We start from the raw sequence: 122,425 nt of genomic DNA on the forward strand, positions 1-122,425 counted from the left end.
AGGGGGAGAGAGAGAGAGAGAATCTCAAACAGACTCCATGCTGAGCTCAGAGTATGATGCAGGGCTCGATCTCATGAGCCTGAGATCATGACAAGCTGAAAAATCAAGAGTTGGTCACTCAACCAACTGAGCCATCCAGGTGCCCCCCTTTTTCCCCTTTTATAGCTGCATAGTATTCCATTGTGTGGACGTACCAAATCCCCTCACTCATCTCCCATGCACGAGATAGTATGTAAAGCGTGTTTCAATTATTTGCAATGACAAACAATGCTTCAATAAATAACCTTGTGCATATATATTTTCATATTGTTGGAGGTGTACATCAGGGGAAATTCCTGGAAGTGGCATTACTGGGCCACAAAGTAAGTACACACGTAGCTTTGTTAGACGTGCCAAATTTCCCTACAGAGGGGTCACACAGTTCCCGTTTCCAGTGGCAACATGGGAAGGTCTGTTTCACCACAGCCTCGCCAACAAAATATGTTGTCATATTGTTTACTTTTTACCAATCTGGTAGGTGTTTTGGTGTTGATTTAATTTGATTTATTTGAGTTTGGACATTTTTTCATACGTTTGAAAATGATTCTTATGTCTTTTATTCAGTGAATTTTCTGTTGTGATCTCTTCCCCATTTTTAAAAATCTGGGTTTTAGTCTTTTGCCTCACAATTTGTAATAGTTCTTTCTATACTAAGGACACGGGTTGAAAAGTTTTCTCTTAATTTGTCCGGTGTCTTCCTTTGTTCAGAAGCTTTTGTTTTCTAGTTTGTATACAATGTTCCTTTTGCTGGGATGTTTTATGTGGATCAGGGATTAGCATGAGATCATTTCAACCCAAGCAAAAGTCTCCTCTTCTGAAGGCTTTAAAATAAAGGACATTTATTATTTCATACAACGAGAAGCTTGAGTAGGTGGTAAATGCCTCTGGTAATTAAGAGGTTCAATGATGTCATCAGAGATCCAGGATTTTCTTATCTTTCTCCCCTGACATTCTCAACGTGTTGATTTTTGTCTCCTGACCTGTCCTCTCAGGGTCCTAAGATGGCCATCACAGCTTCTTCATGTTTTCACCGGGCAAAACTATTTTCTTCACATGAGGTGGTCGAATTTATTAATCTTCTCTTTTACTGTCTCTGGATTTTGAATCAGAGTTAGAAAGGCCGTCTCTACTCAGAGGGGAATAAGAAAATCACTCATATTTTCTTCCAGTACTTCTATGGTTTTATATTTGACATTTCAACTCCTGATACACCCGAAGTGTATTCTCAGCTAGAGTGTAAAGAATGGGTCTTTTTTTTCTTCTTTGTCCAGATGGCTAGTGTTGGACCCACACCATTTATTATAAAGGCCACCTTTTCTCCAGTGGATTTGAGATCCCTCCTGTGCCTCCTGTCCCACACCAGATTTCCATTGTACTGCGGTTAGGTTTTCTCTTCTATTCTGCTGGTTTGCCTTTTCCTGTACCCCTACCACATTGTGTTACTTGCAGAGGCTTTATACTTGTTTTAATGTCTACTAGGACTGGTCTTCTGTCTAGCGATCTATTGTTGTGATAGCTATTTATCTCCTGTGTTCTAGCAACTTCTGTGGGCGCCTGGAATCTGGGTGCGGCCTCATTGAGGGCTCTGGCTCGAGGTGTCTCATGAGCTCATCTTAATGAGTTAACTTAATGAGTTAAGCAAGGCTGCAGTCAACTCAAGGCTCTGCGGAGGCCAAAGCTTAAGAGAGTCCCCTTCTAAGCTCCCTCACACGGCTATGAGCAGGCCTCAGCTCCTCCCCAGTTGGAGACCAAGGTTCCTCGTCGCGTGGGCCTCTCTGTGGGACTGCTTACAGCACGGCTTCCCTCAGAATAACTGATCCAAGAGAGAGGAAGTGAGAAAGGCTCTACCGCCCTTTTCTTTCTTTCTTTTTTTTTTTTTTTTAAGATTTTATTTATTTATTTGACAGAGAGAGAGAGAGATCACAAGTAAGCAGAGAGGCAGGCAGAGAGAGGAGGAAGCAGGCTCCCCACTGAGCAGAGAGCCCGATGCCGGGCTTGATCCAAGGACCTGGAATCATGACCTGAGCCAAAAGCAGAGGCTTTAACCCACTGAGCCATCCAGGCATCCCTATTGCCCTTTTCTTAAACAAGTGAGCTGGTACTTTTTTCTATTTTCTAATTTTTCTGAAAATCCAAGTCCAATTTTTATTCTTCAATCCATTCATCTTTGTTTTTGTTTTTATTTTTAATTGTTTCCCCATTTGTACTTTCTTTGGGTTTACTTTGTAGCTCTTTCTCTAACTTTGAGCTGGGAATTCACATTCATTTCTTTTCATTCTCTCATTTTAATGGTGAAAGTGTTTAGTGCAGCAAACTTCCCTCTGATTGTTGCTTTCAACAGATTTCACAGAATCCAATAGGGAGGATTCTTATTCTCATTATTTTTTAGAAATTGGTATTGCAGTTTGCTTTTGGTTTTGCCTTATTAATCATTTCTTATTTTATTATGTGCTCAGACAATATTGTTTATAATGTTTCTATGTTATTGAACTTACCGATGATTTCTTTGTGAACTGAAATGTGATATGTTCTTTTTTTGGGGGGGGGTACTTTTTGTTGGACTTGTGGTTGTTTTTTTCGGTGAGGGGAGATCTTGTCAGTTGATGTCTATTTTATTTTCTGATTTTTTGTGTGTGTTTGTATTATGTATTAGTAGGTTCCATTCCCAACATGGGGCTTGAACTCACAACCCTCAGATCAGTGTTGCATGCTCTACTAACTGATTCAGACGATGCCTCTACATTTCTTTCTTTCTTCATTTTTTTGTTTTTTGTTTTTTAAGATTTTATTTATTTATTTGACAGACAGATCACAAGTAGGCAGAGAGGCAGGCAGAGAGAGAGAGGGAGGTGGGCTCCCCGCTGAGCAGAGAGCCCTATGCGGGGCTCGATCCCAGGACCCTGAGATCATGACCTGAGCTGAAGGCAGAGGCTTAACTCACTGAGCCACCCAGGCACCCTCCCTTTTTTTTTGTTTTTAATAATAGCTCCATACAGATCTGTTAATAATCTTCTTTTTCATTTTTGTGGTATTGGAGGTTTTACAAGATTCCTAATTCAATAGCATACTCCTCTCAGTAGAGCAAAGTCTATGGTCTAGTGGATTTTCATTTATTTGTTGGGTGGGGAGAGGGATTTGTGGCCTCCAATATTTTGGTTTCTCTTTTGTCTTGTAAGATCCTAAATTTCCCCCCTTTTTTTTTTACCCCCTTCGCTACTCAACTGCTCCAGGATGCCTCTTGCTTGAAATTGGTTGAGTTGCGTTGTGCTCAAGAATTTAATCAATTTATTGGAAAGTGTTCTGGGTATGTTTTTCTGCATTTAGTGCAATGTTCTATATTGTCCACTAGGTCAAATTCGTTATTTCTTCCTATCTTTTATGCCTTTGGTAATTTTTTTGCCTGCACGGGCCGTCAAATCTTCTTTTTTTCCTTTTTTTATGTGCCATCAAATCTACAATTATGATTTGTCTGTTTTTCCTTGTGGTTTTATCCATTTATATAAATATATGTTTTATGTATCTATATACGAGTTTACCTATTTTTTAAAAAGATTTTATTTATTTGACAGAGAGAAAGAAATCACAAGAAGGCAGAGAGGCAGACAGAGAGAGAGGGAGAAGCAGGCTTCCTCCTGAGCAGAGAGCCCGATGCAGGTCTCAATCCCAGGACCCTGAGATCGTGACCTGAGCTGAAGGCAGAGGCTTAACCCACTGAGCTACCCAGGTGCCCTAAGTTTACCTATTTTTATTGCTTTATTGCTATTTATTTTTCCTTGTGGTTCTACATTTATATATGTATATATATATATATGTATATATATATATATATATTTACTTATCTTTTAAGATTTTATTTATTTATTTGACAGAGAGAGAGATCACAAGTAGGCAGAGAGGCAGGCGGTGGGGGGAAGCAGGCTCTTCACTGAGCAGAGAGCCCGATGCGGGGCTCCATCCCAGGACTCTGGGATCATGACCTGAGCTGAAGGCAGAGGCTTAACCGACTGAGCCACCCAGGTGCCCCATGGACAATATTTTTAAGAATAAATAAATTCTAAATTGCTATATATTTTAGAAATCATTATGGAAGCACCCTTTTCCTGCCTGGTAATGCTTTTAACCTGGAATTTGTTAATAGCTATACTAATGTAGCTATTTTAGCTTTCTTTTAGTATTTGCCTAATTTTTTTCTCTATCCTTGTACTTCCAAATTCTTTCTATCCTTTTTTTTTTTTTTCTTTTGAAAGAGCGCGAGCAATGTGGGGCAGGACAGATGGAGAGAGAGAATCCCAAGCAGGCTCCAAGCCCGGCAAGAAGCCTGACACACGGCTCGATCTCATGACCCTGAGATCACAACCTGAGCCGAAATCAAGAGGCAGCCGCCCAACCGACTGAGCCACCCAGGCGCCCCCATATCCTTGTGTTTCATGTGTATTTTTATACATAGCACACAGTGCTAATATACGATTTTATAAATAGCAAATTCAATAGCACAGCATAAATTATGCTGTAATAAATATAGTGGGTAGAATAGCAGCCTCTCAAAGATGTCTGCCTCCTAATTCCTGGAAACTGGGAATCTGACCTCAGATAGCAAAAAGTACTCTGGAGATGCGATTAAGTCTGGGATCTGGAGATGGAGAGATTATCGTGGGTTATCCAGGTGAGCTCAGTGTCATCATCAGGGTCCTTAAAAGTGGAAGTGGGGTCCGAGTTCGAGATTTGAAGCCATGGGGCTGCTCTCTGTGAAGACGGAGGGTGAGGCCATGAATCAAGGAATGCAGGCCAGGTCCACATGCAACCTCCAGAACCTACAATAGAACAGATTCATATAAAAGACAGTAGATTAGTTCTATTTCTGGCAATTTGTCACAGCAGCAAATAGAGATCTGATACAATAATAAGCAATTCCCAAATCTCAGTGGCTTTCAAAAACAAAAGTTTATCTCTTGCTCACAATCCATGCCCTTTACAGGTTGGCTCAGGAACCGTTCCATATCTTCTTTATTCCAGACTCCAGGCTAGAGAGGCTGTCCAGTGCAGCTGGAAAAGAGGAAGGGTAGAACCATCTTGGGGCTCCGACAGCTTCTGCTCAGATATGGCATAAACCATTTCTGCTCAAATTCCAGTAACTGAAGCAAGCCACCCTGGTAAGTATAAAAGGGGGTAGGGAGTAGAATTGTCCCAGAGGAAGGACACCTGTCTTATTGGGAGGAACTAGCATGCATAAAGCCCCTGGGGCAAGGATCGGGGGACAGAGTTCAGAGAAGAACTAAAGAAGCTGGTCTACCTGGAGGGTGGGAGAGGGGCAGGGCCAGGGCCGGGGTCAGAGAGAGGAGCAAGACCAGAGAATGCAGGGCCTGGAAAGCCATCAGTTCATCCCCGGAATGTGAGCAGAGGGCTACACAGTAGGCTCTGAGTCAGGGCTGGAAGCTTGGGGACAGACAAAGCTGACCAGGTCCCTGATCTAAAGGCACTGATGTACTGGGAGGTAACAAGAAAACGAGATGATTCCAGACAGTAATCATATCTAAGTACCACGGTTAAGGAGGTTGTATTTTATTAAAAAGACTATTTTTATTTTATTTTTAAGTTTTTACCAACTCCCCGCTGAGCAGGGAGCATGATGCGGGTCTCGATCCCAGGACCCTGAGATCACTACCAGAGCTAAGGCAGATGCTTAACCGACTGAGCCACCCAGGCGCTCCTGAAAGGACTATTTTTCAAAGATCACTGCAGCTCTAGGGAGGGCCAAGAGCACAAGAAGGCAGAGAGTACTCAGCAGACCACAGGGGTCATCAGGTAGGAGGTGATGGCCAGGGAGGCAGCTGCGGGGAGGTGGGCATGAACTAGGGAGGATTTTTGTGCGAGAATCCACAAGATGTAGTGATGAACTGGATGTCAGGGGTGCGAAAGAAAGTAAAAATACTTTCAAATTCTCACCCAAGTGGCGCCTGTGTGGCTCAGTGTGTTAAAGCCTCTGCCTTCGGTGCAAGTCACGGTCCCAGGGTCCTGGGATTGAGCCCCACATTGGGCTCTCTGCTCAGCGTGGAGCCTGCGTCCTCCTCTCTCTCTGCAAGCCTCTCTGCCTACTTGTGATCTCCGTCTGTCAAAAAAAAAAAAAAAAAAAAAAAATCCAAATTCTCACCGAAGAGGACACCACCCAGCAAGGGGAAGGAAGCAGCAGCATGACGAAATCTCACCCCAGAGCAAAACTTCTGTGCGCTTCTATTTACGTAAAGTTAAAAACAGGCAAAACTAACTGAGGTTAGAGTCCAGACCAGTGACTGGCCTTTGGGGAGCACGGGGGATGGGGGCGGTGGATAGAGACTGGGCAGGGCACGTGGGGTCCCCATCTACACAGGTGGGTTCTGAAAATTCATCACGGAACTCATTTGTGTTCTGTGTACTTTTCTATGTGGTTGACACCCGGCAATAAAAAATGTACTGAGAAACGACCCCTAATTTTGTTGTTACTATGTTGCTTTTGAACAACTGCTGGTAAGTGGCCGGAGAAAGGAGGAAGGAACGGTTCCTGGGGGCAGATAGTGAGTTAGGTGCCTAGAGAAAACAAGCAGAGGGCTGAGAGGCAGCGAGAGGTGTAAGTGTGGACGTGGGGGAGTGTCAGGGCTGGGAAGAGCCTCTGTGGCCTCTGGAAAGATCTACAGCCAGTGGAATAGACAAGGCAATTCAGGTAGCAAATCCAGGAGCGTGGGCCGAGAAGGGCGTCCAGAACCAGCCCTGGAAGTTTGGCTGCCCTCTACCTCCACGATTGTTCCATGGTGACCCTCCAAACATGCCCACTCAGGGCTCATCTCCAGCTCCTCCATCCTCCGGTCCCCACCCCTCCCCTGCTCCTGTCCCCTCCCCCCCTGCTCCTGTCCCCTCCCCCCCAGCCCCGAGACTCTGGCTTTTTCTTCTAGAGTGATCTGCCCTTGGCTGCCTCTCTCCTCTCTTGTTTTTGTCTCTCTGGGGCTCCTTGAGGCCCTCAAATGGGAGAACCCCTACCTTTGAAATCCCACAGTTTATTAACAACAATCAATCACGGAACATCATCAAAAATGAAAGCCGTGCTCCGTGAAAGACAACAGTAAGAGGCAAAATGACAAGCTATAGTTTGGGAGAAAATATTTACAAATCACTTATCTGACAAAAGCTTGCACTGAGAATATGTAAAGAATGCTCCAGACTTGACGGTAAGAAAACAAACAATCCAATTAACAAACAGGAACAGATCCCAAGAAACACTTGACCAGAGAAGATGCACGGATGCAAAATGTATGCATGTCCCAGGGCTGCCATGTAGCAAAGCACCATGAGTGGGAGTGCTTCAGGGAAAAATCTACTATCTCCGCCGTTGGAGGTCAGAAGCCCAAAATCAAGGTGTTAGTGGCTCCATGCTGTCTCTCTGGTGGGTGCAAGCAAACTTTGGTGTTCTCTGGATGGCAGTCACAACGTTCTGGTGTCTGCCTCTGCTGTTACATGGCTGTCTTTGGTCTGGGGATCTTATCTGAGACAGAGAGAGAGAGAGAGCGTGAGCACCGGACAAGGGGCAGAGGGAGAGAGAGAATCTTTATCAGACTCCCTACTGAGCCTGGAGCCCGTGCAGGGCTCAATCTCATGACCTTAATGAGATCATGACCTTGATGAGATCATGACCTGAGCCCAAACCAGGAGTCAGATGTTCCACCAGCTGAGCCATCCAGGGCCCCCTTACTCTCCACCCCATGCATCTGTCTTCACCTGGTGTTCTCCTCTCTGTGTCTGTCTCCACGGCTCTTCCCTTCTAAGGACCCCAGTCATACTAGACTAGGGCTTACCCTTATCAAGTCTGATCTCATCTTTACCTGATTACATCTGCAGAGACCCTGTTCCCAAATAACATCACATTCACAGGAAATGGAGGAGGGAGGGCTAACATCTCTTGGTGGGGAAGAGGGCAACAATATACTCCACAATTGAAAATAAGCACACAAAAAGATGTTCAGTATCATTAGCCGTTAGGGAAATGCAAATTAAATCCACACGACTAAGGAAACCACATAAGTAAGTATGGTTAGACACAGAAATGCGTGACACATTATACAAAGAGTTCCAGTAAAGATTGTTATTTTTTTTAAAGATTTTTTCTTTAAAGATTTTATTTATTTATTTGACAAAGAGATCACAAGTAGGCAGAGAGGCAGGCAGAAAGAGAGAGGAGGAAGCAGGCTTCCCGCTGGGCAGAGAACCTGATGTGGGGCTCAATCCCAGGACCCTGAGATCATGACCTGAGCTGAAGGCAGAGGCTTAACCCACTGAGCCACCCAAGTGCCCCAAAGATTATTGAATTAGAATTTGTTGCTTAGAAATCCAGTTATCGAAAGTTTATATGTAGAGGATGTCAGAATAATAAAAAATAATAAAATAATAAAATAAAATAAGAAAATAATACATAAATAAAACAAAAATAATAAAATAACTAAAAGAGAGAAGTTATATATTCCTTTACAGGTAGAAATACCTAGAAGGGAGTGAAAAGAAAGAAAAACAAACCATAGGTCTAAAATAAAGAATACTGACAATACAAAAACTGTCTCTGAAAAAGTTTCAGTCTCTTATAAAGTTAAACATACATTTACAGTATGACTCCCCCTAGGTGTTTATCCTAGAGAAACAAAAACGTATGGCCATGTAAAGACCGTACACAAACGTTCACAGCAGCTTTATCTGTAATAGCCCGTACTGGAGACAACCCATTCCGAACTGTGGAATACTAGTTGGTAATAAAAATACATGGTCATGGGATGCCTGGGTGGCTCAGTCGGTTAAGCGTCTGCCTTCGGCTCAAGTAGTGATTCCAGGGTCCTAAGATCAAGTCCCTAATCAGGCTCCTTGCGCGGCGGGGAGCCTGCTTCTTCCTCTACCTCTGCCTACAGCTTTCCTGCTTGTGTTCTCTCTCTCTCTCTGACAAACAAACAAATACATAAAATCTTTAAAAAAAACAAAACATGGTCATAAAAAGGAACGAAACTTTGATAACACCCAGCAACCTGGGCAGATGAAACGCAGAGTGAAAAATCCAGCCTCCAAGGTCACATCCAGTATGATTCTAATTGTGTAATGTTCTTACGGTGAGGACACAGGAATGGTTGCTGGAGGCGGGTGGGGCAGAGGGTGTGCCTCTGAAGGATTGGTGAGGGAGCTCCTCTGGGTGATGGAATTGTTTGTATCTTGCTTGGGGTTGTAGATACACCAGTCCAAGCATGTGATAACATTTATAGAACCAGACACCAAACAAATGAGTGCTTGTCAAAACTGATGAAATCTGGATGAGGTGCACAGTTTTGTTATACCAATGTCAATTTCCTGGTTCTCAGTGTTTTCTGGTTATGTAAGATGTTAGCATTGGGGGAAACTGGGCGAAGAGGACACAAAACCTTTCCATACTTTTCCTTTTTTTTTTTTTTTAAGGGGCATGAGAGTGGGGGAGGGGCAGAGAGAGAGGAAGAGAGAATTGTAAGCAGGCATCCCGTTCAGTGCAGAGCCCTGTGTGGGGCTGGATCTCATGACCCTGAGATTACCACCCGAGCCGAAATCAAGAGTTGGATGCTTAACCGACTGAGCCACCCAAGCGCCCCTCCATACTTTTTAGGCAACACCTATGTGAGTCGAAAATTCTTTCAAAATGAAAAACGAAAACGTTCTCTCCAGTGTGGAGCGTGGAACCCAAGGCTGGCACTGAGGGATTGGGCCTGAAGTCATCCGGAGGCTTCTTTGTACCCACCTGCTGAGGGTGGGAGGCTGAAAACACAGTTGGTCTGGGGAATTCGTTCATTCATTCATTCATTCGTTCGTTTGTTCTGAACACCTTCTCTGTGTCAGGCTCTGTCCGGAAACAGCGCTAGACCAGACAGCCAGGCTCCGTGGTTTAGGCTTCAGCGTGGGGCCTAGGCCAGACCGCCAGGTTGAAATGTGGCCCTCCCCTCACTAGCTACGTGGCCAGCAGTGAGTTACATAACCTCCCAGGGACCATCCAAACTCTGGGGTTTAGTTGTTGTCCTTCTGATCTGTAAAACGAAGCCACTAACCATATCCACGTCGTGGGTGGTCGTGACGAACATGGGAACTGATTCAGTTATAGGCTCTTTAGTGACATGTTTAGGGGACTTGCTATGACCGTGGGGGTCACAGCTTCCTTTCCGGGGAGGCCAACATCAAATACACAAGGGGAAACACAGACATGGCATCCCCCCACCCCACACACACAAGCAGGGCGGCCTGATGGGACCTGGTAGTCGGGGAGAGGCTCAGCAGCCTCAGGGAGCATAGGAGGTGGCCCTAAGGAGAGGACTCAGACCAGAGAGACAAAGAAAGGAGAGATTCAGAGATACTCACAGAGACTCAGAAACCCAGAGATTCTAAGGCACACAGAAACTGAGAGATGTCCAGAGATCCAGAGTGACCAAGAGATCCAAAGATGCATATAGAGACACAGACACTGAGAGAGACCCAGAGATCCAGAGACACCTGGAGAGATCCAGAGACACCAAGAAACCCCAAGACACGGAGACACCAAGAGACCCCAAAATACCCAGATACCCAGAAATGCAGAGAGATTGAGAGACACAGAGATCAAGAGATTAATGGATTCAGAAACCGACAGAGACGAAGGGACGCAGAACAGGAGGGAGAGTCCCTAGGAATGAAAAGTCACACTGGCAGCCAGGGTCAAAGCCTGAGACTGGGAGCAAAGCCAAGACGGCTGCTGAGTGTCCAACAGTGAACAGTGGCACTGTGGCAACTGAGGTCCACAGACCTGGCCTCCACACTGGGCCCGCCACATTCCTTCCCTCCTTCCCTCAAACGTCGGCAGGTTGAGGCCCCAGTGAGCCTCAGTTTCGCATCTGAAAAATGTCAGTGAGAACCACAAAACCGACCTGGCAGCGGCAGATGTGTTGGTCATGTGACTTGAGCCCACTTATGTTGTCACCACTGGTGGGATTTGAAGCATAAATGATTCAACTTCTTTCTGGCCTCCATTTTTATTGAATACATATTTTATTTTATTTAAAGATTAATTTATTTGAGAGAGAATGAGAGCAAGAGAGTTCAGAGAGGGAGAGTCAGAGGGAGAAGCAGGCTCCCCACAGAGCAGGGAGCCAGATGTGGGGACTCAGTCCCAGGACCCCGAGATCATGACCTGAGCAGAAGGCACATGCTCAACCGACTGAGCCACCCAGGTGATCGTAAATACGTATTTTAAAAGTCATCCGTTAGCACCTCTCACTCATTAGGGTGGCTACCAACAACAAAACAGAAAATAGCAATGTTGGCCACAATGCGAAGTTAGAACCCTCCGCCTCCGTTTGCGCGACTGCAAAATGGTGCGGTGGCTGTGGAAAACAGTCTGATGCTTCCTCAAAGAATTAAATATAGAATTACCACCTGACCCTTCTCAGTGTACACCTCAAAGAATGAACAGCCAGGTCTCGAGAAATTTGTACACTTATGCTCATGGCTGCCTTATTCACCAGAGCCAGGATGGGGGAAACAGCCTATGTGCCCAACGGTGAATGAATGGATAAGCAAACTGCGGTCTATCCGCGGAACAGAATATTACTCAGCCTTAAAGAGTTAGGAAATCCTGGGCGCCTGGGTGGCTCAGTGGGTTAAGCCGCTGCCTTCGGCTCAGGTCATGATCTCAGGGTTCTGGGATCGAGTCCCGCATCGGACTCTCTGCTCAGCAGGGAGTCTGCTTCCCTCTCTCTCTCTGCCTGCCTCTGTCTACTTGTGATCTCTCTCTGTCAAATAAATAAATAAAATCTTTAAAAAAAAAAAAAAGAGTTAGGAAATCCTGACATATGCCAGGGTGCGGATGAACCCTGAAGACATGCTAAGCGAAATAAGCTGGTCACAAAAAGACAACTCCTGTGTGATTCTCCTTGTAGGAGGCCCCTAGAGTAGCTGAATTCACAGACATAGAAAGCAGCATGGTGGTTACCCTGCACTGGGGGAGGGGAAGGGGAAGGGGGGGTGATTGTTTAATAGGTGTAGACACCCACTTTTGCGAGATAAAGCGTTCTGGAGATGGATGATGGTCATGTTTGCAAAACAGTATGAATGTACTTAAATCTACTCAAAAATGGCTAAGATACTAAATTGTACGTGATGTGTATTTGACCACAATAAAAAAAAAATGGGGGAAAAAGTGCCACCTGTCAAATGTGGAAAGTAATAAAGGTGCTGACTGACTGTCCCATAGGATTGTAGAGAGAGTAAATGACACAGTGAGGGCGGAAAGGCTTAAGGTGCGCACCAGGCTGGGGGCGGGGTTGGGGTGGGGTGGGGTGGGGTGGGAGGGGCTTGCTGGTCTTCGGCAAAGGCCTCTTGTCCTACCTTGGAGCCACTGCCTAGGGTCCCCCTGCCGCTCAAGGATCTTGGAAGGGGGATGTGGACTCTGGGAATTCTCATGCCAAGACACTCTCCTCTCTGGCTCCTAGGTTGTGAGGTTCCTGGATCTGAAACAAACACAGCCCCGGCCAACAACCCAGCCCCACCAAGGCACAATCAGTGAATGGTGCCCAGGCCTCATTTCCGGCCTGCCCCTTGGCTCCACCTTTATGAAGAGGTGGGGAGGGGGCCGTGTTGCCATTCTGGTCCTGGAGTCCCGCCGTCCTGCCTTTACTCCTCTTGCAGGTGATGAACCCTTGGAGAAGCTCTTACCTTGGGAGGCCGCAGCTGGGAGGCGAATGTGGAGACCAAGTTCACTCCACGCAGAGGTGGGTGGTGATGGCCCAAAGCCCCACCCCTCCCCAGGAAGGGGTCTGATTGGTGGAGGGCTGCAGGGGCGGAGCAGCGCCAGGAGGTATATAAATGCCGGCAGGGGGGCTGGAGTCATGCTGTAGGTAATCCCCTAGCTCAGGTAAGGCTGTTTGGAGAAGGGTGGGCTGCTTGTGGGAGCCTAGGTGGAGGTCCCCAGGTTGGTCACAGGGTGGTGCGCGGCAACTTCTGAGCCCCGGAGTTGGCGTCTCTCCCCGTAGCATGAAAATTTTGAGGTGACCCCACCTCACATGACTCTAAATGCAGGTATTGGTCTAATCACATCCCCCCTCTGGGCCTCACTTTCCTCTCCGTGAAGAAGGGGGTTGGTGGTCCTTCCAAGTATGCTGCTTTGGTGTGGGGTGAGGGGGGAGTTTGGGGGGCCAGAGGAGCAGTTAAACTCCTGGGCTTTGGGGGTCAGGCAGGCCCCATATTTAAGTGGCCATGAGACTTCCGCTCTTCACTTCCATGTTTGCTAGGTGGGTATTGACCTAGACCCACCTACCAGGAGGAAGAGAGAATGCCCTTAAAGAATTTAGCACAGCTCCAGGCACTTAGGAAGCCCTCCATGGGCCCTGTTGCTTCTTGGCTTCCTCCCTGGCCCGGCCTGGGGTGCCGGAATGGAGTGGGGGGGGGTGCTGCTGCTGCTACGGGCTCCAGGGACTCTGCTGCTTTTCGGGCCTCCTCACCCCACACAGAGGCCAGTTTCTGTCTGCTCCCAGCACCGCCCCGCCCCCCACCCCGAGTCTCCACGCCCATCTCCCCACCTCCTGGAGGTCCTCTGTCAGGCCAGCCTCATCAAACCCCTGGATTTGTGGGAGGCAAGGAGGGTAGGTGCTAAATCCGGAGGCTGCTTTCTCTGCAGGCCGTCCTGCCCCGCCCCACCTGCTTCCACCCACTGTGAGATGAACGACACTCAAGACTTGGCCACTTTGCCCCCGGTTGCCACCCAGGTGAAGCTGGGGGGCTGGAGCCGTCCAGGTGGGGGGAGTGGGTCTGTCCATCAGCGCCCGCACCAGGAGCTCCAGGCCTTTCTCAACCTGCTGGGTGAGTTCACTTGGGGGCCGGCATGAAAGGGGCTGTGGGGCCTGGCATTGACATCAGGATGAGAGGTAGGATCTCACTTGCCCTCACTCACCTCTGAAATCTCTGTCCCTTCCCTTTGCAGGTGACCCCAGTGTGGCAAGGGGAAGGGAGGGGTCCTGGCAGAATGTGGGTTCAGCTGAGGCTTGGGCTTTGGAACCCTGAAGCCACTCTTGTCTTGTGGGGGCCGATGGTAACCCCAGTCCACCATCTCTCTTCTCTACTGCAGAGCACAGCTTCCTCCAGGAATTCCTTTCCAAAGATCCCTGTTTCCAGATTTCAGATAAGGTGAGGTGACACCGTGGGAGTAGAGCCCACTCCCCCACTCTTCTGTTCCTTCCTGTAACCTCTCCCCCTTTCTGGGTCTGCAGTATCTTCTGGCCATGGTGCTGGTCTACTTCCGGCGCGCCAACCTGAAGCTCCACGAGTACACCCACAGCAACCTGTTCCTGGCTCTGTGAGTGGCCAGGGCGGGCAGTGGAGACGCTAGCTGGGGGTTGTGGGATGTGGGTTGTGGGATGTGGGGGGGGGGCACAGGCTTATGGCCTCTGCTCGCTGCCCACCAGGTTTCTCGCCAATGACATGGAGGAGGATGTGGAGGACCCCAAATGTGTGATTTTTCTGTGGGCCCTGGGAAAAGACTGGCATCTCCGGGTGGCGGATTTCCTGCATCAAAGGGATAAGCTGTGGGCCCGGATGGGCTTCCGGGCCATGGTGAGCCGCGAGTGTTGTGAGGAGGTGAGGCCCCACCATCGTTCTGGGGTGGGGGGCACAAGGCTGGACCTCCCACCCCCTATTTACTATGTACTCTACTCACACCAGGTCATGGCCAAGGAGCCATCCCACTGGGCCTGGACTCGAGAGCGGCACCCCCAGCACGGTGGGGCTCAGAGGGGTCCAAAGGCCCAGGTCCTCCTTCCTGGGCCCCCCAGCCCCTCGCCACCTCCCTGTTCCCTCCATGGCCAGCCCCCTTCCCACAGCCAGTGCTGCCACCAGCCCCACCCGGTGCCTGTCTTATCCAAGTGCCCTTCCCCAAACCCTGAGTGGCATTGCCCTCCCCTCCAAGCTTGTCTCTCAGTGGCTGAAGACCCCTTGGCGGGGGGCTTCCTCATCATCCCGCCCCCCCAACTACAGCTGGAGCCGGGCACCTACACTCTCCACAGTGAGTTGGGGACAGCAGCTGGGGCTGGGCTTGGGAGCCTAGGAGGCAGGTGTGGGGCCTGATAAAATGGGAAGAAGGGACATAGGACCTGGGGCCCCTGTCCCAGCCCTGCCACCTCCTAGCTGTGTGCATGTGGTAAGTTTCTTCTCTGATGAGCCTCTTCGTCCTTTCTCCCCAGTCCTCCCGAAGCCTCCACCATGCCCTGGGTGCTGACACTTGCAGGATGAAGAGTAGCCCACTTGCTTGCCTGCTGACCCAAGGCCCACTAGCTATGGGCCCCCCACCCCAGCCTTCTGTCCTATTGACGTCAGGCTGGCTGAGCTGCCCAGGCCCCCTGTCACCTCCTCCCAGATGCACCCACTCTGACCCTGGCCCCTCTAATAAACTCGTGTCCATAGGACACCGACTGTGCTTAGGCCCTGGCCTGGCTCCTTGACCCAGGGCAGGGGTGGGGAGGGAATGGGAGGAGAAGGGGGTCTGCCAACTTTAAGCGCCAGTGATGGAGACTCATGAGTACAGGCTCTGATAACAATTCCCTTTTCCAGTGACGACCAGTCACCCAACCTCACTTTCCCTTCTATAACATCACCTGTGCATGTTGTCTGTGAGGTCGAATGACAAGAGGTATTCTTTTTTTAAAGATTTTATTTGTCAGAGAGAGAGAGCACAAGTCGGCAGAGTGGTAGGCAGAGGGAGAGGGAGAAGCAGGCTTCCCACTGAGCGAGGAGCCCCATGTGGGGTTCGATCCCAGGATCGACGTTTAAGCGACTGGGCCATCCAGGCGTGCCTGTTGTGAGGTTTGAGCACGGTAATCCTAGAAGTGTTTAGAAGTGTCTCAAGAATGGAGCTCGGAGGCAAGCCCTGGGTGTCACCAGTAGAGTGAGTGGCTGACTGGGGCAAGTCTGGAGGGGAGGGTGTGTTTGGGGAGCTGCTGGTCTGAAGCTGGTGAAGTCCACCAGCCCGGCCCCTCCTCCGAGGTCACTTTTATTTATTGCTAAATATACATTTAAGAAACATATTTTGAAGAAACTGTCAAACTGGTTTCCAGAGTGGTGACATCATTCTGAATTCCCACCAGTGGCCTTGGAGAGCTTCAGCTCTTTCACATCCTTGCCAACATGGTCAGTAGTTTTCTTTTCTTTTTAAAAAAGATTTTATTTATTTATTTGACAGAGATCACAAGTAGGCAGAGAGGCAGGCAGAGAGGGGGGGGGGGAAGCAGGCTCCCTGCTGAGCAGAGAGCCCGATGATGCGGGGCTCGATCCCAGCTCGATCCCAGGACCCTGAGATCATGACCTAAGCTGAAGGCAGAGGCTTAACCCGCTGAGCCACCCAGGTACCCCTCTCTCTGGTCTTTTATCTGCACCCCCTGCTTCCTCTCTTGCCCCCTCCAACCCACTCCCTTGCAACCTCCTTCTTCATCTGCACAAATCTGACAGCCTTCTATCCCTAGTAGAAGAAGATGGAAACTCCTATGGTTCACCTAGTCCCGCTATAACTCTCTCTCTCTCTCTCTCTGCTCAAGTTACATTATGCCTACTTTAGTTTCTCCACTGTGCCAACGCAGTTCCCCAACCTGGCATCTCCCCTATCCTCTCATACCTCCCTGTGTCTGATTTATGCCCACTCCTAACCCCTGGACTAGATAGGGCTTGGTATCAATTCTTCCTAATTATGGGGATCATAATTACATGAGTGAGCCCCTCCTTCAGAGGGGGTGTGGCCCCGGGTCTTCACCATCTTGGGCTCAAGTGAGCCCAGTCTGTGCACATATAGGAGATGGTCGGTGCCTATTTCATGAACAATCAAAGACAGTAGGAGTGATAGTTTTGTGAAGGTGATTCTGGGGACTGTGGGATATATAGGTCGACCCACATACCTCTCCAGAGCTTCTTTCTTCTTCCAGGCCCCCTTATTCCCGGTCATCTAGTTACAAGGAACACCTGCTGTTCCCCTCATTGCCATGTCTTCTCCCAGCCTCCCGCCCTTTGCATAAGCTGTGTTCCCCTGGGACACCCTCTCCAGCAATTCATTGCCTAGTTAACTAACTTCTACTTGTCCATCAGGGCTCAACTTCCCAACCACCAAAACCAGGGGACCAGGAGAGCCCATTCCCCCAGCGTGGGCTGGTGTGTCTTAGTCATGGGTCTCCCGCTGTGCAGAGGCTTTGGCAGGAAGGTTTAGCCAAGATTGGACACATGAATGCTGAATGGAGAAGAGCAAAGAGCCCTGGTTCCGGCCCCAGGTGAGGGGGCTCGGCAAGTTGCATCCTTCGGCCTCAGTTTCCCTCATCTGTAAAGTGAGGCTGTGAATGAGGTCGGGTTAAATCGGGGCTCTCACCCTTCTTGGGGTCATGTGTCCTAAAATCCTAGGAAAGGTGTGCACTGTTTCCCCAACAAAATGCTCGTGTATACATGGTAGGAGAGCGGCAGCAGCTGCTGGGCCCGGCCCCCGAGGTCAGCGAAAAGCCCTGAGCGGGGGGAACGCCGGTCCTCCACCCTCAGGCTCCGGGCTCTCCGACTTCTCCCAGCACAGCTCCGGAGGCAGGAGGCGGATCTGTCGGTCTAGCTTGGGCCCGCCGACCTGCCTGCAGCCTCTGCCGCCCCCTCCCGGGTAAGGCGGCATAAGGGCGCTCCCAGGTGGGTGGGCCGAGGACTCGGGGGCGCGGGCAGAGACGCCCACCTCTCGCCGGTTCCGGGTTCAAGAAACCCCCGAGCGCAAAAGGAAGATGGGTTCCCGCCATTGCCGGGCTCCGTCCCATTCTCGCCGCACACACCCGGGAAACCGAGGCCGGGAGGGGCCGGGACTCGCCCAAGGTCGCGCCGCGAGCGGGCCGGGGGGCGCGCGGAGCCGCTCGGGCAGGGTTGGAGGCGCCCCGAGCTGGGGTCACGGGGGCGGGTAGTGGGTGGCGGCGCGGAGCGGGGCTGCCGCGCGGCCCCGGCTGCCGTGTGGCCCGCGTCCGGCAGGGGTGCGCCCGCCGCCAGCCCGGCCCCTCCTCCGAGGCAATCTCAGCCCCGCGCTGGGGGCGCGGCGGGGCGGGCGGGGGGCGGCGGGAGGCGAGGCGTGCTGAGCCCCGGGGAATGCCCTCCGGGGGCGCCGCCTGGGGTGGGGCGGCCCGGCCCTGCAACTCGAGCCGCTGCCCCGGGTTAAAAATACCCCCGGCCCTGCCCTCCCCCGCGCTCCCCTCCTCCGCCCCCGCGGTGCCCTTCCGTCTGGGCCGCAGCGGCCCCTCCCCGGGCACCGCTGTGCCTTTCGCTAATCTGTCCTCGCGCGGGCTCGGCGGCGGTGGGAGGGGCGGGGAGACCCCGGGAGAGAGATAGCCGGAGAAGGGGACGCCGAGATAAGGGGGAGCCGAGGGGAAGCCGGGTAGGAGGCCGAGGAGGAGCTGGAGGAGGGAGGGGGAGAGGAGGGCGGAGGGGCCGCGGGAGGAGGGCGGGGAGGAGCGCTCTTCCTGGTTGGGCCCTGCCCTGAGCCGCCACCCGGGAAGGCAGCCGCAGGGACTGCAGCGATCCCCCAAACACTGCTCCCCCAGGTAAGGAGCTGGGTGGCCGTGCCAGGATTTCCCGACCTCTGGCCACTGCTCTCGGGCTGAGGGGCTGCCCCCTGCGCCGGGTCTTCTGAGTGCCCGGGACAGGGGCGGCGGCTCGGGAAGCGGCTCAGCCCAGGCAGCCGGCCCAGCTTGCGCTCACCACTGTCTCCAGGGGCTGGGCTGGGGGAAGGCCGGAGGGGTCGGGACCGAGGCCTGGCAGCCCTGGATCACCCAGCCCGTCTCAGGGCGCTGGGGACGGGGTCCCTGGCTGCCTGGAGTTCTCAGCCTCCCAGTCGGGTAAAGGGGCCCGTGCCTAGGAGCTTGGCTGTTTGGGGAAGGGGTTCCTGTCATCTCCCGGCTCTGCCTTGCCCCACCTGCCGGGCCGGCTGAGCCCAGCACTGCGGCCCCGACAATGGAAGGGGAGGTGGTAGCATTATGTAGAGTTGGGGAGGGGTTGGCCAGTGCACCGAGGAGCGGAACAGCCCCGCTCCTGGTTTCTGGGGGCATAAGGAGGTGGCAGAGTCCTGGGTTCTGTGAGGGGAGCAGTGAGGTGGGGAAACCCCAGGTTTGGAAAGCACGGGTGGCCAGGGGCAGGCAGGAGCCCCAGTTCTAGCTCTGGGAAGGCCTGGGTTTTGAGCACGCTGGTGTGTCCTGCAGGATGGCTGAGGAGCTCATCACCGCCGTGTACTGCACCGGGGTGTCTGCTCAAGTGCAGAAGCAGCGGGCCAAGGATCTGGGCCTTGGCCGCCATGAAAACGCCATCAAGTACATGGGCCAAGACTATGAGCAGCTGCGGGCTCACTGCCTGCAGAGTGGGGCCCTCTTTCGTGACGAGGCTTTCCCCCCAGTGCCCCAGAGCCTAGGCTACAAGGACCTGGGCCCCAACTCCTCCAAAACCTATGGCATCAAGTGGAAGCGTCCCACGGTGAGCGGGACCCCCTCCCTGGGTGGGATTCTGTTTACCCCTGTCCTGGGTGAGGAGTGGGACTAGGACTCTAGGTCCCTGGTGGGGAGTGGACTGTGGGGCGGCTGGGTTCCAGTTTCTGGGGGGGCTGGCCCAGAGACCGACTCGGGTCTCTTGCAGGAGCTGCTCTCGAATCCCCAGTTCATTGTGGATGGAGCCACCCGCACAGACATCTGCCAGGGAGCCCTGGGTAGGCCCTTGGTGGGGGCGGGGGGAGGTGGTGGTTCTGGGTGTTTTTTCCAGAGTAGTTCCCCCTGCCTGTTCCTTCCGGCTCTGCCCTAACCCCTCCCTCCCTCCTGCAAGCTCAGGCAGGTTCTGGCTATCAGCGCTGGGCTGGTTTGCCTAGATTCCTAGGTTGGGTCTCTTTGTTGAGGGACATGGCGCCCAGGGAATCCCAGGTTCTTCCAGGCATGGCATCCATGCTTCCCGGGGAGCAGATGTGCAGAGCAGTCCTGATCGGGTCCCTCCCATCCCAGGGGACTGTTGGCTCCTGGCTGCCATTGCCTCCCTCACCCTCAATGACACGCTTCTGCATCGAGTGGTTCCACACGGCCAGAGCTTCCAGAATGGCTATGCCGGCATCTTCCATTTCCAGGTGAGGAGCCCCGGACCCACCTAGGACCAGGGCGTGGGGGGAAAGGGGGTAGCAGGCCCTGGAGGAGGTGAGGACCGGTGACTCACAGCACTCTGATGTTAGGGCAGCTTAAGTCCACACCCTGCGGGGATCAGTCCTCCCTCTAGAAAGAATTTGACCTCTTGATGCCATCTCAGATCTGTCATGTGTGAAACGGCTGGGCAAGGCAGGTATTTCGGCTGGCGGCTTTCCCTTGTGGTTGTGGATATCAGGAGGAAAGTGCTCGGAGGAATCGAGAGATCTCTGTAGTATTTCCTGTGGGACAAATGCTTTTCCTCCACAGGGTCTCAGTGTCCCATCTGAAGAATGGATAGTGTTCCCCTGGGGGAAAACAGACCAGCACAGGTGGCCAACCCCACCGGTGGCGCAAGTGGCCCCCCTTCCCCACCTCCTCCTGCACTTTGGCAGCCTCTAGCCTCTGACAGAGCCCTGCAGAGAAGAAAGAAGGGATTAAATCTGTTTAAACCTGCTACCCCCCCTTTCTAAAAGATTTTACTTATTTATTTGACAGAGATCACAAGTAGGCAGAGAGGCAGGCAGAAGGAGAGGGGGAAGCACGCTCGCTCCTGAGCAGAGAGCCTGATGTGGGGCTCGATCCCAGGACCCTGAGGTCATGACCTGAGCTGAAGGCAGAGGCTTAACCCACTGAGCCACCCAGAGCCCGCCTCCCCCCCGCCCCATTCCCTTTTTGCACACAGAGCCCATTTCTCAAGTCACATTAAGGAATTCTCAGTCAGCTGATGCTGGGAGAGAGAAACCCCCATCAACCCTGGATTAGACCCTCCGGCCCTCGTGGCCCCAACCCTGCCCCGGGGATTCCGGGGCCCTCTTCCCTCTGGCCTGTTCATGGGGTCCTTTTCCCTGTTCCATCCTGCCCTGGGCCTGAGCGGCAGACCAGAGGTGCTTAGGGTTGCACCTGCAGGGTCCCGCTTGCAGGAGTGTGGCCTCGCTGCCCCGCCCCCTTCCCTCCCTGGCCTCTTGATTGGCCTGTTCCATACGCCCGTCCCAAACTCCTAACTACTTGGGCCCGCTTCCTCTCCTTGCCAGGCTGTTCTGCACTCCTTCCCACCTCCCTGGCACACTGGCCCAAGGCTCTTGATGTCTCTGGCCCTGGGAAGCCTGTCTCTCCCGCCATCTCTGAAGCAAACCCATGAATGCGGGAACCGCATCCATCTCGTGGTCTAGACGCCACATTTTTTGATCCACACTTCATTTACATGTGTATCCTGTCGCGCACCACCTCCAGACACACATCCGGACCTAGAATGACCTAGAATAAGACCTAGAATGCAGAAGGGAGGGGACTAGGTCCACGAGAGCCAAGCCCCCAGGGCCTTCCAGTCTCTCCATACCCGAGAAAGCACCTTGGCCTGTTTCCAGAGTATCAGTAAGGCTGCCCTAAAAACTTTTTAGCTCTGTGAGCATGGTTTGTTTTCCCTTGAAGAAGGCTCCACTTTTCCCTTTTCTGGCCAAGGAAACAGGCTCGGAGAGGCCACCTCGTTCAGGCTCCTAGATCTGGGGTGCGTGGGAGCAAATGGTAGGGCTCAGGTGCTCACCGTGCTCTCGTCCCCTCCAGCTGTGGCAGTTTGGGGAATGGGTGGACGTGGTCGTGGATGACCTGCTGCCCATGAAGGATGGGAAGCTGGTGTTTGTTCACTCTGCCCAAGGCAACGAGTTCTGGAGTGCCCTGCTCGAGAAGGCCTATGCCAAGTGAGTAGGGGCCACGGGTCATGGCGGGGGACCCTGGGGCCTTGTTTGCTGCCGGAGCGCTGACCTGGGGCTGCCCGCAGGGTGAACGGCAGCTATGAGGCCCTCTCCGGGGGCAGCACTTCAGAAGGCTTCGAGGACTTCACAGGCGGGGTCACCGAGTGGTATGAGCTACGCAAGGCACCCAGCGATCTCTACCAAATCATCCTCAAGGCCCTGGAGCGGGGGTCCCTCCTGGGCTGCTCCATTGATGTGAGTGCACCCAGCCTTGACCCCGAGCGCTCCCCCCCACCCCGTGACCTGTCTTCTCTTCCAGCGGTTTCCTTTTCTAGCCCAGCCCAGGGCCTTGTCCTGGGCCCAGACTTGGCTCCAGACCCATCACCTCACCCCATCGCTGGATTCTCACCCAGCCTCGTCCGTCACCTCAGTCCTGTCTGCCGCCTCCGTGGCTGGTGTCATTCCTGTCCCCCAGACCTCAGACAGACAGCTGGTTTTCCTCCCTTCTGCTGCCTGGTGCTGTCGGCCGGTGCTGTTCACCGCCCCCTCTGCTGCTCTTCTGTCCTCACCACTTCCCCTGACCTCAGGCTCCTCCCCCTACATCACTGCATCCTCAGCTCTAACCCCATCCCCGCTCTCCCCTTCTCCCCCAGCCCTCGCTGACTCAGCCTGTCCTCACCCCCTTCTCCACCTCACCGCATCCCTCTACATGAGGGCCTTGGGGCTCTGGGGGAGCACACGCTATGTGTGTGTGTGCACGTGTGTGTGTACACGGGGTCTGGCCAGCTCTGGCCAAAGCAGTGTCAGTGGGCTGCCCAGGCCACCCCGCCAGTGGTGGCATTGGAGGAGTGACCCTTCCTTTCCAGGGGTGAAGTGTATGTGGGGGCATTAGGCAGAGTCAGGGTCCCCGCCTGCCACTCTCAGTGGCTGTTGTATGTGCATGGGGGATGTCTGGGACCTGTGATGCTTGGGGGTCACCTCCTGACTGGGGATCGGGGTGCCTATGGTCCCTGGAACCTGGCCCCTGACCACAACACTTGTGTTGCTGTGCAGATCTCCAGCGTTCTGGACATGGAGGCCATCACCTTCAAGAAGCTGGTGAAGGGCCACGCCTACTCTGTGACAGGGGCCAAGCAGGTAGCAGCCCACATGGGGGCCTTCCCTGGTGGTGGTTCCCGCCTTCTCGCTTGCCTTCGCCTGTTTGGCCTGTGACCAGGACGTGGGGGAGGGGCTGGCTCTTAGACCTCCCAAAGCGTCTTACTTGTGTCTCGTGGCCACGATCTTGAGATGTTTATCTTACTCTGCCCTGATTTTTGGTAGCTTGTGTGTATAGCTGCCTCCCTCCATGGTAAATTCCTAGAGAATGGGCTGTATTTCCCCTGCTGCGGTGCTGGGCGCTGAGCAGGGCTCCTGAGGGCGAAGGGGCGGGAAGTGACGTTTGCCAGAAGCGGGCACTGATGGGAGCTCTGGGGAACAGGTGAACTACCAGGGCCAGATGGTGAGCCTGATCCGGATGCGGAACCCGTGGGGCGAGGTGGAGTGGACGGGAGCCTGGAGTGACGGGTGAGGGGCAGCGGACCCTGGCCGGGGCGGCTGGGGGAGGCTGGTCGGGGCTGCCAGCGTCTGTGCTGGGGCTGTGCTCAGGAATGACTGGGGGGGGGGGGCGGTTGGAGGGCATCTCTGTGTTACTGGTTCTGGGGGACTGTCCCGACACAGTTCAGGGCGAGCATCCTTGGAGCTGGCCTTCCTGTGACAACCCCTAGAATTGGGACATTGGGCTGGACCACGCGGAGGCCTTCTGACTGGGGCTCAGGGAGGAAGGGCTCTGGGGACAAAGGCCGCCGGTCAGTCCTGCCAGCAGCTGGCAGCGCCCTCTCCCCCCAGCTCCTCGGAGTGGAACAGCGTGGACCCTTATGAACGGGAGCAGCTCCGGGTGAAGATGGAGGATGGAGAGTTCTGGTGAGTGGCCCCCGCCCCGTCCGGCCCCTCTGGGACTTGCGCTCCAGCTCCCGAGCCCCACGATCCCCACACCTGCCCCCTCCCTCTGTGCCCTGGCTGTGGACCGGGGCTCAGCTCTGTTCCGGGACCTCAGGATGTCCTTCCGGGACTTCATGCGTGAGTTCACGCGCCTGGAGATCTGCAACCTGACGCCCGATGCTCTCAAGAGCCGGTCCATCCGCAAGTGGAACACGATGCTGTACGAGGGCACCTGGCGGCGGGGGAGCACTGCGGGCGGCTGCCGCAACTACCCAGGTGACCCGACCTTGCGGCCTGCGGGGCACCCTGGGGGGGCCCGGCTGCCTCCTAGCTCGCTCACCTTGCTCCCCGCGTGTCTCCTCCCCAAGCCGCGGTTTTTCTCATTTGTGAGATGGCGTGGCTGTGCTGACCTCTGAGATTTTCTCGAGGGGCATCCTTTACTCCTCATTCTGGAACCTTCCCTCCTGGCTTGCTGTCTTCCTGCCTGGGCCTCTGGCACTGTTCCCTGGGCTTCTGAATCCATGCAGGTGACGTGGGCCACAGCCTGGGCTCTCCATTCCTCCCCATCCGCACCTGCAGCGGCCCTTTCTTCCGCCTTAGTTCAGGCACCCCCCGAAGGCCCACCGGAGCCTGGCCAGACCTCGCAGCCTGACCTCTGCCGTGAGCTTTGGGCCCCCTCCTCCCGCGGCCCTCAGCCTCATCTAACCGTCTGGTCCGTGAAGCCCACTGTTGCTCTTTCCTTCCCCAGTCGTTGTGTCTTTTCTTCTCACCAGTTAGTCACCGTGGTCATCTTGTCCCCGCAGACACTCTGGCTCCCGGCTCCCTTTGCTCCTCCCCCTCCCCCGCAGAGTCGCAGCTGCAGGGCCACCGAGGGGCTGGAGGGAAAATCACACAACGGGGGCAGCATTTTCCCTGTGAATTCACAGCCGGGGCCCTCAGCGGACCGCTTTGCTTGGTTCCCGCCAATTCCCTTGCCAGTCAGGAACGCTTCCACTCCCTCAGACCTTCCTCTGCGGTTACTCCCGTCTGCGGACCTGGCCTTCACTTGAGGGATGCCTCTACGTCCCGCAGGGCACCTCTGGTGTTCGGCCCGCCCGTCTTGGCCTATGCCCGTCACTACTGCTCTCTTGACTGTGACAGTGACAGAACTGCCCGTGCTCATGGGGGGCCACCCCTGCCCCTGCTCTGGCTCCCGTTCTCCCACGTGTCTGAAAGCCTTAGGCTCCGTCATCCGTCACCCCCGGCCCCTCTTCTCTGTTATGGAGAATCCCCCGTCTTAGAGCACCTCTCTCGTGACCGCATTTCCCCACCCATTGCTCTGCTCCCCTTTGAAGCAAAATGTTCTCGTTTGCTGCACTCCCCGTTTCCTTTTCAGCTTCCAGTTCAGATTTTTTTTTTTAAATACTTTATTTATTTATTTGAGAGAGAGAGAGAGAGACAGTGAGAGAGAGCATGAGCGAGGAGAAGGTCAGAGGGAGAAGCAGACTCCCCGTGGAGCTGGGAGCCTGATGCGGGACTCGATCCCGGGACTCCAGGATCATGACCTGAGCCGAAGGCAGTCGCTCAACCAACTGAGCCACCCAGGCGCCCCATTCCAGTTCAGATTTTTAACCCACTGTGGTCTAGCTTCCTTCCTCACCGTGCGACCTCTTTGGAAAACCACCCATATCTTTGGCTTACCCAGACCCCCCCGCCGCCCACTGCTCTGTTCCCATGTCCCGTGTCCTCTGTGTTCCCAGCATGGCTCATAGCCCTGTTTTGAAGCATTTTTTCCTCCTTGGGGGATCCAGTTCCAGTTTTTCCTCAAATAGGCAATAGCTGTGCCCTGCATCATTTATTAAGAAAACTCTCTCCTTTTCTCCCTGCGGTGACGCTCCATCCGATAGTTCCCGTATCCGTGTGGGTCTCCTTCTGGACTCACTGTTCCATCCCTTGGTTTTCCCCTTCTGCAGATAGCATGTTGATTTCATTGCTAGAGATCTGCAAGAAGTCCTTTGGGGGCGGGGCGAATGCCTTCAAGAGTCTCTTAGCTATTCTTGCCCTCTGTTCTCTTGTATGAATTTTAGAATCAGCTACTAAGCCTTACAGAGAATCATTTTGAGACTTTATGTGGAATTGCGCTGACACTATAGATGGATTTGGGGAGAACTGATATCTTTAAAGCTTTGAGTCGTCTTATCCAAGAATGTGGCATATCTCTGTTTTGGTCTTCTTAGTGTCTTTCAATGAAATTTTATAATTTTCATCTAGAAGACTTAAATATCTTTGAGATTAATTACTAGGTACTGTATCATCTTGTTGCTATTATAAATGGCATCTCTTAAAATTCTGTTTCCCAAATAATACAGTAACATGCACTTGACCTTTTAAATTTATTTTGTATCCAGCAATCTTTTTTTTTTTTCCCCGATAGTGCATGGGGCAAGAGAGTAGTTGCGGGGTGGGGGCGCAGGAACAGAATCTTAAGCAAACTTCATGCCCATAGGGCTCGATCTCATGATGCTGAGATCATGACCTCAGCTGATATCAAGAGTCAGACACTTAACCTACCGAGCCACCCAGGTGCCCCTCCAGCAAACTTTTTAAACTATAATTTTTTTTAAAAAATATTTTATTGGGGCACCTGGGTGGCTCAGTGGGTTAAGCCTCTGCCTTCGGCTCAGGTCATGATCTCAGGGTCCTGGGATCGAGCCCCGCATCGGGTTCTCTGCTCGGCAGTGAGCCTGCTTCCCCCTCTCTCTGCCTGCCTCTCTGTCTACTTGTGCTCTCTCTCTCTCTCTCTGTCAAATAAATAAATAAATAAAATCTAAAAAAAAAAAAAATTTTATTTATTTGAGAGAGAGATAGTGACAGAGATAGTTAGAGCACAAGCTGGGAGGAGAGGGAGAAGCAGGCTTCCCGCTGAGCAGGGAGGCCGATGCGGGATTCGATTCCAGGACCCTGAGATCATGACCTGAGCCAAAGGCAGATGCTTAACGACTGAGCCACCCAGGCACCAGTGATTTTTTGTATACCTGCAGTGTTGGGCCGTCACCACCACTATCTAATGCCAGAACCTTTTCATTACTCCCCAAAGAAACCTTGTATCCATAAGGAGTCACTCCCTCCCTCCCTCTCTCTCTCTAAGCCCCTGGGAACCACTACTCTACATTTTGTCTCTGCAGGTCTTTGTCTTCTAGGCATTGTTGTAAATAGGATCATACAACGTGTGGCCTTTCGTGCCTGGCTTCTTTCCCTTATCGTAACGTTTTCAAAGGCTGTCCCTGTGGCAGCATGCTTCCAGATTTCTTTTTTATGGCTGAAAAATACTCCACGGTGTGTATAATACCACGTTATGCTCATTCAGTCATCGGTTGTTGGACATTGAGATTGTTTCTAGTTTTGGGCTCTTACAAGTCATACTGCCACGAACATTCATGTACCTGTATTTGTGGGAGCAGATGTTCCCTTGGGTCTCTTCTTAGGAGCGAAATTGTTGGGTTGCATGGTAACCCCATTTTGACTCTGAGGAACTGCCACCTGTTTCCTAAAGTGACAGCACCATGGTGCATTCCCGCCAGCGCTGTCAGAGTTCCAGTTTCTCCACATGCTTGTCAACACTTGTCATTGACCAGGTTTTTTACTGTAGCTGCCCCTGTGGGCATAAAATGGCATCTCATTGACAGTTTGCATTTCCCTAATTATGAATGATGTCAGTAAGAATGTCTTCTCATGTATTCATCGACCACTTAAGTATGTTTTTTAGAGTTGCTATTCAAATAGTTTGATCATTTTAATTTAATTTAATTTAATTTAATTTAAGATTTTGATAATTTGACAGAAAGAGTGAGCACAAGCAGGGGGAGTGGCAGGCAGAGGGAGAGGGAGAAGCAGACTCCCCGCTGAGCAGGGAGCCCAGTGTGGAGCTTGATACCAGGACCCTGAGATCATGACCTGAGCTGAAGGTAGATGCTTAACCGACAGAGCCACCCAAGCGCCCCTCTAGAAGGAGTTCAGTTAACTTTGCCAAGATTCATCAGAGGAATCACTGTCTTCCTTACAAAATGTATTTCTTAAGTATTCAGACTTGAAAGACTTAAGCAGAAAGACTTGAAATTACTCCTTGATCCGGCAACTGCAGAATGGGTACTATGCTAGGCATGAAAATAACATTAATCTCATTGTGTGTCCCCATCAGAGTTCTTGGGTGACCAGGTGGATTGTCATATTTCGAAAGGAACCTTATGAGCAGGAGATCTCAGCAGTGGTCTTAAAATGTTTGTAAATGATGTTGTGAACAGATGAGCTGCCGCACAGGCTTTGTTATTCCATTTAAAGAGCACAGCTGGGGGCACCTGGCTGGTTAAGTAGGAGGAGCGTGCAACTCTTGATCTCCGAGTCGTGAGTTTGAGCCCCAGGTTGGGTGTAGAGATCATGTAAAAAAAAATTAATAATTTAGAGGGCACAGACAGAGTAGATTTGGCATAATTCTAAAGAGCCCTAGGATTTTTGGAATAGTAAATGAGCACTGCCTTCAACTTAAAGTTACCAACTGTGTTAGCCCCTACTGAGAGAGTCAGCCTATCCTTTGAAGCCTTGAGACCAGGCATTGACTTCTCCTCTCCAGCTATGAAAGTCACAGATGGCATCTTCCTCCAAATGAAGGCTGCTTTGTCTATACTGAAAATCTGTTGGTGAGTGTAGCTGCCTGCATTCATGCTCTCAGCTTTATCTGCTGGGAACTTGCTGCTGCTGCTCCTACTTGTGTCTCCTGGCACCTTCATGTTACGGAGTTGGCTTCTTTTCTCAAATGTATGAACAAACGTCTGGTGCCTTCAGACTTTCCTTCTGCTGCTTCGTTAACTCACTCAGCTTTCCTGGAACTGGAGAGAATTAGGACCTTGCTCTGGATTAGGTCTTCACCTAGGGAATGTTGGGGCTGGTTTGATCTTTTGTCCAGACCACTAAAACTTCTTATCAGTGATAAGGTTATCTCACTTTCTTATTGTGTGTTCACTGGAATAGTGCTTTTATTTTTTTTAAAGATTTTATTTATTTTGAGAGAGAAAGAGAATGCACACGGGCCCACGAGCTGGAGAGGGGTAGAGGGTGAAGGAGACTCCTCGCTGAGTGGGGGGTCTCATGCGGGGCTCAGTCCCAGGATCCAGGGATCATGACCTGAGCCGAAGGCAGACGCTTAACCCACTCAGCCACCCAGGCGCTCCTGGAATAGCCCTTTCCGTTTCCTTCAAGAATTTTTCCTTTGTAGTCACAACTTGGCTGTTTGATGCAGGAGGCCTAGCCTTCTGCCCCTTTTGGCTTTTGACACACCTTCCTCATTAAGCTTAATCATTTCTAGTTTTTGATTAAAAGTGGGAGACGGGACTCTTTCATTTGAACACTCAGAGGCCGTTGTGGGGTTATTCACTGGTCTCATTTTAATATCGTTGTGTCTCCAAGAATAGGGACGCCCCAGAAGAGGGAGAAAGGTGGGACAGCCGGTGGGTGGAATAGTCAGAACACACATGGCATTTGTCTAAGTGGGTACAGTTTGTGGTACCCCCAAATAAGCACAATAGTAGTGTAAGAGATCACTAATCACTGTAGTACCATATATGGTGTGAGGTAGGTGCCCAGCTGAATTCGTGTGCGTGTGGAAATCAGTTGTTTCAGTGTGATCTGTTGAAAAAACTATTTTTTCCCCATTGAATGGTCTTGGCACCCATGGCAAAAATCAGTTGGCCATCTATGTATATGGGTTTATTTTTGGACTCAGTCCTTTTCTTTTAGTTTATATATCCCTCTTTTATTTTAAGATTTTATTTACTCATTCATTCACTCAGAGAGTATGTGTGAGGGAGAGAGAATCCCAAGCAGACTCCATGCTGAGCAAAGAGCCCAAGGCAGGGCTCCATCTCACAACCCTGAGGTCATGATCTGAGATGAAATCAGGAGTCGGAAGCTTAACTGACTGAGCCACCCACACACCCCTCTATATCCATTCTTAAGCCTATACCACAATATTATAGTTACTGTAGCAATTACTGTAGCTTTGTAGTAAGCTTTGAAATCCGGAAGTGTGAGTCTTCTACCTTTTGCGTTTTTTTCATAATCATTATGACTTCAGGGCCGCTTATAATTCCATATGAGTCTAAGGAGAATGCTTTTCCACTTCCGTGAAAAAGATGTTGGAATTTTGGTAAAGATTACATCGAATCTGCAGATCACTTCTGATAGTGTTGACATTTTAATAATACTAAATTTTCTGATCCATGAACTTGGGGTATCTTTTTATCTTTTCATTAATTTCTTCCAGCAGTGTTTTGACATTTTCAGTGTTAAGTTTTTCAGCTCCTTTGTTAAATTTATATCTAGGTAGTTTATTCTTTTGCATACTGTTGTAAAGGAATTATTTTACTAATTTCCTTTTTCAATTGTTCATTGCTGGTGTATGGAAACACAACTGATTTTTGTGTCTTGAGCTTCATAATCTGCAGCTTTGCTGACTTTGATACTAGTTCTAGTAACTTTTTTGTGGATTCTTCATGTTTTTCTATATACAGGATCATGTTATTTGCAAATGGAAATAGTTTTTTTCCTTTGCAATTTGAATGCCTTTTTTTCCCCCTTGACTAATTGCTCTAGCTAGAACTTCCCATACCGTGGTTATATAGCAATGGTATAAGCAGGCATCTTGTTCCTGATCTTAGTGTGAAAGTTGCAGTCTCTGAGTATGATATTACTGGCTTTTCTATAAACATTCTTTGTCTTATTGAGGACATGCCATTTTGTTCCTAGTGGGTTCTTGTTTTTTTTTTTTTTTAAGATTTTATTTATTTGATAGAGAAACGGTGAGAGAGGGACACAAGCAGGGGGAGTGAGAGGGAGAAGCAGGCTTCCTGCTGACCAAGGAGACCGACATGGGGCTGGATCCCAGGACCCTGGGATCATGACCTGAGCCCAAGGCAGATGCTTAATGACTGAACCACCCAAGCGCCCCTATTCTTAGTTTTCTGAATTTTTTTTTTTATCATGAATGTGTGTTGGACTTCATGAAATGCCTTTTCTATATCAATTGTGATGATAATGTAGGTTTTCCCCCTTTTTCTGTTAATGTAGTATATATATTACATTGGTTGATTTTCTTATGTTGAACTATCCCTCATTCCTGAGATAAATCCTATTTCATGGGGTCTAATCCTTTTAAGATACCTTTGGATTTGATTTGCTAGTATTTTGTTGGGGATTTTTACTTTGATATTTGTAAGTGATGTCCTGTGATTTTCTTGTGATGTCTTTATCTGGCTTTGGTGTCAAGGTAGTGTCACATAGAATGAGTTAGTTTATCAAAAAGAAATGATCATGTAAATGAGAAATCATGTAGAATAGTAATTAAAACACTATGTGCCTGTATTCGAAAAAAAAAGATCTGAGATCAATAACCTGATCTTCTACCTTAAGAATCTAGTAAAATTGCAAACTAGACCCAAAGCAAGCATAAGAAAGGAAATAATAAAGATGAAAGTCCAAAGAAAGGAAATAGAGAATAGAGAAACAATAGAGAAAAATCAGGGAGATCAATAGTCAGTCCTTTGAAAAGCTCAGAAAAATTGGCAAATCTTTAGCCAAACTAAACGAGAAAAAAGAAGACTCCAGTTACTAAAATCAGGAATTAAAGAGAGAACATCACTACGAACCCAACAGAAATAAATGGATTATAAGGAGATACTGTGAATAATTGTGTGCCAACAAATCAGCTAACCTAGATGAAATGGACAAGTTCCTAGAAAGAGACAGGCTACCACATTGACTTAAGGAAAACAGAAAATCTGAATATGCCTGTAACGAGATTGAGTCTATAACCAAACCTCCCAGTTATAACCTGCTAATTATTGTTTTACTGTTGATTTCTCACTTAATTTCCTTGTAGTCAGAAAATACAATCTGTATGAGATCATTGCTTTGAAATAAATAGAAGCTGGTTCTACAGGCCAGCACGTGGTGAGTTTTCCTCCGTGTCCCCACATTCTCAATAAGACTGGCCAGCACTTAGCTGTTTTGTATTATATGCCAAGCATTCCTCTAAGTATTTGAAGTGCATTAACTTGCTTAACTTTCACACTGACCCTACGAGGTAGGTACTTTTACTATTACGTGTTTAACAGTTAAGGAAGGTGGGTCACTAAGAAGTGGCGGAGCTGGGATTTGAACCCAGGATTGCAGCCCTGTGGTCTCTTCTCTTGACCATGACACAGTTCTGAGTGCTAGGGGGAATGCTTCATAATTGTTCACCATATGAAACTTAATCTGTTAATTACTGGAAGAGGGAGGATAAAATCAAACACCCTCCTGATGGTTTTGATGATTTCTCCCTTTGTATCTATCAGTTATTTTTCTCTACATGTTCTGCATTATGATATTAGGTGCATCAGGCTTAGAGTTGTTTTAAGTTGCTAGTGAATTGAACCTGTTCTGTTGTTATTTAATGGCTACCTTTTTTGGTAACAACTTTTTTTTTTTTTTTTTTTTAAGATTCTGTTTATATGTTTGACAGAGAAGAGAGAGCAAGAGAGGGAACATGAGCAGGGAGAGTGGGAGAGGGAGAAGCAGGCTCCCTGCAGAGCAGGGAGCCCAGTGTGGGGCTCCATCCTTGGACCCTGGGATGGTGACCTGAGCCGAAAGCAGATGCTTAGTGACTGAGCGACCTAGGCTCCCCCTTCAGTAACAAATCTTGTAGTTTTAAGTCTATTTCACTCGATGTCACTATAGCAATTCCAGTTTTCTTCTGGTTAGTAATTTTGTGGTATGTTTCATTATACTCTGTGATGTCTGATCTTTTCTATAGCTCAGTGTTTTAGTTGTTACTCTTGTAAACTGACTGTAGCTGGCTTTTTAATAATCTGTTTGAAAAACTTTGCCATTTGATTAGAAAGTTTAATCCACTTACAGTTACAGTGACTACTAATAACTTTGTATTTATTTCAGCAGACTTACTGCGCATTTTGTTTGTCCCTCCTGTTATGCCTTATTTTGGATTGAATTCTTTAACCTTTTTCTCTGCTGGCTTTTCAGTCTATGAATTTGGAAGATATACTTTTTTTGGAAGATTTTTTATTTATATATTTGACAGAGAAAGAGACACAGCGAGAGAGGGAACACAAGCAGGGGGAGTGGGAGAGGGAGAAGCAGGCTTCCCGCTGAGGAGAGAGCCCGATGTGGGGCTCTATCCTAGGACCCTGGGATCCTGTCCCAAGCTAAGGCAGATGCTTAACGACTGAGCCACCCAGGCAGCCCCGAAGATATACGTTCTTAATACATTCTGAAGTTAGTTGATCAATATCTTTACCCTCCTCCTGAACGATGCAAAGACCTTAGACTACTTAACTTGGCTCACCCCTCCCTTTGTTTAATATGCTGTTTTTAGATTTTAATTCTAAACACTTTTCTTAATATCTTTATATTTAATTCTTAAATATCATCATCATCACTATTTGATATAGTCCATATTCATTAGATTTTCCACATAACAGTTTTTTTCTCACCATTTTCACAACTTTCATCTGAGACCATTTTCCATCTCCCCAAAATATACCCTTTTCTTACTGTCCTTCATCTCCTCCTCCCTCCTTCTGTAAACATTCTCAGTAGATCTGTAAAGTGTCCTTATAGGGTGTTTATTCTCAACAGTTCTCTGGACGCAGAATTCTGGGTTGTGAGACTTTCAGCCCATTGAAGGAAGTTGTTACTCTCAATTCTGCTTCCGTTGCTTTGGGAGTCGGACTCTTGTCTCCCACGCCTCCTGCAATGCTTTGTCTTTTCTGGTTTAAGATTGTTTACCTTTGATATTCTGTCATTTCACCATGATGTACTGAGGTGTGGATTTCTTTTCATTCCTCTTTGGAGTCATTGGACTTTGTCCACCTGCAAATTGATGTGTTCAGACAATTCTAGAAAATTTTTAGTCATGATCTTCTAGAACAGCAGCTCTGTCTTACACTCTTCATTTTTTTCCTTTTAGAATTCCAATCTAATGTAAGCTGGAACTTCTCGCTTAGTTGTCTGTGTTTCTTAACATCACTTCAGTTTTCCATCTAATCTCCCTGGGTCACATTCTGGAGCGTTCCTTCCATTCTCAATTCTCTAATGTCTTTTTTTTTTCTAATATTTTATTTATTTATATGACACACAGAGATCACAAGTAGGCAGAGAGGCAGGCAGAGAGAGAGAGAGGGAAGCAGGCTCCCCGCCAAGCAGAGAGCCCGATTCGGAGCTCGATCCCAGGACCCTGAGATCATGACCTGAGCCAAAGGCAGAGGCTTAACCCACTGAGACATCCAGGTGCCCCTGTTGGTTAATCCTTCTAACAAGTACTTAATTTTGTTTAAAAATTTACGTCTAGAAGTTCTGATATCTCTTTTTCAAATCTGTTCATTCTCCCTCATATTTTCAAGTTTTTCATTTATTTCTTTAAATATATAAGCCTAGTCTTTTTTATATTCTGTGTCTGATTATTGCAATATCTGAAGTCTTGGTGGGTTGGTTTTCGTCCACTGTGGCTGCTGGTTTTTACTCCTCATGCCTTCTTTCCTTGTGAGATTTTTTTAAAATTTTATTTATTTGTCAGCATAAGCAGAGGAGCAGCAGGCAGTGGGAGAAGCAGACACCCCGCTGAGCAAGGAGCCTCATGTGGGTCTCGATCCCGGGACCCTGGGATTATGACCTGAGTGAAAGGCAGACGCTTAACCGACTGAGCCACCCAGGTGCCCCTGCATTGTGAGATTTTTGACTCATTTGGCCTACAAGTTCATGGGTGGGAGATCTTTGAGTCCTTGGGTAAAGTTAGGTTCCTCTAGTGTTTCTGTCAGTCACCTGGGATGCTGCCAACCCAGGACTCTTTCAAAAACAAATTCTCTCCTTAAGATTTCCTTGACCTCACAGGAAGCATGAAGTAAAACCCAGGCTCTGGGCTCCTGGGTGGCTCAGTGGGTTAAAGCCTCTGCCTTCGACTCAGGTCATGGTCCCAGGGTCCTGGGATTGAGCCCCACATCGGGCTCTCTGCTCCGCGGGGAGCCTGCTTTCCCCTCTCTCTCTGCCTGCCTCTCTGCCTACTTGTGATCTCTATCAAATAAATAAATAAAATCTTAAAATGAAGTAAATAAATAAGTAAAACCACAAGCTCTCTTGAAGGCTTGTGGGTCTAAATTCTCTGGGAGATTTTTTCCCCCTTCTTCCCAACGGGGTTTGTTTTTCTATCACTATTAATACTGTTGGCATTCCTCATAGGGTCTCAGTTTTATCACCAGGATCTCCTATTAGATATTTTTTTAAAGATTTTATTTATTTACTTAGAGAGTGAGCAAGAGGGAGAGAGAGAAAGCGCATGAGCCAGGGGAGGGGCAGAGAACCAGACTCTCTGCTGAGCAGGGAGCCCGATGCGATGCCAGACTCATCCCAGGACTCTGGGATCACAACCTGAGCTAATGACGCTTAACCGCGTGAGCTGCCCAGGTGCCATCCTATTAGATTTGGTCTCCTGTCCCAGGGCTCAGGGTTTCCAGGAGTCAACAGAAGTCCTTTGGCGTTATTTACCTTGTAGGCTCCTAGTGTCCTTTTTGCTTGTTTGTTTGTTTCAAGATTATGTTTATTTATTTGAGAGACAAAAGCATGAGCAGGAGGAGAGGCAGAGGGAGAAGGGCAAGCAGACTCTCTGCTGAGTGGGGAGCCTGACGTGGGGCTTGATCCCAGGACCCCGAGACCATGACCTGAGCCGGAGTCAGACACACAACCTGCTGAGCCACCCAGGTCCCCCACCTCATGTCCATTTTTTAAAAAGGCTTTACTGAGATGTACTTCACATGTGATAGAATTTACCTCCCTCAAGTATAAAAATCACTGTGTATTTTCATATATTGTAGATCTATCACCACATCAATTTTAGAACATTTTTTTTTTTAAGATTTACTTATTTGACAGAGATCACAAGTAGGCAGAGAGGCAGGCAGAGAGAGAGAGGAAGGGAAGCAGGTTCCCTGCTGAGCCGAAAGCCCTATTCCGGGCTCGATCCCAGGACCCTGAGATCATGACCTGAGCTGAAGGCAGAGGCTTTAATCCACGGAGCAGCCCAGGCTCCCCTAGAACATTTTTTACCCCCAAAAGGAACCACACACCCCATAGCTGTCGCTCCTGAGCCCCTCTTCCACCTCGTTCCTACGTAACCCCAGCCTGTCTGTCTGTCTGCGTGGATTTGCCTGTTTGTACACTCACCCATGTTAGAGTGTGCACCTGTGCTCCATTCCTTTTTTGTTGCTGAATAATATTCCATCATTTGGTTATGCCACAATTTTCCTATCCCTTCCTCAGTTGATGGACAATTGTGTTATTTCTGCATTTGGGTATTATAAATAATGCTACTACGAGCACTCACATGCAAGTTTTTGTGTGAGTGTACATTTTTGCTTACTTGGGGGTGTGCCTTGGAGTGGAAGTGCAAGGTCATAGGGTCATTCTGTGTTTAACCATTCGAAGAACTGGCGGACTTCTGCGCAGCGGCTGCCCCCTTCTGCACCCCCACCAGCCCTGTCGGAGGTTCTGCTCTCCACATCCTGGCTGGCACTTGAGCGCATCTCATTTTGGTTAATGTCACCTTGTGTGTGGGGGAGGGGAATGCCGTGGCTTATTCGTGTCTAAAAAAAGCGGTTTCCAGTATCGTATCCATCACCTGGTTGTTTTAGGGGCTGTGGGCCGCTGAATCACCAAATGCCAGAAATTTCTTTGTCACCCTTGCAGCTCTGAGGCCTCCTGTCAGACCCTGCTTTCTCTTTTTCTTTCCTAGGTCATTGTCCACACAGCAGTCACCCGAATCCATTCGGGCCCCTCCTGGCGCAAGCCTGTTGTGGGTGGGGAGGTCCTTTTGCTTGATTCAAACCACACTCCTTACCACCCACCCTGCTCCTGCCCCTTTGCCACCTTTCTGGATCCCCCGTACTTGCAGGAGCCGGATGCTGCCTTAGACCCTGGCTGTCCCTCATGTGTGGGGCTCTTGGTTCTCTCTTCTGCTGCCCAGGGTCTTCCCAGGGCTTCTCCTTCCCATCTCTCTCAATTATCACCTCCTCGGAGATGCCGGGCCTGACCACCTCCAGCTTGCTTATTTTTGTAACTGTTCTGTCAATTATACTGACTTGCTCATACTTTGCTCCCCTCCTGGAACGCGAGCTTAGGAGGGTAGGGACTGTGTGTGTCCCCGCTGCAGGGCTGTCACACGGCACACGGTATATACACTTAGAACTATTTGTTGGATGAGTGGGTGAACAGACACGCGGAGGGGCCACTCCGCCCTGTTCCTCCTCTGATTCCTGCCGACCACCCGCCTCCTGCAGCCACCTTCTGGGTCAATCCCCAGTTCAAGATCCGGTTGGAGGAGACGGATGATACAGACGACGACTATGGGGGTCGCGAGTCAGGTTGCAGTTTCGTGCTCGCCCTCATGCAGAAGCACCGACGCCGCGAGCGCCGCTTTGGCCGGGACATGGAGACCATTGGCTTCGCTGTCTACGAGGTGAGCCCCGGGTTCCCCAGAACCAGCGGGGAAGCCCGCCTCCCGGTGCGCTGCCGGCGAGTCCCAGCAGAGGGCGCCAGAGGACCCTGCTGCCATAGCGTTCAGGCGGGAGGCCTGGGACACTGTCCCCCAGAGGCACCTGCTGAAGTTGCTCTTGGACAGAGGGATTTGGCTTAGTTGACAACTGGGGGGGTAGCTTCTAGGGGACAGACTTGGGCTCTGCTTCAGAAAGAAGTAGGCATGTGCGCTGTCCTGGTGGAGTAGTGAGCTCCCTGTCTTAGAAGTATATAAGCGGAGGCTGGCTTGGGAGGGCCTTGCTTCACCCCTTATGTTTAAGACAGAAACTTCTGGACCTTGCTGGTAGGGGCAAAGAATGGCTGCAGTCATGGCCCAGGCCCAGAGCTCCTGGCCGCAGACTGGTGTAGACCTTTGATGTCCCTGGCCTTTGGGACATGGCAGCTGGCCACCTGGGGTCTGTCCCGGGTTCCCTGGTTCAGAGCCAAGGCCCAGGGCGTTCTGAAGATGAAGAGAACCTTGCCTCCTGCCTGAAGAGGACCAGGCTCCCTTTCCTGAGGTCCTGCGATCCCTCTCTGCTGTGACGATGGGTCTGGGGCCACTAGTGGTCCTGGGCTCTGCCTCCTGGTGTCTTCAACCCATCATTCTTAAGAACTCAGGGCCTCTGCCCAGCAAATGCTGCCCACCCCCCTCCAGGCCAAGCACAGGTCTCTTAACTCCTCCATCTCTCTGGCAGGTCCCTCCGGAGGTAGGTGTGACGCAGGAATCACCTGGATTTCCATACCCCTGAACACAGGGGGCCTGATGGTGCCCGGAGGGGAGCAAGATGGCCTGCATGTAGAGAGTTAAGAAGTCACCTTCTCTTACTGCTCGCTAACTGCCCTCCTCCTTCCTCCCGGGGCAGGGGGCAGACACTGCTGTCCTGGGTGCCAGGGCAGGTAACAAGTGAGGGAGCTGGATTTGAACCCTGGCCCTCAGAGCACCCCCCAGCCCTCCCCCATCACCTGAGGCTCTTCCTGTCTTGCTGTTTCCCCTGAGTGAGCGCTGGCTGCGGCTGCCTGGGACTAGCTAAGTACTCTGCAGCCCTGAGCAAGCTGCCTTAGCTCCAAGCCTCAGTGTCAGTGTCTGTTCAATGGGCGCGAGAATACCAGCTCACATGGCCGGGGTGAGCTTTAAACGAGGGCCCCACCCCCTGGAACGTACCTGTGCTGTGTGACTTGGGGAATAATTGTGGGAATGTTTCTTCAGTGGTGCCCTAGTATCCCCGTCCACCTCCAGAGTGTCTCCTCGCCGCCGCCCTGTGCGGTAGGCAGGGTTGTCGCCTGCGCCTGACCCATGAGGAAACAGATGGAACCATTTGTCAGAGTTGTCAGGGTCTGGATCAGTGGGCAGCTCCTGGGGGGAATGGGGGGCGTGGCCAGCTTGCAGCCCTGCCCCCTCCTTGCCTCCTGCCAGCTGGTGGGCCAGCCCGCAGTGCACCTGAAGCGGGACTTCTTCCTGGCGAACTCGTCGCGGGCGCGCTCAGAGCAGTTCATCAACCTGCGGGAGGTCAGCACCCGCTTCCGCCTGCCGCCTGGGGAGTACGTGGTGGTGCCCTCCACCTTCGAGCCCAACAAGGAGGGGGACTTCGTGCTGCGCTTCTTCTCAGAGAAGAGCGCCGGGACCCAGTGAGTAGAGGGCCTCTCGCCAGTGCCTGCTCCCCGCCTGCTTCTGGTCTCCCTGCGCCCTCCTGACTGGACCCCCTCTCTCCCGACCCCTGCAGGGAGCTGGACGACCAGATCCAGGCCAATCTCCCTGATGAGGTACATGTCCTACCCACCCCCCACACTCCCCGCCCTGTGCCTTCCTCTTCTGTCCTCACCCTGGGTGTGTTGTGGGGACCTGGGTATCTTGGCTCGTGTGAAGAGCCGTGAGAGGGATCCTGATCCCTTATCGGGCCAGCACTTGACAGTTCGCAAAGGCTTTTGAGGTAATAGTGGTGCGAGATCCCTGAGCTCTTGTCTCTTTCGGGTTTTTGCTGAGCTCCTCGGTCACCCTATTTCCTCCATGACAACCGTGTCAGGATGCCGTCACCCTCTTCCCCTTCAGTGAGAAACTCAAGTTCAGGGAGGTTTGGGAACTTGCCCCCCCATCACATATCTGAAGGGTGTCCAGTTTGGGCCACGGAGCCCTGGGCAGGTGGAAGGGGGGGGTCTAGATTCCCACTTTCCAGGTGAGAAGAGTGAGGTTCCGAGACATGAGGAGGAGGGCAAGTGGTGACAAGTGGTCCCAGCCTCGTCCCTAACCTGCTCTCCCGTGCTCTCCATCCAGCAAGTGCTCTCAGAAGAGGAGATTGACGCGAGTTTCAAGACCCTCTTCAGGCAGCTGGCAGGGGAGGTAGGCTGGGTGGGCTGGGGTGAGGGGCTCTGGGGCAACGGGGGGCAGCCTTTCCCCAGGGTGGGTGGTGCCATCCTCCGTCTCCCCCCAGGACATGGAGATCAGCGTCAAGGAGCTGCAGACCATTCTGAACAGGATCATCAGCAAACGTGAGCGTCCCCGCACCTCTCCGCCCTGGGTCCTCGCTTCCTCTGAACTCCACACTCTGGGCTTCTGCTCCCACGTTGAGCCAAACCCAAGTCCTCGGTCTTCGTGGGCGGGGCAAGCCCCCACTGCCTTTCCGAGCCCCGCTCACCCCACTTTCCTCTCGGACTCCTTGCACCATCTGGCCGGTCCCTGTTCTCTATGTCCGAGTGCCGGGGCTCAGTATTGTTCTAGAAGCGGAGCTGTTGACAAGCACCATAGTATGAAGGAGCAGCCCACCCCCCTCAAGAAGATACACCCCAGGGCCGGGCCAAGTGGCATTGAGCAGAATGAGGCTGGCTTCATCCCCCCACTCCCACCCCCATGTGCACAGCCAAGGGCAGCCACCCCCGACCTTCCCTTTGTCCCCGCCTCTGACCTCCTTCCACGCTGCTCCCTCAGCCCAGAGCCCTCTCCTCTGGCCCCCCTGTGGGGCCCGTGGCAAACCCCAGCCCTGCCGTGGCCACCTTGGCCTCACGTTTGTACTGCGTCTGTCCCACTTCTGTTTGGCGCTGACTCCCTTTCATTCGTGGTTCTTCCGTGGCAGGGACACGGCTGACGGCACACCGGCTTGATTGTTCTAGTACTTTAAACCGTGCTAATGATAAAAATGACCTGACACACCCACTTTGCTAGACTTTCCACGCCAGGCGCCAGGAATCGTGCTCCCCCGGTCCCCGTCCCACCCGGGAACCCCTGCGTGGTGCCGCAGAAGCTCGCGGGGTTGAGATGTTGGAACTGGTTTTCTTGCAGACAAGGACTTGCGTACCAAGGGCTTCAGCCTGGAGTCATGCCGCAGCATGGTGAACCTCATGGACGTATCCTTCGCTTCTGTTTCCTGAGGCTGCTTTGGGTTGGGCAGCATGTGGGAGAGAGACACCCTGTGACCTCTCCCGGGAACAGTGCAGAGAAAGGGACAAAGCCCTGTCAAGTGTGGACAGACCAGCTCTTTTCCCGGGCAACTTCCCGGTGCCTGGGAGGGGGAAACGGAGGCACAGGCTTTGTGTTGAGCGAGTGATAGAGCAGGGTCTAGGTCCTTGAGTGACCTTCAAGTTGGTGCTTTTTGTATCCCTCCAAACCCAACCCCCCTGGCTTTGCAGGTTCCTGCCTCTCTCCATCTCCCCTCACCTTGAGGTCAGTCTCCCCTTCTTCCCAGTTGCTTCTCACCCTGTGCCTTTAAGCTGCCCTTTTTTAAAAAAAACTTATTAGAGCGCAAGGGTGCATGCACGTGCACGAGCAGGGAAGAGGAAGAGGGAGAAGCAGGTTCCCTGCTGAGCAGGGAGCCCGATGCCGGGCTCAATCTCTGGACCCCGAGATCATGACCTGGGCTGAAGGCAGACACTTACCTGAATGATTGTCCCACACGCCCCTGGTTTAAGCTTCTTAACAGTAGCCCCCAGCGGGACGGCAACGGGAAACTGGGCCTGGTGGAGTTTAACATCCTGTGGAACCGAATCCGGAATTACCTGGTGGGTGGTCCCTCAGCCCTGCTGGTGCCTGCCCTCTGCCGTGGCCTTGATCCCAGGCTGGGCCTCTGCCCGCCCTGGAGCCACCTCTCCAGATCCCAGCCCCTGGCCCGCCTTTTGGGTCTTTCCCCTGCACCCTCATCAAGCCCCCACACTGGGGGGTACGGGAAGGGCTGGGTGCCTCCCGCGGCCCGGCCCTCACCCTCCGCTCCCTGCTCCAGTCCATCTTCCGGAAGTTTGACTTGGACAAGTCGGGCAGCATGAGCGCCTACGAGATGCGGATGGCTATCGAGTCTGCAGGTAAGGCCTGAGTGCCGGAGGCTGATGGCCCCAGGCCGATTCCCACTGGTGACCCAGGGTGGCAGGCTAGCACACTGTCCTTGTCCCTGGGGTGGTGCTGATGATGGGTTGTGGCATCCTGTGGGGACTGAGCTAAGTGCTTTGTCAGCATTTCCTTTTGCCCTTGCTGCAGCCTGACTGGGCGAGGGTCTCTTACTATCTCCACTGTACGAGGAAGAGAGTAGGGCTCAGAGAGGGAAGGTGACTGCCCTGCGGCCACACAGCCAGGGAGGGGTGGAGCTGGGCACCTGAGCCTCCAGTGAGGGAGGTGCATGTCAGGATGAGGCCAGGGCTTTCCGCACAAATAAAACTGGACCCCTGGGCCCTCTGGCCCCTGATTCCCTGGGGCTGTCAGGCCCTCGCTCCCTCTGGGGCTGGCACTTGCTTGCCCAGCCCCTCCCAGCAGCGGGCCCTACTCAGGAGGCCTTCAGGCCTTGGAGCTGCAGGGAGCACCCTGCCTCCTGTCTCCAGTCCCCCTCCCTGTCCCCTCGGGCCAGGCCATGCCTCCCTGGCCCTTACCCACTCTCCCGGGCCAGGCTTCAAGCTCAACAAGAAGCTGTATGAGCTCATTATCACCCGCTACTCGGAGCCAGACCTGGCTGTGGACTTTGACAACTTCGTGTGCTGTCTAGTGCGGCTGGAGACCATGTTCCGTGAGTGCCCCGGCGGGCTCCTGCCTCTGGTTCTGTCTCTCGTCAGCTGTGGGGGAACGACAGGGCAATAGGGAGAGATAGGACATATGTGCCATGGCGTGTGCCAGAGGCAAAGGACACGGCACCTGGGACCCTGCAGGCTGAGTGCTGGGAGGTTAGGGGAGTGGGGACCTGGCAGCTGGGGGGCTTGGGCAGCAGGAAGAGATGTTTCCCGGCAGGCACAGGTGAGGGCTTGGGGTGCTGTGGGGATTAGGAATAAGGGGCAGGGTGGGTCCTGGTCTTGCGGGAATGTTCTACTGGGTTCTTGGTGCCAGAACATCTTCTTTTGAATGTAGGATTTTTCAAAACTCTGGACACGGATCTGGATGGAGTCGTGACCTTTGATCTGTTTAAGGTGGGCACTGCCCTAGGCTGTGGCAGGGGAGGGCGTTTAGGGTTGGGGGAACTTTCTTACCTGCCTGGGGTAGCATCCTAGGGTTTCAGACCCAGCCCCAAAGGCCAGGCCTCCTGAGTCCTTGAAGGATGGGGTGGGGTCGTCTGAGTCCTGGGAAGGGAGCAGGAAGGGAGGGCGAGGCTCCTTGGGGTCTCTGCGGCTCTCCTTTCCCCAGAGGGTCCCCTCCCACCTGCCCTCAGTGGGTGAAGCGACAGTAACTTCTGGGGTGGGAGGCTGGACTTGGCGTCTCTGCTGTCCCCGCCTGACCCGTCTCCCCACCCCCCACCCCCGGCAGTGGTTACAGCTGACCATGTTTGCATGAGGCAGGGGCTCAGGCCCCCTTGCCGTGTTCCTCTCCCTCGTCTGCCAAGCCATGCCTTCCCGCCATGCCACAGCAGGCCACACCAGCTGCAAGTGCCTTCCTTCGGAGCGGGAGGCAGCCTCGTCCTCCTGTCCTTCACGTCCCAGCTGCCGTGGCTCATCTGCTCTGCGCAGAGCCGTGTGGCCTTTCCTGCCTTTGCCCGCTGTGGGCTCAGGGGGCACTCGTCCGCCCCTCCCGTCGCCAAACAAGGAAGGCAGCTTTCGCTTGTCCCTGCCTCAGGATGGGGGCCCAGGGGGAGCCGACAGCCCCAGGCCTCCGACGATGTGTGCTCTCCCCTCACTCCAGAGGCCACCCCCCACCCCCACCACCCAGTGTCACCTGCAGACCTTCAGACAGAACCACTAGCTCTGCACAGTTACAGCCCAGCTGTGCAGGCCCTTCCCAGCCGAGGCCTCCTCCTGGGCCTGGGAAGGCCCGCTCCTTCCTGCGCAGAAGCCCGTGTCCCTCGCCAACTTGGCCTGCCCTGCCTGGGGAGCCAGGAGTCGCCGAGCCTGAGGGGTAGTCGGGTGCTCCCTCCCCCGCTCCTTCCTTTTTTATATTGGTGACTTTAACGGGGACTCTTCAGGGACTGGTGTACCAGTAATGGGGGTGCCAGAGGCACCTGGGTATGGGGTGGGGTGGGAATCTCACATTTCCATGCCGAGAAACCCCAAACAATAAAGGAAAAGGCCCCACGCCTGTGTCCAGAGTGTATTTCTGCCCCAAGCTGCTGCCCAGGAAGGCACCAGCAAGCCTGGAGCTGGAGGGACAGCCCGGGGCCTCCCACCGCCCCTGCGCTGCGGCTCCTCCTGGGGCCTCTCACCCCTGCTGGAGTCCCAGGTACCTAGGAAGCTGGGGAGGATGGGGCTCCCAGCTGCAGGGGCAAGACCATACTGGGGAGGTCCCCTTGACCACCTGTGCTAGTCCCCTTCGCCCTCCTCAAAGCCCCAGAGGCCTGACCCCTACCCTCCATGTATGCTCCGCCTGGAAGTTTCCGGCTGCAACCCGAACTCCCACTGAGCACAAACCTGACCCCCCAGGAAGCTTCCAGAACAGAAGGGCCTCCTTCATCCGGACACCTGCAGCTTATGTAAGCTGCTCAGCCCCTCTGGGTCGCAGCTTTCCTTACCAGAGATAAGAGTGGCTTGCGGTGAGGGTAGAAGAGAGGACAGTGGTGTGGGGGGGATGGGGGTAAGCCACAAACGAGGACGTCGTCTGCAGTGCAGAGGCTGACGGAGCCTGGGGTGGGGATGGGGGCTGCCCTCAGCAGCTGGGGGAGGCCCAGATAGAGCCCCGAGTGGCAGACGTTCTGGGCACTGCTTGCCATAGGCTGGTTCAAGGCCTGGACCCCTGTCCCAAGCCGGCATTTGGCCCCCAGGAGTCTTAGAGCTGGTCCTGGGCCTTGGCGTCCTGTCAGTAGCAGGGGGCGGGGGTGCCTGTCACTTGCTGGGAGTCTGGGCTGGTGAGGGGGCCAGGTGTGGGGTTGGGAGGACAGTCTCATGCCCCCCCACCCCTCATAGTTCTCTGTGTTGGGGTTTTGTTTGAGAGCGGGTTGAGGTAATGGTCTGGATGGTCTGGTGGCCTTACCCGCCCACACACCCCACTCTGAGGCTGAGTTCCTGCAACAGAGGCAGGGAGACCCGGGCTGCCTCTTAGCGCCCCTGCCCCAGCATTCCCATCCTGCCCCGCCCCTGTTTATCCTCTGCAGCCTCTTCTTGGGCGCTGGGGCCCAGGGACTGGGTCCCCTACACTGTCTGGATCGGGCTCTGGAGGGTGCCTCTCGGTGCCTCTCTCCCCAGGAGAGAGGGGAGGGTGGTGATGGGCAGCAGTGACTGCTGGGGTCCCGCGGCGGGGCCGGCAGGGGCCGGGCGGCTAGGCCTGTGGATCCCGGCGGTGGTGGGCTGCAAGGCAGCGCTCTGGGACCCCTGGTTTTCTAGCTGGGAGCGGAGATGGAGAGAAGTGAGGACCAAGGCCCTGGAGGGAGGGGGAGCCCTGCAGGCCTGGGGCCTCCCATGAGGTGTAACCGGACCCCTCTGACCTGCCAGGCGCAGGGCATATGGTCCTGACCCCGGACCTATTCCTCCACCTCCCAGGGGGCCCGTCCTTTACATAAGGCCGCAGCAGGCTGGGCCATAGCCCGTGGCCATGGCCTTCACCGACCTGCTGGACAGCCTGGGTGGTGTGGGGCGGTTCCAGCTGGTCTATACTGCCCTGCTGCTCCTGCCCTGCAGCCTGCTGGCGTGTCACAACTTCCTGCAGAATTTTACGGCCGCTGTGCCCGGCCACCACTGCCGGGGCTCTGCCAACGACACCATGGCCGCCACCAACCACTCGGGGGCCTGGCTGAGGGCCACCGTACCCCTGGACCAGCTCGGGGCCCCCGAACCATGCCGGCGCTTCACAGAGCCTCAGTGGGCCCTCCTGAGCCCCAACACCTCTGTCCACGGGGCAGCCACGGAGGGCTGCAAGGACGGCTGGGTCTATGACCTCAGCACATTCCCAGCCACCATCGTGACCGAGGTCCGCGGGGGAGCCAGCGCGGTGGACGGGTCAGGGGCTGCTGCCCGAGGCCGAGGCTGGAGCGCCCCTCTCCCTCTCTCCCCTGCAGTGGGATCTGGTGTGTGAGGCCCGCCCCCTCCGCGACCTAGCTCAGTCCATCTACATGGCCGGGGTGCTGGTGGGCGCCGCCGTATTTGGCATCCTCGCGGACAGGTGAGCCTTGGCGGGGAGGGTCCCAGCCACCTGAGCCTCTTCATTCATTTTCCTTTGTTGACGCTGATGGGTAGAGAGAGGACGCATTTGCATGGTTCACCGTTCTAGAAGGTGTGGGAGAGTGCAGGGAAGCGTTCCTTCCCGCTGCTGTCCCACCGTCCACTGATTTCTAGAGGGCAGCCGGGTTTCTGTGTCTCTTTCCAGATATAGTTTATGATTCTTTAAAAGTTTTTATTTATTTAATTGACACAGAGAGAGGGAACCCAAGTAGGGGAAGCAGGAGAGGAGAAGCAGGCTTCCCGCCAAGCAGGGAGCCCCATGTGGGGCTCCATCCGGGGACCCCAGGATCATGACCTGAGCCGAAGGCAGGCGCTTAATGACTGAGCCACCCAGACGCCCCAATATTTTATGATTTTATGTCATCCATGCCACCAGGTACCTATGCTCTGTCCCACCTTTGTCATGCCAATGCTGGAGCACCCCACGGGTGCTTCTGGATCTGGCTTTTACTTCCCCTCGAGGCCTCTGCATGGTCCTTTAGAAAGAACTTTCTGGTCCTCCCTACTGTCCCTGCTGAAATTCTATGGTATGGATGACCAGAACTAAGCAGAATGGCCCCTGAGGGTAGCCGGCAGCCCTTCTAGAGGGACCCCAGGAAATCCAACCCGGCTCTAATGGAGTCTGTTCTGCACCTCCTGTCCTCTTTCCTCCGCCTTCCAGCTCATCCACCCCTCCCCCTCTCCTCTCCTCGTGAGTTCCAGGGGTTCCCCTACCCACCCCCCACCCCCCCACTGCCGCTCCGCACCCTGGAAGGCAGACTGCTCCTCCCCCCAGCCTGCGTGCTTTAGGCCCCTCGTGGGCAGCTCCGCCATGACCGTGGCCGTACTAGGTCACGGCACAGCCCGCCCTTCCTGTGGACGAGCTTGTCTCTTACCCACGGTGTCGTGTTTGTCACCAGCCTCCAGTGCAGGACGGTTAGTTACCTAGAGGTGATTGAGGCATGTTTGCGTCAGAGAATGAACGCGTGAACGAGCGAATGGGTCAGGGGGTGAGCAGCGTGCAGCCCCCTTCCAGGCCTGCTGCCCTCCCAGCCGCGCCAGGGCTCTGGCCCCGGACCCTCACTCACACATGGGGCAGGGCCAAGGCCGGACCAGGATAACCCTGCTATCCTGAACCCTGACCTTCGACCCATTTGTGCTGTGACAAGCCCCCGCCCGACCTGGACCTCCCCAGCATGACCAGCTCAAATGAGGACTCGACGCTGGGGTCCTGCTCCCACTGGCCCCTGAGTCCTGGTGTGAGGCCTCCGTCCAGCCGGGAGCTCACTCAGGGGACCTTCTGACCACAAGCCCCAAAGATTAAGAGCTGGGTTGGGGGAGGGGCAGATACACTCCTTGATTGAAGGAACAAAAGACAAAAGACAAGTCTTCGTGTCCGGTTTTCCCTCCCTGACCCTCGGCCGGCCACGAGCGCCTGCGTCCCAGCAGGTGCCCCTGACTCTGTTGGAGGGACTGGCCTGGGGGAGCCGCTTCCTCTCTCCCTCCCCCTGCAGCCCCCACGAGGGATGCGGCTGCTGTCCCCGGAAGCTAACCCCAGCCCGGCGCCCGGCTCAGGCTGGGCCGCAAGGGCCCCCTGGTCTGGTCGTACCTGCAGCTGGCAGTTTCCGGGGCCGCCACCGCCTACTTCGGCTCCTTCGGTGCCTACTGCGTCTTCCGGTTCCTGATGGGCATGACCTTCTCTGGAATCATCCTCAACTCCCTCTCTCTGGGTGAGTCCAGCCAAGGAGGGCCCTGGCGGGGCGGCCGGCTTGCGGAAGTGGGGGTCGCGCCTGATCCGTGGATGTCTTTTCTGTTGTGTTGGGATGCACGTCCAGTGACTTCCACTCAGAAACACTCGCCCCCCGCCCGCCCTGGGGCGATCTGGGCTCTCCCCACTGGCCGTGAGCCGCGGACCCTGGGAGCAATGTGTTCCTCCATATGCTGAGAGGCTTGGGTTGTTTCCTGTGTGCTCTAGTCCCCAGGAACCACTTAGTAAGCACCTACTGTATGCCAGGCTCAGTGTGGGGTCAACAAGGGAGCTGAGACGCAGTGGTCCCCAAGGCTCCAGGCTGTCCTAAGATGCTGTGGCTCCAAAAAGGGCAGGGCTCACCCAGGCTCCTTAGCCCCATGGTGGAGACCTGGCCCCTTGGGAGCCAGATGGGAATGTCCCCCACACCCAAAGTGACAGGGTCAGTCCTCACTCCAGGCTGGTTTCCCGCAGCTGTTGGTCGCTCCGGCACGGAGCGCCGTCAGGCAGTAGAAAGCCCATGGTGCACACAGGCCGGCCACCGACTTGTGCGAAGGGCTTAGTTGGCACCTGGGACACTACCAGGCCCAGGGAGGGTCTGAGGGATCCAGACGCTGCTTCCGAAGACGGGATGGGTCCTTCATCTCAGGGATGGGGGGAAATCTTAGGGCTGGAGAACCAGGCCGCGCCAGGCTCGCACACCTGACGTCCCCCTCTCTGAATCAGGACCCTGAGGGTTGTTGATCTCACGCGTGATCCTGACAAATCCCAGCCCACTCGCCTCAGCCTCCAGGGCGGGCATCCAGCCACAGCTGGTGGGATCGGAAGGTGGGATCAGACATGCACGGTCCGTGTCGTGCTAGAATTGCGTCTGTGAGACACACCCCCTACAAACACACAGACTCTCCTACCTGTGCACACACCCATATACACATATCCCTGCGCATGCACGCACACACACACACACACACACACACACACACACACCTTGTACTACCACTACATACATACCAGATGCGGTTCTGAGCACCAGAGATGGAACAAGGTACAAAGCAGATTTCTGGTCCCACGGAGCCTCTGTTTTGTGCAGGAAGAGAGACAGCCACACGAACAAGCGGCTTATACAGTATGTGCGAAGGGCACACATGCTGCAGAGGAAACTAAAGCCCAGAAAGGGAATGAGCGAGCAGGGAGCTGGGGGGATGGTAGAGCGGCCAGGGGAAGTCCTCACTGAGAGGGGTCACTGGGCAGAGCTTGCAGGAGGGAGGGAGTGTGCCCCGCGGCTATCTGGGAGAGGAACATTCCAGGCAAAGGCCCTGAGGGTTGTGTGTTTCTAGTGTGAGCTCAAGGTGAGGGGGTTCTTTTTTTTTTTTTTTTAAGAATTTATTTATTTATTTGTCAGAGAGAGAGCGAGCATAAACAGGGGACCAGCAGGTGGAGGGAGAAGCAGGCTCCTCGCTGAGAGAAGGAGCCAGATTTGGGACTCGATCCCAGGACACCCGGATCATGACCTGAGCTGAAGGCAGGCACTTAACTAACTGAGCCACCCAGGCATCCTGAGGAGGAGGCGGTTCTTGTGGCGAGAGGGTGCGAAGCAGGGAGTGGAGTGGTGACAGATGAGGTCAGAGAGCTGGGGGTGCAGGTCCTTAGGGCCTGTGACCACTTACAGACTTTGGCTTTGACTCTGAAAGGCAAGAGCCCCTGGAGGATCCCAAGCCGAGGAGAGGCCTGACCGGATCTGACTGAGTGCTTGCCACCACGGAGGCCAGTTCCAAGCCTCATGCCTCCCCGCCAGCCAGCAGCAGAGTGGCTTGGCTGCAGGGGTGGGGTGGGGTGGGGTTGGGGTGTTGGGGGAGTGGCTAGCTACTCCCCCAGGAGGGTGCTAGCAGGAAGGGCTCAACGGGATTCTGTTGGTAGAAGCAACAGGCTTTGGTGATGGACCGGAAAGGATGCAGGAGCTGGCTGCTCCTGGGAAGGGGAAGTGTCCTCATTAATGTGCTACAGTTGCCTTGTAAGGGCATGTGTGATTTCTTAACCAGTGCCCCATGCATGGACAGCTAGGTTGTTTCCAAGTTCTGCTATTTACAAAAAAATCATATAATTAAGAGTCATAATATTTCCTTTCCTACCAAACATTTATATCTTTTGCCTGTTTTTTTGTGGGCTTTTTCTTTTTTTGTTTTTTGGTTTTTTTCTTTTCTTTTTTTGCCTTTTGGTGGTTTTCCTATCGATATGTAAGAGCCCTTCCCATATTAAGGAAATTTACCTTTTATCTATAATTTGAGTTGCAAATTTTTTGTTTACATGTTTTTGCTGACATTATGACTTGATTTATGGTGCTTGTTTGTTTTTGTTAAAGCCAGTCAAGGTGTTTGTTTTTATATGCAGACACTCTTATTTTTATAAAGTCAAGTTTGTTGATCTTCCCTTTCATTGCTTCTGGTTTTTTTCTGGGTTTTCTGGCATTCTTAGAAAAGATTTTCCTGACTCTAAGATTGAAAAAAAAATTGCCATGATTTTTTCTAACATTCTTGTGGTTTAATTGGTTATATGTATTTTTTCATTTTTTAAAAAGATTTTTTAAAAATTTATTTGTCAGAGAGAGAGAACACAAGAAAAGGGAACAGCAGGCAGAGGCAGAAGCAGGCTCCCCGCTGAGCAAGGAGCAGATGCAGGGCTCCATCCCAGGACGCTGGGATCACCACCCGAGCTGAAAGCAGATGCTTAACCGACTGAGCCACCCAGGTGTCCCTTACTGGTTATATTTAGTTCTTTGGTGCACCTGTGTCTCAGTAGAGCTCTGGAAAAATTTCAAGTGGCCACAGAGTCGCTATGAGGGCACAGGTGCATTAGACAACCTTGGGGGCTGTGGGTGCTACTGATCCTGCCCTGATTCCCTCTGCAGTCGTGGAGTGGATACCCACCCGGGGCCGGACCGTGGCGGGTGTCTTGCTGGGGTACTCCTTTACCCTGGGTCAGCTCATCCTGGCTGGAGTGGCATACCTGATCCGCCCCTGGCGGTGGCTGCAGTTTGCTGTCTCTGTTCCATTCCTCATCTTCTTCCTCTATTCTTGGTACGTCCCGACAAGGAGGGGGGTGGGAGGGTGCACCTGTGTGACGGAGCCCCCCCTCGTGACAATCTGGGACTGTGTAGTGACTGGGACTTGCCGGGTGTGGTGGGGACTTGAAAGGGGGTGGATGTTTGTGGGGACCACGGGCTCACGGGCATTGCCCACGGCTGTCAGGAAGCTCTGATAAAATCCCTTCCATTGATGTAGGGCTCCAGAATGCTCGAGTGGTTTTGCTTTGCTCGTCAGTTCCTTTGCAACTCACAACAGGAGGGGAACTGAGACACAGCCCAGAGAGGGCCATGACTTATTCAAGACACACGGCAGGGTCAGAACCAGATTCAAAACTGAATCTGTGACTGTTTTTAAGTGCTTTTCAGTGGGTCCCTGTCCGCTGTGCTTTGGGAAAGGGAAGCTGGTGTGTCCCCCCCAGTCTTCCCGAGTCTGGAGGCGGCTGGGAAGGAAACGAAGGTGTATTTGCGTTTGGAGAATGGAAGGAGCTCTACTCACCCCTGCCGTCCTTCATCCTTCTCTTGGCCCCAGGTGGCTGCCAGAGTCATCCCGCTGGCTCCTGCTGCACGGCAGGTCGCAGTTAGCCGTGGAGAACCTGCGGAAGGTGGCCGTCATGAATGGGAGAACACAGGAAGGGGAGAGGCTGACCAAAGAGGTAGGTGGCGTGGCTGGAAGAAAGGGGAGGGACCGTTTCTAATCTGGCTGGTGGCCTCAAGATGTGCCAAGACTCAGTAGCTTGCCGGGACGCGCCCACCATCCAGGTGGAGAGGCTGGGACTGAGGAGAGAGAGACTTCTGGGGAAGCTAGAAGGCATAACCATCGAAGGGCTGGGCAGTCTGCGAGAAATCATTTAACTGCTTTGTTCATCGGTCCATCCATCTCTGCCATGGGGAAATAACCCCATTCCCATGGAATTGCCGAAATTTAATAAAATAATAAAGTGAAAATATTGAAGTAGAAGCCATAAAAGGAAATTATCAAAGAATCAATAATAAAGGTACCCTTTACGATAAACACCAGCATCAGAGAATTACCACTTGTAAGATCATCACCATTTATTATGAGTAAGTAGGTTTTCTCGAGCCCCGTGCTAGTCACTCTGCTGAGGGCTTTATGTCCATAATCTCATTTAATGTGTCACTTTTGTGGCTGAGGAGGCCAAGTTTGAATGGGCCGCGTCATTTGCCTAAGAACACACAGTGGGAAACGGCAGAACTGCTTAGAACCCCGGCCCCTAACCACGGCCCAGGCCTATCTCAGAGTCTCTACTGGGAGTGAGGGAAAAGGGTCCCTCGAGAACCACAGGTGGCGATTTCAGCCTAATCAGCAGGCAGCTCAGGAGCCCTGGGACTCACCCTGGAGCCTCTGCTTCATCCCGAAGCTCTGGAAACAATCTGTTGAGAGCCATCAGTCCCAGGATGCAAAGACTAGAACCAGCCATCTTGCCGGGGACCGAAGCCTTGACCTTCCTCTCCCCAGATGAAGGGACTCCTCGCAGGAAAACAGGGTCCCAGATCTTTTCCTTTTGCTGATCAAACTTACCTTGTCCAGGTGGTGAACTCCCACCTCCAGAGTGAGATCGCAAGTGTGCGCACCTCCAACTCGGTCTTAGACCTCTTTCGAACCCCGGCCATCCGGAAGGTCACTTGCTGTCTCATGGTGGTCTGGTAGGTGATGTGCTTGAGCCCACGTCTTTGACCTGAGGCAGGGCTAAGCCTCTTATCCCCACTTCCAAACTCTGTTCTCAAATACTCTTAATGCAATGAGCAGGTGAGCCTCGTGAATTCGATCTTGTTCCCTACCCTTTCTCTACGGTACTCTCGCCCTCTGCTCAGCACTAAGATGCGGTCATAGATGAGACATTTGTGCTGACCTGGGGATCCCACATCTGGACAGTGGGTCTCACCTTGGTGGGGGTGGGGGCGCCCATTGGAATCACCCATGCAGCTTTTCCAAAATGCACTTTGTCCCCTCCTGATAGGCCCTTGGGGCTCTCCAGGAGATTTTGGGAAGTGTCCAACTCTGGAGAAACACCTGTGGGTCAGAAAGGGACAGACAGGGAGACAATAATGTCTATGAGGTATGACAGGTGTCCTTACAGCAGTTCTCCTGACTGGAGCTGCCGAGTACATCATGCAGGAGATGGCATCTAAGTGGGTTTTACAAAAACGGCTGTGGAGTTTGCCAGGGGACCAGGAAGGACTCAGAGAGGCCATCTAGATAAACAGGAAGTGTAAAACAGATCAAACTACAAGGGCAACTTGTTCCCATTAGCACAGACTGGAGCTGGCAAATCCTAAGATGAGGAATGGATTTAGAAAGGGGGTAGAGGGCGTTTTAAGGACCAGGATGTCCTAGGTATGTAAATAGTAAGGGTTGATATTTGCGAAGTAGGGAACACAGGCTACAAGTCATCTGTTCTCAGGAGGACAACCAGCATTCTTGTTCTGTGGTTACCGGCCAGGCTGTGGTAGATGACCAGATGACCTGGGTGACCTTGAGCAAGGCAGCCAGCCTCCTGGTGCCACAGTTTCCGGCTTAGATGCCTACCACTAAGGTCCTTTTGAAAACTAAATGTTTAGACATGTAACCCCCACACCTGGCCGAGTTAAGTGCTCAGGTAGCGTCTCTGATTTAAGTTTGGAGCTGTGTCACCTATGCGCTGGAAACGGGATTGTCCACCACTCTGGACCTTTGGAGGGCTTCTGCCTGGGCAGCCAGAGGGCTCCTCAGAACCCAAGTTGGGACCCGCCCCCTGCTTCGCTCTCCTCCTCCCACCGGGAAGAATCATCATGAATGAAAAATTCCAGGGTTGAAAGTCCCCTCTTGGATCCTTCTGGAGAGAATAAGCTAAGGCCCGTTTCTGTTTGAAGGAAGGAATTCGGCAGCTAGGGGCTGGGTCAGCCGGATGGAGTTTCTGCAGGCAGGTGGGGAGATTTGGGAGGAGGAAGAAGAATTTTGGGGAACTGGTAGGCTTTCACAAGCTCCTGTTGTAAATGCCTCCCGTAACGTGGATTTCTTTTTCTCTACTGGTTGGTTGTTTTTTGATTCCTAAATTATAAAACCACTGCATACTCATTGGGAAAAAATTTGTTTTTTCAAACAACCCAGAAACATAGAGACAGGGTCATGTATTGGTTGTGAGGCAGGACTCAAGTGTAGTTCAATTTAAAAAACAAGACAAAACAGGGGCGCCTGGGTGGCTCAGTGGGTTGAGCCTCTGCCTTCGCCTCAGGTCATCAGCCCAAGGTCCTGGGATTGAGCCCTGCGTCGGGCTCCCTGCTCAGCAGAGAGTCTGCTTCTCCCCCTCCCTCTGCCTGCCGCTCTGCCTACTTGTGCTCTCTGTCTCTCTCTGTCAAATAAATAAATAAAATCTTTAAAAAATTAAAAACAAAATAAAAATTAAAAACAAGACAAAACAAAAGGCAGGACTCTGGAACCCGACTGCTTGGATTTGAATCTCAGCTCTGCCACTTATCTGCCACAGCTCTGTCTGTGTCATCTTGGCCGAGTTCCTTAACCTCTCTGTGCCTCAGTTTCCCCACCTGTAACACTGATATCATAATAGTACCTACCACATAGGGTGGTTGTGGAGATTAGAAGCATTCACGTATAGAACAGTATCTTGGTAAACTCAAGACTTGTACCTGTTATCACTGTACGGAAGAAAATTGAATGCTCCTCCTCCCACTCTGCTTGCCCCGCCCCCAAGCAGCAAGCCCTGCCAAGCACGAGTCCATATTCTTCCAGACCTTTGTACACAGAAGACGCCACATGTATTCTTACAAAAATGGGTCAGTACCACACATATCTTCTACTTGCTCCTAATAACGCAACCATATCTGTAAATATCGTTGCATGTTACATGAACCCAGACCTGCCTAGAGTCAACAAGAATTACTGTATCAGCTTTCTAGAAGGGTCTTTTCTTCTCCATCTCCCCGACTCACGTAGCTGGGGGTAGGTGGGAGGATGGGAGGCATTTCTCAGTAAGCACTAAGGGGGCAGAGGCCGGGGCCCTGCTTGCAGAGGGCCCCCTGCCAAATTCCATTTTTCCACCTCCCCCTGCCCCCAGATGTCCCAGAGCTTGTGTCGGCATGAGGTGTTGCAGGGAAACGTAGCCAGGCCGACCCACCAGGTGCATGAGGGCCTGTCCCGTGCTTTTATTGTTAAGTAGGCTCAATGACACGTAACGAAGTTTGGCATCGCGATGGTTGATCACCGTGCAGTTTAGCGCCTGCTTCCTGCTTCCGAAGGCTGAGTAATTGCCCGCATTCCCCACGTGCTGTTTATCTACCCATCAGTTGATGGACACTTGGGCTTGCTTCCACCTTTCCGCTCTTGTGAACAATGCTGCTATGAACATGGATGTACAAATACCTCTTTGAGACACTGCCACAGGGACATTTTAAATTTCTCTAGAGCCCCCCCCTCCCCCAGAAGTGTGGGAATTCCAGACCTTTGCCGTCAGATTGACTGTAAACACTGCCTTGGCAGAAGCAGCCATCTACAGGTGCAGACTTCTCAGTAAACGTCGGGAGAAGCTGTGAGGGTCCGACGGGGTCTTTGCCTGGTTGGAAGGCTCTCGTTTTCTCCTTCCAGCTCTTAGATGTGAAGCTCAGATCAGCCACTGAAGGGAGGAGGAGGGGCTGGAGCAGTGCAGATAGGGAAAAACACTCACACTCTGGAGCCCACACTTGGACTCGGGGAGCAGGTGCTGGAGCAGGTGCTTAAGCAGGGACATGGAGGGAGGGTAGCCTGGGCTCTAAAACCCAAGTCAGAGACTTGGATTTGGTGAGGGGAAGGGGAGGGGTATGTTAAATTCAGGGGATTTTCACTCCCTGAAAATGGAGTCCTATGTCATTCATCCTGTGTGCCATCCCCTGGGTCCAGAACTGTGGACCTTGGGCTGAAGCAGGACCATTCTGCTGCCTCTTCCAGGTTCTCCAACTCCATGGCTTACTACGGGCTGGCCATGGACTTGCAGAAGTTTGGACTCAGTGTATACCTGGTGCAGGTCCTGTTTGGGGTCATAGACATCCCGGCCATGCTGGTGGCCACCACCACCATGATTTATGTGGGCCGCCGGGCCACCGTGGCCTCCTTCCTCATCCTGGCTGGGCTCATGGTGATCGTGAACATGTTTGTGCCTGAAGGTGAGCCATCTGCTCTTGCTGTGACCGCCCGGGAGTCTCTGGGGTCTGGTGGGCCTTGACTACAACAAGGGAACAGGACTGAGGGATGTTCTTCAGGATCTGGAAAGGAAGTGACTATCTATTAGCAGAGTTTTTACTAAGCACTCAGGACTCAGTATCAGGGTCATGGTGGAGAATTGGCAGAGACACGAGTCTTTGCCCCCAAGGCATTTACCATCTTGTCAGGGAGATCAGGTTGATGACCTTTGAAATTCCCAGTGCCCAGTGGTTCCAGTGTCAAGGAATGGGACCCAACTGTAGGTACCTAATAAACAGTCCAGTGATTCCAACAAGAAGCCGGGGTTGAGTGTCAAGAGTCCTAGAGCTTGTGGGAAGCCAAGGGCTCATGGCCTTGGGCAACTTGTCTGATTTCTCAGTGTCTTATTATTTCCCAGTGGAATGGTACATTACTACTATTGGTATTTTGACATATTTTCTTCCAATCTTTTCTTCTTTTTGTAGATTTTGTATTTGACATAATTGAGATAATATTATATGTGTGTATACATATGATTATATTTACATATGTGTATATCTTATTTATATATATAATATATCCTATTTCACTATATTACATAAATGTGCTTTTTCATTTTATTTATTTATTGTTATTATTATTTTTAAAGCTTTTTTTCATTCAGTTTAGAGAGAGTGCCAGAACATGGTGGGAGGAGCAGAGAGGGAGGGTTGACCCCAGGACCCCGAGATCATGACCTGAGCTGAAGTCAGTCGCTCACCCGAGCCACCCAGAATCCCCTATTTATTATTATTTTTTTTAAGTAGACTCCATGCCCAGTGTGGAGTCCAGCGTGGGACTTGAACTCATGACCCTGAGGTCAACACCTGAGTTGAGACCGAGAGTTGGATGTTTAATGGCCTGTGCCACCCAGGCGCCCCGAGATGCTTGTTCCTGTTCATACAAATGTCCCATGCCCCCAGTGTTGTATTACTTATGACAATTCATCCAGATCGGTAGAATCTCCGAGGGACCTTGAAAGAAATACCCAAACTTGAGGATCTCCCCAAGAGGCTTTAATGTCATGGAGAGGGGGTAGGGCCCAGGTGTGGGTATCTTTTAAGTCTCCCCTCCTGGACCCAGTGTGCAGCCGGAGGACGTACCATAATTTCCTTGAACGTTGCTTGGAGGTTGGGCGGGCCGTGGGGGTTTTACTGTTCATAACCAATAGCAGGACAAGTTAATAATGGTAAGAGCAAACACTGAGTGAGCGCTGAGCCCTTTGCACTCCTGACGTCATGGAAACGTATGACAACCCGGCGAAGCAGGTGCTGGTATTTTCCTCGTTCTATGGTTGAGGACACCAGAGAGGTTAAATGCAAGTGACCAAGGTCACCCAGCTGGGTCAGAGCTGGGGTTTGAACCCAGGCCTCACTCCAAAGTTTGTCTTGCCTCGGAAAGGGGAAAAGGAGGCAGAAGTGAGAGAAGGGCAGGGTGGGGCATTCCGGGGTCTCCGGGGCAACATGAGGTGGTGCGGATTCCAATCCCTGACGCCTGCTGCTTGGCCTCCCTCCTCCCTTTTGGGGCTCTGAGCCTCAGCCTCAGCCTCTTCCCCATATCCCATCCCCTCCCGAGCACCCCTGCTCCCACTGCTACCCCTCTGCCTCCCTGACGCCTTTGGGGCTCTGAGCTCCCCCTAACCCCCAGCTCTGTCCACCTTTCTGCAGATACGCAGACCCTGCGCACAGCCCAGGCAGCACTAGGCAAAGGCTGCCTGGCCAGCTCGTTCATCTGTTTGTACCTGTTCACTGGAGAGCTGTACCCCACAGAGATCAGGTGGGTCCATGGGGTGAGGGGAGCAGAGCAGCACCTGCCCCAAGCTGGGAGACCCCGGAGCCCCAGGCCTCAGCACCTGCTGAGTTTGCTGAAGTAGGACCCCTCCTCCTTTCCATCTGCCCCCTGACACCTGGGGCCCGACCCTCTAGGCAGTCTGGGCCACAGCCACTGACCAGTCTGCACTTTTTAGGCAGATGGGGATGGGCTTTGCCTCAGTCAGTGCCCGCTTTGGGGGTCTGGTTGCACCCCTAATCACCACGCTTGGGGAGTTCAGTGCCATCCTGCCCCCCATGGGCTTTGGGGCCACTTCGATCCTGGCTGGGCTGGCTGTCTGCTTCTTGGCTGAGACCCGCAACGCGCCCCTGCTGGAGACCATCGAGGCCATGGAGAGGAGGTAAGGAGCCTCTGGGCATGGTGGGGAGGGGGTGGGGATGACCAAACAGGCTGCAGGTTCCTGTGAAATGACCTGGGGCCATGAGGGTCCTCCCGCTGCTGTACCAATGTCATGGTGGGTAGGTGGGAGCCACGCTGGGAAGACCAGCCTCGCCCACCCACCTTTGTCTAAGAGGCTTGGATTTCATCAAGGACAGACCCAACCGTGAATGGTGACACAGAACGAAGAATAAATTGGAGACCAGGCAAAACAGGGAAATGAGTTGAGGTCAAGCCTGGCAGAGACATGGGGATGACAGTTTGTAGGGAGGAGAGGTGCCACATTCAGAAGCAAAGACAGGCCTGTGTGGCTGCCCGGGGTGGCCTTCCAGATTGTCCCAGAACAACAGAAAGGGAGACCCCCCCGCTTAATGACTTTTGTCATATTGTCAGAGAGGAAAAGCGCTACCAGTTCTCTGGGGAAAGCGAAACTTTCCTCAACAATTAACACTGGAAGAAATTTCTCTCATGGATCTCCTCAGGGCGGTCACTGAGTAAGGTGTTGTCCTTGAGGATCTTTCTGAAAATGCGGTGGACTTGGTGCGTTTCCCAGCAACAGTGGGGTCACCGAAGACCCTTGGCTGTGGGGAATGGGACGGGGGAAGGGAACAGGGCCCGAGGCTGTAGCTTCGGGGTCCAGCTTGATCTGGCAGCCGGAGCCGTTGCCCCAGGGACCTGCGAGGTGGATTGAAATCCTAGCTCTAGAAAAATCTCAGTAATGCCAAAGAATTCGAGTTTTGGGTAACAGAGCTCCCTTTGATCCTACCAGGAACATTTATTATAAAGCTACTGTATGTTGTTACAGATGTGAACCAATTACATGATGGAGACCATTTACTAAAACTAATTTAATTTAATTTATTGAGAGAGAGAGTGCAGGGGGAGAGGGAGGGAGAGAGAGAATCTCAAGCAGACTCCATGCCGAGCACGGAGCCAGACATGGGGCTCGATCCCACAACCTTGAGATCACGACCTGAGCCGAAATCAAGAATCTGATGCTTAAAAGGACTGAGCCACCCAGGCGCCCCTAAAAATAATTTTATTTTTTTAAATTGTTGAGGGGCACCTGGGTGGCTCAGTTGGTGAAGCATCTGCCTTCAGGTGAGGTCATTAACCCTGGGGTCCTGGGATCGAGTCCCAAGTTGGGCTCTAGGCTCCCTGCTCAGCTGGGAGTCTGCTTCTCCCTCTGCCTGCTGCTCCCCCTGTGTTCTCTCTCTGTGTCAAATAAGTAAGTAAAATCTTTATTTTTTTAAAAGATTTTATTTATTTACTTGAGAGAGAGAGAGAGCAAGAGAGGGGAGAAGGTCAGAGGAAGAAGCAGACTCCCCTCAGAGCTAGGAGCCCGATGTGGGACTCGATTCCGGGACTCCGGGATCATGACCTGAGCCGAGGCAGTGGCTTAACCCAACTGAGCCACCCAGGCACCCCAGTAAGTAAAATCTTTAAAATAAAATAGAATAAAATAGTTGGGAGCAAGCCATTCTTTCTCACAATGATTTGCTGATCGGATCTGACCTAGCTGGTCCTACAGGAGCCCGGTCGTCCCAGGGGATGTGGAGACCTTGACCACGTGGGGAAACTAACCAACATCCAAAAACAGGGCGTTCTCTGAAGCTTCACAAATGCTGCAGAGTTGTTCGAGATTTTGTATGGTTTTATCGTTTATTTTTTAAATTAACGTATGTTTGAGGGCGTTTGCGTCTGTGTCTGTGTGTTGAGCAAGGTCTGCGGCAATCTTAAAAATAACATCTTTGTCTGAACCCTGGGGGAGAACGTTGTGGAGACCCCTCCGCCAAATACTCTAATGTGTAATTCTCTCCAACAAGGATGTTCTGTTACACAACCTCAGTGGAGCCATCCCAGTCAGAAAGCTAATATTGATACATGATTTCCGTTTAGTCCTCTGGCCTCGATCAAGTTCTGCTTGATTTCCCCACCCCCATCCCTGGCCCCACCCCCAACATCCTATAGAGCAAGAGGATGTGGTTCGGAATCAGAAGAGGCATTTAGACGTTGTATTTTGTTTGAGCTGGATGAAGTCCTCCGGTGTTCTCGGATTCTCTAGACTCCAACAGTTAGACAAGGTTTTATACTAGGAAGGACAAGCGTGAGGCCATAAAGCACACTTATAAAGGCCTTTCAGGAGATGAAGGATACAAAACAGTTAAGAGGGGAAAAAAAATGCAGGCAACCATCAGGAAGGCCCAGGGCATCCTGGTGTACCACCCGGGGGTCCTGTCTTCCCTCTGGTCTCTGTCACAGGCTGTCAGCATGAAAGGGAGATACCGAAATCTCAGGGAAGCCTAGGCACATACACCTACTGAGGGGTTTTCTCGGTATCCCGTTGGTCACAGCTAAAATCAGGTTGTAGAACCAGGTAAACCAACTGCAGACCATAAGTTCATAATTTTCAACAAACCATACTAGACGGGCTGGGAGAGGGGGCCTCCAGAGGGAGAGTCCCACTTTGACAGCACCTGATCAGTTACTGGCTAGTCCATTTCATCCTTGCTGTGGTTGATGGTCAGTGTCTTGGCTCCAGGTGTCTTTGAAGTTGAACACGGAGCTGCCACAGACTAGCTATGAATTCACCATGACATTGACCTTTTTGAAGATGCCAGACCAGTTGTTCTGTAGATTTCCCCCCGCTTTGGGGTTTTCCAATGTTACCAGTTGCAGCTTAGACATCTCTGGCACTGTTATCACAGGCGTGAGCCCGAGTCCTGCTCATTGTATCCCACCAGCTGGTACAACTTTTTGACTTCTGTGTTCTTTCACAATTCTTTCAGTATGTCCTTGTTTTCTGGATAGTCTAAGCTCATTTCCCCGTAGCTGTCATGGCAGCAACCCTTTCCCTGATGACTTGGTTCATTTTAAGAAAGACTGGTATTTAGAAGCCAAGGTCCTTGGGGCGCCTGGGTGGTTCAGTTGGTTAAGCGTCTGCCTCTTGATTTTTGGCTCAGGTCACGGTCTCAGGGTTGTAAGATGGGCCCCCGCCATTGGGCTCAGCAGAGAGTCTGTTTGAGATTCTCTCTCTCCCTCTGCTCCTCCCCCACCCTTCTCTCTCTCTCTCAAATAAATCTTAATTTAAAAAAAAATCCAAGATCCACGTATGAGAGACTCATCATTATGGGTTTTTTCCTGCTCTCAAGCCCTCTCAGTGGGCAGAAGTAGGGAATATATGAATATACGTATAGATACAGAGACCAGTACATCTTTTTTTTATATCTGTAGATCGTACTGAAAACCATGAGTCACACCATTACTTCCAACTCCAATCCAGCAGCACCCACCACCGGGTTTATCCCAGTTTGGTCCCTTTTCATATTTAACTCCCTTCTCTGACAAGGAGAAACCTGCCTTCCCTCAGCCTTAACCTAGTTGCCTAACTCATCAATCCGCCAGCATGTAACCCATCCCTCTCCTCCACAGACCCCTCTATACCCCCTTGGGCTCCAAAACCCCATCCTGGGCCAGCCCTCTATGTGGACACCTACCTTGCTTTGCCCCACATGATGGCTTTAAGATCCAATTGTTCAGAAAGAGAAGGGAAGAAAAGTTTTTTCATATATTCTTGATGAAGTTGTCATTGTCATAAACAGATAAAGGACAATCCCCCTGACCTCCCCACTCCGCCAACCTCACATGCCTCTAGATGCCCCCTTGAGATTATAGCAAGTATAACAAGGCCAAAAGGTAGACTAGCCACATTCAGAGCCTGTTTGCATCTCATATAAACTTTTGCATAAGAAATCTAAAGTTGTGAGTGATTTTTTGGCTAAGATTGTGTTTATTTATTTGAGAGAGAAAGAGAGAGAGCACGAGCAGCAGGAAGGGCAGAGGGAGAGGGTAAAGCGGACTCCCCATTGAACACAGAGCCTGACGGGGTCTTGACAGGCTCAATCCCAAGGTCCTGAGATCATGACCTGAGCTGAAGTCAGATGCTTCCCTGTCTGAGCCACCCAGGCACCCCTAAACCTGTGATTTATTAAGGAGGAAATAGCATGATGCTTTTTTAGCAAATAGAATGGGCTCACATCTTGGGGAACAAAACCTGCTCTTGGGTTGGAGCTGGACGAGCAGTTGCTTTGGGACAGTTTCTCAACCATTTCTCATTATCACCCCTCCCCTCCCCACTGCAGGGACTTTTCTATATATACATTTCTTTCCCCCTAATCACATCCCCACACTCCCAATAACAATGTAATACCACAGATACACTGTGTATCTGTTGACGTACTGTGGCCCTTTGGAAGGCCACAAACCATTTAATGTCTCGGATTTTTTGTGTCCCTCCTCCCCCCACCAAGAACCAGTTTTTGCCTCCTGGGGACAACATCACCCCCGTGAAGAATGAGTGTTCTTCATGATTACCTGTTCCAATAGCCATGGGACCTCTTGCAGTTAGGATTTTTTTTTTAAAGATTTTAATTTATTTACTTATTTATTTATTTGAGAGAGAGAGAGCTTGAGATGGGAGAAGGTCACAAGGAGAAGCAGACTCCCCATGGAGCTGGGAGCCCAATGCGGGACTTCATCCCAGGACTCTGGGATCCTGACCTGAGCAGAAGGCAGTCGCTTAACCAACTGAGCCACCCAGGCACCCGTAGTTAGGATTTTTAGAGCCCCTGAGGGGCTTATAATCAGATAACACATTTAATATGCTCCTGCATGATTCTCAAGGGTTCTGGTCCATGTTCTTCTTTAATAACCTGTCCAGGGTTCTTCTTGACAATTCCCCCATAACCAAATAAGAGACAGAAACAACTCAACTTGTTTTGGTTTCGTAGGAAATGGTGATGTTGGGGAACAGGAGGCAAGAAACAGCCTCTGTCGAGTCAGTCAAGCGGAATTTCCGATATCTGAAATATAAGGATTCAAGAACTGCTTAGCCCATTTCCTTTTTCTCCATTTCTAATTTCATCAAATAATTGTGAATGCTAGTCCCAGGCCTGGGGTGTCACGGATTAGGATGAGAAGAAAATGTCTCTTTTCAAGGTTCACATTACCCATCTCCAAAATGGCGGCAAACGAGAGGGATTAGCGGTAATACACCTTCTACTACTGGTTCCTGGGTTATGAAAAGATGTAAGGGAACTTCCTCTGTTTTTACTTCACAGGCTGCCAAAAATCCATTTGTTAATGAATAATTTCTATGTAAATTGTTCCCATCGTTCATTAATCACAAGACCAGATACTGTTTTTCCAGAATGGTCTGTATGCCTGGTGTGGGGCCAGGTCAGCCTCCGTGACCCAGTTGGGCTTATGCCCCAGTTTGTTGGGGCAACACAGCAAAGGAAGAGTGGACTAACCCTGCTCAAAAAATCCTCTTCTGTGAGAACAGAACATTCACAAAAGAGGAAATGCTGATAGAAAATAAACAGAGGAAAGCTATTCACGTCAGTCATAATCAAATAAATGTAAATTAAAATGGGAAAGAGGTCATTTTTAAATATCCAATAAAGAAAACGTTGAAAACATAGTAGTAGTCAAGGAAGATGTATAGACAGGAAGGAGGAAACTCCTGAAAGTTTCTGGAAGTTTCTTTGGCATTACTGATCATGAGATGGCAGATTTTCATATACTTCTAAGTAGCAACAACATTTGCAGGATTCTGCCCTAAGCAAATCAGCTGAAATGTGGACAAAGGATATTGAACAAGGATATTCATCACCATGTTTAATATGCCCGGAAAAAAATGTAAACTTTCCAGCTCTCCAACAATTTCAATCAATTATAATATACCGTGCAGTAGTAAAAAGTTATGTTGAAGAAGACTTTTTTTTTAAAGATTTTATTTATCCACTTGACAGAGATCACAAGCAGGCAGAGAGGCAGGCAGAGAGAGAGGGGGAAGGAGACTCCCCACTGAGCAGAGAGCCCGATGCAGGGCTCAATCCCAGGACCCTGAGATCATGACCTGAGCTGAAGGCAGAGGCTTTACCCACTGAGCCACCCAGGTGCTCCTGATGAAGACTTTTTAAGGGTCCGGGGAATGTTTATACTATATTTTTAAATATTAAAATTAATTATGATGTTTCCTAATTATGTCAAGAAATAAGAGACTCAGGGTGCCTGGGTGGCTCAGTGGGTTAAAACCTCTGTCTTCGGCTCAGGTCATGATCTCAGGGTCCTGGGATCGAGCCCCACATTGGGCTCTCTGCTTCGTGGGGAGCCTGCTTCCTCCTCTCTCTGCCAGACTCTCTGCCTACTTGTGATCTCCATCTGTCAAATAAATAAATAAAGTCTTAAAAAAAAAAATGAAGAGACGTCTGGCTGGCTTAGTTTGTGGAACATGCACCTCTTGATCTTGAGGTCATGAGTTCAAGCCCCACATCGGGTGTGGAGATAACGTAAATAAATGAATAAATAAATAAATAATTAAAATTAAAATAAACTTCAAAAAAAGGAATAGAGACTCGCAAGAAAGAAATACGTTAAAATGGTGACAATTGTTGCCTCAAGGTATGAGTGACAATTTTTTTCCTGGTTACTTTACTTTTTTTTTTTTAAGATTTTATTTATTTATCTGACAGAGAGATCACAAGTAGGCAGAGAGGCAGGCAGAGGGAGAGAGAGAAGCAGGCTGTCTGCTGAGCAGGGAGCCCGATGTGGGACTCGATGCCAGCACCCTGGCATCACAACCTGATCCGAAGGCAACCGCTTAACCAACTGAGCCACCCAGGCACCCCCTGGCTACTTTACATTTTTAAAAATTATCTCCAGGGGTGCCTGGCTGGCTCAGTCAGAAGAACATGCGACTCAATCTTGGGGTCCTGAGTTTGAGTCCTGCACTGGATAGAGATTAGTTAAATAAATACAACTTGAAAAATGTTTTAATAGGAAAATTATTTCCAAATTGTCTATATTGAGCAGGCTTTCTTTGGTAACCAAGGGGGAGAGGCACACAATGAAAACAATTATAAGAATTCAGTTAGGTCAGGGCACCTGGGTGGCTCAGTCATTGAGCGTCTGCCTTCGGCTCAGGTCATGATCCCAGGGTCCTGGGATCGAGCCCCGCATGGGGCTCTCTGCTCGGCGGGGAGCCTGCTTCTCCCTCTCCCAGTCCCTCTGCTTGTGTTCCCTCTCTCGCTGTATCTCTCTCTGTCAAATAAATAAATAAAATATTTTAAAAATTAAAAAATTTAAAAAAAAAGAATTCAATTAGGTCATTTCCCAGGCACAGGGAAGCCCTTCTCAAGGCCCAGAAGCTAGGGATGGGTCTGGAAAGAGGTTAATGCTCCTTAAAGCCTGCCAAGATGGTGGAAAGACCCAGAGGAGAGGCCACAGGGCCTGGGCAAATTTGTGAGGCTCCAGTTAGTGACCTTCCATGGAGTTTCTTCCACTGGTAATGGGGACTTAGAGAGGTGAGGGGGTGGGGGATGGGTTGCAGCCTTTCAGCAGGAGGTCTGATGCTCCACCATGACTAAAGCCCAACCCATTGGTCTACTGGGACCTCCTGCCACCATCTCACGCATGGTGAACACCAGCTGCATGGCTGACCCCAGTACACTTTTAATGCTTATTGTATTATATTCCAGAATTTTAAAAAAGAAGACCATGGATTTCAGGTCCCACAACAGGCCTTCTGGTCATCTTTGCTCATATGATGAATTTTAAAAATGGCGTTGAGCCAGTCTAACCATTGGAGCAGTTGAATCTGGAGAATGTCTGCCTTTGGGTTTTTAGGAATTGTCTTTGGAAGGGTTGGGGAATCCATGGGTGGGAGCTGAGGAGACAGAGGCAGGCGGGACAGACTTCTGTCCCTCAGCCCCCACCCCGCAGGCACACAACGGGTAAAACCAATAAGCTGAACGGACCCAGGAGACAGAGTCAGAAAGGCTACAAGACTTCAAGTGCAGAAAAGACAGACATGGAGGACAGTAGAGTGAGAAGAAAGAGACGTTTCTTTCGGATTATGTGAAGAGATCATCATACCCAAAAATGGCTTAAACCATTGGACTAAAAGGTTAGAAATAAAAGAGTTACAATCCAGGATGAAAACTCTGATAAAAACATCTGGAACATTGAAAACGTTCTCAAACAAGAGCCAGCGAAAGTAGACCGGAGAAATTGACGAGAGGTGTAAATGATGAAAACGAGAAACAAATGAAGACTAACAAAATTATGTAGAACAAACCATTCTCAGGGTGCACAATTCCAGGATAAAATAAAAGGGACCACAACCCAAATTATTTCAATGATAGAGGAATACAATCGAAAAAGGCAAAACTGCACCTGTTCAGAGGACAGAAAGCCCCATGGGGCAGCCCTCACACCGTTTGGGAGGCCCAGCCCCTGACTTTCCTCTCTGCTCCTGCCTGACTGATTCTCTACCTGGGGCAGAGGGAGAAGGGCCTTGGCAGTGCCCCGTCCCCCCACAGTCTCTGTGGGTGTCCTTGGTCCGCAAGGGAGCCAGGCCCAGCCCCAGCAAGTGCAGTGAGCCTGGTGCCCCATTCACCAGTTGAGAGACCTTGGGTGTGTGTCTGGCCTCAGATCTTCATTGGAAAACTTTTAACCTTGCAGTCTTTCCCTGAGGGGCCCCCATGAGAACTAGGGGAAGGGCCGCTGTGGCTTCTACCATCCTTGGGGGTTTGCGGACAGTAGAGATCCAGGTCTTGAAGGCTGTGCACACACCACCTGCTTCTTGCCACCTCCTTTCTGCCTTTTTGTCTTATTTTTCCATTTGCCTTTTCATTTCAACAGAGTCAAAAGAGGTCTTTCCAAGAAGGATGAAGAAGAGAAGAGGGAAGAAATTTCTCTCCAGCAGCTAGGAGCTTCTCCCCTCAAAGAAACCATCTAAGCTGCCAGAAGCCTGGTGCTGGCTCACAATACCTCTTTGGGTGTCCAGACACCCCCACGGCTGTTCCTGACGCTGATGGGGGTGAGGTAGGCCAAGGACCGCCAAGACTCTTCGAGTCCATCCCAAAGAGCCAGCCACAAACCAGGGCTCTGGTTCCTGGAAAGAAACTGACCACCAGCAGCCAACTGGCATCACAAATGTGTAAAAAGTCAAGAGAGACCCTGTCCAGGTGCCAAACATTGTGTCTTTGCAAGGTTAGGGTGGCTGACATTTGTGCCCCTGGTTGTCCCTGGGACGGCCCCACCCAGCTTGTCCTTGCGAACTCACTCTGCTCCACTCCTTTGGCATTTACTCTGTCTTGCCCGTATATGCAATTAAACTCTCTTCTCCTAGTTTGTATGACTTACCTTATCGACTAGCAAATGTGGGATTTGCACGTGGCACATGCTTAGTAAGTAGTTGGTTGAATCTGTGATGAAGCCGGACTCAGGCACTGGATGGAGACCTTTACCCCTCCCGCACATTCCTGGCAATACCACCTTGCAGAAACAGGATGTTGCTTGGTTCTCCAAACATCTCACAGGGAGGTGATTCCTGGTATCCCTCTGACTTCAGATCCATTTCCAGTCCAGATGTTGGACAGGTGCCTGCACCCCTGACCTTGGCCTTCTCTGTCACTCAGATTGGATTCATGAAGGATTCAAATCCTGGTTCACTGAGTAGTCTTTTTTTTTTTTAAGATTTTATTTATTCGTTTGACAGAGAGAGAGATCACAAGCAGGCAGGGAGGCAGGCAGAGAGAGGAGGAAGCAGGCTCTCCGCAGAGCAGAGAGCCCGATGCGGGGCTCGATCCCAGGACGCTGGGATCATGACCTGAGCCGAAGGCAGAGGCTTTAACCCACTGAGCCACCCAGGCACCCCTCACTGAGTAATCTTGAGCAAACTTCCCTGTCTGATCCCTTCCCCTGGAATTTCCAGAGAATCGATGAGATCAGGGCTCCACCCCTAAAGCTCTAGAAAAAAGGACAATCTGGGGAAAAAGTAAGAATATCACAGTTTGGGCAGGAACCACTGCAATATGTCATTTCGCCAAGGTCAAGTCTTTCAGCAGCTTACACTTTGGAACAGAGCTTGAAGGAGAATCCTCCAGAAAGCTGTCCCAAGGCATGAGCCCTGATGCACCAAAGCCTCAGTTCCTCCCACAGATCTCACCTCTCATTCAGCGATCTTTGATGTGAGTTTCCTTTCTGAGTTGTTCTCAACCCCAGCCCCCAGCGGATCAGTAATTTGAAAGGCAGCAGGCTGCTGTCATGCCTTAAGATCCACCATGACAGTCCCCGCCTCCAGGCAGCAGCATTCCCCGACCTTCCCTGCCTGCCTCTGGGTGATTCTGCCCTCACCATTTGTGATGGATTGATTACAGGCTGATCTAGCCTCGTGGCTCCTTGAAGACATTTATGTCAACTTCGTGTGTAGCTCTGCTCGGCAGGGAGCCTGCTTCCTCCTCTCTCTCTCTGCCTGGCTCTCTGCCTACTTGTGATCTCTCTCTGTCAAATAAATAAATAAAACCTTTAAAAAAATGATATGTCACTGCTGAACTCTGAGGGAGGAGGCAGAAAAACAAAATGGAAGACCTTAATAAAGAAACAAGATTTTGTACAAGTTTTATTGAAAAGCAGAATTTGAGAGCACCCGAGTGGCTCAGTCAGTTAAGCGACTGCCTTTGGCCCAGGTCATGATCTCCAGGTCCCAGGATCGAGCCCCGAATCAGGCTCCCTGCTCAGTGGGGAGCCTGCTTCTCCCTCTCCCTCTGCTGCTCCCCCTTCTTGTGCTCTCTCGCTCTATCTCTCTCAAATTAATAAAAATCTTTTTAAAAAGCCCAGAATTTGAGTAAATTTGAAGGTCTAATGGACTTTATTCAACATTTCATGCATCAGGCAACAGCTCATCCAGAATGTAGAAAGGAGCTCTGAGGATCTACACAGAATGGAAAGCTTTTGTGGACAGAAGAGGATAAGGATACGGCAGTCATAAACAAAAGACAGGATTATTTCAAGAAGGTAACCTTCCTTTAGGAAAGGACAGATTGTCGAGGGGGCTTTATCAAGCAGATGACCTCACTGGGGTTGATCAGGAAATTCCAGACTGATTGGTTCCAGCCTCTCCCAGAAAAAGCTAAAACTGCCATTCGGTTAGGTATTAAGTCTTGGTTCGTTGGTGTGGGGTTTGGCACAAGTGACTCTATTCTGGCCTGTTGTTCCTTTTTTTAACGATTCTGCCCTTTTGATTGGACTCCCAAACTGAGAGGATGTGATCAAATTTTAAGGCATGGGTGCCACTCTCAGCGACTGCTCTGTACTTGTCCCAGCATGTACTGATCCTCTGGGTGACATAGAGGCCACAAGTCAGGATGGTTTTTGCAAGGTTTTTTACCGAATCTCTGGTATTCACAAATCATGACTTCAGGTTTACAATTTTTTAGTCTTTATTCCTTTCTGATGTTCCAGTTTTCGAGAGATCATTTTCTTGGTGGTTAGTAGCTGCCAACATGCATTTAAACTTTTGAGAGAGGGACGTCTGGGTGGTTCATTCGGTTAAGCGTCTATCTTCAACTTGAGTCATGATCCCGGGATCCTGGGATCGAGTCTGGCATCGGGTTCCTCACTCAGCAGGGAGCCTGCTTCTCCCTCTGCCTGCCGCTCCCCCTGCTTGTGCTCTCTCTCTCTCTGACAAATAAATAAATAAAATCCTTTAAAAACAAATAAAACTTTTGAGATAATACAACATGCCAGGGAGATTACTCTGGTTATTATAGACAGGATAATTCCCAGTGACCGGAGCACACTTCAGAGCTATGGTGTCCGGGACCCAAACCAATCCAAATCAGATGAGTCAAAGACCCCTTTGAAGGAGTCACCTTTCTAAGCCAAGCAGCTGGCTCAGTGTAATTATGTCATGGTACATAATTAGGTACAACTGGGTTCATGTAATTGAGTTTCAACTTCCCCAGAAGTTTCCATCCAGGTATAGCAGGTAGTGTTGGCCTCAGCCCAGACACCTCACTCAGCTGAAAGATAGTCAAGGGTCATCCTCTTATCAAGAACAACTTGGGCCAGAGAACCTAAGACTTTTTCTTGGGTAGCTATCGCTTTAGCAGCAAATTCTGCAATACTTTCAAGAGTTAAGAAGATGTTCCTGATTATAGCCTCATTTACATTTATTCCTAACCGGGGAAGTAAGGCTCTGCATGGAGGCATGAATGACTTATAAAGGCCTTCTGGGAATTTCCTGCTGGATTCTGGACCAGAAAGGTGACATCCACGAGGCCTGGAAATATTTAAAGGGCTGTAGGCCACACAGGGAATTTTATTCTGGTTACCTTTGCCTTGTGTCCCTTTCTTTGCATAACAGCTTCAACACGCAGTCCCCCAAGTTTGGCACTGTTAGCCAGCAACAGCGAAATGGACCAAGAGGCCTCTGGCATCGTAGATAGGTCAGAGTTTTTTGTTTTTGTTTTTGTTTTTAAGACTTTATTTATTTATTTGACAGACAGAGATCACAAGTAGGCAGAGAGGCAGGCAGAGAGAGAGAGGGAAGCAGGCTCCCTGCTTCGTAGAGAGCCCCATGCGGGGCTCTATCCCAGGACCCTGGGATCATGACCTGAGCAGAAGGCAGAGGCTTTAACTCACTGAGCCACCCAGGCGCCTCAAGGTCAGAGTTTTTGATGACCAATCCAGCAGTCTGAAAGATTAGCAATCCCCCCACCCCGCCCCGCCCATGGCCTGGGAGATCCCGACGATGGTGTTGTTTCTTCAGGCCAAGCCCAGAGTAAACGAAAGAAAAGAAGGAAGGATTTCATGTGTAGCTGAACTTCGAAGTTTTGACTCAGCATCTTGGGTAGATGCACTCAACTTCAAGGTCAGCTGCTTCTCCTCCTGGTCAGTTCACTTTGGAGGTCTTCCGGGTCTGCGCAGGACCACATGGACCTGGGATAGTCCCTTTGAAAGAGATTCAAGGGCAATTCCAGATCGGAAGGGTGGGAGAAAATTAGAAACAGTTGGGGAGTCACAGCCAGATGTTTGAGGAAACTAGAAGAATTCAGGATTATGTCCATTTTACAGGTGTGTCCCAAAACCTCAAAGGCAATGAGCAGGATGAGAATCTAATATCTAGGCACAGGTGCAAACATAATTTTTCTCTCGGCGATCGTTCCCACCCGTCTGCTTTCTTTTAGCCAAAGATAATCACAGTAAAACTAATTTATTTGTATTAAACTTGGCCTGATTATCTACATTAGCACAGCAAGAATAGTGATTGACCATAAAAGCTCTTTTTAAGACAGCTTTGCTGAAAGCTTTTTTTTTTTTTTTTTTTTTTTTTATTTTATTTATTTATTTGACAAAGAGCAGGCAAGCACAAGCTAGGGGAGCAGCAGGCAGAGGGAGGCGGAGGCTCCTTGCTGAGCAGGGAGCCTCATAAGGGACTCGATCCCATGACCCTGGGATGATGACCTGAGCCGAAGACAGCTGCTTAGCCAGCTGGGCCACCCAGGCGCCCCTTTGCTGGAACTTTCTATAATGAAACTCAGATTGCATTCTTAAAAGCCGGAGGCCAGGAAGCCAAGCCAAGGTTAAAACAGCTCCTTAAAGCTATCTGATCATATCTGAGGCTTGCATATCTCTCTCAAATATGATGTTCCAATCAAAGGTTTGGTAATACACCCAGTGTCTCCGGTTGTGTCCTGTTACGAGAATAGATTCTTATTGAACTTACGCACATAACTAAATATATTACCATGAAAAGAACACTCAAGAGTTTCTGGCAGGATCAGGGAGGGAGAGGAGAAATTAATGTTTCGTCTTTGTTTACAAAGGTATACCTTAGCAAATCGCCATGAGCCATAGTAAGAGAAAAGAGAACAAAATTTTCTTAAATATGGAAAAAAAACAAATGTTCAAGAACCAGCAAGGTTTCAAACAAAAAGTCGTAAAAATTATAATCATCCTCATCAGTTCCTTTGGTCCCACTTTATTCATTCTTGTTCTTCTTGAACCCAGTTTTTCCATTAGTTCTGGAAATTCTTACCCAGTTCAGTTTTATGAACTTAAAGTGATTTTTTTAAATTTAAAATGATTTTAAAAAGAACAACAGCCCTGTATTCTAGAGTACTTTCCATGAGTTTCCTTGAAGATAAAGCAATTTGTTGGAACACTTTTATAAAAGCAACAGAGTAAAATAAAAACTCTGTAAATGACAAAGATTTTTAAATGTCCATTATTAAAGATCTGATGAGAGTTCATTATAATGGAACTGACAAGAAAGTCTGGTTATTTCTGTGACACAATATTTTATTTTATTTTTAAGATAGATTTATTAGAAGAGGGGGAAGAGGGAGAGGGAGAGAGAGAACCTCAAGCAGACTCCCCGCAAAGCATGGAGCCCGACACGGGGCTTGATCTCATGACCCTGAGATCATGACCTGAGCCAAAATCAAGAGTTGGATGCTTAATCGACTGAGCAACCCAGGCACCCCTTAGTATAACTTCTTATTTGACAATGCTTCCTATGTAATTTAACATATCAAATCAGCCTAATTAGTTTCACATCTCCCTTCTTATAAAGAGAGAGAACAAACCTTTTGAGATGTTCCAAGGACCTCCAAAAAATCCCCAAGTTAGTTTGAGATCAAACAGACTTCACTGGGGCTCTTGGGTAGCTCAGTCAGTTAAGCATCCAACTCCTGATCTCAGCTCAGGTTTTGATATCAGGGTTGTGAGTTCAAGCCCCATGTTGGGCTCCATGCCCAGGATGGAGCCTATTTGGAGAAGGAGAAGGAGACTTCATTTAAGAACTTGATTTTGAGGAAGTTTGTCAAAAATATCAAAAGTTTTTGGGGAGCCTAGATGACTCAGCTTGTTATGTGTCTGACTCTTGATTTTGGCTCAAGTCGTGATCTCTGCCTTATGAGATCGAGCCCTGCGTCAGGATCTGTGCTGAGCTTGGAGTCTGTTGGAGTTTCTCTCCCTCCCTCTCCTTTTGCCCCACAACCTCCCACTCACACATGTGCTCTCTCTCTCTCTCATTCTCTCTCTCTTTCTCTCTCTCTCACACACACACACAATCTCTCTTTCTCTCTCAAAAAAAAAAAATCGAAAGTTTTAAAAACTTTTGGTCAAATGGGATCATGGGTCACTGTAAAACATGACTAAGTTATCTATTTAACCAAAGTGACAAAGACTTCACAGGCAAATATAGACAGTTGCGTAATTCTGAGAAAAACTTAGTACTGTTAATATTGAAAGTATTAGCTAAGTAGTCAAAGATCATATAAAGACAGCAAACACAGGAAATAGTTTTGATTAAAAAGATCAAAGATAGGGTGCCTGTGTGGCTCAATGGCATCCAACTCTTGATTTAGGTTCAGGTCAGGATCTTGGGGTCCTGGTATCAAGCCCTACATGGGGCTTGGTGCTCAGTGGGGTGTCTGTTTCTCCTTTGCCCCTCCCCCTGCTCATGCTCTCCCCCCCACCCACTCTCACTCTCAAATAAATAAGTCAAACCTTTAAAAAAAAATCAAAGGTCCACAATAGCCAAACGATGAAAGGAGCCCAGATGTCCATCAACAGATGAATGAATAAAGAAGATGTGGTGTATATATACAATGGAATATTATGCAGCCATCAAAAATTGAAATCTTGCCATTTGCAACAACGTGGATGGAACTAGAGGGTATTATGCTAAGCAAAATAAGTCAATCAGAGAAAGACAATTATCATATGATCTCCCTGATATGCGGAATTTGAGAAATAAGACAGAGGATCACAGGGGAAGGGAGGGAAAAATAAAACAAGATGAAACCAGAGAGGAAAAAAAACCATAAGAGACTCTCTTAATCTCAAGAAACAAACTGAGGGTTGCTGGAGGTGGGGGGGATAAGGTGGCTGGGTGATGGAGAGTTGCTCATAGTATGTGCTTATAGTTGTTTGTATTTCTTTGGTGTTGGTTGTGATGTCTCCTCTTTCATTCATTATTTATTTGGGTCCTTTCTCTTTTCTTTTTGAAAAGTCTGGCCAGGGGTTTATCAATCTTATTAATTCTTTCAAAGAACCAGCTCCTAGTTTCGTTGATTTGTTCTATTGGTTTTTTTTTGTTTCTATTTCATTGATTTCTGCTCTGATCTTTATGATTTCTCTTCTCCTGCTGGGTTTAGGCTTTCTTTCTTGCTCTTTCTCCAGCTTCTTTAGGTGTAGGGTTAGGTTGTGTATTTGAGACCTTTCTTGTTTCTTGAGAAAGGCCTGTACCACTATATATTTTCCTCTCAGGACTGCCTTTGCTGTGTCCCACAGATTTTGAACCGTTGTGTTTTCATTATCATTTCAAAACACCCTTTTTTAGAAAAATAAAGAAAACATGTCCTTTCAGCAGATAAAAGAAAAAACTAAAGTTTAGTTTTGCATAAGTATAATTGATGTTAAAGCTTCTTTTAACCTTTAAATTCATTTAGCCTGACCACACTAAAATTCCTTTCCCCAGACTCCTTTCCACAAAACCTGTTTACTTTCAGATTTGTCCTATGTTTTTCCTCTTTAGACAACCAGCCTCAGATTGGAACAAAATTACTTCTCCCTCAACACAAAAACATGCCTCCATTCCCCATACCTTCTCACACTCTTAACTTTCCTCGTATGTGGACAATTTACTTTATTATTTCTAGTAGCTGATATATTGGAATTTTTAACCCTTAAAAGAAGAAAAGCAAAACAAAGAAAAAGGAGCAAACAGTTGTGAAATGATACTCTAGCATTCTACAGATTGGCCTCTTAATGAATACACTTAGATTCTACACAAAGTCAGGGGCGCCTGGGTGGCCCAGTCCACCGAGTGTCCGACTCTTGGTTTTGGCCCTGGTCATGACCTCCGGGCGACATGATCGGGCCAGGCTCCGTGCTCACTGTGGGTTCTGCTGGAGATTCTCTCTCTCGCTCTGCCCTTCCCCCGCAACTCGCGTGCTTGCACAAGCTCTCTCCCTCTGAAAATAAATAAATAAAATATATATTTTTTAAAAAGACAGTCAGCCGTTGTCTCAAGGTATTTTTCCTGCTGACAAATTCCGTAAGCAATAATATGAACTTACCAGGCCTTTAGTAAGCCTAGGAGGACTAAAAAGATTATTCAATGCTGGTAGCTCTAAAGATATTCCTACCTTAATTAAATCCACAAACTGGGCACCTGGGTGGTTCAGTGGGTTAAGCCTCTGCCTTCTGCTCAGGTCATGATCTCAGGGTCCTGGGATCGAGTCCTGCATCCAGCTCTCCGCTCGGCAGGGAGCCCGCTTTCCCCACCCTCTGCCTGCCTCTGCCTACTTGTGATCTCTCTCTGTGTGTCAAGTAAATAAATAAAAAATAAAATAAAAATAAAATAAATCCACAAACTAGCTTTAGTTTATTTGAAACTAAATTTTTTATTTAGTTTATTAAATTTGTTTATTTATTTTATTTAGTTTATTTGAAACTAGCTTTAATATCAAATATTTCCCCACATCACATGTCCCAGAAATTGATCTAGATTAAGTTTCTTTTTTTTTTTTTAATATTGATTTATTTCCCATAGTGTGTGTGTGTGTGCTTATACACACACGTGGTAGGGAAGGGGAGAGGGTGAGTGTATTAAGCTGACTCCTCGCTAAGTTCAGAGCCTGACACAGGGCTTGGTCCCACCACCCGGAGATCACAACCAGAGCCAAAACCAAAAGTTAGACACCCAACCGACTGCACCACCCAGGCACCCTCATCTGGATTAAGTTTCTATCATATTTCTGAGAATTTAATTTATATAAGCACTTGATTTTCTTTAAGCCAGTTAAGGGGAAATCTTTAGCAAATTAATTTTGGCAATACCATCTGCAGTTAGAAAATGCTATGAATTTACACACGCACACAGACACACGTGGACATAGGACAGACACAGAAAGGCCTCACAGCTTCCACTCTCAGATTCCCACCATGATAGGCATTTGTGGAGGAGACACTTAAAGTTGTAATTGTTTCTTATTTATTTAAATTTCAAATAAGCTTTCCTACTTTTGTTTTTCTTCTGATAAGAATGACTTCCCTGAAGTTGATATTTTACTTTATTTAAAAATTTTTAATTTTATTAATTTTTAAGTAAGCCTTATACCCAACTTGGAGCTTGAACTCACGACCCCAAGATCAAGAGTCACACACCCCACCCACTGAGCCAGCCAGGTGCCCCTGACATTTGTATGTTAAAGACATGACCTAGATAAAAGTTCCTGGAGAAGACCAGGTAGCACACGTACATCTCAGAGGCACAAGGAGGAGCCTTTGGAGATCAGTAGGAGAGGTTGAGAGATTGGTAAAAGAGACTGACAGACGTTGAATATTCTGGAGCCTTACCTGGATTCTGTAAAGATTCAAGTTGTAAAACGAGGAGAGCTGTTTTTAATTCCTCGGGGAATTGGATTGCCGCTTAAAAGATAGCAAAAGACTAACATATCCATCCAACTATATTGGAAAGTTTTTCTGTCCCTTTGGATACATTTAGCACAGCAGTGAAGGCCAAAAAAAAAAAAAAAGTTCTTATCAGGCTTGGAATATCATCCAACCACCTGTCCAACTTCCAACCATAGTGCTACTTAAACATTCTTTTAAATATTTTGTCACTTTCAGCTAGGACGAATGGCAACTCTTTCTGGTGTTATTAACCTTGTGGGCCCAGGAGCCATCCACAGGGAGGGTGTACAAGACACAATTGTCACAAGATCTGGAGTCACTCCCGAAGGTCAATGACTGTTGGCTTGGATTTGGAAAGGATGATGCGGTGCTGGCTCTCAGATGGGCCTTTGATTGAGGAGGGCAAGAGACCGGAAGAGGACCATCGGCAGCCTTGAGGGGTCTTATTTCAAAAGGTACCTGCTTAGCAGTCTCTCCCTAGGGGACAGGCAATGTACACGGCATCGTAGATGCTCAAGGGAGGACTGAGGGGAGCAGAAGGCTTGCTTTTCTCAGCCTTACAGTCTTTTGTTCTAGGTACATTTTGTATCTTTAATTTTTCATTAGCTTTTTACCATAAATCTTAGCCTTCTTGAAAAAAAAAATCTTAGCCTTTGGAGGTTTCTGCATGCCAGCCAAAATAAGTATCCTGTTCTGCTTGTTTAATTTGAAACCCCTTACTTTCACGTGCACTTTTTTTTTTTTAAGATTTATTTATTTATCTGACAGACAGAGATTACAAGTAGGCAGAGAGGCAGGCAGAGAGAGAGAGGAGGAAGCAGGCTCCCTGCTGAGCAGAGCTCGATCCCAGGACCCTGGGATCATGACCTGAGCCGAAGGCAGAGGCTTTAACCCACTGAGCCACCCAAGTGCCCCTCATGTTCACTTTTTAAATGAACAAACTTACCTCTAGGAACATTCCCTGTAATGACCATTGTAATGTCTGGTTGTTTTTATTTAGTTACTTATTTTTAAATTTTTTAAAAGATTTTTATTTGTTTGACACAGATAAAGAGAGAGACAGAAAGAAAGAGAGGAGATACAAGCAGGAAGAGTGGAAGAGGGAGAAGCAGGCTTCCCGCTGAGGAGGGAGCCCGATGCAGGGCTCAATCCCAGGACCCTGGGATCATAACCTGAGCTGAAAGCAGATGCTTAACGACTGAGCCACCCAGGCGTCCCTAAAAATTTTTTTAATTTAAATTAAATATAGCTTATCTGTAGTGTATTGTTAGTTTCAGACACAGAATTCAGTGATTCATCAGTTGCGTAGAATACCCAGTGCTCATCACATCATGTGTCCTCCTTAATGCCCATCACCCAGCTGTCCCATCCCCCCACCAACCCCCCCTTCCAGCAACCCTCGGTTGGTTCTCTATCATTAAGAGTCTCTAATGGTGAAAAAAAAAAAAAAAGAGTCTCTAATGGTTTGCCTCCTTTTCTGTTTATATCTTATTTTACTTTTCCTTCCCTTCTCCTATGTTCATCTGTTTTTTTCTTAAATTCCACATATAAGTGAAATTATATACCGTTTTTCATCCTTCTCTGACTGACCAACTTCACTTAGCACAACACCATCTAGTTCCATACCTTGCGTTGCAAATGGCAACATCTCATTCTTTTTGATGGCTGAGTAATATTCCATTGTATATACAGACCCACCACATGTGCTTTGTCCATGCACCTGTCGACAGGACATCCGGGCTCTTTCCGTAGGTTGGCTCCCATGGCCCATTGCTGGGATCACATGATTTTGCCGTGTTCCTAGCTGCCTACAGTTTCAGGGATCACAGTTCTTAGATATAAACCCACCAGCTGTGCTGGGAGGGGGTGTGCTCAACTCTTTGGAATTCAAAGATCCTATTCTATCATTATTTATTTATTTTTCAGCTGTGACTTTGGGTATTTTGGAGCCAAACTAATACCCAAAAGGATGTACCACTGTGGGTCGGGAACTGTGTGATGTTACACGGTGTACCTTGGTGCACAGAAATTTTCTTGAGGTTCGTAGGTGACCTCGTGTTAATCTCACCTCTTCCGTGACCAGCTTATCCTAACATAGAGTCTCTGGGTTCGGTGGCAGTGTCGTAGCACCTTTTAAATGCTTGAAATGAAATGAAATGACATGACATGACATGAAACAAAACAGAAATAAATATAAATAAATGCTTTAAATGCCCACCAATTTTGGTGGACTTTTTTTGACTCCTGGGGTTCTCATGAGCAACTGGCCTTTACCTGTACAAGACAAGATGAAGAAACACATGCAACCTTAATAGATCAGCAATAACCGAGACATGTCACTGTGTCCTGGCCCAGCAAATGTTCCATGCACAGCACCAACAAGTCCCTTGGAAGCTTGGACTGGGGAGAGAATTGAAGCAGCGGTCCCCAACATCTGGGGACTGGGGACTGCCACTAACAGTTCCCACATGGATCTTCTAAAGCAGTTAAGGGCTAGGTGCTTTCCACTCAAGAATCTGGCGATCGCAGTCTAAAAGCCTAGAGGCTTGCCTCTGGGCAGACCCATTCGTGAGCGCAGTTGGGCTCTGGACGGAATCGTCACTAGCTCAGCCTGACCCGTCCTGCATCCAAAGGCCAGTTAGACCAGGAGCTCAGAACTGAGAGGAACTTACCGGTAAAGAAAGAGAACTCAAAAAAGAGGTTTTAGGGTACCACACCTATGTCTCTTGCCGTCCCCAAATGCCATCGGAAATTTGGCTTTGGGACATCAGGCTGGCTCAGTTGGTAGTGTCCTATGTTCAAGCCCCATGTTGTGTGTGGAACCTACTTTAAAAAAAAAAAGAAAAAGGAGTCTGGCTTTGGATTCTGTTACTTTAGATCTTTGAAGATCTAATTGGCTTTATTCAATGATTCATGACTTGGGCAGCATCCCTCCTAGCAAACAGAAAGGAGCTCCAAGGAGCTGTACAAAATGGAAAACTTCTTAAGGCAAAAGGCCAACAGCTTTTTTAAGGCAGCAACATGGAAGTCACAAATGGAAGAAACGATTATTACAGTCCCCTTCCTTTGGGCAGAAGGACAGAGGTCTCTGTAGCAGACGACTTCACTAGTGCGGATCAGGAAATGCTACGCTAATTGGTTTAAAATTCCACTCCTAGGAGAGGCTAAAACTGCAATTAGGCAATTAGGTAATAAGTCTTGCTTGGCTGGAGTGGGATTTAGCACAAGTGACTCTATCTGGGGAAAGTTTTTTTTTTTTTAATAGTTTTAAAAACAAATCTGTTGTAAACACCTGTGATTTTTATTTTTAAAGAAAATGTAAAATCTTGATTCTCAATCCTGGAATCACTTATGTGCTTTAAAAAAAAAAAACAAAAAACAGTGCAGGGGCACCTGGGTGGCTCAGTGGGTTAAGCATCTGCCTTCAGCTCAGATCATGATCTCAGGGTCCTGGGATCAAGCCCTGTGTCCAGCTCTCTGCTCAGCGGGGAGCCTGCTTCCCACCCCCTTCTCTGCCTGCCTCTTTGCCTACTTTCGATCTCTCTCTCTGCCAAGTAAATAAATAAAATCTTTAAAAACTTAAAAATAAAAATAAAATAAAAATGCCAGTGCAAAAAAAAAAAAATTACCAGTACTAGGTTAAGCCCACTCCTAGGGATGCTGATGTCATTATTTGGCATGTAAGACATGGAGAAGACTGGAGAGGGCGAAGTGATTGTTTACGGAGTAGCCATGGGGCCCGCAGGGCTGTGGGAAGAAGGGATCACCTTACACCTGGGAGGTCAGGGCACAGGCAGGGACACTAATTTCTTTCTTGCCTGTTCACGGGACATCTGGCCAGTTTAACCCAGCCATTTGCTGCCACCCTCAACTTGACCACTGACTAATAAAGAGTCTTTGGGGGATGGGGGAGGGGCAGAGAGAGAGGGCAAGGGAGACTCTCAAGCAGGTTCCACTCCCAGTATGGAGCCCAATGCAGGGCTTGATCTCACCACCCTGAGATCATGACCTGAGCTGACATCAAGCTTAGACGCTCAACCAACCAAACCACCCAGGTGCCCGTAATAAAGTCTTAATCAGACACCTGCCAAAAGCTACTGAACCCAAGAGGGAGCAACCTCCACTCTAGAGGACAGAATGAGATGAACATTCTGGACACTGGCTTGGTCCCTTTGTTTTCCTGTTATTGTTGGATGGGTTTTGTGTTTCTCACGGACTGGTCGTCACTCTAAACTCTCCAGCACAGGTGGCCACCGGCAATCTTATTGCCCTGAACTTCCTGCAAGCTTGGCAAGGTGAAGTGCGTGGCCGGCGGCCACTCTTGCTGTGTTATTTGTTCAATGACCTATTTGCTGGCTGGCTGCAGAGGGGGGCTGGGCGGTGCAGCCCTGGGCAGCCCACAGAGGGGCAGTTGTGCTCAGTAGTCTGATAGTTTCTAAGACACGGAAAGTGGAGTGGGTCCACGCTAACCCACAGAATGGGAGAAAATATTTGCTGTTTATATATCTGAGGAGGGGTGGATATCCAGAAATACACAGAGGACACCAAAAGCTCCCTGACAAAGATGATTCAAAAAGAGGCAAAGGACTTGAATAAACATTTTCCAAAGACAGACAAATGGCCAGTAAGTATGCACGTGAAAAGATGCTCCATGCCACTGCTCATTAGGGGAACGCAGATGGAAATTATGATGAGATACCCTCCCAGACACGCATTAGATGGCTACTAATGACAGGTGCTGGCAAGGATGTGGAGAAATTGCCACATTTGGGCACTGTTGATGGGAACCTAAATGGCGTGGCCCCCTTGGAAAGCAGTATGGCGGTTCCTCCAAGCATTAAACATGGGATTACATTAATGATCCAACAATCCCACTTTGGAGTATATACCCCCAAGAACTGAAAGCAGGACATCCAAGAGACATCTGTATGTCTATAGTGATTGGCAGTATTATTCACAAGAGCTAAAATGTGGAAGCAAACCACGTGTCCACTGATGGATGAGTGGATAAACAAAATGTGGTCTAGATAGACAATGGGATGTTATTATTCTGCCTTAAAAGGAAGGCAATTCTGAACACACTACAGAATGGATGAACCACAAGGACATTATGTTAAGTGAAATACACCGGTCACAAAAAAACCTAATCTGTGTTACTCCATTTATATGAGGTGCTTAGTTTGGTGAAAATCGTAGAGACAGGGAGTAGAAGGCTGGGGGCTAGGGGCTGGGGGAGTGGGGGATGGGGATTTAGTGTTTCATGGGGACAGAGTTTCAGCTCAGCAAGATGACTTATAGAGGTAGACGGTGATGATGTTTGCATAACATTGCGAGTGTACTTAATACCACTGAATTGTGCCTTTCAGCATGGTTAAGCTGACAAATTTTATGGGGCACCTGGGTGGCTTAGTCATTAAGCGTCTGTGTTTGGCTCAGGTCATGATCCCGGGGTCCTGGGATCGAACCCTGCATCGGGCACCCTGCTCAGCGGGGAGCCTGCTTCTCCCTCTCCCACTCCCCCTGCTTGTGTTCCCTCTCTCTCTGTGCCTCTCTCTGTCAAATAAATAAATAAAATATTTTTTAAAAGATGGCAAATTTTATGTGTATTCTATCACAATTTTTTAAATCACAATTTTAAAATTTGGGAAAAATACTTGGTTCAAGCCCCTGTGAGTACAATTAACATCAGTATTTGACGGGGTGGCCTCAGCTGCGAATAAAGGGTTGGGGGTAGAGTTTTAGAGGAATGTGTTGGCCATGGCACCCTGGAGACCCCACCCAGGCCACGCAGGCAGAGGCTTGAACCACGGCTCGTCTACTTCTAGGAGAGAAGCTGCTGTCTTCTGGGACACCAGAGGGTGGGACGAATGTGGGAGCCAACCCAACGCCTCTGCCCTTTGCCCACCTGTGTATCCCGGAGCATTGTGAGACTTTCTTGTCACCCCTGTGTTCTGATGGGGTCGGAGGCCTCTGAGCGCCCCTTCTGGGAGAAAGCTGCAGGGTACAACAGCACTCGGCTGCGGTCTGGAGCAGGCTTAGCTGCGGGCATCCCACAACTCAACTTGCCATCCCCTAACCCCTTTGGTTTCAAGGTCGTCCTTTTTTGGATGTATTGGACCAGAGCCTCAGGGAGCTGACGCCTTTGACTTACTTGTCTTCTCACTGTCTGTGTAAGTAATAAACCTTAAAACAGAAAATGGCTTCTTGTGTCCTTACCAGCCAAATCAATCGGGCCTTGACCTTGGCCTGGCGCTGTCTCGTGTGCGGGTTTGACCGGAGCCTACAGTTCCGCCTCTCAGCTTAACCAAGGCTGATTCAGAGAATTTATCACTTTTTCTTAAAAAGATGTTTTAAATTAATTAATTTATTTATTTGACACAGAGAGAGAGAGAGAGCACGAGCGCACAAGCAAAGGGAGTGGCAAGCAGGAGGAGAGAGAGATAGCAGGCCCCAGCGGAGGAGGGATTTCCCAAAGCGGGGCTCGATCCCAGGACCCTGGGGATCACAACCTGATCTGAAGGCAGACGCTTAATGGAGTGAGCCTCCTGGGCTCCCGAGAATTTATCACTTTTTGTTGCCACACGCACAGCTGTAATGATGCCCGTGAGCCTGGGGACGATAACCAGTCTGCAGGTCTCCAGTAAATATTGACAATGGACTTATGCAATTAAGACACAGGGAACTTACCTGGAAGGCTTCCGTTGAAATGGTCATGTGAAAAGTTTGTTCCTTGAAGAAATATCCTTTCTTTTTTTTTTTTTTAAGATTTATTTGACAGAGAGACAACGAGAAAGGGAACACGAGCAGGGGGAGTGGGAGAGGGAGAGGGAGAAGCAGGCTTCCTGCCAAGCAGAGAGCTTGATTCGAGGCTGGAACCCAGGACCCCGGGATCACGCATGACCTGAGCAGAAAGCAGACACTTAACGACTGAGTTCAAGGTGCCCCTTGAACAAATATTCTTTTTTTTTTTTTAAGATTTTATTTATTTATTTGACAGACAGAGATCACAAGTAGGCAGAGAGGCAGGCAGAGAGAGAGGGGGAAGCAGGCTCCCTGCTGAACACAGAGCCCAATGCGGGGCTGACCTGAGCCGAAGGCAGAGGCTTTAATCCACTGAGCCACCCAGGTGCCCCTGAACAAATATTCTTAAGTGGAAACACCTTATTTCCTGATGCAGAGCAAATAAGATGTGATGATATCATGGTTCTGGACAGATACCCAGAAGCTCTTTCCCAAGAACCCACTAGAAGGAGGTGAGAGAGTCTATAAATTAGACCACGGTGCATGTGGGCAAACACCTCCATCAACAGCCACAGCAGAGAGCGCACCATGGGCTTCTCGGAGCTGCTCCACACCATCGGCGGCATGGGGAAGTTCCAGATCCTTCAAACTGCCCTCATGATGTTCCCCGCCCTCCTGATTAGCTGTCACAGCTTTCTGCAGAACTTCACCGCCATAACCCCAGAGCATCACTGCCGGCCGGCCAACTGGACCAATGGGTCTCATGTCCCGGGCGGTGTGGGGGATGGGGACTTACTGAGGGTCTTCATCCCCCTGGACGAGGACCAGAAACCTGAGCGGTGCCTGCGGTTCTCTGAGCCCCATTGGCAGATCCTAAGCCTCAACGACACCTCCTCTTTAAGCTTGGACACCGAGGTCTGCCTGGACGGGTGGGTGTATGACCAGAGTGTTGCCTCCTCCATCGTTTCTGAGGTGAGACAAGGCTACAGCTGAACACTGGGTCTTTAGATGCTTTTTTGTTTGTTTTATTTTAATGGAGACGTAAATTTTTCCATGAAATGCTCAAAATTTAAGTGTGCGGCAGGATGACTTTTACATAGGTAAACACCAGCTCAAGATACAGATTGCTTCTAAGGAACCCAGAAGGTTCCCTTGTACCTTTCTACGTCACTACGTCACTACATCATTATACACCCACCCCCAACACCCATGGGATCGTAGTATGTGTTCTTCAGTGTGCTGGGATTTTTTTCACTCAGTATGGATTTTTAAGGGTCAATCATCTTGATATATAATTTGGGAGCTGGTTCTTTCTCAGGGCCACGGAGCATCCCATGGCACAAATATGCTACACAGTCTATGTCCTTTCTACCGAGAAATGCACCTGCACTGTTTCCGGTTTGGGGCTATTATGAATATCACGGTCATGCGTGTTCTTGCACACGTATTGGGGTGGACGCAGGTTTTCATTTCTGCTGGGTGTATGCCTAGGAGTGGGATTGTAGGATCATAGAGTGGCCCCAGATTCTGCCAAAGTTTTCTCTGTGTATAAGACATTCGGACATGTCGGAGGGCTCCGTCCTACTGCGTCCCCAACCCCGACACTTGGTCTGATGTTTTTATTTTGCCTTCACTTAGCTATTTGCAAAGCAGTCAGAAAATCGACACGACATCCATTTTCCTGTGTGTGTGTGTGTGTTTGTGTGTTTTAAGATTTTATTTATTTATTTGGCAGAAAGCAAGGGAGCACAAGCAGGGGAAACAGCAGAGAGAGAGGGAGAGGGAGAAGCAGTTTCCCTGCTCAGCATGTGGGGGTCAATCCAGGACCCTGTGATCATGACCTGAGCTGAAGGCAGAGGCTTAACCCACTGAGCCACCCAGGTGCCCTTGTTTTCTTGTTCTCTCCCAAATTTCTCAGACCGCTGAATGAAATGGGAACAAAAAGAAGGAAAAAAGGAAGCCTTTCCAGTAAACTGGGTCTAGATTTGTGTTGGTTATCTTTCTTTTAGGGTAGAGGTTTCCTAAGACTTGGGACCAAGTGTTTCATGAAACATCTGGGATAATGTGCTTAATTCATCACAGTGACGCTGATATCGAGGTTTCCGCCACTTAAACTAAAAGGGCCAGTGCTCGTGACAGCAGGGTTATGAGCTGAAGGGCAAGCTGCGGGACCGTATGAGCATGTAAGAGGTGACAAGGCAGCTCTTACTATTCTACGGAAGCCACACGGTGAGGGTACATGAGCCACCTGCTGACAATTGTCTCTTTTCGTCCAGTGGGACTTGGTGTGCAAGCACAAGTCACTGAAGTCCATTGCCCAGTCCATATACATGATGGGACAGCTGGTCGGAGCTACTGTCTTTGGCATCTTCTCTGACAGGTGAGGGGAGGAGGCCTGAGGAAGTCTCCAGAAGCTTCCAACTAGGCTAGAGTTCATGCTATCCCCCCACTGTCCTCAACGGCTCAGGACCCCACTGGAGAAGACCCCCGCACCTCCTTCTCCCTGCCAGACGGCCAGGGCTGCCCCCCGACACCTCAAACAGAGGGGTCAGGCTAGAGAGCCCGCCCCTCCCTGCCCGGGTCCCGGACACCCCACTTTTCTAGAAGACAGTCCCTGGGCCTGCATCTAATGCGGACTGGGGGTGATGACACCTCCCTCTTATGTTCTGCAATGAATTGCAATCATGAATCTTGAATTACTCTCTGCTTGGGGATGAATTTGGAGTCACGCGGCCGAAAGCCTTCATCATGGGATTGGTGATGAAAGTGGGTCCGTGGTCTCGTTTCTGCCAGCCATGATTTCCCCGTTGGGTTGCCTCCACGGGCCGCCTCCCCAGGAAGCAGGAGCCCCTGGGACGGTCATTGTTGCTGTGAATGGCTGAGTCTATGCAGCACTCTCCCGGGTCCTCCCAACAGCCCTGGGTGGCTGCTCCCATTTCAGAGAGGACGTGGGGCTCAGCACCACTGGTCCCACGGAAAACTGATTCCACTGTGGACATTTTGTCCATGTTCTTGGAAGTGAGGACAATGTTCTCATCAGGAAGCAGCTTTGCGCTCGATGCCATATCTAGACAGATGATCCTTGTTCAAGCCGAGCAGGCCAAGGCACATTTCTGAGAACTCCACTCCCGGGTACAGCGTCTTCTAATCTTTTGCCTCTCTGGTTTTTGCCAGCCTGTTGGATGCTTCCCCCACCCCCACCCCGGTGCCGCAGAAAGAACATGGCGGGTGGATATTAGTGGAGCTGGGCTCTGCCCCTCTAGGAAACCTTGGAAAGTTCACTTAGCTCTTGGGATCATTTCTGTACAACTTAGGGGCTCTCCCAGTCACCCAGTGACCCCAGTCGCCCGTGTCTCCCCTGGCTGGGCTCCTGGAACACTCAACCGCAGTCCCCTGTGCTGGGACACCCAGCCTTAAGCTCTGGGCAGGAGGGGCTGGCAAAGCAAAGGCCTTGCTCATCGGAAAGGAGGTCACCTGGAGGGCCCCAGACTCTGTCCTCCCCACCACCTACTCAGAGGTGAAAGGAGGGAATTAAAGTCATCTCCATGGGGCTGGCAAGGATCTCTTGCTTTAAACGCCAGTCCCCAGTAACAAGGGGCCTGCAGCCTGGCCAGCTCATACTGTGCATACAGATGGCTGAGAGCTGCAGCACATCTTAGTAGAGCTCCAGGTCAAGAGCTCTCACCTCTGGGAAGAGCCCAGGTAGGAGCTGGATGGACCTCCAGAGTCTGTGAACCCATCTCTTCTCCACTGTTTGCCTGATCCCTTTTGAGACCTCCCCTTGGCTCCTCCTCCCCTCCCCCCTACCTCACCCACCATTTCCCTCCTCTCCGGTATCCCAGCAAACCCTGTCGGCTTTGTATGGCTCTGTATCGTCACAGACCTGGACCCACCTCCTCCCCTCGCCGCCTCCTAGGCCACCACTCCGGGAGCAGCCTTGTTCCCCTTGCCCCTGGCAGGCTGCAACAGCCTTTGAAGGAGCCTCCCTGCTTCTTCCTGTCCCTGACCCCTTCTGTTGCTCTCAGACTGATGGGTAGAGCGATCCTATCAGGTTCAGAACAGACCCTGCCCTTCCTCTGCCAGCTCGCCGGTTCCTAGCCTGTGAAGCCTGATGGGTGCGTGGGCTGCTGGCCCTGCCCGGGCTGGCCCCAGAGCCACTGCTCTAAACCCAGCACCCGCCCCGCCCCTCCTACTCCTTCCTCCTGCCTTTGCACTGGCTATTCCCCCACCAGGGGCACTAGTCCCAGGACTCCTCTTCAGGCCACGTCTCACAGCCTCAGAGTACAATGATGGGGATTTCTCGCTGGCTGCGGGTGTGGCGCGTCATTTCAACTTAAGCCTCTGTTTTCTCATCTGTAAAATGGGGAAAATGACACTCTTGACCTTAGATGACACACCTCGGTGCTATGTCCGTGGCACTCTGTGGTGTCACCCGCCCAGAGGAGCCCTCTCCGGCCACCCTATTTACGACAGCCCCTCTGACGTCCCCTGTTCTTCTCTGCTCTGCATTGTTCTGTGGCCTCTGATGGTCTGTGTGTTTTACCTACGTATCTTCCTTATTGTCTGATTCTCGCACAGGGGCCAGGGCAGTGGGTACGGGTAGGGGGTCCCATGGGAAGGGGCAAGGGAGCTCCTGGTCGAGGCCTCAGCACTTGGCACCTGCCTAGCACACAGGGGTCTGAGAGGAGGTAGAAGAGAATGAGTATGGGGTCGAGGGTCCCTTGGAACATTAGAGGCACTGCTCGCACTCCCTCCCCCATGGGGCAGGGACCAGAAGCCACACTCAGATGCTCATCACAGCCCCATCTGGAAACAGCTGTACTTCAACAAGGAACGGAGCCAAGAGGCAAAGAATTAACCCTCCTCCCCTGGGGGAATTCTAGGCCTTGGCAACTCGTGTGGGGAGGGGCGGGGGCAAGGAGGGAGTCCCTTCCCAAGGCCTTTCCTAAGGATGCGGGGGAGTGAGGGGCAGACTGGTGGAGGCGAGCAGGCTGGGGCGAAAGCGGGGGCAGAGAGGCCACTTGGCAGCCGGACCCCAGGGCTCAGCCGGCCGCTCCGTGTGTCCCGGTGGCAGGTGTGGACGCAAGACGGCGCTGCAGAGCGGGATACTGCTGATGATCGCCACGGGCACGAGCGCCGCTTTCTCGCCCAGCTTCCTGGCCTACTGCGTGCTCAGGTTCCTCAGCGGGATGGCCATGACCGGCATCATTATCACCAGCCTCTGCCTCAGTGAGTACCCCTGCGGAGCCCCGTCTGCTCCGCTCACCGCCGTGCGACCCGGGGGGCCAGGGGGCCCTTCAGTTACCCTGTCTGGGCCTTCGTTTCCCCATCTGTGATACGGGGTGATAATGATCGAACCTCCCTCATCTCATACATATTTATAGAATGATACCTGGCCCCCTCGAAGACCTTCAGGAAATGTCAGCTCTTTGAAGGTGGTGGCTTAAGCTAGCCCCAGGCTCGAATTCCCAGCCCCCGGGGACATATTCCTTGCCTGTGTTGGGGGGGAGCGATCCCAGATGGCCCTGTACAGGGGTGTTACAAAGATCAAATGAGATGGCAAAGTTGCTTGGGATGCTCAGGACAGTGTGCCCTGCATGGCACTAAGCGGGGTCAGAGCCCGCCCATCAACAGGGTTCATTGGGGGCAAGTTCCACAGGGGCCTTGCCTGGGGTCCCTGCCCCTGACTGACCCAGGCTGACCTCTCTCCCTGGCCCTGGGAGCTCACTACCAGCACTGCCACACTTGTCATCCCCAGCCATGGAGTGGACCCCGACGCAGAGGCGGACGCTGGTGAATATCTACACCATGTACATGATCACATTGGGCCAGGCGGTCCTCACGGGCCTGGCCTACCTCATCCGCCCCTGGCGCTGGCTCCAGGGCACCCTATCTGTCGCCTACGTGATCATTCTTCTGTACTCCTGGTACGTCAGCTCCCAGACGCCCCGTGGCCTGCACAGAGATGCCTTGTCTGGTCTGACTTCATGGGAAGTGTTTGCTGGCCTCAGAGCCGAACTTGGCTTGGCTCTGCTGAGATCTGACCTCCTTTTTTTTTTTTAAATACTCTTTTTTTTTTTTTAATGTAATGTTAATCACCATACAGTACTTCACGAGTGTTTTTTTTTTATAAAGATTTTTCAAATAGAGTTCACAAGTAGGCAGAAAGGCAGGCAGAGAGAGAAAGAGAAGCAGACTCCCTGCTGAGCAGAGAGCCCGATGCGGGGCTCGATCCCAGGACCCCGGGATCATGACCTGAGCCAAAGGCAGAGGCTTTAACCCACTGAGCCACTCAGGGACCCCTTCATTAGCATTTTGATGTAGTGTTCATGATTCCTTGTTTGAGTATAACACCCAGTGCTCCATGCAATCCGTGCCTGCCTTAACACCCATCACGGGGCCAACCTCCTTAAGGAGAAAAGAGAGGACCCTTGATATTCGAGGTGTTTTCATTTGGTTTCTTTTTCTCCATATCAACCTTGGCGAATCGTCCTGCGCCATCTGGGGTTCTAAGTGGCTGCACACTTGACCCCACCAGCCACTGAGAAGAGGTTTACCTTACAAATCCAGAGCCACAGGAAAGTAGGCAAAATTCTCAAAATGACAGTGGAGACCCAAACTAGCGCCATGAGAGGTATTGAGAGCGCAGCATGAAATGAGAAATGCAGGAGACAGAAAATGTGTACAACGTGGTCATAGTTTTGCAAAAACAAACTCGTGCCAGAATTTGTATCTTGCGGTAGGACCAAAAGAAAAATGGCGGAAACAACCAACCACTCACCCTTTCACTGCCGCTCCTCCCATTTTGTTCTTTCCGATTTTTCTCTTGGATCTCCCTGTTTCCAAGCGGGCCAGCCCTTGACCTATGGTGCTTGGGAGTGTGAGCCCCATACCTGCAAGAGCACTGTGGATGGAGATCCCTTGGCCCTTCCAGCTGGTCAGGGATAGGGTTGGGCTCAAGGCTCTGCCTGTCTGATCGGTCCCTCCCTCCAGACCGGTCCCTCCCTCACCGCACGCCCTCTCACTGTTAGGGGTCTGCCAGAATCGGCTTGCTGGCTCATCACCCACAACAAACTTGACAAGGCTGTGAAAAATCTGCAGGCTGTGGCAAGATTAAATGGCAGAAAGGAGCAGGGGAGGAAACTCACTCCAGAGGTAGGCACAAAGGGAACCCACACACTACCCAAACCCTTCCTCCTGAGTTGGCGGTAATTCTCAGTGAGGGCTTAAGTTGGCCTCCTGAGGGTGAACAAAGAGGTAAGTTTCTACATCCAGAAGCAGTTGCTGTCACCATCAGATAGGCAGAGGACCTGTGGCGAAAGTGTCTTGTTACACCCTTTCTCAGAAGCTACCACAGGGGACATTCCACCAAAACAAGGATGTAAGCCAGGGAATCCAGGAAATAGAAGATCCCAAATAGGAGAAAGGTAAAAAAGAAGGGAAAGAGTTGGACAGAAAACCTAGAGAATGACCAGTCTGTACTGAAACAAATGAATAGACATAAACCAGAGGCCTTTCATGAAGGAAAAAAATGATCTTGATAGATTGCTCATTATACTTTATCCTCTTAACAGGAGTTTTATCATTCTATCAAAGAATTTGGGGATAAATAAGTGCCAGGTACTTAAGAAACCAAGAATATTAGCAAGCAAATACACAAAAGAGGCAGTTATGAACTCCAGGAAAATAAAAAGCTCACATCACAAAAAGAAATGTAATCAGAGTACATGACATGGTTCAACTCTTTTTTTTTTTTTTTAAAGATTTTATTCATTTATTTGACAGAGAGAGAGAGATCACAAGTAGGCAGAGAGCGAGAGAGGAAGCAGGCTCTCTGCTGAGCAGAGAGCCCGATGCGGGGCTCGATCCCAGGACCCTGAGATCATGACCTGAGCCGAAGGCAGAGGCTTAACCCACTGAGCCACCCAGGCGCCGCCGACATGGTTCAACTCTTAATGAGACTTACATTGGGAGAATTACAGAAGGGAAGGGTTAGGTCAGAGGTAGTAGAGTTAAGAGGGTTAAGTCTTCATTCTTTCTTAGCATAAATCAATCTAAAGTTGGGAAATCAAGCCATAGCAGTGTAGCGTTTTATCCAGAAATAGGAAATAAGTATGAGAAGAAACACCTAGAAGAGTAGAAGACAGTTCTGGAGAGGGGGAATTGAGAGTGGTACTGGAGAAAGGGGAGGCAGGGACCTTTCTAACTATGAACATGAAGAAACAAAATAACAATGGCTAAGATCCCAGACTTGGGGCCATTCACCGGGGTTTGACTCCCAGCTCCCTACTTAGAGCTCTGTGACCTTGGGCAAATTATTTAACCTTCAGAGCTTCTGTTTCCTCTTCTGTAAAAAGGATTGCAGAATCTCCCTTACATTAAATAAGTTAGTTCACATCCAGTACTTAGACCCCCATCTGGCACATAACAAGTACTCAATAAATGGTGGTCATTGTTGACCATCAAGAAACACTAGTTAAAAGAAAAGGAGAAGTTGCTGCATAAGAGAATACACGCCCACAATTTGAAGTCCTCTATTTCTCCTTGAGGGTGTGTGTGAAGGAACTGGCCAATGTGGGAGGAATCAAGTAATTGTAGGGCATCGGGAAGTGGAAGGACTAAGGGCTGGAGCCCTTTCTTCCGCCATCCCCACTCTGGTCTTTTCCTACTAGCTAGTAAGGCTCCACATGCAGGAGGACACAGCAGCTATCAAGGAGACCCCATTCTTCCTCGATCTCTTCCGCACTCCGGGACTCCGCAGGACAACTTGCTGTATCTCCCTGGTATGGTGAGTGGTGGCCCAAAGAGTGACAACCCCCCACCCGAATCATTCACCTGACGGCTGCTCCTGAGTTGTCATTCCTTGGTGCCCCACTGGCTTGAGACAGAGATGAAGGCAACAGATCATGGCGAAGCAATCTGAGAAGATGGGAAAACCTGGCAAAGTCTGGAACCAGAGAGGATTGGGTTTTAGAATAGGATTGCATCCTATCCGTGGCCAGAATGTTGGAGAGACTCCTTCCATTGGAAAGAAAGGCAAACCATGGGTCACCTTTAGAGTAGGAAGTAAATTGCCGGCACTTTCTCTCCTCCAGGTTTTCCTCAGGCTTCTCCTTTTTTGGGCTGGGTTTGGATGTGCAGAAATTTGGGTTCAACATCTACTGGACACAACTGCTGTTTACAGTCGTGGATGTCCCCATGAAGCTGGTGACGGGCCTGAGCATGGGCTACTTTGGCCGCCGAATCACTGCCATCTCTTTGCAGCTGGTGGCCGGTTGCGCGATCCTTGTCACTGCGTTTCTTCCTCGAGGTGAGGTTTTCTTCTGGGTCTCGTGAAAATTCTCTTCTGATATGATGGATGACACATTCTGGTTTGATGATTCAGAGCAGACTAGAGAAACAGATGAACCTTTTTTCAACTGGTTTCCTGTGATCATGGACAAGTCGACCCACTTACCCTCCATTGACCCTCACAGTTGTTTAGAAAGAATAATTAAGAAGCCCTTATTTGGGGTTGACTGCCTGCCAAGCACTGTGCTAGCCCTTCACATGTATCAACTCATCTGATCGTCATAAGCTGCTGTTATAACTGAAGCATAAATAAATAAAGCACAGAGAGGTGAAGTGACTTGTCCAAGGTCACACAGCTAATAGGTGCTAACATCGGGGAAAACAACATGATGGTGGCAAGGGCATTTTGTTATAGCAATCTCTATAGTTTTCCATGTTTGAAATAATTTTTTAAAAATCATTAAAGATCCTGTGTAAAAAGTTGATATCCCAGTCCCCAGCTCATGGGAAACATTGAATAAATTTTAGCTATCATCATTAGGTAAGTTTATAAAGATATAAATTCAGCCTTCTGAGATCTAGTAGCAAGGGATACTAATCTGAGATGGTTGTGGGAATCACAGAAATCTAGAATCCTGCAAGTGGGAGATGTGTTGAAGACTGTCGCATCTATCATTTCACTGATGAAAACCCTGTGTCTGTGGGACAGTCACCTCTCCAACTCCCCAGGACAGGGCTAAATCTCAGCATTCCTCACTCCCCAACTGCCCCTGCCTCATCTGAAAATAGCAACTTTGGTTGGTTGTTAGTTATTCACAGCTCTTTCTCCAGCACCTGCCTACCCTGGGGCTCAGACCAGACCCAGGTTCAGGGAACACAGAAGCCTTTAGGGAGACAGACTGTAATTAATTGCAGTTGAGATCAATGCCTCAAAGGAGATGTCCAAGGAGTAAGGGAATATATGGTGGGCTCTGCTCAGTGAAACAGATCAGGGAAGTCCTCCTCACCAAAGTAGCATTTGAGTTGAGAAGGATGAGAAGAAGATGAGAAATAAGAAGGTAAATAGTGGGGAGAAGAGCTTGCTGAGGAGGGAGTACCGCCAGTGCAAAGGCCATGGGGCCAGGAGGTGCTTGACACAATGAGATGTCAGAACAGGTGATTGCATTGACATTTCATTAACTCCCTTTTTTCTACACCCCACCCACTGCCTTCTCTCAGACTTAAATACCTTTAAGATGATCCTCTGTTTGTTTGGGAAAGGGAGCCTGGCCGGCTGTTTCAGTTGTCTCTACCTATACACCATGGAGCTCTTCCCAACCGAAGTCAGGTAAGAAGATGGGTCAGAGTCTCTGGGACCAAGACGGAAGCCTCTGTCACTCAGAGCTGGGCCACTAAGGAAACCAGCCTTCATTTGGATATGGTTTTGTGGTTTCATGTCTCAAAAGAGCAGGTTCATGTCCCTATTTTAACGTGATTTGGGGTATCGTAGGACATTGCTCTTGGAATAGTGACGGGAACTTGGCAGGCACTCCATAAGTGGTATCATGTCTATAGCTTCAGAAAAATGTCAGTATCCCAGATAATGGTAGGAAATGAGGAGCTGAGGAGTTGAGTGTTGGAGCAGCACCCAGCACAGAGCACGTGCTCAGTATCAGCTGTCGGGCTTTCCGTCATTATCATGGTTCCCAGTAAGCATCCCCCCGGCCGCACCTGAGATCAAGGTTCCCTTCCCCATGATGTGCCCCCACATGACCCATCCCAGGATCAGGCCCTTTGCCACGCAGCCTTCTTATCTCTCGGGCACCAGCCCTGACACTCAGGGCCTGGTTCATTCATTCATTCACCAAATCCTCTCAGGCTTGGTGCAGGTGCTTGAATTCCGGCAGTACACCTGCACGGTCCCAACCCTTTCCGTGTTCTCTGTCTCCGCAGGCAGACGGGGATGAGTGCTGGGATCTTCAGCACACGCCTGGGCTCCCTCTTGTCCCCCCTGGTCTACATCCTGGGCAACCATAGCCCAGTGCTACAGCCGGTGATGTTTGGCCTGGTCCCTATCCTGGCAGCCACAACGGGCTCCTTCCTGATAGAGACAAACAACCAGCCGTTGCTGAACACCATCCAGGAGACAGAGAAGAGGTAGGAGACTTCCTGCTCCCATCTCTCCAGCATCTCAGAAAATCCTTGTAGCCTGTGGGGATGCAGCAGTGGAAAAGGGTCCGCTGGGGTTCTTGCTGCCTTGGCAGGAGTGGGGCACCCCCCCTGGGCCCATGTCAGGACCTCTGGGGCCACTCGCACTGCCCCTGCCCCTCCTTCTGTAAATGTCATAATGGCTTCAGGTGTCTTAAAATTGGTGGTGATCGTCTGGGAGCCTGAGGAAGCATTTGGAGGTAAATCACACAGGAGGCCATATACAGTGCTGCCAATTTCTCCTTCTATTAAACATCATCATTTTGTATGTGGAGGGGAGCTGTCGCATGGCTAAATCCCTCTTGTCACCTAACCTGTGGCTGCAAAACCACGTGGTAGGGACCAAGTGAGTCAGTCTGTCCCTTCAGATGAATTTCAGCCATGCTTTCTAGGCTAGAAGGAAGACGGTCATCTAATCTACCCACGAAGCACTTCTTTGCAAGTGGGTTCCTTATCTGTGGCTTGGAGGATCTGGGCTGGGCTTGGGTGTGTCTGCAGGTCAGATGGGCTGGGCTGGGCTGGCCCGGCCTGGGGGCACCTCTCAGGCGGCAGCTCTCCGTCTCCATTTCACCCTTCTTCTGGGACAGCAAGCACCCTCCTTCTCAGGGCGGTGGCAGAGACCCAAGAGCCCATCCAGCTATGAAGCTCTCGCTTTTCCGCTCAGAGCGTGTTGTTCTGTGTCTCTCCTTGCCCAGAGTGAAGATGGCTCGTGACAAGCAAAGAAACGTCAGTGAAAATACCACAAAGAAAGGATTGGCCTCACTTCTCCCAGAAAAGACAAAAGTAGAATGCACAGTGTGATTTCTCCGGACCCACACCTATATTCTGAATGGCCCTTCCTCTCTCTTCACTTTCTCATGTTTTGGAAATGTGACACGTCTTTCCAAGGAAATGCGGTGGCACCTCGCTTGACCGCCATTGAAAGCAATGATAGGGGCTGTGATCTGGAAATATTATAAGGCAGATGAGTCATTCGACTTAGAGACCAACTAAGAAATGACACGTATTGGACAATCTGTGACATTTGAATATGAAGAATGAGCTTTAAGTAGATATGAAGGGATCCGTCGATTTTGTGAAGTGCCATTAGGTTACAGAAGCCAATGTCCCTTTTTAAAAAAGAAAAAAGATGTGAAGCTGAAGTATTTAGGAATGAAATGAAACATCGGGAATTTGCTTTAAAATTCTAGAAAAGTGGACAGAGTGAATGCCAGGGTTGAAGCAGGGAAAATTTGGAAAGTTTGGAAAATTTTTTTAAGATTTTATTTATTTACTTGGCAGACAGATCACAAGTAGGCAGAGAGGCAGATGCATGGGGGTCGGGGAGCAGGCTCCCTGCTGAGCAGAGAGCCTGATGTGGGGTCGATCCCAGGACGCTGAGATCGTGACCTGAGCCGAAGGCAGGGGCTTAACCCACTGAGCCATCCAGGCGCCCCTGTTTGGAAATTTTTATGATTGAAGTATTTTTCAAGTCCAACAGCTTTCTTCTATGGTTAATCTAAAACAAAGACATGATGGCTGAAAACGTCCCCCCAGGCTGCCTCCCCAAGGGTTTTGTCTCCTTGGTGGTGGCTCTTATCAGACCCTGAAGCCCTTAGTAGCCGCAGCTCAAGGTCATATCCTACACTGCCTGTGGATGACCCAACCAGTTCTGTGGGGAGCAGCCCAGGGAGGCAGCCCAGATCACGGGGTGGATGCCTGAGACACCAAAAGGCCAAAAACCTAGCAGAGCTTCCAAAGAGAGGTGGTGGAGCGGTGTGTCCAAGATACTGATCAGAGCGCTATTGACATAGTACCTTTTGCTAGTTACTGATATCACTAAGTTTGGTAATGGTCATTTTGATATACAAGGACATATGCTTGAGACCCACAGGGCTTCAGTATGGAGAAGAGCCTCCTGAATTTCTGAAAATGAGGGTGTCCACTGGTTATCACCAAGCTTCTCTATCCAGCATGGGCATGTAAGTGTATGTATTTTTTTTCCCTACACCTAAGTTTTCTCTAACATAGAAGACATATGGATTATTGAGGTGTTCATGTTTTTGTTACTAGCCTCTGATCTAATGATGTTAAATAGAATACAATAAATTCTGCTAAGTTTCTCAATTGCTAATTCATATTTTGTTATTTCTGTTTGTTTACTTATTTATCTGCTTTAAGTATGAACAATTAACCAATATCCAATTCTCGTTTGAATTATGATTATGAATTATATCATGGTTTGTTTTTAGAAATAAAAATCCTTTTTTGGAAACAGATAATGATTGAACATAACTGAATTAAAGTAGTACATCAAAGCGGACTATAAACCTTAACTGCTTCAGAAAACCTAAGTTTAGGGGCTCCTGGGTGACTCAGTGGGTTAAGCCTCTGCCTTTGGCTCAGATCATGATCTCAGGCTCCTGGGATCGGGCCCCACATCCGGTTCCCTGCTCAGCGGAGTGCCTGCTTCTCCCCCTCTCTCTGCCTGCCTCTTTGCCTACTTGTGTTCTCTCTTCATCTCTTTAATAAATAAATAAAATCTTAAAAAAAAAGAAAGAAAGAAAGAAAACCTAAGTTTACAAAGATTTAGATCAGGGGCACCCGGCTGGCTCAGTCAGTGAAGCAAGTGCTTCTTCTTCTTCTTTTTTTTTTTTAAAGGTTTATTTATTTGAGAAAGAGCGCGTGACGCCACACACACCGACACACACTCACAGCGGGGAGGGCCAGAGGGGGAGCGAGAGAGAATCTCAAGCAGACTCCCTGTTCAGCATGAGCCCAATACTGGGCTTGATCTCAAACCCCTGAGATCATGACCTGAGCCGAAGTCAAGAGTCAGACACCCAACCAGCTGAGCCATCCGGGTGCCCCACGAGGAACTCCTGATCTCAGGGTTTTAAGTTTGAGTCCCACATTGGTTGTAGAGATGACTTAAAAATAAAATCTTTTGGGGCACCTGGGTGGCTCAGTGGGTTAAGCCTATGACTTCGGCTCAGGTCAGGATCTCAGGGTCCTGGGATCAAGCCCCGAATGGGCTCTAGGCTCAGCAGGGAGCCTGCTTCCCGCCCCCCTCTACCTGCCTCCCTGCCTACCTGTGATCTCTCCCTCTGTCAAATAAATAAATAAAATCTTAAAAAAAAAAATTTAAAAATAAAATCTTTAAAAATAAATAAATAAATAAAATATTTTGATCATACCTGAGTTCAAGAATGATAACTCATATACGAATATGATTTCACATATCATACAAATTTCTCAGAATTTTAATGATTAACTTTAGTATTTCCTATTTTGCTTGACCAAGGCCTTAAAAATCTGTATGATCTTTGTTTTATTTTTATTTGTTTATTTATTTTTGGTGGGCAGCAAAATGAGGTTTATTGAGCGATAGTGAAGGGATAGTACAAAGCTCTCAAGGAGGGAGGGGACCCAAAGGGGTTGTCACCGGGAGTTTCTAAGTCTAGGATTTTTAATGGGCTCATTGGCCAGCTGTTTTCATCTGATTAACCCTCCCTGCACCTGTCATCCAATCAAGTTTCTGTCACCTATCTATCCTATGGGAAAGGATGGAGGGCTCCTTCCAGGGCAGCGTAAAATCCTTTAAAGGGTGGTTTCCTCTTAAGGTGTGGGGGGTCCCTTGTTTCTGCCTGCCTGCCTTCCAATTATCCTTCATCATTCCCTCCTCTAAAGAGGTAATCCTAACTACTGTCAGAGAAAAAGGGTGATGACCAATCGTAGCTACTTCCTGTTGGTCAGGGGCATGGATGGGGTGGCAGTCAGGGCTCCTCTCATCAAGATCTGTCATGAGGTCCCCTGCAGGTGTCTGGTTTGACCTCCATGCGAGGCTCCTTCTGAACCACCACCATTTGGAGTTCGATGATCTTTATTCTGGAAGATCTAAAGTGGGTCAGAGCACTTAGGAGGCAAGGCCCAATGCATAATGCAATACCGAGTACAGCCAGGGGTCCGGCAAGAAATAGAGTATGTATTTGTGAGGCGACGGCAGGCAAAAGGAAAAAGACTTATCTGTTTCTTGTGCCTCCAAGACAAGTTTGAGGTCCTCTCTGGGTTCCCAGAAGGATTTCGGGGACCCAGTCTTAGGCACATTGCTGTTGGGAGTTGTCCCTGTGTGCGGGTCTTCCCAGACTGGCTCTAACAAGCACTTGGCCCCCAGGGTGAAGTGGGAGAGGTTGGTTATTTGGGGGCTGGGAGTTGGGAAGCTTCTTGCAAGAGGGATGAGATGATTTATTAAATCAAAGACTTCCTTGTCTGTCAGCAGGTCATTGACAAGGAAGGGTCTCCCATATAACGTGATAGGGAGTAGAGACACCCAATTTTTACTTGTCTCTTGTGCCATTTCATTCTTCCAAGGATTGACGTCTTCAGACACGGTGTGATAGAGCCCCAAACCTTGGCTACTCCCTCTGCAGGGCCTGGGGGAGTCCAAGCCAAGGGATCTTCTGGGGCTTTTTTGGTTCTAGAGGGAAAGACCTTAACCCAGTAGGTGAGGGTGTCTACCCAAACCAGGGGATACCTGACCCTTTGCCCGTCTTCCCCAGGGTAACTTCCTACTCGCTGTTTGCCTCTGGGGACTTGTGAATGGGGTAACTGGTCATTCTTCACGTTTTTCCTGTCCCAGAATCAGTTTCATAGACTCGGGAATCAAGGGAGCTGGCAGCTATAGCTGCCCCTAAGGCATGCCGGCCAGCCCCCAGCCCCCAGCCCCCAGATGCAGCTCTTTGCTGAAGTGGCCCACTCGCTGTTGAACTGGGACCCGGCGCCTGGATTAGGACGCCCGAGGCCATTCCCTTTCTGTCACATCCTTCACAGTGGAAAGACTTAGAGCTGGGCACTGAGCAAGGCCCTCTTGAGATTCTTAAAATCTTTCTCTGACTCTGGATCCCACATTAATAGGTGGGTACTGGCTTGTCTGGGTGTCTTTGATCAACCAATAGAGGGGACCTGCCCTTTCTCCGTGACCATGTCCTATCATGTCCTGATAACCTTTCCAACAAGGGAAAGCAGTGGGGTCCTTAAGGTATATGGGGACAGGCACTGCTTATGTTAAGTCCCAACCCACCTTGGCCTGAGATGCCCAGACCTGGGAATTAATATCAGCCTCCATTACAGGGAGGCCATTGCCAGCCTGCCCAGAGGCCATCACTATGAGAGTTTCTCTTTACCTAAGAGATGTTTGGGGCTTCCGGGCCTTAAAAAAGTGAGAGAGGCAGCTCTTCCTGCCCACAGGTCCTGTCCCTGTGCTTCAAAAAAAATCTTTTTGCACCAAAGCTTCTCAAGAATTCTTTCTTGGCTGTTGGCTTCGAACCCTAATGTCTTTCCTACATCCCTGTGATGGAACAGCATTCGGGGATTTCACCAGCTGGACCCCAGGGCCTGATGCTCACTGCCTACCTGCTTGTACTCCCTGACCTTTGTCTTACATTTCTCCTTCAGCTCTTTCCAGCTGACCTCAACTGCAGCAAATGAAACCCGAAAACACGCCTTAGGTGATGGGTGATGTGGGAAACAAAGGCAGAAGAAAAATTATTAAATTTCCTCACTACCCCACTGACAGTCCTGGAAACAGGCAGGGGACCTTCTTCCTCTAAGGACTCAATTGCCTCGATGATGCTACTTTCCTAAGGGCAAAAGCCAATTTTAGCCCCACCCCCCACCCCCCAAGATCCTGTAAGTCCACTTTAACATATAAAAATTCCTTTAGAAGATTCCTTTATCTCTAAACCCCATCAAGATCCATGTTAGCAATCACCTCCCCGCCAAGCTTATGGCCCACCGGTATACATCTGAAGAATCTCATGACTAAGGTTTTATTAGACGGTAATAAATCACATTTTGGCAACAATAGCTAGTCTCCTCAAGGTCCTGGAAACCTTGCTTCCAAAATTCTTTAGAGACTTACACTCTCCCTAACCCCCACCCGACTTGAATGTATGTGATGGGCCACTTCTTCTGACCCCACTGCAGCTCCTTCTGTCTATGGTCCTGTCCCCATGCTTTAATAAAATCACTTCCCCCCCCCAAAAAAAAAAAAAGAAAAGAAACGAGTGAAAGAAAGAAAGGAAGGAAGGGAGGGAGAAAGGAAGGAAGGACGGAAGGAAGGAAGAATGGAAGAAAGAAAATCAGATCTCTCCAGGTGCATCCCAGAAGATGAGAAAAAAATCTGGCTAATGGGTCGCCCAGTGATACCCTTAAGGACAACATCGCAATTGAATAGTTGGCCCAGGGCAGAGAGGACAGAAAAGGTGTCTCCTGTATCAAGAAGGAAATGAACTGGTTTTCCCCGTGTTTCCAAAACGGCCTGGGGCTCTGGGTTCCCTAGGGTGAGCTGTTGGGGAGGAGCCCCCATGGAGAGCCCCAGGACCCAGCAGTCCCAATCAGGGCTCTGGCCACCTGAGCCCTTAAGGATTAAGGTCCCCGAGGGCCTTCAGATTTCCAGTGTCCTCCTTGGTTTTTGTCACTGGGGGCATTCTCACTTCCAGTGTCCTGGGCGGCCATAGATAGGGTATTTGGTGCCAGAGCCTTCGGAACCTGGCAACGGCATGCAAGACCCCGACCAAAGTCGCAGACTTCCTCTGTAGCTTCTCCTCCTCACTCTCCTCTTGGTCTAAAGACCCACCAGCAGCTCGTCAGAGCTCTCCCAGGGCCCCCTTGGGGCCAGCAGCCAACTTGTGCACTTTTTCCTCACTATCTGGAGCTGATTGGGTCTTTAAGAATGACCTCGGCATGGGGAGCACCAGGAGAAACAGCTGTGTATTCAATGAGAGCCTCTCTCAATCTAAGAAAATTGTTGGGTTTTCTTCCCAAGTTTGGGTTGACACTTAACTTACCAACAGACCCAGATACCCTTACCAGAGACTTTGAAAGCCACCTCCTTAACAATTTCCCTAGAAAACTTTGAGACAAACAAGATTAACCACCAATTTTTTACCAATAGACCCAGATATCCTTTAAAAGCACAAACCTAAGTCCGGTAATCAATGCTTTAGCACTTTATCCTATTTGGAAAAGACCTAGATGTAATCTCATTTAACATCCAAGCAGAACTTCCTTAACAATTACCCAGGAAGACTCTGAGACAAGATTAGCCGCCATTTTAACGCGAGCTTATTTGACCTTCAGCAAACCTAGATGGAATCACTCCCGGTTCTAAACCTTACCAGCTTGGACAGACGAGGAGATGCCATGTTTTTTCCCACCAAAGTGGAAATATGCAGTCCGTGTCAGGCCAGAGAAGACAGTGAATTTCCCCAAAACAGAGTTTCGGCAGGGGCTTGGGAATATTCCTTAAAAGTCTCCATCCTGAGGCAGGTCAACCACAATTGGCTCCAATTATAGCCATTAACCCAGGAAATGAATGAGGGATAGAAACCCCTAGGTTTCAATCCCTCTATGATGCAGGCTTGGAAGGGCCGGTGATATCAATTTCCAAAGGGATCATTAGGATCCTCATTGAGGTCTTGAGAGGGTCCCCAGTTGGGGTCTTGAGGAGGAATAGCAAGCGCTCCAGCTGGAAAGCAAGGCCATCCATGGGCTCACCCATCTCCTGATCCCCGTATCCTTCAGCAGTGGCCAGGACGCCCCATTTTTCTGCTTCAGAGAGGGTCTGATTTAACAGAAGCCTTACATCCGAGTTTGGAAAACTTTGAGGTCCCCCCTCATCTCAGGTCTTGTGGCAGCCCCTCCCTTTGGTCCCCCTTGGATACCTGTTCTCGAAGAGGGTCAAGCCCTCGAGCACCAGCAGGGGTTCCAAGATAGGGTGGGACGGGTTCAGGGACCTGATCTTACCCCAGGAAGGATGAAGCCAGGCGGGATTCCCCTGCAGACTGTGTGTGCCAATCAACTTTTGATGTGGATGTGATGTTCCTTGGTTCCTCCGTACCCCCACTGGGGGGGTGGGGGTCCAAAAGAAAGCAGCAGGAGGCTGGGATCAATCCTACATGGCGAAGATCAGAACAAAAGAAAATGAGCCACCTTTTTCCCAGTTAACACCCAGAAGGCAAAGTCACTCAGGTGGCCAAGTCTCGTCCTCCAACTTGTATTGTGGCCGTGCCCCAGAACAAAAGCAAATGAGTTGCCTTCGTCCAGTTAAAACCAGGAAGGCATCCGAGTGAACGATATTGAGTGATTTACGGGTCTGATACCCTTCCTGTAAACTATAATTCCAGGGAGAGATTCTGAAGGAAGAAGGGTGTTGGTCGGGGAATTAATTACTCATCTACAAGGAGAGAGGAAAAGGCATCCCTTACTTCAATTTCTTAAAGTTGATTAGGGAGACTTGGGAAGAGGGGACAAGGCATTCCCCACCTCAGTTCTCCTCATCTTTTCCTGATGTGTGGCCCTACTTGCACCTCTGATGGCCAGAGCCCCGCCAACCCCCCCCATCCCCACCCCTTAGCCCATCCTCTCTGAAAGGTGCTGGAAGAAGTCGAACTTACCCAGGCTTGGCCCTACCTCCAGAGAGCGACCCTGGCTTCCCCACCCTTAAGACTCCTTTAGAAGTCAGTGGATACTCCAGACTTCTTTAAGTAGAGTTGTTCTTTCTGGCATAGCCACCGGGAGGGGCAAGATGGGGCACCCAGGGAGGGGAAATCCACCTGGGATAAGCCCTGATGGAACCGAAAAGTTGGGCGATCCCTTAGATCTTAGTTTTTTTGCCCTGCTTGGCCATTCCTTCACATAAGTGGTGTAACCAGTTCAAAGGGCATCCCAGTAATGCTCAGGAGAGGAGGAGTCAGAAACAGGAGACTGTTCCTTACCGGAACAGGGAACTGTGAGTAAGGGCCCTTGAAGGCCACCCAAGCTACTCACAAGAGAATGTCCGGAGGCGCATCCTGGACTTTCCCCTCATTCTCCTATGGGAGGAATCAGCTAAGAAAAAAGTAGTAGAGAGGTTCTTTCTGGATGCGCGGATGGGCAAGTAAGGAACCAGTTCCCCTGAAGAGCTTTTAGGGGTCCAAAAGGTAGCCTTGATCAGGCCCCTCAGTGGCTGCTTGCTTTTCTCTAGGTCCCTCTCATCCAGTGATCTGCTCCGAAAGGAGTTGAGTCCTCGCCAAACTGACACTCCCAACTTCTTTTGTGGGGATCGTCGGAAAGGAGCTCAGAGAGCCTGTCACCCAAGACAAGAATGGCGTCCCGGCTAATCGCTCTTACATGGCTGACGGGTGCTCATTTTATGTTATGTCTATTTCATCACAATGTTTAGAATAAATAATTAAAAACAAAACAAAGCTAAAGGACAAAGTAGGTTTTTCGTACTCGGTAGCTTCATGTGGTTGTTTTAATAACAGTTTTATTGAGCTATAATGCACATACCATAACATTTAACCTTCTAAAGTTCATAATTCTGTGGTTTTTAGTATATTCACAAATTTGTGCAACTGTCACCACTGGGTAATTTTAGAGCATATTCAACACCCTGTACAGAACCCCCGTATCTATCAGCAGTCACTGCTCATACCTCTTTTCCCCCAATACCTGGGGTGCACAGATCTACTTCCTGCCTCTACAGACTTGCCTGTTTTGGATATTTCATATGAATGAGAACGTATAATATGTGGTCGTTTGTGTCTGCTTTCTCTCACGCAGCGTAAGGCTACCAAGGGTCAACCACACCATAGCACGTGTCAGTGATAAACTCCTTTTTATGCCCAATAACATTCCATGTCAGGGATCTACTGACCTGTTCATCCATTCATCAACTCTTGGTCATACGAGTTGTTTCCACTTTGGGGCGACTGTGATTTGTGTTGCTATGAACGTTGGTGTACAAGTAGTTGTTTGAATGCCTGTTTTTAGTTCTTCGGGTCGTATATCTACACAAGGAATCATTAGGCCATATGGTAACTTTTGGAGGGATGGCCAGACTGTTTTCCACTGAGATGGCACCGTTTTACGTTCCCCCCAGCAAGGCAATGTCTGAGGGCTCCAATTTCTCCACATCCTTGCCAAAACCTGTTATTTTCCTTTTTTTTTTTTTTTTAATTAGAGTCAGTGGGTGTAGTGTCATCTCACTGTAGTTTTGGTGGGCATTTTGCTAATGACTAATCTGTGGAGCATCTGTTACAAGCCTCTTGATTAATTTTGATTCGTTTTCAGAGTTCTGAATAAAGTTGATTTTTATATCTTTTTTAAGTGTTCACATTGTTTTGGGGGGCAGAGATATTTGAAGGTCCTCACTCCACCATTTCGGAAGTGCCACAGTCCCAGGGACGCATGGGTGGCTCAGTCGTTGGGTGTCGGCCTTCAGCTGGGGTCATGATCTTGGGGCTGGATGGGGTCCTGGGATCGAGCCCCGCATGGGGCTCCCTGCTCAGCAGGAAGCCTGCTTCTCCCTCTCCCACTCTCACACTCTCACACTCTCAGTCCCCCTGATTGTATTCCCTCTCTTGCTGTCTCTCTGTCTGTGTCAAGTAAATAAATACAATCTTTAAAAAAAAAAAAAAGTGCCATGGTCCTGGGTAACTTCCCAGTGGAAAACTCTCATCACATCACCATCATCATCCCATCCTAGGGGCATTTCTACAACAGACAGAGTCTAACAACATCATCAGAAAAGGACGAAGTAAGCTTGAGTTCTCATCAGCTCGTAGATTCTCTAATTCTTAGTTATTGTTCCCCATGTTGTCTCCTACAAGAGTCCAGCAGCAGGAAGGGTGGGAGGCTCGTCGGCCCTCCCTATGGTTCCCAGCACTGCACTTTGCCTGCCCTAGAAGATTAAAAGTTGTTTGAAGATACGGTGTCTCCCTCTGGGCTGGGGCTTTAGTCTGTGCTGTCCAGTGTGGTTGCTATCGGCCACAGGTGGTTACCGAGATTGAAACCAAAACTGATTAAAATTAAATGAAATTTAAAATTCATTTCCTCAGTTTCACTAGCCACAATTCAAGCACTCAGCAACCATATGCGGCTGCTGTAGGGGACAGCACAGATCTAGAACATTTCCACCGTCGCACTGCTTCTGATACTTCCTCTCCAGCTGTCTCTGAGCACGTGACCAGTGCTGGAGTCCAATGGCTGAAGACGACCTGAGCTTGAAGTCTCCTTCACTTGCAAACAGGCACCATCCCTGATGGGTGCTGATTTCTTTTTTTAAAAGATTTATTTATTTGTTGGGGTGGAGGGGCAGAAAGAGAATCTTAAAGCAGACTCCCTCCTGAGCACAGAGCCCAACGTGGGGCTCGATCTCATGACCCATAAGATCTAGCTCTGAGCTGAAATTAAGAGTCAGATGCTCAACCAGCTGAGCCACCCAGGCACCCTGGCTGCAGATTACTTTGAATAGACAAGGTAATGTATGAAAAATGTGACTTTTCTGGGTCATTTCTTACTATTTGCTTTGTTCCAGCACAGTTCTGTGCCAGATAGGATGTCTAAAGAAAATACCCCCAGTGCTACTATTGTGATTGGCTCCTAGGCCCCAGGGCCATTTCTCTCTTTAGCAAGCACTCACTTGAGGGCAACCTAAAATCATTTGTCTTATAATCCTCTCCAGATCTCCTGGTTCTCCAGCCAGGGCTGTTACTAGCATTCCCTCTGCCTCTCATAGACCAGCAGCTGGTCTCAGGAAGATTTAGTAAGGATTATAATATAGACCCATTGAGCAGAAAGAGAGCAAATGAGAAGCCCAAGTTGAGAGAAGGGCAGCCAACCACTCTGTCGTGGCCCAGGGCTGGCTTCAAGCAAAGGGACCCTCTGGCATTAGCTGAGAATGACTGAACACGGACTTCAAGCCATCGTCAAGCCAACATCAACACCAACTGTCCTCACACTTGGGAGGGTCCCACATTTGGTTTAATGCTCTGCTGCCACCATCTTGAAATTCTTAATCATTTCTGAATAAGGAGACTTGCATTTTCATTTCCCCCTAAGCCCTTTAAATTATGTCGCTGGTCCCATCTGCATAAAGCCAGGCCTTTTCCATGGAAGGTGTTCATCTGCGATGCGAGCAAGAGACGGAACAGGCCAGAGAAGGGACATGGGGAGAAGCTGAGTAGGGCAGAGTCAAGAGCGGAAGCCATGCATGACGTGTGGGGAGCCATGGAGCCTCCCAGGGAAAGGGGGCACTGGAGTTCAGGCATTAAAGGGGTAAATGCTTGCTTGCTGCAAGAATGTGACTCTTCAGGGAAACTCTGGGGACATATGACAAGGGTCTCTGTCTTATAACTTTGTTTTACCATAATATGGATGGTTTATTCTCTTCCCCAACTTTTGCCTAACTTCATGTAAGCAGGTAAAAACGAAGAATTGGCAAGACTCCTTAATGTCCATTTGAAGCAAAATTTCCAATGTTTGAAAGTAAATTCAATCAACAAACTTGCAATGATCACTTTTCATTCAATATACCTAACAAGATACTGTCTCTTATCAGCAAGCCGTCCAATATATTTCTGATGTTTAGGGGCACCTGGGTGGCTCAGTTTAGCATCTGTCTTTGGCTCAGATCATGATCACAGGGTCCTGGGATCACCTGCTTGGCTCCCTGCTTAGCGGGGAGTCTGCTTCTCCCTCTGCCTCTCCCCCTGCTCTTGGCGTGCTCTCCTTCTCTCTCAAATAAATAAAATCTTTAAAATATATATAGAGAGATGGATAGATGCTTAAAAGAGCGACCAAGTGACAATAGAACATAAAAGGAGACTTAAATCTTACACACAAAAGTGGAAATAGCTAAACATCACCTTTTATTTAAAAAGGGCTCAAAATTCTAGACTTTTTTGGGTTTGGTTAGGAAAGGAGGTATAACTGTTGAAATACTTTCATGAGAAGAAAACAAGATAAAGAATTGTGGGAGAACAGAGTGCCAGAGTCAGCCTGATAATTATGAACAATAAGATGTCAGAGTAAGCTCATTTTAACTGTGGGAACAAATTGAGTATTTGGTGTTTAGCAAGATAAGATGATGCACAAAACTTGAAGCTTTAATTCCTTGTAAATGGAGCTGAAAATGCATTCGGCTTTCTGGCCACTTGCTAGCTATCTGCATACCTTCAAGGTATTTGCTTTGTTCAGTACTAAAAAAAAATCAGCTAATTCTACAAAACAAAATAAAACCAAAAGATGGGTGTCCTTGATAGCTCCTTCTTTCCGGCCCACCTGACACACCATCACGTCTCCCCGAAAATTTATGTTATTCCCAGGACAAGCCAGAAAAATATTTAGAATATTTGAATTTATTAAACTGGCCAGTCCGTTCAGCCCGAGAAAGCTAGATTGTCTGAGCCAACAGCACTCCTCTGACGGGGCTTTAAGGGGGAGCACCTCAGATGGGGAGAGGCACCCCACCTCGGCCACCATCGCCACTCAGTCACCAGGCTTGAGGGAGATGAACCTGGGAGAAGTCGCTCTTCTTTGGAGGGGGGAGGGGAGAACATGGTGAAAACAGTCACCTCGGGACGCCTGGGTGGTGCAGTCAGTTAAGCATCTGCCTTTGGCTCAGGTCATGATCCTAGAGTCCTGAGATCGAGTCCCATATGCGGCTCCCTGCTCAGCATGGAGCTTGCTTCTCCCTCTGCCGGTTGCTCCCCCTGCTTGTGCTCTCTCTCTGACAAATAAAAAGAATAAAACCTTGGAGCACCTGGTTGGCTCAGTGGGTTAAAGCCTCTGCCTTCAGCTTGGGTCATGATCTCGGGGTCCTGGGATCGAGCCCCCTGTCCGGCTCTCTGCTGGGCGAGGAGCCTGCTTCCCTCCCTGCCCCTCTGCCTGCCTCTCTGCCTACTTGTGATCTCTCTTTCTCTCTGTCAAATAAATAAATAAAATCTTTTTAAAAAATAAAATAAAACCTTAAAAAAACAAAACAAGGGGCGCCCGGGTGGCTCAGTGGTTTAAGCCTCTGCCTTCGGCTTAGGTCATGATCTCAGGGTCCTGGGATCGAGCCCTGAATCAGGCTCTCTGCTCAGCAGAGAGCCTGCTTCCCCCCTCTCTCTCTGCCTGCCTCTCTGCCTACTTGTGATCTCTCCCTCTCTGTCAAATAAATAAATAAAATCTTTAAAACAAAACAAAACAAAACCAGTGTCCTCAAGCTGCCCTTCAAGTGAGTGTTTGCTACAGAGAAACGAAGTTCATCTTGCCCATTTACATGATCCTTGGAGACCCAGGCCAACTCCCACAATGTCACCTGCAAGGACAAGAGAGAAAAACTGGGGCCCAGTTCAGTTTAGCCCTGGTTCTAGGACAGTTAACATTGTGCCCTATGGAAGATTGTCCAACAGATGAGCCACCAGACCTGAAAGTGGGGCTGGGACAGAGAATGGCTAATGTCATTCCCACCTTTTCCTGTTCATACATGATAGTCTCCAAATACGCAAGGCCCCTTTTCTTCCAAAATTGCTACAGCAGAGAAAGCTCGATTCAATTAAAACGTCTAAGTGGGCGGACCATAAACCCCGGGCCACCTAGCCGATATACCACCCTTGAGTGAACTTGAGAAAGGCACTCCCCTCCGGGCAGAGGCAGCCTCCTGAGCCCCCAGCTTGGGGAGTGAGGGGGGCCTTTGCACATGCTGGAAAGAGTCCCAACCCCCACCACACCCTGGGGAGATACGGCTTCACAGCACAGCTCAGCCAGCAAAATGTGGATTCGATTTCACCATCGCTTCCCCACCCATTTGATGGGCACCCTTGCTCAGTGAACAGCCTGCGCAGCTGCACAGTTCTGCTTAATCACCAAACATTTAGCTGTTCTACAAAAGGGGAAAGCAATTCACCTGGCCTGATTCTAATCATGTGCAATTTACTGACAATTCTTAAAACATCATGGCAATAACAACTTTTTTTTTTTTTTAAGAGGAGGACTATTGATTCTAGAGCTTCTCAGGAAATTTTCAGGTTATATAAAAGGAAGTGAAAAAAACTTAGATAAAACTCAGAAAGACATCTGGGCCTTGGCCCAACAGCAGAGAAACAGCTGATATGGTCTGTACACTCAGCTGAAGGTGAGTTCAGCTTCTGCCTGCATGATCTTGGGCAGGTCATTTAACCTCAGGCTCCCCATCTGGAAAATGGAGATAAAAATGTGAACCTCAGGGCACCTGGGTGGCTCAGTCGGTTATGTGTCTGACTCTTGATTTCGACTCAGGTCATGATCTCAGTCAGGATCAGGAGATCGAGCCCTACATGAGGTTCCATACACAGCAGGATGGGGGGGGGGGTCTGCTCAAGAGTCTCTGTCCCTCTCCCCCTCCTCTCTAAATAAATAAATAAATAGATAGATAGATAGATAGATAGATAATTTTTATTAAAAATAGTGACCTCACAGGGCTATTCTGAAGATAACAGAAAGTAACATTCATTCAGCTAATACTTACTGAACATTTCTCACATCCAGTCACTGAAACAAAACCGTGAGTTTATAGCCAGGTTCCCTACCATTTGGTATGGGGTCAAAAATAATACAACATTTCCATTAGGATAAGAGTTATGAGATGGAGGGTGTGGATTGACCTGGTCAGGTGGATTGGGGGTAGTTCCTACTTAGTCTGTGATGTGAAAAAAGAATGGCAGCTACAAAGCAATGAGAGGGGTAAAGACCGACCCAATCAGAGGAGAAAGGCATGTGCAAGAGTCCTGTGGCAGGAAGAAGTTTGGCTCCATCATGGAAGCAAGGCCACTGGGGCTGGAGCGCAGTAATATCAGAGGAGGCTGGAGGGAGATAGCTGGGGCCAAACTGGGCAGAGTCTTGAGGCCACAGTAAGGATATGGCTCATCATCCTATGAGCAACAGGAAGTGAAGGTTGAGTCTTAATGCAAGATGGGGCAAGAGGTGAGAGGAGGCAAGTGTGATAGGATTACATTGCCTTTTGAAAAAAATCACGCTGGTTGTGGAGTAGAAAATAGATGAGAAGGGAGCCAGAGTGGTGTGGAGACCAATTGGTAGGTCACTGCAGATATGCAGGGGAGATGGGGTGTCGCCTGGACTTGAATGGTGGTGATGGGGAGAGGAAAAGGGGTTTCACTGGGGAAGAAGAGAGAAACAATGTGGTGGGAGGGGCCAAGAGCTTCATCCAGGAGACTCCCAGACTTGAGACACATGGTTCTAGATGGACATTGGTGTCATTCGCTAGGACAGGCAATGCCAGAAGAGGACCATGTTGTAGGGGAAGGTCCTAATTTAGTTCAGGGAATACTGAACTTAAGATGTTTTTCCTCCAAAAGAAAGCAGTTGTGCCTGCACCTCTGACCTCAAAGGAAAAGTCCACTACGATCCACTATAGGTAAAAATCCATGAGCCATCTGTGTAGGGGGGCCCCTGAAGCCACAGCTGTGGAGAGGGCCACCTCAACACTGCTTGGATCATTTGCAAACTTAATTAAATTGCTTATTCTTGTATTGTGTATTCTCGTTCTGCATTCAAGTCAACAAATAAATATTTCATTTTATTTTATTTTATTTATTTAAAGTCATCTCTATACCCAATGTGGTTCTTGAACTCACGACCCTGAGATCAAGAGCCACACACTCTTCTGACTGAGCCAGCCAGGTGCCCCCTCAACAGATAAATATTTTAAAGTTTTTATGCTGTTCCTGAAGATTTTATATCTCCGAAAATATGGCAAGAAGTCATCTGGGCACCGAGGGCATGTGTCCAAAAGAAGCTTCCACCCAGAGAAATCTCTGGAAACCTGAATGTATTAGTTATACATGGCTGTGTAACAAATTAGTCAGAAAGTTAGCAGCTCAGAACAACAAATGTCTTACCCCACAGTCTCTGCAGGTGAGGAATTCGGGAGCCACTGAGCCGGGTGCTTCTGGGTCTGGGTTCCTTGTAAGGTGACAGTCAGGAGGCTGGCTCTCTGCCACGTCAACCCGTCCACAGAGCTGCTGGAGTGTCCCCACAGCATGGCACCTGGGTTCCTCAGAGCAAGGGATCCGAGAGAGAGACTGGAGCCACAACGGCTTTTCTGTCCCAATTTCAGATGTCACACATGGGCTTTTCCCACCACATTCTAGTCACAAAAAAAAATGAGGGCCTAAGTCCAAGCCATGCATGACAGGAGGGGAATTAGGCTTCACCTATGGGAGGGAAGAATATCAAAGACTTTGTGGAGATTTTTTTTAAACCTCTTGCTGAAATTACCTAGTTAAGGTCTTTGACACGAAACAGCTCCCTCCATCTGGGCTTCTCCATGGCCTTTCACATTCAGAGGGAGTAGGCACTGGACCCACGTCAGCTGATTTCCCCGGCTTTTACACCCACCTGTTGTTAAGCCCAGAGCTCTCACTGCATCCTTCTGAGAAGACAAAGGGTGAGGTTCAAGTTGAGAAGTGAGGCCAATGAGGAGCTGGTTGTCTACACTGAGGTCTCCATGGCTTCCTTCACCTTCCTCCTCCTCAGAGGGGCCCAGGTGATGTCATCCCCACTGAATTCACTTTTGAAAGTCTAGCTTATAAACACCTCGACTAGTTTTTAAACCAGGATACCGATGCACTTGTGGCCGCCCCAGGAATCCTCAGGCCTGAGGAATGCAGGTCCATTCAGAGCTCTACACTCTGGGCAGCTCCAAGGGGTGAGTTGCACACAAATACCCAAGGGCTCCTTCCTTGGGAAACAGGACAAAGGAGTAAAGGTGAAGGCCTTTGGAGAAGCCAGGATGTCCACTCCTGGCTTCCTCCAGCTACACTGAGGGCCTCAACACACAAGGTCAGTCCTGCCTGGTCCTGGACCAATCTGGACCAAGGCAAGTAGAATATTTATACCCTTCAGGGTCTGGAACTCAGCTACTCATGGGAATCCTGGTATCCCAGGTGCTAGCTTGGACAGTCTCTGTACACCAGAGCTGTACACATTAGAGTGCACAGACAAAAGAACAGTGGTTTTTATACTGGTTCTATGCCCAGCATGGAGCCCAGTGTGGGGCTTGAACTCACGACCCTGAGATCAAGACCTGAGCTGAGATCAAGAGTCGGACGCTTAACCGCCTGAGCCATCCAGTGCCCCCACGGTGGTTTTTAAAAAATCAATTTCACTCTCCTGTTATAGGTCAGACATAAGGCATCCAGGCTGGAAGGAATGTGTCTCCACAGCATCAGAGACCTAAGAGCATTCTTTCATTAGCTCTGTCATCCTTTGGGCTTTCCTTTTGTCCTCGCAATTCAAGACCGCTGCGGTCACGTCCCATTCCAGCCACTGGGAGATGGAGGCCTGTTGCTTCTTTCCCTTAAGGACACAGCCCAGAGGGTACCCACTTCTCTGTGACTCACATCCTATTGGCCAGAACCTGGTAGATGGCCACACGAGGCTGCAAGGGAGGCTAGGAGATGGAGGCTTGATTCTGGGTAGCCACTGGCCCAGCTAAGAAGCTGGTGTGTCTTGGTAGAAGAAAGGAAACACGGGTATAGGACAGCCAGCAGTTTCCACCATCAGAATGTAGTCTACTCCTTGCCACGATCACAATAAGGATAATTTATGTTTATCAAGGACATTCCAAGCACCAGGCACCAAGCACTGTGCAAGGGGCTGACCAGCTTTATACCCCAGTATAAAAAGGCACCACACGCCTGTGACTTTTCCTGCTTACACAGGAGGAAACTGAGATTCAGAAATATCAGCAACTCTTTCCAGTTCACCCAACAGGGCAGGTCAAAGCCTGCATTTAGACCACCCAGCTAATTCCACATTGAAACTGCGACCTAGAACAGCGGTTGTCTGCTAGAAACAGAATCCAAGTAACATACGTAATTTTAAATTTCCTAGTAGCCACATTTTTTAGAAGTTTCAAAAAACTGATTTATAGTATACATTATAATAAAAGATATTTTATTTAACCCAAGGTATTTTGGATATTATCATTTCAACATGTAATCAATATAGAACATTATTAATGAGGGGCGCCTGGGTGGCTCAGTGGGTTAAAGCTCTGCCTTCGGCTTGGGTCATGATCCTGGGGTCCTGGGATTGAGCCCTGCGTCAAGCTCCCTGCTCAGTGGGAAGCCTGCGTCTCTCTCTCTGCCCCCCTCCCCACCGCTCATCTCTCTCTCTCTCTCTATCTCAAACCAATAAATAAGATCTTTAAATAGTAATAATAATAAAAACATTATTAATGAGATCATTTACGTTCTTCTGTGGGTCTCTGCCCCGCACCCTAGTACCTAAAGGCTTTGGATGTATCAACTCATTTCACTGTCACAGCTGACCTGGGGTCCAACAGTCCTTCCGCATGGTTTTCTTCCCTTTTTTTTTTTTTTTTAAAGAGTATTTATTTGAAAGAGAGAGAGAGCAATCAAGCTGAGGGAGAGAATCTCAAGCAGACCCCCTGCTGAGCTCAATGCAACCCCGGGACTCAGGACCCTGAGATCACAACCTGAGCTGAAATCAAGGGTCAGACACTCAACAGACTGAGCCATCCAGGCACCCCTGGCAGGATTTTATGCTCATTTGACAAATTAGGAAACGGAAGTGCAGAAATCAGTTAACCTCCCCAAGGTCACAAAGCGCTCAAAGCCAACTTGAGAGGACAGAGTGCAAATCTGCAGCCCCTCTAGGTTGGAATCTCTACTGGTTGCAGGACCCTACGCAAATACTTTGTTTCCTTTGTTCCTTCAGTAAGCAGCGGGCTGAGAGCCTGCCATGTGTCAGGCACCAGGATCTAAAAACACACATGCCACCTGCCCAGTGGAGCTTAGGGTAAAATGGGCTGGAGAGATATTGACTAACCCAAAATATTAACTAACACAAGAAATAAACATGAAATTAAAATTGTAATTAGGGGGGCGCCTGGGTGGCTGAGTGGGTTAAGCCTCTGCCTTCGGCTCAGGTCATGATCCCAGGGTCCTGGCATGGAGCCCCATGTCGGGCTCTCTGCTCAGCAGGGAGCCTGCTTCCCCCTCTCTCTCTCTGCCTGCTTCTCTGCCTACTTGTGATCTCTCTTTCTCTCTGTCAAATAAATAAATAAAATCTTTTTTAAAAAATTGTAATTAGGATCCCAAAAGAGAATCCTGGAGATCAGAGAAGACAGCCCCAAGATGAAACAGGAAAGAACTGGAGTTAGCTCTGGGAAGAGGGGACTGGTCCAGGTGGGGGCCCCAGTGGCGATGAAAAGCCTGGTGACAAAGGACCCGTGTGGCCACAGAAAGGAGAACAAAGGGTGAGTAAAGGTGGGGATGACAATGCCAGGTTGAGCGGCTTAAGGAACCCAGTGAAAGTGTTCTAAGCAGGAGGTGGGGCCAGCAGGACCGTGTTTGAATTTCTCAAACAGATCTGGGCTGAGATGGGGAGGACCATGTGGGGAGCGGAGGCGGGGAGCAATAACGCCACACAAGGTTGCTTTAAGGAATGAGGATAAGACAGAAGAAGCCCCAGCATGGTGCCCAGCCCCTTTGGTGCGCGGATCCAGCTGCTCTCATTACGCTCTTATTATTAGACTTTCCCAGGGTTTACTGTCCTTGTAACCCAGATCCCTTTCCGCCACAGAGAGAATCCAGTGCCTCAGACGTGATAGTAACTCAGTAAACAGTAGTTAATTGGCTCAAGGTTCATGGCTTTGTTTTAATTCTGTCCCCCACCCCCTAACCCCCCATCCAAAGAGCCCGTGTTTCACCTAGCAACCGACAGGGGATCCGGGAAGGACCGCTGGAGTAACAGTTCTGGACTGCGACACTCTGCCGCCACCTGGTGGCAATATGCCTACAGCGTAGAGCAATGGCTCCCGGCAGCATGAGTGACAAAGATAAATGAGGAGATAACACTAACAGTACACTGAAAGATGGCTAAGGTGGTAAATTTTATGTTGTGTCTTTATCATGATAAGCAAATAATTAAGATATAAAATGAATGTAAAGAGTAAAATTAGGGGCGCCTGGGTGGCTCAGTGGGTTAAGCCTCTGCCTTTGGCTCCGGTCTTGATCTCAGGGTCCTGGAATCGAGCCCCGCATCGGGCTCTCTGCTCAGCGGGGAGCCTGCTTCTCCCTCTGTCTCTGCCTGCCTCTCTGCCTACTTGTGATCTCTCTCTCTCTCTGTCAAATAAATAAATAAAATCTTTTTTTAAAAAGAGTAAAATTAGTCCTTTCTCACTTAGGATATCGCATTGCTTGTCTTGGGATTCTGTTGTAACGCTCTCAAATTTTATTTCTCACTTAATACAAATGATATTATCACATGACAGTTCAAAGTATTTCCATCCTATCTCTGCACTTCCCTCAAGTCCTTTAAAATTTCTCTTTGGTGTCCTTGGACCGGGGATGGATGTGATGGTTTACTCTTATGATATATGTTATTAATTATGTTATGGATTATAAATATTACATATTACATTTATATACTGCTGCTGCAATTTGACTCAATTCTCTCAAAGCCACACTTTAGTCAGTTTGCAGTTTCCAAACACAATTATCTCAACCCCGCGTTCCATCTGATTTGCATCCCACCCCTGCGAGGGAACGGATATGTGTGACCTACCCGCCCTGGTGTGTTACGAGCGGCAGTGTACGACAGGCCCTGACCTTCACCCTTTCTAACATTTCTAATAAATGTGAGATCCTCGAGGTCCCCCATTTGCAATCCAAGTCCTGGAAAGCAATGACAGGAGCTGGTTTGAAGTCTCCCCTCACTGTTTCCTGAGGGCTCCCACAGTGGTTTCTCTACACCCACTCAAGGCTACAGCAAAAAAGACCCAGTCCACAGTCTACTCCACTCTTACCAGCTGTGTGGCCTCCAGCCACTTACCTAACCTCGCTGCATTTATGGAATCGCTATCAGGAAGCTGGAATTAACAAGGTCTTCCTCACAAGAATATGCTAAAAACAAAATGACAAAGGGCAGAAAAAGCATTGTTGCTTGTACAACACTCTGCAAATATTGCATGGCCACATTGAGACAATGATTGTTTGACTGTTTCTGTGGCAATTAAAGCATGGACGTGGGGTGGAGACCTGGGCTAGGCTGGGATCCACCGTCGCCAGAACTTTCTCTGGACTCCTCCTCCCTTTCGGAGCTTCTGTATTCACATTTAGGAAGTAGAAGTAACTATTTCATGAACTCGGGGATCATACTATCATCACACAACATAGCAAAGGTCAAAGAAATGGCTGTCCCAGAGCAAGGGTGCAGTGAGTGGGACCCAAGAGCTCGCTCAGAACACAGGCTGCTCTGGAACCTCCCCGGGAAGCAGCCCATTCCTGACCTACCTTGGCCACATGGACCAGGAGGTGCTCTTCCTTGCACCACAAGCAGCCTGGGTTTTCACCCACAGATTTTAGCATGTTGCTGCTTGGGACTCTGCGTTTTATTCTCCGACTATACAGTTCCTTAGAGATGACAAGCCACTCAAAAAAGTAGTGACAGGCACTCCCACTACCCCCCCCAAGCCCTTCAGGATAATAAGGTTTATTCCACAGCTTAACAGGAATTATATTAATTATATAGTATCTCAGATTAAATAAAATTTTGGACATTTATAGTAGACTATATTGCTTAGAACACACATAACCTTGTTTAAAATAAAAGTTTTATTGGGATAACTCACCCTATAAAATGGTACAATTCAGCGGTTTTTATTATATTCACAATGTCATATATTTACACGTTGGGCAACCATCACCACTATCGAGTTTTAGAACATTTTCATTACTCCAAAAAGAAACCCTATACCCATTAGCAGTCACTCCCCATTTCTTCCCTCCCCCAGCTCCTGGCAACCACTAATCCATTCTCCATCTCTATGGATTTGTCTCTTCTGGACATTTTATATAAATGGAATTATATATTATGTGGCCTTCTATTCTTATGTTCGTTCGTTCTTTCTTTCATTTAATATTTTATTTATTTGTCAGAAAGAGGGAGAGAGCACAAGCAGGGGGAACGGCAGGCTGAGCAAGGAGCCTGATGCAGGACTGGATCCCAGAACCCTGGGACACTTAACCGACTGAGCCACCCAGGCATCCCTCTTTCTTTCCTTTTTTGAGAGAGAAGGAGAGCACACGCGGGAGCGTGCGAGTGGTGGGGGCTGGGAGGGAAGGGGCAGAGAGAGAATCCCAAGCAGAGAATCCTAAGAGCTCTATGCAGGGCTTGGGCTCAATCTCGCAACTCTGAGATCATGACGGGAGCCAAAACCAGGAGTCAAGACAGTCAACTGACTGAGCCACCCAGGCACCCTGCTGATCTCTTTTATTATAGCCTTCTTAGTGGGTGCGAAGCGACAAGATTTGCTTTATTACATTTGTGAGTTAAAAGAGAAAATCGTTGTCTTGTGGTTGCGTACAATTCAGCAGCCATTCCTAATAAACTCTGAGTAAAAGAGAATTGGAAGAAAACAACCAAACCCTGATTATGCATTCTTAACAAAACCAGTAGCAATCACCAAACCACACGAGGCCATGCCAAAGCCACTACTCTTAGAAACAGTCAAAGGGCAAGATGCCCGTTCTGATTCAACTGTGATCTTTTTTTCTAAGATTTACTTTATTATCTGAGAGAGAGTGAAAGCGAGAGAGATCACAGAGGAAGAGAGAGAAGCAGACTCACCGCTAAGCGGGGAACCTGATGCGGGACTTGATCCTAGGACCCTGAAATCACAACCTGAGCCGAAGGCAGACGCTTCACTGACTGAGCCACCCAGGCGCCCTCAACTGTGATTTCAAGGTTTGGATCAATGCGCTGATGCAGGAAAATAGAAGGATTAGTATCAATATTGGAAAAGAAGGGGAAACAGATACCTTTATTTATAGCAATATAATCTAGAAAATCTGAGGCTCTTCTAAAACATTAAAATGAAGGGATTTGGCAAAAATGACTAGCTTCAAGAAATATGTACCAAAAAACAATAGCTGGGGCGCCTGTGTGGTTCAGTCGGTTGAGAGTCTGACTCTTGGTTTCAACTCAGGTCATGATCTCAAGGTCGTGAGATCGAGTCCCACGTTGGGCTCCGTGCTCAGCAGGGAGTCTGCTTCAGATTCTCTCTCTCTCTCTCTCTCCCTCTGCTCCTCCCCACCCTCAAATAAATTAAAAAAACAAAAACCAAAAAACACCCAATAGCTTTTCTTTGAACTGGCAATAACCAAGTAGAAATCAGTGTGGAAAAAATATTCCACTCACAAGAAAAAATATTGCGTCAATAATTTGAACAAAACCAGGATCTATATGGAAAAAGCTGGAAAGTTGTATTTAAGGACATAAACACAAGGCCTAGAAAAATGAAGAGATATCAAGATCCTGCTTGATATCATTTAAGTATCAATTCTTGGGGCACCTGGCTGGCTGGGTCAGTGGATCATGAGGCTCTTGATCTCAGGGTTGTGAGTTCAAGCTCCATGTTGAGTGTGATTACGTAAAAATAAAATCTTAAAAAAAAAATCTTTTTATAAAAAAATGTATCAATTCTTCCCAAGTAAATAAAAATTTTAAATACCTCCACTCAGAATGGCCTGGGATGGGCTGGAAAACATAAAAGGATTTTAAAGTTTAAAATCATCTCTTAGGGGCGCCTGGGTGGCTCAGTGGGTTAAAGCCTCTGCCTTCAGCTCAGGTTATGATCCCAGAGTCCTGGGATCGAGCCCTGCATTGGGCTTTCTGCTGGGCGGGGAGCCTGTTTCCCTTCCTCTCTCTCTGCCTGCCTCTCTGCCTGTTTGTGATCTCTGTCTGTCAAATAAATAAATAAAATCTTTAAAAAGTAATAAAATAAAAAATAAAATAATCTCTTAAAAATTGTTTTAAAAATAGCAAAATGTCAGGATGCCTGGGTGGCTCAGTTGGTTAAGTGTCTGCCTTGCGCTTGGGTCGTGATTTTGGGGTACTGGGAACGAGCCCCACATCGGGCTCTCTGCTCAGCAGGGAGCCTGCTTCCCTTCCTCTCTATCTCTGCCCACCTCTCTGCCTACTTGTAATCTCTGCCTGTCAAATAAATAAATAAAATCTTAAAAAAAAACTTATAAACTTGCATATCCTGGCCTCCTTTAAAGATATGGCTTGGTGACTAAAATCTAAAAGTTGTCAGAAGGGTTTACAGAATGACTTCTTCAGAGAGGAATAGATGAAGGTTTGGAAGGTTTGGAAAAGTCTCCCCCCACCCCTCCTACTTGGAAAGTGATGTGATGGCTGGCATTCCAGAAGCCATCTTGGACTCTGAGCTGACCTTAAGTATGGACGCTAACACAAGCAGAGTTGAACAGAAAGGTGGAAGGAATCCAGCCCGTGATGAACATGAAGCCACCACATGTCCCAGGCTGCCTATTTCTGGAATTCTTTCATCTGACAGAGAAATATACTTCTGTTTTTGCCCAAGTCACTGTTATTTTAGGACTTGACGATATGTTCCTGATCCAAAACCTATCTGATGCACTACTATAATCAAAAAAATTATTATAATGACACAGAAAAGGCAACGAATAAATCAACAGAATGGGGGGAAAACATCCAAGAAATAGATCCAAGTATTTATAGGGATTGATACATGAAAAGATCACAGTTCCATTCACTTGGAGAACAATGTTTCATTTACTAAGTTTACCTGACATACTGGCTGTTTGCCTGGAAGAAAACAAAGATAAATCATTCCTCACAATATAAATAAAATTAATTACAGAGGGAGTAGAGATCAAAAGATGAAATGTAAAACAAATTAATCAAAGAGAAGTTAGAAGGAAATTTGCATAAATAAGCTTTGTTTAGGGAGACTTTATTAAGCAGAACAGGAAACCAAAAAGCCACAAAGGAAACAAAGGTCATAAAAATGGGAGGGACACCTGGCTGGCTCAGTTGGTGGAGTCATTGACTCCTGATCTCAGGGTTGTGAGTTCAAACCCCACACTGTCTGTAGAGATTACTTAAAAATAAGATCTTTAAACAAAATTCTAAAACTTTGGTAGAAGAAATGACAAAGTTAAAATACAGATTGGAAAAAGTCTGGGTGCAACACACTTGCTAGACAGTGGTTATCGTCTTCGACAGGTGTGCAGACATTTTCTGTAAATGACAGAGGGTAGATATTTGAGGTTTGAGGGTCATAAGGTCTCTGTCACAACTACTCAAGTCTGTCTCTGTAGCACAAATTCAGCCATAGACCGTAAACAAATGAACACCATTTCATTCCAATAAAATTTTATGCATATTGAAATTTGGATTTCATATCATTTCCATACATCTCAAAATATTCTTTTTTAAATTTTTTTCAACCACTTAAAAATGTAAAAAATACTCTTAATTAGAAGGCCTTACAGAAACAGGCACCTGGTCAGTTTTGGTCTAAGGGCCATAATTTGCGACCTTTGGTCTATGATATACAAAGAGCGCCTGCTACTTGGTCATAAAAGGCAAATGACAAAGGATGTAGACATGCCAGCTGCAGAAAAGGAAATCCAAATGACCACTAAGCATTTGTAACAGGATGTGGAATGAGATTTTTCCTGTTATCTGAGCACAACATACGACAAATAATCGCACATTCTAGGGAAAGAGTATTGACATACTCTTGAAAGCTTTCTATAAAACACGAGCATCAGCCTTTTGACAACTGGCCCCCATCACCCACCTCCAGACAGTAACAGGCAACTAATTCAGGAAAGGATTGACAGGGAGGAGAGCTGGGGTCAGACCTAGTCTGTTTGACACTGAGAGCAAATGATTTAAATCTTCCTCTTCTCTACTACATTATTTTTAGCATTTATTTTTATCATGAAAGGAAACTATACCCAACATGGAAGGTCTTACATATTTCAGAATAGTTCCAGACATTCAATGACTTCCTCTTTTGCTTTTAATTTTTCTTTTTCACGCTCTACCGAGTCTGTCTTTTTATGTAAGGACAGTGCCCTCTTCACACTAAGCGAACACTATGTAAAAGTATTTCGTGGATGTAATTTATAGTCCCAAATCATCTGGCCTTACGAAAGGGCAATGATCTGGGTGGACCTGACCTAATAACAAGAGCCTTTTAAAAACACAGTTCCTCTGGCAGGTTGAAGAAACCCCTAGAAAGGAATCCAGCTTGGCAACACCTTGATTTCAGCCTCACTGAGCAGAGAATGGAGACATGAAGACATGCTTTGCCCAGACAGCTGAGCTATAGAATGTTGCTTGGGCTAATGCGTGGATGTTGTTTTAAGCCACTAAATTCGTGATAAATCATTACATAACAATAGAAAATGATTACACCCTTTATTGCTTGCGCCCAGGAGAACCACTCCTACCCTCCGCCCTCTGTACCTACCAGTAGAGGACTTAGCGGAGAGTGAGGATTTTCCCTCTCCACCCACCCTTGAATGGGGGAGCAGACTCAGGGGGCTCCACCTCGCCTGGCTGAAGCTGAGACAGCGTGCTCTGGCTCTGCCTGGCCCCTCTCCCTCATCTCATTCCCTGAGGTGTCCCCTAGAAGTCTTTGATCTCTGGTGCAGTCTTGGGAATCACCGCTTTGGTAAAACCCCATACTTTCCTTAGTTAGTCCCTATCTTTGGTTGTTGGAACGGTGTCCTTTTTTTTTTTTTTTTTTTTTGAACGGTGTCCATTTTTAATGTTGTCAATGAAGCTACGGCAAACATCTTTGCACCCAAAACTTTGCCTTGATTTTGGCGGGTTTCCTTAGGATAAGAAATGCTGAGTCAAGAGCAAATAAACATCTTCCAGGCTCCTCATATATACTGGCAAACTTTTCTAGAAAGATCCTACCAGTATACCACCTATTAGGGGAACACGATGTCTAAGGTTATTTTTCCAAGCTGGGCCAACAGCTCAAAGACTTAAGAGAAACTTCAAGGGGAAGGCCACCTT

The 122,425-nt window shown here is 49.4% G+C and overlaps 4 protein-coding genes across 7 annotated transcripts; all 4 read left to right on the forward strand.

The window, feature by feature from the left end:
• Positions 1-13,466: 13,466 nt before the first annotated feature.
• SPDYC (speedy/RINGO cell cycle regulator family member C) lies at positions 13,467-15,536 on the forward strand. The gene is made up of 6 exons (XM_032879069.1): positions 13,467-13,887; positions 14,153-14,211; positions 14,295-14,380; positions 14,490-14,661; positions 14,746-15,085; positions 15,264-15,536. Exons 1-6 carry the CDS (start codon positions 13,746-13,748, stop codon positions 15,296-15,298), a joined length of 834 nt encoding a protein of 277 aa, XP_032734960.1. The 5' UTR covers positions 13,467-13,745; the 3' UTR covers positions 15,299-15,536.
• A 2,140-nt stretch (positions 15,537-17,676) lies between these two features.
• On the forward strand, positions 17,677-43,736 carry CAPN1 (calpain 1). Of its 4 annotated transcripts, none has more exons than XM_032879438.1 (22): positions 17,677-17,698; positions 19,272-19,539; positions 19,699-19,768; positions 20,055-20,173; positions 21,789-21,922; positions 22,003-22,171; positions 22,970-23,053; positions 23,394-23,479; positions 23,801-23,875; positions 24,009-24,169; positions 37,249-37,427; positions 38,179-38,190; positions 38,898-39,109; positions 39,205-39,244; positions 39,753-39,818; positions 39,910-39,967; positions 40,755-40,819; positions 41,402-41,470; positions 41,689-41,767; positions 42,343-42,459; positions 42,795-42,853; positions 43,188-43,736. In XM_032879438.1, the coding sequence occupies exons 2-22, from the start codon at positions 19,273-19,275 to the stop codon at positions 43,212-43,214; spliced, it is 2,148 nt and encodes a 715-aa protein (XP_032735329.1). In that variant the 5' UTR covers positions 17,677-17,698; position 19,272; the 3' UTR covers positions 43,215-43,736. The 4 variants fall into 4 exon arrangements, with proteins under 4 accessions (XP_032735329.1, XP_032735328.1, XP_032735327.1 ...); XM_032879437.1 differs by lacking the exon at positions 17,677-17,698 and adding an exon at positions 17,795-17,901; XM_032879436.1 differs by lacking the exon at positions 17,677-17,698 and adding an exon at positions 18,271-18,451.
• Positions 43,737-45,377: 1,641 nt separating this feature from the next.
• Positions 45,378-67,514, forward strand: LOC116880391 (solute carrier family 22 member 20). Its single transcript, XM_032879441.1, has 10 exons — positions 45,378-45,773; positions 45,862-45,965; positions 47,579-47,733; positions 50,656-50,824; positions 51,362-51,485; positions 52,382-52,497; positions 55,772-55,986; positions 57,709-57,817; positions 58,008-58,211; positions 66,956-67,514. The coding sequence occupies exons 1-10, from the start codon at positions 45,399-45,401 to the stop codon at positions 67,050-67,052; spliced, it is 1,668 nt and encodes a 555-aa protein (XP_032735332.1). The 5' UTR covers positions 45,378-45,398; the 3' UTR covers positions 67,053-67,514.
• A 16,150-nt stretch (positions 67,515-83,664) lies between these two features.
• Positions 83,665-95,965, forward strand: LOC116880204 (solute carrier family 22 member 20-like). The gene is made up of 10 exons (XM_032879070.1): positions 83,665-84,238; positions 85,543-85,646; positions 88,341-88,495; positions 89,025-89,193; positions 90,298-90,421; positions 91,939-92,054; positions 92,362-92,576; positions 93,776-93,884; positions 94,490-94,693; positions 95,440-95,965. Exons 1-10 carry the CDS (start codon positions 83,810-83,812, stop codon positions 95,543-95,545), a joined length of 1,731 nt encoding a protein of 576 aa, XP_032734961.1. The 5' UTR covers positions 83,665-83,809; the 3' UTR covers positions 95,546-95,965.
• The last annotated feature ends 26,460 nt before the right edge of the window (positions 95,966-122,425 follow it).

The sequence above is a fragment of the Lontra canadensis genome, unplaced genomic scaffold (assembly GCF_010015895.1).
Source record: "Lontra canadensis isolate GAN:19392208 unplaced genomic scaffold, GSC_riverotter_1.0 scaffold66, whole genome shotgun sequence".
Lineage (NCBI taxonomy): Eukaryota > Metazoa > Chordata > Mammalia > Carnivora > Mustelidae > Lontra > Lontra canadensis.

What these genes read in the sequence shown, in the direction of transcription:
- CAPN1 (XM_032879438.1), top strand. Translation starts at nt 19,273, where the DNA reads ATGGCTGAGGAGCTCATCACCGCCGTGTACTGCACCGGGGTGTCTGCT. An exon ending in ATGGAGGATGGAGAGTTCTG is followed by an intron (nt 23,876 to 24,008) that starts GTGAGTGGCCCC and finishes CCGGGACCTCAG; the next exon opens with GATGTCCTTCCGGGACTTCA. An exon ending in GAACAGGATCATCAGCAAAC is followed by an intron (nt 39,968 to 40,754) that starts GTGAGCGTCCCC and finishes GTTTTCTTGCAG; the next exon opens with ACAAGGACTTGCGTACCAAG.
- LOC116880391 (XM_032879441.1), top strand. Translation starts at nt 45,399, where the DNA reads ATGGCCTTCACCGACCTGCTGGACAGCCTGGGTGGTGTGGGGCGGTTC. An exon ending in CAGCCACCATCGTGACCGAG is followed by an intron (nt 45,774 to 45,861) that starts GTCCGCGGGGGA and finishes TCTCCCCTGCAG; the next exon opens with TGGGATCTGGTGTGTGAGGC. An exon ending in TTTGGCATCCTCGCGGACAG is followed by an intron (nt 45,966 to 47,578) that starts GTGAGCCTTGGC and finishes CGCCCGGCTCAG; the next exon opens with GCTGGGCCGCAAGGGCCCCC.
- LOC116880204 (XM_032879070.1), top strand. Translation starts at nt 83,810, where the DNA reads ATGTGGGCAAACACCTCCATCAACAGCCACAGCAGAGAGCGCACCATG. An exon ending in TTTGGCATCTTCTCTGACAG is followed by an intron (nt 85,647 to 88,340) that starts GTGAGGGGAGGA and finishes TCCCGGTGGCAG; the next exon opens with GTGTGGACGCAAGACGGCGC. An exon ending in ATCCAGGAGACAGAGAAGAG is followed by an intron (nt 94,694 to 95,439) that starts GTAGGAGACTTC and finishes CTCCTTGCCCAG; the next exon opens with AGTGAAGATGGCTCGTGACA.
- SPDYC (XM_032879069.1), top strand. Translation starts at nt 13,746, where the DNA reads ATGAACGACACTCAAGACTTGGCCACTTTGCCCCCGGTTGCCACCCAG. An exon ending in GTTTCCAGATTTCAGATAAG is followed by an intron (nt 14,212 to 14,294) that starts GTGAGGTGACAC and finishes CTGGGTCTGCAG; the next exon opens with TATCTTCTGGCCATGGTGCT. An exon ending in AGCAACCTGTTCCTGGCTCT is followed by an intron (nt 14,381 to 14,489) that starts GTGAGTGGCCAG and finishes GCTGCCCACCAG; the next exon opens with GTTTCTCGCCAATGACATGG.